We start from the raw sequence: 144,179 nt of genomic DNA, 5'->3' as shown, positions 1-144,179 counted from the left end.
CTGCTTGAAGGGCACCAGTGGCATATGGGCAGGAACTGAAATGCCTGGCATCAGGGCATAAGCTGGGGGACAGCTTCTTCCCAGGTAGAACTACAGACAGTGGTCCTTGTACCTTTGCTAAGCCCTCCCCAACACAGAACCACAGAGCGGTGGCACCATATCTGAATCTCCATCAACCTGGCTCACATGGTAAGCCCTGTCCTGATGATTGCCTACGGGTCCACCCCATACAACTTACAGGCCTACCCAAGCAAACCTCACAAGCAACCCTCCCGCCCTGGTAGCAGTGATTTTCCACAAATAGTTACAGATGAAGTTAGAGCACTACCCGATACCTTCACACTCTATAGAGGGAGGTGATTGCTGGCCAGGGGTCACAGGCAGTCCTACCTAGACTGGGCAAGTCTCTCCCATTGAGCTGCTGAGAGCAATCAAAACTCATCTACAAGAGGAAGACTCATCTTCAGCCCACATGGAGGGAGCACCTCGAGACACAGTTTGAGAGATAGGGGAGGCTGTGCCACAGGACCATACAGGACACTTACTATATTAGGCCAGGCTACCAAGACACAGAGTCAAAGCAGCTCTACCTAATACATAGAAACAAACACAGGGAGGCTGACAAAATGAGCAGACAAAGAAATATGGCCCAAATGAAAGAACAGAACACACAAAAAAGAACTAAACAAAATGGAAATAAACAATCTAGCAGATGCAGGGTTCAAAACACTGGTTATAAGGATGCTCAAGGAAATCAGTGGGTACTTCAACAGCATAAAAAAGACTCAGGCAGAAACTGAAATAAAGAACAATTTACAGGGAATCAACAGAAGAGTGTATGAGGCCAAGAATCAAATCAAAGATTTGGAACATAAGAAAGAAAGAGACATCCAATGAGTACAGAAAGAAGAAAAAAGAATCCAAAAAAATCAAGGATAGTGTAAGTAGCCTCTAGGACAACTTCAAATTTTCCAACATTTGCATCATAGGGGTGCCAGAAGGAGAAGAAAAAGAGCAAGAAATGGAAACTTATTTGAAAAAATAATAAAATAAAACTTCTCTAATTTGGTGAAGGAAATAGACAGGCACATCCTGGAAGCACAGAGAGTCCCAAACAAGGGACATATAGAGGACCACAGAAGATGTAAAAGAGGACCAAGACACATCATAATTAAAATGCCAAAGGCTAAAGATAAAGAAATAATCTAAAAGGATCAAGAAAAAAACAGATAATTACCTACAAAGGAGTTCTCATAAGACTGTCAGCTGATTTCTCAAAAGAAACTTTGCAGGCTAGAAGGGATTGGCAAGAAGTATTCAAAATGATGAAAATCAAGAACCCACAACCTAGATTATTCTATACAGCAAAGCTATCATTTAGAATCAAACAGCAGATAAAGTGTTCCCCAGACAGGGTAAAGCTAAAGGAGTTTATCATCATCACATCATTATTATATAAAATGTTAAAGGGTCTTATTTAAGAAAAAAAAGACCAGAACTGTAAATATTAGCCCTGGCTGATGTGGCTCAGTGGTGTAAGTGCAGGCCTGTGAATCAAAGGGTCACTGGTTCAATTCCCAGTCTAGGGCGCATGCCTGGGTTGCAGGCCAGGTACCCAGTAGGGGGAGCATGAGAGGCAACCACACACTAATGTTTCTCTCCACCTCTTCCTTCCTACCTCCCTCTCTCTAAAATAAATAAATAAAATCTTTTAAAAAACCCTGTGAATATTAAAATGGCAATAAATATATAATTATCAACAATTGAATCTAAAAAAGAAACTAAGCAAACAACCAGAACAGAAACAGAATCATAGATATGGAGATCATTGGAATGGTAGCCAGTGGGGAGGGGAGCATGGGGTATAGGTGAAAAAAGTGATAAGTTCAAGAAGTACAAATTGGTAGTTAAAGAATAGAAAGGGGAATGTTAAGAGCAAGTATGGGAAATAGAGTTGCTAAAGAACTTATACACATGAACAAAGGAGGGGAGATTGACAGAGGGAGTGGGGGGTTCTGGGTGGAGGGGGGACAAATGGGGAAAATTGGGACAACTGTCAATAAAATAACTACTTTTTTTAAAAAAAGGTTCTGTTCAGTTTCAGGAATACAATACCTTCTTTTATTTTTCTGAGGACACTACCCTTGTGTCCTTGGGGTGAGGGGGGAACATTGACCCTTCAGAATATTAGTTTTTCTCAAATGATTGACCATTCTTACCTGTGAGCTCATTGCCGCAGCTGGAATCTCCTGGTAGTTTGTCTGGGAATGCTTTCTCTGCTTCCTGGCATTCTCAGGTGGGAGTGGTGGACCTACCTACTGTCAGGTTGGGTGTGTCAGTAGTTAGTCATCTGGGAAAAGGGATTTCCCATTAGTTCTGGATGCTTCCCAAACTCACATTCATTGCTCTGGCCTGTAGGCAGACATCTCTACTTGACACGGAGGGGTAGGTGCTTGTTCAATCTGACGTCCATAAGCAGTCACCTACAGGTTTGCCTCCAGGCTCCCCTCTTGTTCCTTGTAACTGCCACCTCCAAGTTTGGGATTGAAGGCTTGGAACATTCCAGAATGATTTCTTCTTTCTACAACAGCCTTTTAATTTTTGAAAAACATCTTCCTCTACTCTCCCAATCCTGCCTGCCTTCTCTTATTTAGGAATTTTTTCTTATTTTTGATCCAGCAAAAATATCTCATTTTGGCTTCCAGGCATATTGTGGTTTTATGATGTTAAACATGTGATCTTTTTCTGTCATTTTTAGGCATCTGTGCTCAGCTAACCATCTTAATTCAATCTCCTGTCTCTTCCAATTCTTAATGTTTTAATTTTATAAGTACAAGAGGAAAAGTAAACAGAAAACACACAGGCATACAAAAAGAACTCACTCAAGATTGTTTTCTGCCTGGCTCTCTTTCTTTCAAACTTGGGCCTGGCTTAATGGCTCCCACAAGTAAGATGGTGAGAAGAAGGGTCATCTGACCATCAATGGGTGGTGACCAGAGATATTCACAATTGCGTCCCTGGAGTGAGTTTCAACAAGCACGCCACTTGGCCACTCAAAGAGGTCCAGAAATTTGCCATGAAAGAGATGGGAGCTCCAGATGTACATTTTGACACCAGGCTCAACAGAGCCAAAGGAACAGGAATGCCCCATATTGTTATCAGGTGTGGTTGTCCAGAAACCATAAAGAGGATGACAATTCAAAAAACATGTGCCACCTATGTACCTGAGTCCACTTTTAAAAATCTATAAGCAGCCCTGGCTGGTGTAGCTCAGTGGATTGAGTGTGGGCTGTGAACCAAAGGGTCGCTGGTTTGATTCCCAGTCAGGGCACATGCCTGGGTTGCGGGCCAGGTCCCCAGTGGGGGCCACATGCGAGGCAACCACACATTGATGTTTCTTTCCCTCTCTCCTTCCCTCCCCCTCTCTCTAAAAATAAATAAAATATTGTAAAAAAATAAAAAAAAATCTATAAGCAATTAATGTCAGTCAGAACTAACAGCTGATTGTCGAATAAAGTTATAAAACTGCCAAAAATTGTGTTTTTCCTCACAATAAATGAATAAACAAAATTGAAAAATGGAAACAGACTTATAGATGCAGAGAGTGAACTGGTGGCTGTTAGGAGAGTGAGGTCAGAGGACTGGGTGAAAGAGGCAAAGGAATTAAGAAGTACAAAGTGGTTGTTACAGAATGGTAATGGGGATGTAAAGTACATCATAGGGGATGTGGTCAATAATATTGTAATAGTGTATATGGTGCCAGATGGGTACTGGAAATAATGTGGGGAACCCTTTGTAAAGTATATAATTGTTTAACTACCATGCTACACCTATACAAAATAATACTGAAAGTAAATTGTAATTGAAAAAATAAACATCTATAAAACAAGAAAAAAGTTGTGGTTTTCCTAATTATTACAATACTAGCACAGAGATGAAATCTAAGATCATTCAAAATAATATCAATCACCATAATACCAAACACTGCAAACATTTTGGAAATACATGAAATTTATGTGAAATACACATGTGCATATACATATATAACTGACTACAAATAATATGCATATATTCACATATAAAATATGCTACTTTTACATACATATATTACTAAATAGAATGAAAGTAAACTCTTCAAATTACCTTAACTATTTCTTGAATTCCCCTATAAAGTGCTCTGTGATTATTTCAGTAATTAAGCTAAGTACAAACTGCTGGTTGCCTTTCTTTGAGCTCTTTGGTTTTTCTCATTTTTATGCATTTTGTCTTATAAATGTTACACTTTACTGGCTCACCCCAAGAGACTTATTTCTCTTTCCAGCATTGTTTTCTTCCCCATGTACAGCAGTCCCTGCAGGCTTAGTGAACATGAACATGGCCTCTGCCATCTGACATGCTGGGAATGGCATGTGTCCTCTGCCTTTTAAGGTCAGTTCATCTTTGTTTTTATTAAAGTAATTCATGAGCATAGTTTTAGAAACCTAATAGTAATTCACATTCTTCTTTATTTATATCATAACTTCTTAGTAAACCAACATTTAGAACTTACATTATTATGATTATGTAATTTTTTTTGGCTGAGCTACATAAAATAGCATGATTATATTCTCTCTCCTATTCAGTTTTTAAAAATATTTCTAGACTTATTGACTTTAAAATTTTCTCTTAACTTATACAATCATCAATTCTGAATATTCCAATAGCTCTGTAATATGCCTCACAATTCCATTTTCCATCCAATCAGGTAGATTTGATTTTTTTCCCCCAAGAGACCTGTTGCCTGGAGCCTTCTCTCCTCATGTTCCAACCAAGGCCTCCTGTACAGACATCATTCTGTGCTGAATCTTCTGGTCCTTATAATTTCTGTTGCTTGGTTTTCTTCCTTATTTTTCTAAAAACACCATTCAGCATTTTTTTGATAAAAAACACATGAACAGCAATGAGTCAAAAAGATCATACTCATGATCAATTGGGAATAGATTCAACACAACTCCTATCAAGATTCCAATGATGTATTTCACAGAAGTAGAACAAACATTACAAAATTTTCTGTGGAACCACAGAAGGCCCCACATAGCAATAGAAATCCTGAGAAAGAAGAACAAAGTTGGAGGAATCACACTATCTGATATCAAACTATACGATAAGGCCATAGTAATCAAAACAGCATGGTACTGGTATAAAAATAGACACATATGACAATGGAACAGAATAGAGACGCAGAAATAACCCCACATTAATATTTGACAGAGAAAGCAAGCACACACAATGAATGGGCTAGGTAGTTTATTCAATAAATGGTGTTAGGAAAACTGGGCAGATACATGCATAAAAATGAAACTAGACAACCTTCTTACACCACACACAAAAAGAAATTCACTACAGATTAAAGACTTAAATTTTAGACATCGAACCACAAACACTGTAGGAGAAAACATAGGCAGGAAAATCTTGGACATAACTCAGCAATATTTTATTGGATATATCTCCCCAGGCAAGGGAAACAAAGCAAAAAATAAACAAATATGATAACAGCAAACTAAAAAGTTTTTACACAGCAAAGGAAAACATCAAAAGAATAAAATAAAAGCAACCCACAGAATGGGAGAACATACTCGCCAATATATGTGATAGGGGGTTAATATCCAAAATTTATGAAGAACTTACAAAATTCAATACACACACACACACACAAACAATTAAAATATGGGCAAAGGACCTGAATAGACACTTCTCCAAAGAGGACATGCAGATGGCTAATAGTCACGAGAAGATGCTCAATGTCACTAGTCATCAGAGAAATGCAAATTAAAACCACAATGAGATATCACCTCACACCTGTCAGAATGGCTATCGTCAACAAATCAATAGACAAGTACTGGTGAGGATGTGGAGAAAGGGGAATCTTTTTGCCCTGTTGGTGGGAATGAAGACTGGTGCAGCCACTGTGAAAAGCAGTATGAAGATACCTCAAAAAATTTAAAAAGGATCTACCTTTTGCCCTAGCAATCCCACTCCTGGGAATATATTCAGAGGAAATTCAAACACTAATTCAAAAGAACACAAACACCCCTACATTCACTGCAGCATTATTTATACTCATCAAGGTATGGAAGCAGTCCAAGTGTCCATCAGTAGATGAGTGAACAAAACAACTATGGGACATTTATACAATGGAGCACTACTCAGCAACAGTATGGATAGACCTGAAGAACACTGTGCTAAGTGAAATAAACCAATCAGAGAAAGGCAAATACCATATGATTTCATTCATATGTGGAATCTAATGAGAAAACTGAACTAAGAAGCAAAATAGAGACAGATTCATAGGTAGCAGGATGACAGCTATTGGGAATGGAGGTTAGGGGGTAGAGGAACCAAGCAAAAAAGGAAAACAAAGTCATGGACCTGGACAACAGTGTGGTGATTACGGGGACAGGGAGGAGGTATAAGAGGACTAAATGGTAATGAAAATAATACAATAAAATTAATTTTATAAAAGGAAAAAGGAGTACACAAAAGATAAAACACTTTAGGATTTACACTTTCATATATCTAACAAGAAATTTTTTATTGGGGGACCCCCCAAAATTATCTTCTAGAGCATGGGCCTCTTGTAGTATAGTCTTCCCTCTGCTGGGTCAGTGTTCTGGGAACCCATCTGTATCAGTGTACCACCTGGTATTGTTTTTTTTTTTTGAAACTAAAATTCCTTTATTGTAATGTCTGCATCTTTATTTTATTTTATTTTTTTATTATTTTTAAATTTTATTTAATTATTTTTCAAGTCCAGTTTTCTGTCTATTACTCCCATCCCATCCCACCCCACCCCCGTGCTCCCCCCTCCCTCCCATTCCCACCCTCCTTAGTTGTTGTCCATGTATCCTTTATATTTGTTCCTCTAAATCCCTCTCCTATTTCCCCTGAAATTCTCTCCCCTCTCCCCTCTGGTCACTGTCCCCCTGTTCTCTATTTCAGTGTCTTTGGTTATATTTTGCTTGCTTGTTTGTTTTGTTGTTTAGCTTCCTGTTAAAGGTAAGATCATATGGTATTTCCAAAACCAGATGAAGACACAACAAAGAAAGAAAACTTCAGGCCAATATCGCTGATGAACATAGACACTAAAATTCTCAACAAAATATTGGCAAATCGCATCCAACAATACATCAAAAGGATCATACACCACGACCAAGTGGGATTCATCCCAGGGATGCAAGGATGATTCAATATCCACAAATCAGTAAATGTAATACATCACATAAACAAAAGCAAAGACAAAAACCACATGATCATATCAATAGATGCGGAAAAAGCTTTTGATAAGGTACAACACCCATTTATGATAAAGGCACTCAGCAAAGTGGGAATAGAGGGAGCATTTCTCAATATAATAAAGGCCAGATATGAAAGACCTACAAGCCAACATCATACTCAATGGGCAAAAACTAAAATCTTTTCCACTAAGATCAGGAACAAGACAAGGTTGTCCACTTATACCACTTCTATTTAATATAGTATTGGGAGTTTTAGCCTCAGCAATCAGGCAAGAAAAGGAAATAAAAGGCATTCAAATCAGAAAGGAGGAAACAAAACTGTCATTGTTTGCAGATGACATGTTAGTGTACATGGAAAATCCTATAGCCTCTACCAAAAAACTGCTTGAACTAATAAACGAATTTGGCAAAACAGTGAGTTACAAAGTCAATATCCAGAAATCAAAAGCATTTTTGTATACTAACAATGAATCAGCAGAAGCAGAAATCAAGAAAAAAATCTCATTCGATATACCACCTGGCATTGTTGTGAGAGGCTGCATTTGGCTTTGGTGAATTTCTTTTTTAAATGATGGGTGATTTACAAGCGCACTTACTGACACCACACTGAATGTTCAGCAATTTTTGACTAAAAACAGCATGACCTCTGTGCCCCATCCTTCCTATTCCTCCCATCTCACCAGACTTTCTTTTGTTTCCCCAGTGAAAATAGTCCTCAAAGGGAACAATTTTGCTGATGTGGAAGAGTTGAAACAAACAAATAATGGCAGAAGCACTAAATGGCATCAAAGTTGACAAGTTCAAAAACTGTTTTGGGCAGTGGAAAAAACGTCTTGATAGTTGTACTGCATCAAATGGAAAGTACTTTGAAGGTGACTAAAGTTCAAACCTGTAAGGACAAATGCTCAATTTTTTATAAATAAATTTTGTTTTTTGAGTCTCCCCTTGTATTTATACTTGGTTAATATTTTGGCTGGATAGAAAACTCTGTGTCAGAAAATAATTCCTCAGATTTTTGAAGGCAGTGATCCATTGATTTATAACTTCTATTATTGTTATGAGAAGTTCAATGCCGTTTTGATCCCTGATACTTCTTAAGTGAATTATTTTTTATACTTTTCCTCTGAAAATTTTTAGGATCTCCTTCATATTTTTGATGTCCCCATGATATTTATGGTTTGGGAACTTTGTGGTAGGTGTCCAACATGTACTTTTTATTCTGGAGACTCAGATTGAAAATAATTTGTTTCCTCTGTTTGTGTGTTTGTAGGGAGGAAGCCAGTTTGCTTGGCTGTACAAGGAAAATAAAAGAAATTGCACCGTGCATGCAGTCCTTCATCCACAATTTTAGTTTCATGCCTCACACAACCTTCCATATTTCTTGCTGATTCAAAACTCACCCGCCTCTCTTTGTTGTCTCCCTTGGGGGCATTTAAATGGCTGGGTACTCCATTCTGCATATTGTCTCATCTATTCATTTCTTTTTAAATCTAAAGAGATGTTAACATATCATTCATTCGGTCTTTTGGACTTTTTATTTTTTTAAATTCCCGACATTTTATCACATTTATTATGCTTGTGTTAAACCCACAATATTTAATCAAAAGTCTAAAGAGCTTTTAGAGTAAGCTTTTGAAGCCAGAAATGCTGTTGTTTGGTTTCGAAGGAGTTACTGGGGAAATATTTCAGGACAGGACAGAGAATAGAAACATAATGTTTCTCTTTTCTTTAGTAAACTTAACTCCTTGCCTCCTGCAAGCAAATGATGTAGGTGATACCAATTAACTCTAGCCTTTTCCTCTTGCCTCAAGTCTTATCTGTTGCTGACTTTACCAATCCTTCTTTGGTTGCTAACAGCAAGAAGGTTCTATTATTTTACATCACTGGGCTGGCCAATAGGCTAGGAGTCACTGTGAGTGCTAATTTGCAAATCAGACCTAAATACAGAGATTGTGAAGAGGAGTTAATCCTAGGGACCAGCTGTTACTTACTTCATTTTAAGGATACCTGACTCTGAATTTGATTTTTAAAATAACTTCAGCAAAGGCAAGAAAAAAATTAACATGCTGACACTGTGATACCACCATAGCTGTTATATTTCTGATGATGCATTTGATTTTTTCCTATATTGGACGTCTTTCTAATTCAGAGTACTATATCTTTCCTAGAGTTTCTAAGAATACAGGCTATAGCCCAATTGCCTAGGTTTGAATACTGGCTCAATCACTTATTAACCTTGTGACTTTGGGGAAAACACTTAATCTCTCATGCTGCAGTTCCTCATCTGTGAATTGGGCATACAATGGTAACTAGCTCATAGGGTAATTGTGAGACTAAAATTAACATAATATCTCATACATTTTAAATATAAGGGTTTGCTATGGTTATTGTTGTTATTTCAAATGACAGTATGCTGGGATTGCTAATGTAGTTTTAAAGAAAATCATTAGAGCCCTGGCCAGGTGGCTCAGTTGGTTGGAGCATCTTCCTGTACACCAAAAGGCTGCAGGTTCAATCCCTCCCAGTCAGGGTGCACACCTAGGTTGTGGCTTCGATCCCCAGTCAGAGCAAGTATGGGAGGCAACCAATGGATATTTCTCTCTCACATCAATGTTTCTCTCTCTCCACCCACCCTTTCTCTCTCTTTTAAATCAATAGGCATATCCTCAAGTGAGGATTTAAATTTTTTAAAAAGAAAATCTCATTAAGCATTAAGGGAAACACAAAACCCAATGATCTGGACTCATAGCTAGTGATCAAATACAAGATGTACAGCTAATTCCTTAGCAACCAGGTTTCAAACGATGTACGAGAGACTCCTTTCTGAAGACCCACTGTGTTCCTTTTTTATAACACTGGTTGTCAATGTTTCCAAGGCAAAAGTTCAAGTTTGCCTAATAAAGCAACTATTCCACATGTGAATAGAATGGGTCAAGGGAACTCCTTATGTGCCCACGTGATATCCCTAGATTTCCTTTTCCCTTCTTTTCAGGAAATTCCCTTTCTTATCTGATTCTTTTTCTATAAATGGACACAGTATGCTTGGAAGACCATGACTAACTATGGATTCGGATGTGAAGCTTTTGTGAAAGGTGAGGTACTTTGTTCTGGCTTATCTGTAGCCTTGAGCCCTTGCCTGATGTTGAGGGAAAGTGAAAGACTGGCAGGGAGAGGGTGCTGCACACAGGAGCCAATGGTCAGCACATGTGAAAAGACCTAAAGATGCCCTAACCTTGAATTCTCTCCCTGAGGAGAATTGTGTGGTGCTAAAAAGAGCCCAGGATCCAGAGTCTGCCAGATCCAAATTCTACTCCTAACTCCCAATTCAACTTCTCAAAGCTTTATGACCTTTGGTTTTCTCATTGGTAAGATGAATATTTTTCAATGCTGATACTAGGAATGAATCATATATGTCCCAGACACCAAGCTGTGTGCTCTTCCCACACTGAACATGGTGAACCAAGTTGGAGACTGCTTCCTGGGGATACGTCGGTTCCTTATACCATTAAATATATGTCTCAGCCTCCTTCCATATTTTAGTCAGAAACCATTTGTAAACCTATTTTGTCACAGAGAAGCATGATAGTATGATTAATAAAAGACTTTTAAGAATAAAAACAAGTAACATTAGCATAGAATTGTGTGGAGAAGTAGAATGGGTTTAATTCAAGAAGAAAAATAAAAGATATCATTTCTAAATATTAAATAAATTTTTCATGTAAATTTTTATTTATATATATTAAAGGGGAGAGAGAGAAACATTGATTTGTTGTTTCACTTATTTATGCATTCATTGGTTTCTTCTTGTATGTGCCCTGACTGGAGATTGAACCCGCGAGGCATGTTAGGACAACGCTCTAACCAACTGAACTACCCAGCCAGGGCTCATATATTTTTTAAGTAGATGAAAATGAGTGTCAAACTGTCCAAATTCTTAGGTTCCATTAGATATATTTTAAAGTAATGTGTACTTTTCGTTTAGTATATTAACATTTACAATCTGCTAAAAATTATGTCCTTGGCAACTATTTAAACATATTGAAAAAAATTTAAGTATATTTTATTGATTATGCTATTACAGTTGTCCCCTTTTCTCCCCTTTATTCCCCTCTGCCTTGCACCCGCCCTCCCATTAGCATCCCCCTTCCTTAGTTCATGTTCATGAGTCATACATATAAGTTATTTTGATTCTCCATTTCCTATACTATTCTTAACGCCCCCCCCCCCGGTCTATTTTCTACCTACCATGTATGCTTCTTACTCCCTGTACCTTTTCCCCCATTCTTCTCCCTTTACCTCCCCACTGATAACCCTCCATGTGATCTCCATTTCTGTGATCCTGTTTCTGTTCTTGTTGTTTGCTTAGATTTTTTTCTAGGTTCGGTTGTTGACAGCTATGAGTTTGTTTGTTATTTTACTGTTCATATTTTTTATCATCTTCTTTTTCTTAGAGAAGTCCCTTTAACATTTCATATAATAAGAGCTTGGTGATGATGCCCTCCATTAACTTGATCTTCTCTGGGAAGCACTTTATCTGCCCTTCCATTCTAGATGATAGCTTTGCTGGTTAGGGCAATCTTGGATGTAGGTCCTTGCCTTTCATGACTTGGAATACTTCTTTCCAGCCCCTTCTTGGCTGCAAGTTTTCTTTTGAGAAATCAGCTGCTAGTCTTATGGGAACTACTTTGTAGATAACTGTCTCCTTTTCTCTTGCTGCTTTCAAGATTCTCTCCTTATCTTTCATCTTGGGTGATGTCATTATGATGTGCCTTGGTGTGTGCTTCCTTGGGTTCAACTTGTTTGGGGCTCTCTGTGCTTCCTGGACTTCCTGAAAGTCTATTTGCTTTGCCAGATTGAAGAAGTCCTTCTTCATTATTTTTTCAAATAAGTTTCTAGTTACTTGCTCTTCCTCTTCTCCTTCTGGTACCCCTGTGATTCAGATGTTGGTATTTATAAATTGTCCTGGAGGTTCCTAAGCCTTTCCTCATTTTTTGGAATTCTCGTTTCTTCATTCTGTTCTGGTTGACTGTTTATTTCTTCCTTCTCCAAACCATTGATTTGATTCCTGGTTTCCTTCCCTTTACTGTTGGTTCCCTGTATATTTTTCTTTATTTCACTTTGCATAGCCTTCACTTTTCCCTCTATTTTGCAATCATACTCAGCCATTTCTGTGAGCATCCTGAACACCAGTGTTTTGAACTCTGCATCTGATAAGTTGGCTATCTCTTCATTGTTTAGTTCTATTTTTGGAGCTTTGATCTGTTGCTTTATTTGGGCCATATATCTTTGTCTTGGCACACCTGTTACATTGTAAGGGGCAGGGCCTTAGGTATTAGCTAGGGCTGGGCAACCCACATCACTGCATTGTGTTACTGTGTGTGGAGGGAGGGTCAGAGAGGGAACAATGCTGCTTGCTTGGCTCTCAGCTTCCTTTCAGCCACTTCCCCTGCTAACCACTAGCAAATTGAGCCCTTCTGGTGCTTATTTCTGGGTGAGTGGTCTTGTGTACATTCTAGGACCCTGTGGGTCTCTCCAACAAACTCTCCTGTGAGGCTGGAAGTTTCTTTCACCACTTCAACCCCCATAGGTTTTTTCAGTCTGAAGTTTTGAGGCTTTAGTTTCCTGCACTGGAATCCTGGGTTGTGCAGTCTGTCTCTAGCCCCAGTTGTCCCTCCCTGTTTATCCACATGCAAATGTTGGTCCACCTGGTCTACCAGCTTCAGTCTCACCCACCCAGTTCTCCAGGCACTGCCTTGTTGCACATCCCCTTTACCTGGGCTGCCTATCTCTGCCCATCTCTGCCCCTCTTACCAGTCTGAATGAATGTTTCTTCTTTAACTCCTTGGTTGTTGGATTTTCATATAGTTTGATTTTCTGGCAGTTCTGTTTTTTTTTTTAACTCTGTTGTCCTTCTTTTGGTTGTGTGAGGAGGCAAAGTTTCAGAAAGTTTTTGATGTCTTTAAAACAGATGAGAAAGTGCATAGCTTTTCAAAATTCTTTTTTGGGGGGCTGGGAGACGGTGAGCAAAAATATTTGAGGAATTTCAATTTAAAGTGTTTTAAAAATATATTCTGAACAATGGATTTCTATGTATTTTATTTCATAGATTTTTTTCATTCAAATGTTTTATGTTTGTTTAAATTTACTTTTTCATTGTAAACCCTGAAGAACAATAATTATATTAGACAGGTACATTGATTTGGCTCATCCCCTATCCTTGCTCAACTTACTGCCATCTAGACACTTGCTCAAAGCAAATATACCTCATATTACTATGATCACTAGATGAAGGAATACTCCCTGTAGGAAATGACATTAACATGTTTATTTTAAAGTCTAATATGTTCCCATTCTTTGCTGTCCTCTTCAACTTTTTAATAAACTATCAAACAAAGAAAGAGAAAGAAAGAAAGGAAGGAAGAAGAGAGGAAGGGAGAAATGAAGGAAGGAAAGAAAGTAGGAAGGAAGAAGGAGGCAAAACTGGAGATTACTTGGCAATGAGGATGAGTGGGAAAGGAATATAATTAGTGAGTAATCCTCAGTCTTCTTTGTGAGTTTATTTCTATGGCCATCCCAAGCCTCAAATATCAGCGGGGAGGAATGAGTTGATAATAAATCAGTATCTTCATTATGAAGAGAATCCTTTCCTGATCAGAAAAAAAAAACCAGTTGCCTCGGGAAAAACTGTTTTATGGGAATGAGCTTCCCATGAACATCTTTATGCACTTTTCTGTTGGCTACAAGAGAGACCGCATTCAGTGGCTGGAAGTGAAGAGAAACTTTTGCCAGCTGCATTTGTTGTGGGCAGAGGGACAAGGATTTCTTTCAGCAGAGGAATTGCAGAGAATATTGCGGTCCCTGGGATCAGTGGTCAATTAAAGCAATCAGGTATTTAATAAGAGGCATGTCTACTATGAGCACAAAAATAAAAACAGAGGTTAATGATCAGAGCAAGTTATAAACCAGTTTCTAAGTCTCTAAGGCTGTCAGTCAAGAAGATTTTTAAAAGGCTCAGTTTTTTGTGCTGGAATGAAGACAGGCAGTGACATTCTGATAGTTTCTCCCGGTCTGCAGTTTGAATGTCTCTGGGGATGTCATCACATTCTCAGGTAAATTCTGCATGGTTTACACAGCATCAGTCACTGAGATTGTTTAAGCATAAGCTGTCGTGGCAATTTTTCTGAAGTTTAGGTCAGGTAACTTCAGCAAAAAAAAAGTTATACTTCTCAATAGTTCCAAGTCAAAGGATGGTAGAAAAATGAAACAGTTCAGAGAGTAATAGTTAAATATTTTTAAAAACTTGAAACATTCAGGATCCAGTTCAATTTATAGGTGAAAAATAAAAACTAAGACAACTTCATTAGAATCCAATATCCACAAATTTACTGAAATGTAATTTCACTAAAAACTATAATTCATGCCCTGGCTACTATAGCTCAGTGGATTGAGTGCAGGCTTGCAAACCAAAGGGTCATGGTTCAATTTCCAGTCAGGGCACATGCCTGGGTTGTGGGCCAGGTCCCCATTAGTGGGGCACAAGAGGCAACCACACATTGATGTTTCATTCACTCTCTTTCTTCGTCCCTCCCCCTCTCTCTAAAAAAAAAACACAAAAAACTATAGTTCAGTAATTTCTCTCTACAAGCACCCTCTTTTTTTAAAAAGAAAGTCAAAAAAAGTCTTTTTTTAAAAAAGAAAGTCAAATCAAGACTGTTTTACTGCATAAGTCTAGTTTCAATAAATTTAGCCTGATTATTTTCATAAACACAACAAGAATACTAATTGATTATGCAGGCTCTTTTAAATTCATTTTGCTGCAATTTCATAGGAAAGCTTCAGATTTAACTTTAATTAGCCTCTAAGGCTAAGAAGTCAAACCACATAATTGCCACAAGACTTTGCAATACCTATAGATTTCGGTGGATTCCTTAGGTTCTTGAAGCATCTCTGAATGTGTTGAGGTTCTTTTGCCATCTTCCAGGGAAGAAACCTCCATTTCTTACCTGGAAATACATGTAATCCAGGTACCAGGCTGTTTTTACAAAGGGATTTGATCAGCCTCCAAAGTCAGTCTTAATTCTTTAAAGTTTTCTGGTGACACCCAGAGTTTGTGCATGTCTTTCAAACATGACATTCCAGTCGAAGTCTTGTCAATAAAACCAATTACCAATTGAGTCCTGTTGTTAAAAGAACAGGTTGTTATTTAATTTATGCAAACAGACATATTTCCATGAAAGGAATACTCATTAAGAGTTTTCAAATTGTGAAGGGATCAAGTAAGGAGAAAGATATGTATCATCACTGCTTACAAAGGTATAATTGCCAAATTGCTCTAAGAACAACATGTTTTCTTATATTTGGGGAAAAAACACAATTGGAAGGATCAGCAATATTTCAAAGAAGAAGTCATAAAATTATAATCATCCTCAGTTCACTCAGTCCTATATAATCAATTCTTGTTTATCCTGATCATTTGTCAGCATTTTATGAATCCAGTTATTCCTTACAATTCTATAAATCTTCATCCATTTTAAAGATATAATCTTAAAATTTATTTTCAGAAACCTGTGTTTTAGAATAAGTTAATCCTCTCCATGTTTCTTTATAAAGATAAATATTTACAAAAGCATCGGAGTAAAACAGTGACTTTCAATGGCAAAATTTAACATGACACATGGTTACACATCTGATTATAATTCAAATAAATACATTAGCTTTTCTGTAACAGTATATTAAGATAACAATTAGAACTACAAATGAAAATATATCAAAACTTTGTAGATTAGGAATTTTTTAAAAAGATTTTATTTATTTATCTTTAGAGAGGAAGGGAAGGAGAGGAGGAGAGAAATATCAATGTATGATTGCCTCTTGTGTGTCCCCTGCTGGGACCTGGCCTGCAACCCAGGCATGTGCCCTGACTGGGAATCGAACTGCGATCGTGTGGTTCACAGGCCTGTACTCAGTCCACTGAGCTACACCAGCCAGGGTGATTTGGAGATTTTTATATAATCTCTAGAACATTCATTTTAGTAATAACATTATTAATTATTTGACAAATCTCCCTGTATAATTTTAGCATATCAAATTGGCTTAATTTATTAAAAAATTTTTAATAAAGAGAGAACAAATCTTTGACATATTCCAGGGGCCCACTGGAATAACCCAAAGCCATTTTCAGGTTAAGAAAACGTCTCCTACATTTTGAATCCTGGGATTTTTGCCAAACATACTTCACCAAAAGGATCATATATCATTATGAAACAATATTCAATTATCTATTTCCCCAAAGTGACAATAAAAGGTATCAAATATAAGTACATGTGAGCAAAACTTTAATTCTTAGGATTGAGAAAATTGTTTGTTTTCTTAAGTAACAAACCAGCCGATTGAGACGGCACAAAAAACGTAATAGAACATAAAAACTTTGTTTTCTATGTAAAACATTTTTTAATAATACCTGGAGCAGAATAATAATACAAAAAAGACACTTTGGGATCTTGACTGAAAAAGAACCAAATTCTGATTCTGTATTAGCTTACTTTTGATATTTATATTTACTTACTCAATTATATTTATTCCAACCTTATTCAAATATCAAATTTTCTCTCAATCTTTCTTTCAAAAACCCTTCACAACTTTCCACTGCCCTTTTACTTTGCCTCTTCCAAACTTCCTATTCAGGAATAACCAATGTTAGTAAAAACTATTCTTTCAATTTTTTAAAAGTGTACCTTATACCTTCTAATACCCAAAACATACTTTTTGTCCATCTTAATAAGAATTCTAAACTCTTAGAAATTTTAATTTCTAGTAACAACTAAAATGTAAATAGTCAGCATTCTTCAAATTTGCAAATTTACAAATACCTGCCATAATCTTTAGAATCATCAGCTCTTTCATTGGCAAATCTATTCACAACTTATTAAGACACATATATGTTTAAGAAAGTGCAATCCATCTTCATTATGAGGTTCAAATTTAACTTCTAGTTTCTCTGTGATAACAGACCCAAAATAAGAAAACTTAGAATAACCCAACAACTAATGTTTCAGTATAGAATGTTATTTTGAGATATCTAGATGCTCAATAATTTTTATCATTTAACTTAGTAAAGCTGTAAAATTTCAGGTTACCAAAAGAATTTGGTAAATTATATTTAAGCACATATATCATATAACATAATTATTACTGAAAAGTTTAATTGAAAACCTTTTATTTTAGTTTTGTTTATTTATTAATTCTTAACAATTCTATGCAATTTCAAATTATTATCCAATCTATTTTCTTCACAGATTTTGTAACAGAGATAACATAAACTTATTTTTGTAAACAAAAATATAACATAGTTGATATTAGTAAGTCTTAAAAAAACATGTCTATTTAATGAAATCAAACCTAAACTAGCTTTAATACCAAATATTTTCCCAGATCATATGATCTTAAAAAGCATTTGTGTTAGTTTCTATTTCCTAATTTATATGAATAGTTAATTTTAAGCCAATTAAATAGTATAAACTAGTAATATCATCAGGACAGAAAACATCATACTATGCATATATAAACATAGACAAACAGATATTGCAAACAGATAAAAATAAACAGAATTACTAGTAATTGTAGAGTAGTTGCAAAAGTTTTTTTATTTGTTCTTGACAACTTTTCCAAAATTACTATTGCACTTTAAAAAATAAACTTCCAATTTTGTCAAATTTCTTATCAGTCATTAAATCCTTTAACGCTTGTTCAAATATACCAATTCTTATAAACTTATATCTCTATAAATGTAATTTTTTTCACTTTGTTGGGAAATCTCTAACTTTCTTTTCTGCCTTTTTCCCCTTAAATTTCTTGTTAATTAACTCAACTAGTGCCTGAAACCCCCAAAATTAAATAGCAAATTAAAAAATTTTAAGACATGTTATATTTTGTTGTATTTGTTATTTTCATTGTCTTCTGAAGTGCTGGGCAGTTGTATTTTCAATGTCTTAATTTGTTACAATATCTGCAAATATCTGAAGGTAAATAGGAAAGGGTTTAAGTAGACTTTGATTTTTGTTCTAATTTCTGTCCTTCCTTCCATCTTAATGGAAGGACAGAAATTCCAGCCTTAACTAGCCATTAACTAACCATTAAGGGTGTCTTACTGGCTAGTTATTATATCAATGTGAGAGCCCTCTGAAAGTTTTTAATTTAAATTTTTTTCAATTGAAAACATCCACCATTCACTCAGAGACGATAGGATTTTAACAGCAGTCCAAATCAATAAGCATTTTATGTACTAACTAGGGAAGCAAAATGCTTTCATAAAGAGCATAAAGCGAAAAGATACATCCCTCACAGTCTATTCCCAGAAAGAAAGATGTTTAAGAAAGATGGGGAGCCCTGTGTCTCAACAGCTGTTCCTAAACACAGGGAATCGTGTGCTTTCCCCTCTCTGAACGGAATAGGGTGTAAGATCCCCTAAACTTGGATCCACAGACCATCAGGCTGCCCAGCAGATGTATATGCATCATCCAGGAGGCAGAGAGGGCAGCTCTGGAAGGAATGGGATCCATACAAGGTACTCACACTAAGTTTTTACCAGAAGTGCATTTGCCCAAGAAACAACATTCGTAAATATTTTCTCTTGCCAACTTAAATTTAGAAGAGAGAAAAGAACTCACCATTTCCAAATTCCACCAAACCCTGCAGACAAATAGTCAGAGATGCTGACAGGGTCAAATGCTTACTGCCTCTACCAGATGTGGGCAGATGTCCATGATCTCTCAACTGCAGCAGTCCAAGAAGTTAGCCATGTTTCAGCCAGTGAATTCTGTCAAGGCTCATTACACGGTTGGAGGTAAAAACATATTAATACATTTTCCTCTATGTTCTAAGTTCTTTTGGCTGGGCTACTCATCAAATTAACCAAAACAGATGAACAGAAGTTTTAATATATTCATATTGGGAATTCACATAAGCATGAAAATTCCAAAGACAGCGAGGTAACATTGGGTGTATAAGACATTTTGGGCTATCATCAATCAAGCAACAAACAAGTGCTGGTGAGGATGTGGAGAAAAGGGAACCCTTGTGCACTGTTGGGGAGAATGCTGACTGGTACAGCCACTGTGGAAAGCAGTATGGTGTTTCCTCAACGAATAAAAAATGCAACTGCCTTATGACTCAGTGATTCTGTTGCTGGAGGAAATAGGATTCTTCCACATTATTGCAGGAAATGCCTTTCAAGGACATACAGATAGGAAGATTTGAGGTGTTGTGGTAAGATTTATTGTGCAAAAACAAAGGACTGCCTTCAGTGCACCATGCCCAACGTCTCATCCATTATCAGGTGGCTCAGCTCTGTATTGCTGCGGAAGAAGTACCGCCTTTGGGGCTGCAGGCCCACACTTGTCCCCACCAGGCCAGGACCCAGAGCACTGCGCCATACCTGCTGCTTCTGAGGCTCCAGTAGTCCAGCTTAGTCTCTGTTCTTGTCCAGCCCACGGCCAGCACTGTGCCTTGGTCGGCCTGGATGCTGTATAGAGAGGAAGCATGCATGGGTACTGTTAAGACAGGCCTTTGTTAAGCTTTGATTATATTTCCATGGGCTAGGGAGAGAGCAGGCTTTCTTTCAAACTATCCAATTTCCTTCCTAGATCTTCCTGGGGCCTTCCCTTAACCAGTCCTTTTCCTGGATCTTCTGGGGTTTCATGCCTTTATCCTATCTGAGCCTTTTTCCCAGGCTAGACTCCTCCCCTTTATGGTCACCATTTTGGCTCCTACTGTACGTTCTCATAGTTTTGCCTGCTCATCTGGCTTCTATTATGCGTGCCTCAGCAGAGGAACTTCCCCCTTGTTGTTTATCCATCTTCTCAGTAACCTGGGTGAAAGGACTGGTGGTTCCCTAAGGTGATTGGAAAGCCAGTCCTTTCTCCTTACTTGGAGGGATGGTGGGGCGTGAATCCCTTTGATGGGGCAATGTGGCTATTCCCTGCAGTACCTGGGAGGCTGTTATTTCCTAGTTAATCAGGCTTAGTGTCTGATGTCATTTGCTCTCTTTCTTTGTAATAACTAACTACCTACTGTAACAAGTCCACTTCTGGGAATATATCTGAAGAAATATGAAACACTAATTTGAAAAGAATACATGCACCTACATGTTCATTGTAGTGTTATTTACAATAGCCAAGGTTTGAAAGTAGTACAAGTGCCCATCAGTAGATGAGTGGATAAAAAAGCTGTGGTACATTTACACAATGGGATACTATTTAGTCGTTACATATATTTTTTAAAAAGAGAAATTTTTACCTCTTGTAACAACATGGATGGACCTGGAGAATATTATGCTAAGTGAAATAAACCAGTCAAACAAAGAAAAATATCATATGATTTCACTTATATGTATAATTTAATGAACAAAATAAACTGACAGACAAAACAGAAACAGATTCATAGATACAGAAAACAGACTGACAGCTGTTAGAGTGGAGGGGATTTGGGGGTTGGGAGAAAAAGGCGAAGGGATGAAGCAAAGGGGAAAAAAACCCATAGACACAGACAACGGTGTGGTGATTAGCAGAGGGGGAGAGGGATTGAGACAGCAGAAGAGGATAAAGGAGGGGTAAGTGGCGATGGAAGGAGGCTCTGGGTGGTGAATACACAAAACAGCATACAGATGATGTATTATGGAGTCATACACGTGAAACCAATATAACTTTATTGACCAATGTCATCCAGATAAATTCTATAAAAATTAAAAAATAAAAATAAAAAATTAAGTAAAACTACAAAAAAAAGAAAGATGCAGAACAGTATGTTTTTATTAATGTTGTATATAACACATTTGAAAAATTCAAAAGAAACTGGTAATAGTGGTTGTCTTCTGAAAGAAAACTGGACCAAAAAAAAGACATTTCGGACAAAGAAGAAAGAAGCGGAGGGTGGTATATTCAATTTCAGAAAGGCGATTTACAGCTAGTTGAGGAAGAGAAGAATGTACACCCTAGGCAAATCCATGCTAGGTGGCTCAGACATGGTACAACACAGGAGGCATCTAGGTAAAAGTTCTGCCTGAAGCCCTCTTATTTACCATACCCTGAAGCAACCGCTCTCTGCCTGAATCTCCTGGGCAGGCAAGAGGGGAGGGTCAAAATTGCTTTCTGAGTCTTGTTTCTTAATAAGCAGCTTTAAATCAATATCCCCCACAGCAGCTTCAGGTGGCAAAACTTTGGTTCCCTTCAAGCTTTTCACAGCAAAACTGCTGCACAGAAGCTAAGCATAAGCCCCAGAAGGCTCCAGACTCGTTTTAAAAAGTCAGGAGCAAGTTAAATTTGTTTCCTCTTATCCTGGTAATAAACACCAGTCATATTTAACAGTGAAAATGGGGTTTAGCCAGCAAGAAATTCAACTTACATCCAGGTATTTGTATTTATATGTCATGTTCTAAATGACATCTACTTCAAAATTTATTGACTAAGGTTTGTTAGATATTTATCCTGGTAACTTCATACAGTTTTATATTTCTATATAAATACATATCCATACACACGTACATTTTATGGGAAATATTTAACCTATAGCAGCTCCTTGTGATGAATGTTCTGTCCAGTAGTCCTAGGAAAACCCCAGATGGCTGGTTCACTTTATACATCCAAGCCTTCAAACACCATCGTTCATCATCCAAAACTGTAGGCACTGTGCCTAAGAAGAAATCATCACTTTCTAGGGTTGCCCTTGCCAACCCAAGCCTCAAGGTGAGGACAAAAGGCTGTCACTTCTAAACACTCAGAGGTAGTTGGTGAAAGTTCTGACACCTGAAATAAATGTCCATCTCTGAATCCACTCCCTTGGTCTTCCTTGATACTCATTTCTAGCCCGGAAGCCAATATTTCTCGTCCTTATTATTTAACTATGTGTCCTGTGGTAGGTGGGCTAGAGGAGACCTGAGAGAATCACACGGTTTCATGGAGTCACATCGCAAGTTAGTCTATCAGAGAGTTAAATGGCCATGGTGGGCACCCCCGAACGTTATTGACAGTGGGGACACAGAGCTTTGCAGTTGTCAGACTCTGTTGCCTTAGGGAAAAGCCATCTCCTGCAAGGGGCTTCACTGTTTCCTACTCTGAGTGAGGGAGTTGTGAATGGAGGTTCCATGTGGAGATTGGAAATCACTACCCCACATGCCCAGGGGTACACACAGAAAAGTGGGTCTCTATTCACTTGTTTTTCTTGGCCAAGTGGGAGGAAGAATGTTGGAGAGTCCAGGACATTTCCGTAGAAAAGTAGGGCCCTGACTTGGTATGTTGCTCACGATCCCTTTCTGAGGGAAGCCCCTGCAGATGAACTGGCTTGGGCACCAGTGTTCACAGCTGCATGAAGGATGTTGGAGGGACATAATGGCTGCTGTGTGTGCTGGAGTACAAACAGTCCCACACTGCTTGGGCCTGAGAAACAATGGGGTGACAAACAGCTTCAGTACAATGCATTCATTTCCTGTAATAACAGTGGGCTAAACACGGCCCAGGAGGCAGGTTCCACCTGACCAAGAGACACGCCAGTCATGCCGTCATTTTAGAGGCCTGCTTTTTGTTTAGAATAAAAGACACACATAAAAAGAAGAGAGATGGCAAGTGTTTGGTTTTTTTTTCCTTCCCTTACAGAGCAAGATATAATTAAGACTATTCTTTTGTTATGCCTGGATAAAATAGTGTGGTAAAAATACTAGAGAGGTGTTAGAAGCTATTTCAATTTTAAGTCTTTCTGACATTAAATGCTCATGATTCACTATCACTGCTAAAAATACTACCATGTGGCACCCTGGGCTTCTCTGCTTCCTGGCAAGACAGCTGCCTCTAACGGGACCTCACCTCTCTGCCGTGTCTGAGCTTCCATCCTCATGTAGGAAGAAGCCCTTTTGGGAGTTGGTTTAATATAGCGCCATGATGGTAATGATAGGGATAATGATAATGACAAGAGCTAACATCTACTGACCACTTACTATGCAACAGGCCCAGTCCTAATTGCTTGAACCCTCATGAGAATGTTGTAAAGTGGGTACCATTATTAGTCTCATTTTACAGATGAGGAAGCTGAGGCAGAGTTTAAGCAACTTACTCAAGCTCATGAAATGCTCAGGGCTTCCCATGAACCCACTTTGCTGGGTGGCATTCTACCTGTGCAGGTAACTGCCTCAACCCCCTATCAGTGATGAAATGGCATCACTAGATCTTGCACGAGAGAAGCATATTTTGAATACACATGGAGAGGGGGCTCCCGAGATGGTGAGTGTTTTGAGGAGACACAAAAGAGAAACAGGAAAAAAGCTCATGTTGGTTTTTGTAGGGGATCCAGCATTCTCTTGTGTGAGCCTGAGAAGAGAAAGTATTTGGAACTGCAACCCCAACAAGACAGCTTACTTCCACGGTTCACAGTTAACTGGACACCAAGAAATTCTCCGTGAATCTTCTCAGAAAACCAGGCCCTGCCCACAGAGTGTTCCTGATTGTTCAGGTTGCAGGGAATATCACCAAGACAGAAATATATACATATATACAGAGAGAACTTTAGAACTAAAAGAGACTTTATTTATTTATTTGTTTATTTATTTAGTTTGTTTAGAGCCTCACCTGAAGACACAGTTAATGATTTTAGAGAGAGGGGAAGGGCAGGAACAAGGGAAAGAGAAACATTGATGTGAGAAACATCAGTTGGTTGCCTGTTGCACATGACCTGACTGAGGTCTGAACTTGCAACCCAGGCATGTGCCCTGACCAAGAATCAAACCTGTGACCTTTAGGTCTATGGGATGATGCTCCAACCAACTGATGAGCCACACCTGTCACAGTTGAAAGAGACTTTAGAGATCATTCAGCCACTTCTTTATTTTATTATTCAGAGGCTGAGTGTCAGGGAGGTGTAGTGTCTCAGCTAATAGCACTCAGGCTTGAGACAGAGTCAAGAGGAAAACTGAGGTCTCATCTCTCTGCCTGTATAAAAGAACACACTCAGTTAAAATGATTTCTTAAGAATTTAATTGAGACTTCCACCAAGATGGAGGCATAGGTGGAAACACTGTGCCTTCTCCCACAACCAAGTTTGAATAAAACAAAGGTTTAGTAAATAAAAACACAGCCAAAGAACAGAAAACTGAACTATATGGAAGTCTGACAACAATGAACCATTCAGCCGGGACTGGTAAGAGGGGCGGAGCCAGTAGCAGAGCAGGGTCAGGCAGGAAGGATCCCGCGACCCAGGCGACCCAGGGAGCGCAGGCAGCGGGGTAGCAGTGTGGACCCAGTGAGGGTGCCGGGCAGGCTGAGCGCGGTCACACATTCGCACGAGGATAAACCAGCAGAGATGTGAGCAGTGACACGGACCCCCGCAGGCCCTAGTAAGTGAACCCAGTGAGGGTGCATGGCAGGCTGATGGAGGTTGCACTTTTGAGGTCACACTTTTGCGCCAGACTGGGCGGCCCCGGCAGCGGGAGGAGGCAGATTTCCTTTGACCCTGCCCCCACATACAACCTCACAACCCAGCGACTGAGTTGCCCCACCCTGGCGAACTCCTAGGGCTCTGCTCCTCATACATAGCAGGCACAAATAGTCCAAAATATGGCTCAAGAAGAACTCAAAGTCCCAGAGCCCATAACTCTAAGTGACCGAGAAATAGCGAAACTCTCAGATGCACAGTTCAAAACACTGGTCATCAGGATGCTCACAGAACTGGTTGATTATAGTCACAAATTAGAGGAACACATGAAGGCTAACCTAATTGAAATGAAGGGAAATGCACAGGAAACCAATAGTGATGGAAAGGAAACTGGGACTCAAAGCAATTGAATGGACCAGAAGGAAGAACGAAACATACAACCAGAAAAGAATGAAGAAATGAGAATTCAAAAAAATGAGGAGAGGCTTGGGAACCTCCAGGACATCTTTAAATGTTCCAACATCCGAATTATAGGGGTACCAGAAGGGGGAAAGAAACAGCCACGAGTGGAAAATGTATTTGAACAAATAATAAAGGAGAACTTCCCCAGTCTGGCAAAGGAAATAGACTTCCAGGAAATCCAGGAAGCTCACAGAGTCCCAAAGAAGTTGGACCCAAGAAGGAACACCAAGGCACATCATTATTACATTAGCGAAGATTAAAATGAAGGAGAGAATCCTAGAAGCAGCAAGGGATAAGGGGACAGTCACCTACAAAGGAGTTTCCATCAGACTGTCAGCGGATTTCTCAAAAGAGACCTTACAGGGAAGAAGGGGCTGGAAGGAAGTATTCCAAGTCATGAAATCCAAAGACCTACATCCAAGACTGCTCTATCCAGCAAAGCTTTCATTTAGAATGGAAGGGCAGATAAAATGCTTCTCAGATAAGATCAAGTTCAAGGAGTTCATCATTACCAAGCCTTTATTATATGAAATGTTAAAGGGACTTATATAAGAAAAAGAAGATGAAAAATATGAACAGTGAAAGGATAGCAAACTCACAGTTATTAACAACCACACCTAAAACAAAAGCAAACCAAGAGGACAGCTAGATCAGGAGCAGAACCATAGAAATGAAGAACACATGGAGGGTTAGCAACAGGGGAGTGGGAGGAGGAGAAGCGGGGAGAAGGTACAGAAAATAGCATAGACAGTAGGTAGAAAATAGATAGGGGGGAGGGCAAGAATAATAGGGGAAATATAGAATCTAAAGAACTTGAGACACATGGTCATAAACTAAAGGGGGGAATGGTGGGGGAGGGGGTGTGCAGAGTGGAGGGGAATGAAGGGGGAAATAGAACAACAACTGTAATGGTATAATCAATAAAATATATTAAAAATGTTAAAAAAGAACTTAACTGAAAACTGAAAGCGGTACTGATGAATGTCTTGGCAGGGATGTGACCAGAAAGAAATAGAAGAGATGATTCCTCCCCTCTCAGGGCTTACAGTTTCCCTGGGGATACACAGGATTACATAAATTCAAGCTCCAATGGACTAACATGGCCACTTAACTCCTGGGTCCAGCACACATAGAAGAACAGAGAGACATGACCAAGGGCTAATCAGGGTAGGGTGGGGGTAATCCGAAAGGCTTTCTGAAAGTATGCCCTGTTCTACACTGATGTAGATGAGAGGCATGTGAATGGGTAGATTGAAAGTCAAATGCATTTTGTGGAAATACATTCCACTTGTGCTAACGGACAGAGGGGCAATGAGTGAGAGTCGTGAACATGGTCAGAAAACCGGCAAGTCTGACTGGTCAGGACGGTATGTATCAACGAGTAATGAGAAATGATGTCATGGAGAGAAACCAACCTTGAAAACATTCCTGTCATATCTTGAGGCAGCTGGCTGTCTGACATTTGAGAATCTGAAGAATCTGCCCTGATTTGATAGCTAAGGAACAAAACCAGTTGCAGGCAAAACAATGAGATTGCCGGCATTGTTTCCCAGCACACACTAACAACAATACAGTGATCATAATGCTGTCACCAAGCTACATAAAAATCAGTCAAGGTTGGTGATGGGCTTCTTACCACGTTCCTTGCTGGGCTCCGCGGGTACTGTGAGCAAGACAGACTCAGAGCATGTATTTTAGAGTGGTGTTCTGTCTTGACAGTTCCAGGAGAAAAATCAGCACTCTGTGTGCCATTCAAATGTAAGGAGGCCTAGAAATTCTCAGAAGCAGTAAATAATCAATATGTTTTATAGATGTTTCAACCAGTGAAGGAAGCCATTGGGGACCTGCTGCCCTGTCACCGACGTTCAAGAGAAACAGGCCTCCATGTGTTATTCTTTGTGCTCGGCTGGGACTCAGGCAGCCTTCTCATGCCTGACCCCACTTCTAGGTGGGCTCACCCTGCAGAGATGCAAGGTCATTTTTTGGTTATGAGACTGTTTTTATTATGGACATTCCTGGCTACCACTTTGTAAGACCACGTCAGGGGCAGACTTCAGCTGGGCCTCGCCGGGAGAAGTCAGGCCAAGTGCTCCTGAGCCGAGGGAGGAACCCCTGGGAGGAAAGCCTTGGTTAACCTTCCTCATCTGCCTTCTCCTTTGGATCAGTCAGAGACCAGGCATTTCCCTCAAGCGGTAACCTAGAACTAACAGGAAGGAGCAAGGTAGCTGGCAGGTAGGGGTGGTGTGTGTGTGTGTGGGGGGGGAGAGGTTGGACAAGAACAGGGTTTGGATTTTAATAAGGAAAACGTCTTTATTGAAGGACTAGACTCCCTCTTGTTGAGAGGGTGCTGGTGATGGGGAAAGGGGGTGAATCTAGATTACAATAGGCCAGACTAGCACATCATTTTATTTTGAATAAACCAGCTCAATTAAAAAATATTTCTTAGGTACTTAGCATGAGTTTGAATCTATAAGTCTGGAGCACCTTATTGTTTTTCTTCTGCAAAACTGCATTTCTTACCATCATCAGATACTTGAAGTGTAGAAACTGATACGTTTAGAAATTGGTATGTGCATTTATTGAGTCTTTTTATTCCTTATTGTCTTTCTTTACTTTTTCTTTAACCTTGTTTTTTCCTGTGGAAAGCCAAGAAGCTTAGGTCAAAGGGCCAGCTCTGTGGTCTGCCGTGTGTCCACCAGCAAGGACACATGGAGGGAGTAGCCAGGATGCGGTGAGAGTGAGGGTGTTGAGGCAGTGGAGCCACTGAGCCTCCTTCCTCCTTCTTCCTCAGTCCCCACAAGGGTTTGCAGAGTCACAGTTTGGAGGTTATATGTGAATCTGGGTATTCCCAGTTCTGAAAACCAAAGCTTTCTAGAACCTGCATGGAGAACTCTTGGTCCTAAAGGGATTATGGCAAGAGTGGAGGGAGACGGGGGAAAGGTACTTTATCAGAATAATGGCTTCTCTTCCAAAGGAAGAAAGCAGTGTCAGGGTAGTTCAACTAGTCCCAGTTTAAAAGGAGCTGAAGACAGCAAGGAGGACTTGGCCCATCCACCTGGGATATCCTGCCCTCAAATCTCTATAACAAGAACTGGTCAACTGAGTATCAGGCTAGGAGGGATCTAGTTACTACATGACATGTTGTTTCCTGGAAAGATTTTGGCCTAGAATCGGAAGGCTCAGGACAAGTGGGAGCTGTGTGCAGTGGGAGTCAGAGCTGGTCAGTGGATGATGAAGCAGTTTGGGGCCTACCGTTTATCAGCTGTCTGGCTTTGGTAAATAATTCAACTCTTCTGAGCCTCAGTTTACTCACCTACATAAAGGGGGAAATGCAGAGCAGGCTCTGGAGGTAGATCAATTTAAATTTTTATCACTTTCTAGCAGTTTGACCCTGAGAAATTACTTTCAACCTTCCTAAGGCTGTTTCTTCTTATGTAAAATGGGGAAGAATAGTTATTATCTACAACAAAGAATTTAAGTACTAAATATGATAGCACAAGTTAAGTGTTTGAGACAGTATCTAGCACATGGTGTTCAATAAATATTAGCAATGTATATAGTAGTATGGGTGGGAGGATTAGAGAAATGCATGCAAAGTACCTAACACCCTTTCTGACACATAATGGGCACTTAATAAATATTAGATACCATGCCATTTTGAGCAACTAATAAATAAATATTTGTTGAACAAATACCCAAAGGAAAAATGTGTCTTTTCATCTTTGACTCCCTGGCACTTAGCATTGGTATACAGTGTCTGGCACAAATAACACCGCTTTTTTATTATAAACTCTTTTATTACAAAATCATAGGAATGTAATTCTGTAACATAGCAATATCACACTCAAGCACACCATATGATATTTTAGGTGAAATGTTCAGTTTAAAAGTATAAATTACTATACCCATATTATTAGCCTGCCAACCACACTCCAGCAGGCCTTACTTCTGCTGGACCCTGTAGAGTAAGTGTATTAGTTTCATATGTTTGCTACAACAAATTACCACTGATTCAGTGACTTACAACAGCACAAATTTTTTACATTACAGTTCTGGAACCAGAAGTCCAAAACAGCTTTTGCTAGGCTAAAATCAAGCTGCATTCCTTTTAGTGGAGAATTCCTTCTAGTGGAGAATCCACTTCCTTGCCTTTTCCAGGTCCGAGGCCTCCTGCATTTTCCAGGTGGCTCCCTCTTTTCCATCTTCAGAGCAAGCAGTGGGGCACCTTCAAGTTTCTCACACCCTGATCCCCTACTTCTGCCTTTGTATCTCCTTCTCTCAGCCAGACTCCCTGCTTTTCCCAAATAAGGACCTTCATGATTACATTGAGCCTACCTGGACAATCCAGGATAATCTCCCCGCCTCAAAGCCTTAATGTAATCACAGCTGCAATGTCCCTTGTACCACATGGGGCACGGACATCTCTGGGAGACCAGTGATCTGTTGACCACAGTAGGAATGCATGAACAGCATGTTGTCTGCACGACAGCATTTACTTCCAGAGCCTCTGCTCACCGTGTGACCTTGCCCGATCTGTCTCATATTGAACAATTACGCTCCGGACCTTCTGTAAATTCCAGGATGTTTGTTATTTCCAAATGCTAACAGCTCTGTGGCCTTGCCGCAGAGAGGAGGGCAGCTCCTGCTTGAGGTAGGCGTCTCAGCCACCTCTTTCTCCCAAATGATTATAGCTTCTTGATGTTTACTATTGTCAATAGATTTACCTCTTCTTTATTAACTAATAGTAATCATAGCTATTCTATGATAGGACTGATTGTCTGTCCTGGCCTTCTGCGTGAGCAATGGAAGGCCTAGAGAGGACCCACTGGGGCCCCGAATTATAGCTCAATGTTGTGCATGTCAGAACTTCTTGTGTTCAGAGTTTTGGCCTCAGTATTCACTGCTTCACCTCTGACTGGAAGAGTGGAACCTGTTAAGTCTTAATTGTTGAAGCTATGGCTTCGAATCATGCTGAGATCAAAATTCTCTTTGTTCCCCTCACTGTTGGCACACTTCCTTGAAGGCTGCTGTCAAGAGAGCATTCACAAACTCATGGCCCTAAACTAGCGGAGACCCGGCCCCTCTCTGGTGGTTTCTTCCCAGTGTGGAAACAATTTGCCAAGTCATTTCAGCTTTCTGATTAAAAACTGGAACTTCTTGTAAAAATTTTAACTATAGTCAGTTTAAAGATAGTTGTCAAAATAATTTGTACTCTAAAAGAAAACAAGCCATTTGTTCAAGTTAGAACAGCACCACAATTATTTTAAACATAATTTTGACTAGTATAATTTCAACAGCTAAGATTTTTGGACCCTTGTAACAAAATTAAGGTTCAGGCAAACATTACTTGGCCATAGAAATATTTACTAATTATTTTAAGTGTGCCATAGACGTAAGGATTGAGATGGAGCTGAAGGGAATGTTCGGAATTGAAGAAAATGTCAGCACTAAGTATTTGTATATAACCATGTATTTGTATATTATATATAACTGTGTTGATTAATACCAAGTGCTAAGAATTTTACATATATTATCTCATTTAATCAGCACAACAATACTAGGGGGGTAAATATTTTATGTATTTAACTGAGAAGTTAAGCTGCTTGTGCATGGTTCACAGTTAGTAAGTAGGAAATATGGACTCATACATGGGCTTGGATATCTCCAAAGCCTGTGCTTTTAATTCTTATTCTAGTGTTTTACTCAGAGTTAGTTCAGCTCCCTCATTTTAAGTGTGAGTTCCAGAGAGGTTAAATAATGTGTCACTAACATAGTAAAAGGTGATTAAAACTATAGAGTAATTTGTAGTAAATCTGTTACCATTATATGAAGGAAACTTCTTTCGCTATTAGCTTTTAGACGTTAGGAAGCAAACTCACACTCTAAGGAAGGTCTGGGTTGCTGGGGCTGGGAAGAAAATGCCTTGATTTGAGTGAGATATGCTGGAATGAGGTAGATGGGAGATTTTTCTGGAGCTGAAAGGATGACCTGCCCCTATTAGTCACAACCGTCAGGCATAGCATTGAGCAGCTGTGGACTGTGGAGTCAGGGCACAAAGCCGGGAGCAGGCTGGGAATACTAAGAGGCCAAGGGACCTGTCCTGTGGGGTGATCTCAGGTCTAGGAGGAAGGTGAGCAGATAGAGTCTCTGCAGGCCAAGGCCAGGTGGCCAGAAAACAGCTGATCAGTCAGAAGCAGCCTCAGCCCCCAAGGCACCAGCACCCAGCAGGACCAGTCTGGAGGTTGTCTGCACTTTGCTCCTGTCTGGGGGCCTGCACATGCCTGCCTGGGGGGAGAGCTGGGTCATAGGTGTCAGTGCTCAAGGCCAGGCTAGACTTCTGTGAGCAAGCTTGGACTAGCCCCTCCAAATGTACTGTAGGAAGTATCACACTTGAAAGATAGCTGGTTTCTTTATTCCCAGTGACTCAAGAATCTATGCAATTAGAAAAAAATTATTTATCTATTTATAGAGTAAGGGGAAGAGAGAGAACAAAAGGGAGAAAAACATTGAGTGAAAGAGAAACATTGATCGGTTGCCTCTCATACATGCCCCAACCGGGGACCCAGCCTGCAACCAGGCATGTACCCTGACTGGGAATCAAACCAGCAACCTTTCGCTTTGCAGAATGATACCCAAACAATTGAGCCACACTAGTCAGGGCGAGTATGTGTAATTTTTAAAAACATGTCTCATTATATATCTAGCATTGAGTTGGTGGTCAAGATCATTGTTTGGTTTAAGTATAGAAAGTCATTCTCAAGGTAGTCTCTTAATTAATAAAGGGCCAATATCTAAGATATTAAAGGGTTATATTAAATAGACATGTATTGCTAAGGGACAGTGCCTAGTTTATACTAAATAATAAATATTTGTTACATGAATCAGTGAAACTGCATACTATTGGGCACTCTACTGGAAGGCCTACTCAAATACCCCCAAATTAGGAACTAATCCATCGGTAAAATACTCAGTATATTTGGAAAGTGGAGAAACCATCGCCCTTCCTGCATAAATAAAATTTAGACTTATGAAAGACCCTGGCTGAGGGCAGCAAGAGGAGGGAGCTAGAAACACTCTGATGAAGGTCACTTTCAGCCTTCCTGCCTCTTAGCTGCTTACAGACTGCAGCGCAGGAACAAATATATTCAGCTGCCTAACGTCTGTGTGTACCAGCAGTAGGTTAGGAAGTGGATTAAATGTCAGATTATTACATGTTGCACGTGGGAGTATCTGAAATTGAGATTTTACTCATTTTTGACTCTTCCTTAAACACCCACGCAACACAAACGGCTCACAGTGCACTGGCTGGGCACGAGAGAAATGCGGAGCAGCTGGGAGCATCCTGGAAGATGCTCTGGTGTCTGTCTGTACCACGTACCATTATTCCCTTCTTTCCAAGTCCCTTTCTCTTTATCTAAAAACTAATCACGCATCCCATTTCATGAGAATTTAGATTTCTCTAGGTGAGTGAGGGTGGGGGCTAATGGCAAGTCTCCAAACCTTTTAAAGAAACACAGTGCGGAATTCCTTCTAAATTTCAATTCTAAAAATCCTTCTGCCTGAAATCTGAGCACTTCTAAAACCCAATCGGGTTTTGACAGGAAAAATTAGGTAACAACTTTGAAGCATGTAAAGAAGAAAGAGAGACTTCTGTTATTTTTAAGGCACTTGGAGACAGAGGAAGATTTTTTTACTCTCTCCCCACGATGGGAAATTTTAAAGTAAATCAACTTAATCAACTTTTCTAATAAAAAATCTTTCTGAGGAAATCATAACAACTTTTTAATTTGTTGATAATTGTGATAAAAACACATAACATAAATTTCCATCTTAACAATTTTTACGTGTACAGTTCAGTGACGTTAAGTACCTCAAGCACAACATCCATATGCAGAAGCCGTTTCATGTGGCAAAACAGAAACTCTGTGCCCATTAAACAATCTCCCTCACCCCTCTTCCAGCTCCAGACAACCACCACTGCACTTTCTGATTCTATGATTTTGCTACTCTAGGTACCTGATATAAATGGAATCACACAACACTTGCCTTTTCGTGACTGGTCTGTTCCCCTGAGCTCAATGTTCTCAAGACTGATCTGTGTTGTAGCATATGACAGAATTTCCTTCCTTTTTAAGGCTGACTAACATTACCTCATTGTATGTAATAACATGTTTTGCTTACCTATCATTCATCGGTGGGCAATTTGGTTGCTTCCACCTCTTCGCTATCATGGATAGTGCTGCAAGGAAACAGCAATTTCTTAACCTGAGGTAGGTACTATGTTGCCCAGAGAAGGATGAGTGGGTTTAAGGACTCAGTGAGGGTGGAAATGAGGCAGTGTAGCTACCGGTGAGTTTTTGAAACATCACTAACATTCGAAACTATGCCAAGACCTAAAACTACTTTGCTGTATCTCAAAGTTTCTCTTCAAAATAAAAATTTTAAACCAAGTTTTTGTTCTTGGGCTCAAGGACCATACTTATTCTTTAGTGAAATATTCAGAAATAAAAATTGAAAGAGAAAGTACAACTATTATTTTTATTAAAACCCTGCAAACCACCAAATGTTCAAGTGAACCACCCATTTATTTGGAAGTTAGAATAGTTTCATGCAAAGAAAAGTATTAAATAGCCTTTTTTGAATAGTATCTTCTCTATAATCAATATTAATCTATATTGGATGTCAACATATTTTTTCTAAAAGTCATTTGATACTCTTAAGTATCTGGAGTCAATTATTATCTTGTTGTCTGCCCAGTTTGATCACAGTGCATTTTTAAACTCCCAAAGTACTTTTTTTTCCTCAGCAGAATGCAAATGCAAACAGATGGAGGGTAAATAACTGGAGCTAATGTTGTGCTTTTTTCTGCTTGAGGAAACAATAGTAGAAAAATTTCAAAGAATCTTATTTAAGTGAATGTAATTCCTGTTGGGGAGAACAAGACTATTTCCCCCATTCTCATTTCCAAGATTAAAAAAAAAAGTCCAGACTAAAGCAGAAATATTAAAAAACCCAGGGACATATTTCAAGAACCTTCAGTAGTGTGACTATCATGAATAGTTGATCTTTGTCTGAAGGACTGTGAGTCAGAAAGGATGTGAAAAACATCTGGGTAGGAAGAAATAGTATCTAGAGATACATTTTGCAACATCTGATCCTTATCTTCGTGTTAATCCTTGTGAAAGAGACTAAAAAGATTTCATAATAAAAATTCCCGAAGAGAAATGCGACTCTGCGTGTGAATTGTACACGACCGATATTTTTGCTGTCTTGTAATTAATTCACAATTATCCCTACTTTTCCCTTTTCAAGGTTGGACCCACTCAGAAGATATTAATAAAAGAGATTTAGAAACCAATCATTATAAAGTTTATTATGTGAGATTAGACCAAATTTCAGCACGTGACTGATGGTAACTACACTTATTTAGGAAAAAAATTAAGATGTCTGTGTGGGACTACATGAAGGGAACAACTAAGGGAAAAATGGAAGTCTGCCAACTGCAGAAACATGTTGTCCAGAAAAATCACTGACTGTAAAGAACATCCTCCCTCCTTGTATAAGCTACCAGATGTTGTTGAACTGAATTTAAAATAGGGGAAAAAAAGCTGATGAGTCATAGGGTGCAACCACAATTAAGCAAAGTTAAGCAGCTCTCTTAATTAAACGACGTTGTGGTGTGTGTAATAAACAGTGTTAAAAATGAGAAAATGTAGATTCCTTACTGAATGGAAACTTAAAGATATGTATTTAAAATACTATTTAAGTCATAATGGTGTTGAAAATGATGCCATTTGAATGGTACTGAAGCGAGATGCCATTTAAGTGAACAGGGATTAAATACACAGTGTGTGAGCATAAAACTGCATTAGAGAAAACGGTATGGAGGTTCCTAAAATAAAATGAAAATAGGACTGCCATATGACCCAGCAATTTCACTTCTGGGTATTTAAAGAAAATGAAGACACTAATTCAAAAAGGTATCTGCCCCCCTGTGTTCATTGCCACATTATTTACAAAAGCCAAGAGATGAAAACAACCTAAGTGGCCATTGATGGATGAGTGGATAACAAAACAATGTGGTAGATATATACAATGGAATATTACTCAGCCATAAACAGAGTAAAACCTTATCATTTGTGACAAGAGAGTATTATGCTAAGTGAAATAAGTCAGACAGAGAAAGGTGAATGCTGTATGATTTCATTTACATGTGGAGTTTAAAAAATAGAACGAGTGAACACACAAAACAAAATAAAACTGATTCAGAGAACATATTTGTTGTTGCCTGAGGTAAGCAAGGTTCAGGGGGATGAAATGGGTAAAGCAGGTCCAGAGGTACAAACTGCCAGTCATAAGATGAACGTGTCCTGGGGATGTGATGTGCAGCATGGTGACTATAGATAGCAATACTGCATTGCATATTTGAAAGCTGCTAAAGAGAGTAAATCTTGCAAGTTCTCATTGCAAGAAAAAGTAAATTTGTAACTTTGTATAGTGACAGATGGTAACTATATCAATTGAGATCTATATAAATGTTTAATTATTATATGGTTCACCTGTAACTAGTAAATGCTGTATGTCAACCATACCTAAAAAGCCCCCCAAACACCCTACATTTGGGCCAATCAATTTAAACATATCTTGGGAGACATTTGGCTTTTGATAATTCTCAAGATTGTTTATCAAGTGTATAGTGACATAGATAAATTCATCAGCATGTATATTTTAAACATGAGAAATGTCTTTTACTGGATCATTTAGGAGATCTTAATAGCTTGAGATGGTTGAAAGGACTTTGAGAGGTTTGGACCATCACTTCTATGACCATCCATCCACTTCCCTCTATACCCCCAAAGCACATTTTGGAGAAATCTTTCCATCTCATGTCAAAGTTTAGTATTATAGTAGTGCCAGATAAGACCGAGAATTGAGAAAATGTCCTCTGTATATCAAAACAATTCCAGTGCCACGTTAGGCCATCCCTTCTCTTTCACTCCAGTGCAGATTGGGAACCCTTGGACTTGATTTCCCAGAGTGGGGACCCAGCCCTTCGCCTCCTACACATAGGAGTTAAGCCCGACAGCTGGACCCTCTACCTTAGCACTAGATTTCTGAGTTCCTTATTCTGTCTTTAGACACCTAATGTCACTATCTTCTTCGCAATTTTCTGCTCTCTCCTTATCCTCTACATTGCTTTTTAAAGCTTGCCATTCCCAGAACTAGTGCTGGTTCTCTAGAAAGAGTATCGGTTCCTAGGTCAACGGGACAAAACAGTTTTGTTAGCCCCATGTTACGCGATTAACAAATACTGTACGTGTATTTTATCAAATGCCTATTATGTGCCATTGCGCAAGCACTGGTGACAAAGATGAAATGACACATTTCCTGCTGTCTTTCATGCAGTTGTCTCCAGAGCTGGATGTTCGTATCTCAGGATGGAGACACATGACTCACGAGGCGGACAAAAAGTATTACAACTTCCACTAATGGTTCGTAAGTCTAAAAATAAGAAACTAAGTCTTACTAGCATTTAACATATGGATGGCCATGGGAGCCCTCGCTTAGCCCACACGTTGGATGTCACGTGTCAGGTAGAGTATTTAAAAGAGCCAGAGCCTCTAATGTTGAAGGGTCGACAATACAATGCACATGTTACATATAATATGTTTTAGATTAGATTATGTTTTAGATTATGTTATGGATTTGGGATAGTATTACCCAGTTACCTAATTGTATTTTCTTTAACAGCTTTATTGAGATATAATTGATAGGCGATAAACTGCTTATATTTTAAGTATGTAATTTGATGAGTTTTAGTTTATGGCTGTGTCTGTGAAACCATCACCCAAATCGAGATAATTCAACACTAATAAAAATTCCTCCTGCCCCTTTCTGGCCCTCGCCTCCCACACCTTCCTCTTTTGTTCTCCCAGCCCCGCCCCCGAGTAACTGCTGATCTACATTCTGTCACTATACACCGCTGTTTACAGTTCCGAGAGTGTTATATAACTAGAATCACACAGTATGTTCCCTTTTTATCTGTTTTTTAAAAATTCAGCATAATTATTTTATTACCTATGGTTTTAACATGTATCAGTAATTTATTTTTTCATTGCTAACAGTATTCTATTAAATGGATATACCACAGTTTCTTATCTGGTCACCTATGGATGGACATCTGTAATGTTTCCAGTTTTGGCTCTTACCAGTAAAGTTGTTAGGAATATCCTGTGCCTCCCCTTTTCTCAAATACGTACTTTTTTATGTCCATGATAGGTCTCTTTTGAATACAACTCTAAGCATTTGTGCCGTCACTCAGTAGCTATGAAGTGTAAGTCATTTTCTCAGGCTGTTGATGAATATTCACCTGGCAGAACGGAAAGCCTTGGTAAAATAAAGGTAAGACAATATTACATCAGTGTCTTTTTCCAGTCAACCAACTCTGTCACTCAACATTAGATTAGATAAATCAGAATGAGCAGCTCTCATTGTAAAGCCCTATTGGTTGGTATTCAGTAATTTCTTGTTTTAAAAATGTTTATTAATTGGTTTGATTATTGCTTTTAAGATTATATATATATATATAACAAAAATCCAGATTATATGTATATATATATATATACATATATATATATACACATATATATATATATGTATATATATAACTGAACTAGGTTCAGTTCACCTATTTGTATTTATTATGTTTTAAGGTGCTTTCACCCTGGTTGAATTTCTTGACAAAATTATTATGCAATTTCTTCTAATAAAAATAGAAGTACTTTCAAAATTTCCTTATGAAGTGACATTTATGGAACACTTGGCAAGCAAAAACTAACTACATTTTTTATGTTTCACACTTAACCATCTTAATAAAAATAAAGTGTGCAAACACGTATTTCTATCTTTATAATCAAGATGTGTTATTATCTGGTGTTCTTCTGTATATTGTCTCACATTTTTCCTTGTGGCTAGGTAGTATTTGCAGTTTTTAAGGAGCTGTGTCAGCAGGCATGTTTTCAATGATGCATTGTGACCGCTGAATAATCAACTTTTTCACCAATCTGATTAGTAGAAAAATATGCAGGGAATGCACCTTTTCTGTGGCAGATTTCATCTTCAGTTTTCTGAAGATGGCCACAGCAGTGTGTATCTCGTTCCACCCGATCTCCTTATGGGGTGATGCTGCTGTTCTCCTGCTGAGTGGTGATCCCTCCCCTTGAACTCAGACAAACCTTTGTAACTGCCTTGACTAACAAAGTGGTGGGCGTGAGCCTGGCATATAACAGGCAATATGTCAACCTGCTTCTCTGTCTCTGCCTCTCTCTGCACTTGCTTTTGGAACCCAGCCACCATGTCGTGAGGAAGCCCAAACAAGGAGAGAACACACATGAAAATCCCAACTGACAGCCTCATCTTAGATTCCAGCTAACAGCTCATATCAACCACTAGACAACCATCTGCCTCCAGAGCAGATCCCTGCAGGACTTTCTGTGATCATGGAAATTTCATGCTTGTGCCGTCTAATGTGATAACTCACCACACATGAGTCTGAGGGAGTAAATTTCAAATTTTATTGAACTTTAGATAATTTAAATGTAAGAACTACATCTGGCTAATGGCTGTCACATTGGATAGTTTAGCTTCCCAGCCTTTGAGTCTTCCAGCTGAAGCAACAGCACGGAGCAGAAACAGACCATTCCCACTGTGCCCTCCCTGTATTCCCAGCTCTTGTAAACCAGGAGAGATAATAAATAAATACGATTGGTTTAGGTCACTCAGTTTTTAGGGTTAGCGTGACACAGCAATCCATAACAAATACACACTTTCTATAGTTTTTCCCATGCTTGTTTTAATGTTCTCTACAGCAAATAAAAATGCACAGATCTCTTCCATCTCTTAGAAGCCCTCTGGCAATGGTTATGTGTCTCTTCTTTTTACAGCCAGTTTTCAAACGAGTTGTCTACACTTACCATCTTTGCTCACAACTTCTTCATTAGTCAACACCCACTAGGCTCTGGAAACAAATGAGGTCACAGTGACATTAGTTCAAGCTTGTTTCTCCCACTTGGAAAATGCAGGACTTCAGTACCCCACCCTGCATTTATGCTCTTCCCTACTTACTTCTGAGCAAACCCCACTTTGGCACAAAAAATCATCCTCCTTCCGGTTGACAAATTACAAAACACAAAAACCAACCAAACAAACAAAATAAAACATCTCTTTTTCGAGTGGATTAGACAAAGATACCCCTTTTAGAAAAAGTCACTTTTTCTGGAGAGCTGATACAGTCCTCAGGCAGGGTTCATGGCTTCACAAGTAGAGCACGGGGAGGGTGTCAGCACCTTGGTGCTTCCCTGAGTCGGGTGTCCTTGTGCAGGATCAGCAGCACAGGCAGTACAACCATACACAGTAGCTGTGCTTCTGGGATGCTCAGAGACTTCTCACTAAGTCCATTAACTTTCCTCTCACAGGTGGTTCTAGTCTCCTTGTGGATGCCTCTGGCCCATGAAATCTTTGGAGGGTGGTATCTTGTGAAATATCCTGGATGTTGATACACTTTCCAGCCCAGAGTGCCCCCCAAACTGCAAAATCCTAGGGATCCTGGAGTGGAGCTGTTTTCTCATTGCTTCCTGCATCAGAGCTGTGCCATGATCTTCAATGGAACATGGAGAATGACCTCTCGGCCACACCGTGTGGCACAGGGGCTACCATGAAAACAGCTGTTCAGGTGGCATCCTTGTCTACTTCTTTTCATAGGGTTCAGCAGCAATAAGAGGATCGGGGTCAGGAAACAGTGCCTCCCCCTCCATGCACACCCTCTTTCCTTCCTGCACAACTCCTAGCATGAATGTGCAAACTTCCCTCTCACTGTCCCTTTTCCCTTCCTGAAATCAGCCTGCCTCCAGCCCTCAAACATCATCTGGGGAATCCCGAAGTAACTTTAGCAAAATAAGTAAAACCCCCAAATGCTATTTTTGTTCAAATTTACAAGACGTGTGGGTGGAGAATGTGCTTTAGGGCTTCAGTATCCTAGAACATACTGCCTCTATTACAAAAGTGAGGAAATATTTGCATGACACCCGTTCTCCAGAGGTGGGATAGGTTACCTTCTCTCTCTCTCGTGCTCTGAAGGGCTGTTTTCAGTCTCAGAAGGCCTGATACATGGCAAACATGCTATACCTGAAGACATCCAAAAGTTACACAGGTTACATCAGGATTTGACTACAGTAGACCCTTGAATATTGCCGGAGATAGGAGCAGCAACCGCCTTACAGTTGAAAATCCATGCATAACTTTTGACTCCCCTAAAACTTAACTATTAATAGCTTACTGTTGACCAAAAGCTTTAGTGATAACATAAGCAGCTGATGAACACATATTTTGTGTGTTATACAGTGAGGTCTGACCAAAAGGTATCCAGCCATGTATTATGAAAAACAGAGACAATTATTGAAGAAATACAAGATATAAGGAATATTGTACACAGGACAATGATGCCTCAGTCCCATTCAAAGTAGGCGCCTTGGGACCTCACAGTTCTCCCGTTACCATCAGCAGCCCCAGTGTATTATCCTGAATCTTATCAGACAGCCTGAAATCTCTTCCCTTTCAAAGATGATTTGAGTTTTGGTAAAAGCCAGAAGTTACAGGGTGCCACATCTGGGCTGTAGAAGGGCTGAATCACCTGAGTGATTTGATGCTTCACCAAAGAACTCTGCATAGAACGTGATGCATGAGTGGGTGCGTTGTTGTGATGAAGCTGCCAATCAATCACCAGTTGCCTATAGCTACATCCTTTTGAATCATCTGAGTAGTTTCCATGGAAGATTGTTCAAGTTTAATGCAAAATTGGTTGCAGATTTGTTGCTCTACTCACTCAGTCATTTTGAGTACAATAGCCACATAGTACATAAGCTCACTCAAGGGCATCTACCGCCCCTACTAACTAGTATAGTGAAGTCATCATTGTTCAGGCATGTGCATTCCAGTCCACTCTCCTTGGCTGTCAGGTTACAGTGATGTCATGCAAACTGTTCTAGTTGCATTAACAATGGTTGGAGTTTTTCTGGACAGACCTCTTATTTACTGTATTCTTATAATAAAGTAAGCTAGAGAAAATGTTATTAAGAAAAGCATAAGGTCCATCTGAGAATTTTTTCAAATTGTCACAAATCTCCAGAAAAGTTTTCCAATATACTTATTAAAAAATCTTTAGATGAGTGGACCTGAGCAGTTCTAACCTTATTGTTCAAGAGTCAACTGTATTTGCAGTTCACATTGGGGATAGCTACATGGTACAATATGTGATACAGTCCTGTCCAGAAAGGTCCAATTCACAATGAGGGACTTTGACGTGTTTGGAAGATTCATTCCAAAGTAGTACTGATTTTGTTGTGGTATGACTCTAGTAAAAGTATTATGAATTCTCATAACTAAATCCAAATTTTTCCAGTAAAACATACCACACAATCTTTTCCCCCCTACTTATCAGTTTTGGGACACAAACTTAATGAATTCAGGGGTTATTAATTAGGTAATGAGCTTTTATATTTTGGGTGTAGGTTGAATAAACTCAGTGGTATTAAATAGATTAAATTTTGCAAGAGAAAAGGAAATGCTCCTTTTCCTAAGATAATATTCTTGGGTATCACCTTCAAAATATCATCTGATAGAAAAGTATTGCAAGAATCTAAATTTCTTGTTTATTTAATGATTTTTTCTTTTTCAGCATCAATTAGTGCAAGTCCTCAAAATCTTGTATAGTTTTCTTTTTTAATTGAATAAATATAAAGCCCTCAAAAATGATACTGATGGTTACCAAAATTCAAAAATTTAAAGAAAATATTCAATAAATCATACTTTATGGGTAATTTTAAATTTAAAATTAAATGTGTCTGGATTATTTTAGGATATAAATGTGGCATATAAAATTATTATTATGTTTGGAGCATTAATTTTTATAGATCAAGAAATAGGCCAGTTAGAATTATCAGTTCATAATTTTGATCCTGGTTGTTCTATGCAACAAAGCTAGAAGGAATTCCTGTTGCTGGTTTCCCCCTGAGGATATCTGGGTGTGGTTTATTTTCTTCTCTGGCTGGAACAAAAATATGCAGGAAAATCTTCTTCGAGGACTAAAATTCCTTGTTCTCACAAACAAACTTAAGGAGGAGAAAAAAGCAGCAGATCAAGGCTAGCTTAACCATTTGCTTATACTGGTGCATATATTGGATTTTTTCCAGGTTGACAAAAATAAAGCCATGGGGAAGATATATGCAGTAGTATATTTAAGCTACCAGCTCACACACACTTTAATGGCTGAAAGTATATAAAAATATGAAGGCGGAAGAAAAACAGTAAGCAGTTATGAAACATAACATGGTTTCTTAGTCTTTATTAGTTTAAAGGAAGTTAGAACCTGATAATAATATGCCACATACAGTTCAGAACAAAACAAAGGCTGCTGAGTTATTTATTTTCCATTTGCTCCTTTTAGGAAGTGAGAAAAATAGCTCTATTGGCACTCAAGTTTATTTTCAATTAAAATCCCCATTAATTATAAAACATCTCATAAAACAGGGAAAAAGGAAAGAATATTAATCAGAAAAAACTTTCTTGAGTATGCTTTTTTTTTTCCATAGTGCCTTGGACTGTGTGATCAGTCTTATAAGGCCACTCAAAATAATAATTCAACTTTTGTGTTCCTGTTTAGGATAACACATAATAATGGTTTTCCTTCGGTGCAAATAAGAGGATAAATTTATTTGTACTTAGTTTTCAGCATGGAAAACACTTGCCCCTCCCCCAAATCCTGCCATTTGCTCACGTCCCACATGAGTAAAAGGATGCCACTTAGAAACAAGGGCTTTGCTGCCATTGTATTTTTCTTAATTAACATTCAGAGTATTAAGCACAGTTGAGTACATCCAAGCATCCATGACATACCGTTATCACATACCGGAAGCTCCAATCAAGAGCATTAAGCAAGGCCTCTTTCATAACATCATTAAAATTCATTGTATGCTGTGGTTCAGAAAGGCTTTGTCAAAGCAGATAATAATGGCCTGTCAGAAAAGTGCAAACAAAAATTTATATTAAATTGTCCTTTCTCTCCTTTTTCAGCACGGAAATTCAGTTGCATTTCCAGTGGGTGGGATCAGAGCTTAACTTAAACGTCTCCAGTTTCTTAAGACTGCAAAATAGTACTTGAGTATATTTAAAAAAATAAACAGTTCAGCGAGGAGTATTTGAGTAGCCAGGTGGGGGTAAAGTCTTTGAGCACAACGACTGTGTCAAAACAAAAGGTGTTGCAGGAGCGCACAGGGAGATAGAGCTCCTGAGTCACCGGTGGAATGTTTGATTTGGAACCAGTCAGATAAAAACATTGTTTCCCTTTTCTTAAGCACTTTTGATATCCTTTATGTTATAATCCCAGAAAAGAAAACTCTCTCACTAAAACATTTTTTTCTTTTCTGCTGAGTGAAAACACCTGGGGAGACAGACTGTATGTGGTGGCTTCCCGAATGTAGTTCTAAGTTTGATGTTATCTGAAGATTCAAGGATGAGAATTGACTTCTTTACACTCGATACTTCTCTTTGCCTTTCTCATTGATCACGCATATATGCTGAAACAATAAAGAATTTAATAATGCATCCATTTCTTAACAAAATATGAGGTGCAGAAAATGGTATGCAATAATAACAGACTATCACCTTGTAATTCATTACTGTTGCTTTAAATATATGTGTGTATTTACATGTGTATATGTGTGTGTGTGTGTGGAAAATCTAAAGATACCCGCTCAAATTCTTGATAAAAATTTCTTCATTGTTTCAGTTTTGAGCCTTTTTCTGAATTTTGCTCCCTAGGTCTGTAAGAACCAGAAATTCCGAGGGAACGGTATGCTTAGCTGTGACAGAGATCGAAGTCTACCAGTAAAATTACAATCGCTAGGATGAATGGAGAAATAGCCATAATAAAAATAATATTGACTCTTATTTGACCCTATTTGGGTATCAAAAATGTGTCATGTATATTTTGATTGTAAGCAACAGAAACGGAGTCAGGCTAGCACAGCAAAACAGGGGATTTGTTGGTGAAATACTGGGGTAGGTCACAGAAGCAAAGACAGGGCTGAGCAATGAAGGAGCTGGAAGGCAGAAACAGGGGTAGCCCCAGACCTCAGCCCATCGCTTACCCCTTGGTCTCTGTAATTTTGGTTTAAGTTTCTAACTTTTAGGAGAGAGAAACAAATTGGTCCATTTTGGACAAGATGTCTACTTCTAGATCGTTCAGGAATGGACAGGGTCACACAGCTGGGGGGTCCACATGTATATATGTTGGTTAGCACATCATGCTGACATGCCAAGGTTGTGGGTTTGATCTGTGGTCTGGGCACATGCAAGAAGCAAGCAGTGAATGCATAAATAAGTGGAACGACAAATCGATGTCTCTCTCTCCTCCCCACCCCAAACTGGGAAGGGCTATGAGCCAGCTGTGTGTCACTCTAACTGAACTTGCTGGATTTCAAGCACTGACACAAAACTGTTTGTAAACACTGACTGTTACTGTGGGTGGGTGAAGACAGTCAATGGCTTGGATAAACTCAATATCAATCATTCTGTTTTTATCTTTCTTATTTCTTTAGTACAAAATAGAGATAACCAAAAAGAAAAAACAAAAAAGTACAAAAAATAAATAAATTAGAGATAATCATAATTGCTTCTATCACACTAATTCTTAACTTGCAGGGTAGTGGAGGGGTGAATTGAGTTTACATATACAAAGTACCCAGAATATTCCTGACATAGAAGCTACTCAATAAGTGGTAGCCATCATTACTCCTAGTTCAATAGTTTGTTAAATGATGGGTCTGTCAAGTTCTTGTGAATGGGGTGGAGGTAGGGAGTTACATGCAAGACTTACATTGAGATCTCTGAAGTATTCATTGTAATCTAAGGCATAACCCACCACAAATAAATTTGGAATCTCAAATCCAGCATCTGAGCAAAGAGAATGAGAAAAAAAGAAATAAAATTTAGATAATATAAGTATAAAGCCACCATATGTTCTTGGTGACACTTCAATGTTAACAACTTTTCATTTAGGCAGAAGCAATGAGAAAAGTGATGAGCAATGCATAGGATGAACCCAGCGGGAACCTGGACCGGAGTGAGTACTCAGGGGGACAAGGCAAACAGCATACAATGAAGAAGGACTAGCCCTGGCTGGTGTAGCTCAGTGGATTGAGCGCAAGCGGTTCGAATCCCAGTCAGAGCACATGCCCGGGTTGCAGGCCAGTTCCCAGCGGGGGACACATGAGAGGCATCTGTACATTGATATTTTTCTCCCTCTCTCCTTCCCTTTCCCTCTAAAGGTAAATAAATAAAATCTCAAAAAAAAGGACTATACTCCTGGTATCCTGAGCTGAGAAAGGGCACAGGCAGCCCAGTGGAGAGTTAGAAGTATGCCTGAGTTAGTCATGTACCCCTGTTGTTCCAAAGGTAGAATGACAAAGGAAACACAAAATGCTGCCTTCCTTCTAACAGCACAAAGTGCAGTTCACACAGAAGGTACGATGATACTGCACTACACGCATAGGTGTGCAGGCTGTTGCAACTGAGAGGGTATCTTCTCACTGTATTTAGTGTCCTTGACGGGATAAAGGGCTTGGAAACAAACTTGGAAGGCAATACGAAAGGAAATGGAGTGGTTGAGCTTGAGGAAGAGAATGTGTGGTGTACACAGTGCAGGTGACAGTAATTAGCTATTTACCTCTCTGAAGGAGAGAAGGAGAAGAAATGGATTTAAATGCAGTAGAAGGTACTTCAGTTAATAAAAAGAAAAAAATATGGACAGGAAGATGATTTTTATTGAAAACAATCCTTAAGACAAAGACCAGAGCTCTCCTTTTTGAAGGTCTTGAAATAGAATAAATGTATTTATGGTAGAATAATTTTTCAAACTCCTTTCAGTTATTTGGAATCTATGTTTGTTTACCACAGTACTACAGATGAAGATGTACTTGCTTACTCTTATGAAATGGTACTTCAGTGCAGCCAGTGGAGAGTTACAGTGGCACAGCCCAGAGAAAGTTACCTCCACATTACTGCCCACCACCACTCTGATCCCTGTGACCAAAGATGCTTTCACAGGCAGAAACCAACTGGTTCATGCTCACTGGACATGCTAGCAGGGAGAAGCTTATTTTCTGGGGGACGGCATCATGTGTCAGTGTTAGGAAGCCCACTTGATTCTCCAAACTGTAGGTTCTTGAAAAAAAAAATAATCAGAGGAGAAGAAAAGATGTCATTGAGCATAGAGGAAAGAGTCAATTAGGAGAAAGGAACAAAAAGTACAAAGCCTAAGAAATCTCTGAAGAAAGAAGAAACAGAGATTCTGAGCTAAGTAAAAGAATACCAGTAGACCCCAAGAAACCCTGGTTGTAACAATAAGAATGACTTCAGAGTGAGCTACGCAAATCCTAGAATAGGTGTGGCAACTCAGACCTGGAGGAGAGGGCTGGGAGAGCCAAACCTGCAGAGCTGTCTCAGCCCCACAGGAGGACTTGGAGGAGAAGGACAGGAACCAGAGTGACCTATCTCCAGCTGATAAATGGGTGCAATTCCCACTCTTCTGTTTGCAATCGCAGATGTGCAAGCATAAGAGCAGTGACTGAAACCAGACTGCCTGGTTCAATACTGACTCAAAACCTAAAGCTATATGACCCTGGCAAGCTATCTAACTTGGTTATGTTCAAGTTCCTTGTCTGCAAACTGGGCATGACAACAGCACCTACTTTAAATAGGTGTAGCACCTATTTTAAATAAGAGCTACATCTCTGTGTAGCTCTTAGAACAGTGTTGGGGCACATCATAACCTCTTACTATTATTTACGGTTATTTGCTGTCATTACTTTATTAATGTTGTTGGTATAAGTGACACAAGAAAATTTTAATTAACTGGATGTCTGAAGTGAATGTCTTTGAGTTTCAGTTAAAACCTTTTCTATACAGTGTCTTACATTATTTCCTTAGATTTCTGTTTACTAATCTTGTCTAACTTTAACTACATCCAGATTATATTTTCCGAGCCAGTAACTGGATAAAAACACACTATTGTGTCTATCTGCCCCAAACTGACATTGTCTAGATTTAATACATCCTGCATAGGAATGAAACTTGTTCTGTAGAAGCGAGTCACTGGCTAAACATCACTGGCACATTACCCTTCCATAGAGCATGTTTTTCTTGCTATAATGTTTGTTCAGCTTGCTAATCAGAACTGCAGCCAAATTATCTGAGAAGCTTTAGAGCAAATGTAAGTTATAAAAATCAAGCAGAACTCTGCCTATGTAAGTGAAAAAAAAATCACCTCCAGTGTTAGAATAATAAATAATCAAGTTGCTAGTTCATCCTTCTGCCCTAGATGAGAAGTCTTCCAGAACACATGCCTGAAGGCAAGTGTAAAGATAGTATCTATAGATATTTGCTCTGCTAATCCCGTTATTGTTTTGTTTCTGTGAAGTTATATTTTATTTTTATATGTTTAATTGAATTATAGTTGACATACAATATTATATTAGTTTCAGGCATACAACACAGTGGTTTGATGTTTTCATACACTACTAAATGAATAAAATAAGTCTAGTTACTATCTGTCATTATACAAAGTTATTACAATATTGACTATCTTTGCTATGCTGTGCATTTAATTCTTTGTGTTATTGAACTTTTGTTTAGAGGTGGTGGGGGGATTTCCCCTTCTGTGTGCTAAATCTCAGGCTCACTGAAGGTCAGCATTGTTCATTGTTTGGTGACAGTTCCTGGATATGGTACAAGAATACCTCTAAACCTTTGTAACTACCTCTCCGCGTGTGATTGCTGGGGACAGTGGTGAAGGCAGGGATCCCTGCGTTGGAGTCAGTCTAGAGTGGTCAAGTCTCCCTCCACCACCTGAAACCTAGTATTTGAGTTCGTTGGAGTTAAGGTACTATGGAAAACCTACAGATCAAACTATTCATGCACACGACTGAGTGCCTGTGAAAGATGCAAATTGGAAAAGTTAAGCCCCTCTTGTAAAGAGTTCTAGCTTCACTAGCAAGGCTGAGGAGACCAGGGGGAAGTCATGGGTCTATCAAACCTATTCAGCTTCCACTTCACACAGAATGTCATTGAATAGGAATTTCTTAAACACAAACCACCACCACCAATCAACCCCTTAACAAACAAAAACCAAAAACACTTACAGTCAGGTCTAAAGCCATCACTTCTAGGTGTTCTCTTTACCAGCAAACTACCATAAAAAAAGAGTTTTAGTGATCCAAATAAAATCTCTGAGTTGCAAAATTGAATTAAACATCATTAAAATATATATTTAAAATGTGTATTTTTCTTCTTGGGCATATGGGGTATCATCAGAGGCCCCCTACCTCATGCTTCTGCTACTGCATACACCTCAGTGATTTTGCACAAAAGCAAGGAAGGGGGCACTGGTACCAAGTCCCAGCCAGCTGCTCCGGGAAACAGCTAGAAGCACACATAGAGGAGCTCAGCCATAGCAAAGCACATCCACTTCCCTTTCCTCTTTCAGACCAGCAGTCAAATGGGCTATGTGTATAGTGTGGCCAAACCATAACACCCCAGAGCAAAAGGTCACTGGTGGAACAGACTGTACTCTCTGAAAACAGCATCCTGTGTTAGCATCCCTCTTGGACTGGTTTGGAAAGACAGAAACAATGATGATGTGTATCCTACTTACCTGGCCACCTTAACCATGTTGGGTTTGTATTTCTCTATGCTGCTGAGTAGCGCTTTCATGGTCCTCCCCGTTCCAACAACATCCTTTGCAAAGAGAACAGACAAATTCAACCAAATACATTTGGGCGGCATAATAGATTTTTCATTCAGACAGATAATTATATTCCTTATTAATAATGCATCATGATTAGAATTGCAATCAACTTGGAGTCAAAGTAGGAGACAGAATTAGTTCTATTTTTTAGACAGGTGCTTCCTTCTGGAAGCTGGGTTTAGGAAAATATATTGGTGAGTATTTCCTCGAGTCCTTGAGCTGGGTTGAAGGGCTAAATTCAGCCTTTGGAGAGCATGTGGGGCTCCTTATTGAGTACATTTGGACTCGCTCACACGCCTTCAAGGACTACATTTGGCCCTGAGGTTATGTAACAATACAGGACGCATAAATTTTCATGGACATGGGATGTACATCTGAATACACTGAATGGATAAACACCTCCCCCTTGCCCTCCCCACTCAATTGGGGATTCTATGGCTGGGAAGTGAGATGTGTCTGGACAGCAGCTGGTGACAGCCCTTGAATTCTGAGGGTGCGAGCCTGCAGTGAGCTGAGGCTCATCTCTGCTGATGAGCTGCTACACAATTAGAGTAGAATGGGCAGCAGAAATTTATTGTCCTCAGGACAGAAATCAGCTGTCAGGAGTTGATTATCAAAACAAGAGGTCTGAATTTAGCCAGAGTTGGGCAATTCATTTGGTTAGAGGGTCTACTTCATGGATTATGTCTGAGCCAGAACTGCAGATACATATGGCACACAGGCAATTGTGTAACAAAGGCGTGAAAACAGCTCCCCTGAATTTGTGCCAGCTGATAAGGCAGGTGTGCTCTGGAAGGAAACATAGACATTTGCTGTGTGAGTCCACTGATGCCACCGGGCCTGTTTTTTCTTTCTCTTTCTCTCTCCCTCCCTCCATCCCTTCCTTTCTTCTCACTTTCTCTCCCCTTCCTTCCCTTCTCCCTCTCTTCTTTCCTTTTAAAATAGAACCAATTAAGTCAATTCATAGCTTTCCTTTGGACTGCTATTTTTAAATTTATTATGATTTGGATGCTGAAGAATTGCTTAAAGTCGTTAGGAAGAACATTGAGTTAAGGGTGAAGTGAGTTCTAACCTTGGCTTAACTATTAAATAAATTTGGTTTGGTGAGTTAGTTTTCTCTTCTATAAAAATGTCTGATTCACAAATAACCAATAATAACCAACTTGGACATGTGTGAAATTAAATATTAAAAAGCTTTTTTGTTAAGTTATTTCAAGTCAGTGATTCTAGCTGGCTCCCGATCAATAAATTTGAAGAGCCATGTGCACAGAAAAAATTCAGTAAATCCTTGGCCTATTAGATAAAAAGTTCTTTATTTTAAGTCACTGTTCATCCTCTTGACTTCCACATATGGATTTAAAAAGTTTACCTCAATAATGGCTTACCTCAACAATGAGGACATTCTGAAAAACAAAACAAAACAAAAAACACCAGTTATTTAGAATCAAATGCAAATCTGGCTCACAAGTTAAACATACATTTTGCTTACAATTGGAATTTTGCAGTTTGCTTATTTGGTCCCCCCGCCATCCATCTAACACAAATAAATACTTAGCAGTAATCTATGTGTTCCAGATCCATTTTAACAGACTCTGAAATTACTTGGTGCTTCAATATTTATTAATATCTATATTCAGGTTAAGAGCAGGCTTATCTTTGACCCGTTTGCCTGTCTGAAGAGCTATCCATACTCATTCCACCTTCATAATTCTGGCAAGTGTTCCACCCAGCATTCTCTGGAGTACAAAGCTTACTTTGCATTTTCCAGGAAAACAAAGCCAACGTGAACTGCATTGCTAATGGAGAGAGTGTTCGGTAGAGGTGTTATGTATTCAGATGGGACAGCCCTATTCCTGCAGGGCCACCAACATCAGTGGGGATTCTGTGCTTTCAAATTCTCAACACTGAAGAAGGGGGTCGGGATACATAGGTGCTTAGTTTATATTTTCAGAGACATAGTTAGATTCCTTACTCTGTGCTCTTAAGATATTCATTGCCTTCTCTCCTAAGAACACTGGTTATGCTTCATTTAAATTTCTTGTTTGATACCTGTCTTCCTCACTAGAGTACAAAGTCCACAAGGGTGGGAGTCATGTTTGTCTTGCTTATTACTGTATTCTCGGTCTTGGGTATAAATATTTGTATATAGGTACTAAGTAATTATTTGTTGAATTAAGGAATAATAACTAATTACACTTATTAATGAGTTAAAATCAACCAAATAAATGGATTAGTAGTTACATGTCAATACTGTCTCACCAAATTAAAATATGACTGTGTCAATATGCCATTCCAATTAACTTAATGGTGTGGATATTCCCTCAATGTAATAGTTTCTTTCTCTAGATGATTTTTCATTTACCCCATTGATTCATAAAATAGTTTAAAAAATGGGATCAAACCTTACACCTTAAGAATCTTACTTATAGCTAATGCAAAAGAGATTTAAGTGAGTAAAATGTTAATCAACCAATAAAAACTGTTAAATTTGTACCATATTACTTTATGTGTCGAAAGCATTTTGAGGTGAAATTCTTTCTGGAAATGTTTTTCTCCGAGGTATATGGTATTGTGTTCATTAAATCTGTTTTTAAAACTCTTAATTTTATCATTAAAGTGTAAGATAATTTTGTCAATGTTTAAAGCAGGACATGTTCTGAGCACGCTCTCTGCCCTGAAAATCACACTGACATAGGAGTCCCCTTGGCATTCTAAGCACATTGTCTTTGTCTTAACCACCAACCCATAACAGTTAGTTAAGATACACAGTTTTAGTTTAATCTAGACTTACCAACTGTGTCTATTAAGCAACCAGAATACTTGAAGAATACTTGGCTAATTTAATTTCCTAGACCACACTCTCTTTTTGTTTTAATTTGATAATGAATAACCTTTCTAAACTCTGTTACTCTGCATTCTTGCCTAATTAAGTAAAGTGGACTGAATGTGATTAAATCTGTGTTTTGGAAGTTCAGAACATTGCAAAACAAAAGTCATCTTTGAAAAGATTAGCTTCAACCGTAAGATATAGTGGTGCCTGGAAAGGGAGCTTGGAAGTGTCCTAATCCAGAGATATATTGTCAAAATAACTTAAATACATTTTAAAATCCAGGTAATATATGTGCATGCTCAAAACCAAATAGGAAAGTCTGTTTTCTAACCGCTGATGGGTCCCTGTTTAAAATATTTTAAAATGCTTATGTACTTAGAATACATTGCTTATGTACTTTAAAATACACTAAAGTTATCATGATAGCCTTTATTATGCACAGCTAAATATTATCATACTTAACAAAAATGGCAATTTCTTAATATCATGTAAACCTTAGTACATATTTAAATTTCCCAGTTGTCACTAAAATAGACTTTGTTGCTTGTTTGTCAATCTAAGACCATGCATTGGATTTTTAATTCTCTTTTAATTTAGAATACTCTATTTTTCTGTACTTCTATTTCTCACTTTAATAATTTTAGACGTTACCTATTTACTATATTATACAGTAGATGAGAGTTTAGTTCTTTCACACTTACTCACTTTCTTTCCCCAGTCCCTCAATGCAGTTACCTTGTTATGACTATCTTTTTTAAAAAAGTTTTTTAAATACCTCCCTGAAGACATATCTTCATTGCTTTTTATTTTTAATTCTGTAAAGAATTTTATTTATTTATTTTTAGAGAGAGGGGCAGGGAGGGAGAAAGAAAGGGAGAGAAACATTGATGTATCAGCAGTTGCCTTTCACAAGCTCCCGACTGGGGACCCGACCTGCAACCAAGGCCTATGCCCTGACAGAATGAAACTGATGACCTTTGCCTTTGCAGGCTGGCACTCAACCCACTGAGCCACACCAGTCAGGGCTTTCGTTGCTTTTTAGAGAGAGAGGAAGGGAGAGAGAGAAGATGGGCTGGGGATCATGCAAACCTAAACTGGGGACCTGCAACTTAGGTATGTGCCCTGACTGGGAATCAAACTCTCAACCCTTCGGTTATGGGATGACACTCCAGCCAACTAACTGAGCCACACCAGCCAGGTTGTGACTCTTTTTGTGCTGCTAACATTTTTTCCCAATAAAGAGTCAATTATAGTGTACTATAATTATATCTCCTTTTAGACCTTGTTTATACTTTTCTTGGAATTCTTAATTGGTTTTTCTATCATTTCCAGTGTTTTACGCTGAAACAATCCTCTATTATTTTTTTTAAGCAAGCTTTTCTTTCTTGGAAGGATTATTATGAGGAAACATTGGTTAGTTATGGTTTAACTATATTTCTCGGAGGATTTTGGAGGATTAAGGAATGGGTTGATATCTGTAACAATACAAAGCCCTCTCTGTTATGTACCATACTGTACAGTATTAAAAAGTAAAATTATTCGGTGGGTTCATACATGAAGGGCAGGCAATGCTGATTTAGACAAACTGCTTTTGAAAAGGAACTATGGAAATATCTAGAGTTATTTAGTGAGATATAGAGCAGTCATTACATACATATTTATTTTTCTTTATAGATCATTATACTATGTTTTCAAATTCTCTTACTAGCAATATATGCCCCTATCCGAATTTTTCAGGGGCCCACATGTTATGTGAAAGCTCACCTCTAACCAAAAAAATGTGTTTCGCCCCTTTGGAAGCTTGACTCCGTCATTTGAAACAAGAAGTAGCCCCAGAGGAAAGGGAAAGCAGCTACTCCAAATTGGAAGCATTTTCACAAGTGTCTAAAAAGAACTAATTTCTTCACATTGTCATGCACCAAGATTAACACCATGAGACAAGGAACAAAGACTAACTCATCTTTAAACGATTGATATGTAATATGGGGACAGGTATAAAGTAGTTGCTCAAGAAATGCCTGTGGAACAAATCAACAATTTTGAGCCAATTTTTCACTTTCTCTAGTTCATTATATTTCTTATACATTTTTTTTCTTAATGATGTATAACCCCTCCTTAATTGAGCTATACTTAATATCTACTGCTTTTAATTTGGTTCTCAGAAATCTCCTAAAATTCTCTCTCTCTTTTTTTTTTTTTTTTGAGTGGGCAGCCTTGGACATTTCTTCAGAACACATTGTGCCTCTTGAACACTTGCAATCTGATAACTCTGATCACTGAATCTGAGATGTTCGCCAGCTTCTGTCTTAGTCATCTCACTACACCTAGCTCATTTCCTCCCAGAAAGCCGGTAGAATCTGCAGCCTGGGGGCCACTGGCAAAATTCTATGGGGAGTCTCTGAAGTGTGTTCTTTCTGTGCACACCCTAATTGAATCTTATCACATCGAGCTTACTAAAGGAAAAGAAAGAGAAGGAAAGAATTATACAAATCTAAACGGTTTTCTTAAGTAGGTTATTCCTACTCTCACTCTTTCAAACTGCAAAATGATTAGTGTATCACAGTCTAATCCTTGGCAGCGCAATTTTTTGGCTCTGGTCAAACCAAGCAGAGGGATGGCAGTAGGGTGAAGAGCTGATTGTGGATGTGTAGCATGAGGAGGAGTGCGAATATAAACCCCACGGAGAAAGGAATGTAGTTTAGCATTTCATTTTATGTAATAATTCACAAAATTGCCAGAATCATCACTTGGTGGGCATTTCCATTATTTTTCGCAGCCTAGTCAGATGCAATAAAAAGGAATGATTTCTAGAGTAAAGGCAGCCAAGTAGGAAATTTTGGCAAGTTCCAATGCTTCATTCTGGCATTTGATTAGAAACTTATTTGGGGGCAGGGGGGCATGTCTCCCGAATCTTGCACTTAACCTGCACATCTGTGTTTTCTTGTTGCCAGGTCTGAGCTTGTTTCTATGCATTTGGTTTTATTCCATCCTTTTCGAGATTTCACTTGAACATGAATAAAATCTTCTTGCTTTACACAAATTTTATGAAGTGCCAGGATTAAATCAACTCTGAAAAAAAAAAAACCAGCCAGAGAGCATGGTGCAGAGACAGTTTAAACTCACTGAGTAAAAGGCTTTTAACATTGTGAGCAAAGAGGCCATTTAACTTCATCATTGAGGGCTCCCTTTATTCAACAGCCATGACCTATTTAGAACCATGACTCAGCCAGCCTCCCTTGTGAGCTTCTCTCTCTTTGCTTCCAAAAAAAAAGGGAAAAAGCAAGCAAGCAAGCAAGCAAGAAAGAGAAAAAAGGAAAGAAAGAAAAGAAAGAAAGGATGGAAGAAAGAAAGGTGCATGCATGGGGGCTGTTTAGGGTGCCCCTCTTCTAAATCTTCTAACTGACGTGTCTTTAGAGGGTTTAAGAGTTACATAGGAAAGTCTGGGGCTTGCACCACTTCTAGCCCATAGCATGGGAAATTACTCAGGTACACTATTTTCCCATGTTTCTAAAAGTTCTTTCATAAACAAATTTGAAAACCTCCTGCCTTCACTTAATCATTTAACTCTGTCTCTGCTCCAGGGAAGACACTACTCCTTTGCTCATGTGGGTCAATTATACACCAGGGTTTGCTCCACACACACTGCCTCCTGGCTGGCCTCTCTACTTTTAGTTTCCCTCCCTTCCTTCGATCAGTTCTACCCTCCTGGCAGGTTCATTTCCCCAAAACACAGCTTCCTGATATCACCTCTGCTCAACAACTTTTGTGTCTCCTCTTTGGTTTTCTGAGCAAGTCAAATGAATTTCTCTTTGTTGAGAAATTCAATATATTTTACAGACCAAATGCAATTCACACATTCAGCATTTGAAATTGTTATTTCTCTGTTTCTGACTAATGTCCTTCAGTCACATGGTCCACACTTGTCCTCTGGCTCTGCTCTCTCTCCCCTCATTCCATGCTGTTCTTCCTCCCTCTTCCGCATTATTCCCAGAACTTCTGGCCCCAAGGGAAACCTCTTCCTCTTCTCACTAAGGCAATGACAGCCCCAAGGAATCATTCCATCTTTGGATTTCTTGAAGGTCAAGAAAAGAGTATTGTGTAGAGAGTATGTGCTCATTTTAGACAGAGTCAGAGAAGGTGGTCCTTTAGGCTGAGACCTGAAGGCTAGGAGGAGAATAGGTTCCAGGGGGAGGCCACAGCTTGTCCAAGGTCTTGGCAGAAAGGTGCTTAGCCAGTGTGGTTATAGCACTATGAGGAGGTTAGGATGGCATTTGGGTGGTGTTTGATGATGCTGGAAAGGAGATGAGGCCAGATCACTCAGGTTTTGCAACCTGCCGTAAGGAGTTTGGATTATAATGTCGAGCACTGGGTGTGGGGCTGACAGGTAAAATGCAGAATGCCCAGTTGCATTTGAATTTCAAATGAATTACAACGAACTTTTTATTTTAAGTATGTTCCAAATATTGCATGGGACATACTTATACTAAAAATGTTTTCACAGTTTATTTGAAAATCAAATTTAACTTGGTATTCTGTTTTTTCATTGTTTTTGCCAAGTCTGATAACCCTAATTGAGAGGCTGCTGAAAGGTTTTTGGTAGTCAAGTGATGTGATCCAATACATATTTTAAGAAGATGCCCCTGACTGCCTTGTGGAAAGTGGTTTGAAGGGTGGTAGGGTTAAACAGAGGCTGGAGTTCAGGGAGACGAGTCAGTCTATTGCAGCAACCCAGAGGAGGGATGGTGGTAGCCTTGCCCTAGAACCAGTGCTTCTAAAATCCTCAATTCCATAAGAATCCCCTAAGAATCTTGCTTAAATGACTTTAATTCAGAAGATCTGGGGAGGGATCTGAGACACTACCTTTCTACTAAGCTTCTAGATGGTATTGGCCTTGCTTGTTCCTAGATCAAAGGTTGGCAAACTGTGGCCCACTGCCCAAATCTGGCTTGCTGTAAATAAAATTTTATTGAAAAATGGTCACTTGTTTCCATGTTATTTATGGCTGCTTTCATGCTACGAGGGCAGAGTCAAGCAGTTGTAACAGACACTATATGCCCCACAAAACCTAAAAGACTTATTATCTGGTCCTTACCTGAAAAGTTTGCTGATTCCTTTGAGTCCCAAAAGTCTAGACTTGGGAGATTACCAAGGAGATAAAGAGAAGTAGGCAGATTCAAGATATGGCACTCTGAAGGCACAGAGTGTGGTCTACACTGGCATACTCAGCATTCCCCTCTGATGTGAGCCTAGGCACCGTGAACTGCAGGATCTTTAACCTTAAGCTGTTGTGACAGTGGATTCATCTTGGAAATATCAACCCAGTGTGTTCTAAGCCGAAGGAGTCTTACTTGGCATATGTTGAAACACATATAGAAAGGCCTCTCTGTACACATGGAGAGAGTAAAGATATCATGGAACAGTACCTGGTAACCTGACAGAAACATGCGTCATGCTAACAAAGCTTAGAGCCAACTCCTGTCATTCTCACTGCTGGCTGGTTTCCATCTCTCCCATCTGAACTTCCATGATCTCGACTTTCATATGGTGGTGGCGGAGGATCTTTGTAGTAGTTATAGAAGGGGATACTGAAGCACAGGGCTGTCAGCCCTTGTGCTCACTCTGCTCCCAGTAAGAAAGTACCCGTTCCTTGACCTCCTTTCTATGTCTTAGAGGAAGGGACTCTCCACTGCTCACCTAAGAGGGAAATCACTCTAAGAGGAAACAGATGATTTTAGAAGGAAGGACAAAAGGACCACCATTTTTTGTGCAATATTTTTCACAGAGGCATTCATTTGAGATTCTTAGAGTTGCCATTTTGACAGACCCCATGGTAAAGGCACAAGGTATATTTCTCTTGTGTAATAAATCTGTAAAAGGCTTTACGTCACACAACAAAATACTAAAATGTCTTATCATGTTAACTAGTTGTCAAATAGACTTATTGTGGTGATCATACTATATACAAATATTGAATCATTATGTTGTACATCTGCATCTAATATAATGGTATATGTCGATTGTATCTCAATTAAAAAATGTGCATTAACTTAGAATACAGTTGCTATTCATAAACCTAATAACCTGAGCTTTGACTTCAGATCTCAGGAGAAAAAAGTACAGTCATAATATAGCTTGGTGTAATGACTTGAGTTATGTTTGCCTCATCTTTTCCTAAATAAAGTCAGTACTTTTTATTCAACTAACATTTGCATACAAAACATAAAATAGATGTAGTTTAATATTGAGCTGTGCTTAGTATCACTTGCCAACTTCTGACCTCCAGGAATACTGATGATATATTTCTACAGTGTTACAGGTTGCAATCTAGCTTTATTTTTGATTTTTAGTTCTCCATTTGACAAAAACATAATGTTGAAGTTGGATAATCTGATATCACACATGTCAATTAAACATATTGCTACAGACATACATTGATACATTATAGAGATTCTGAACTATGTGCAGATTTTTGAATATTGATAAAATGATACATTTCATAAAGATAAAGGTAAGTTAAAACATAAAAAAATAAAATGACATCATTTAAAGATCACTTCAAGGGTGTTAAAAATTATGACTTTATGGAAATTGCTTGGAGCATTTTAGCTTTCTAGGATGTTATTTTATGCACTGAAGTAGTAACACCAAATGGTGGCTTAGTAATATATCAACAAGGTAATTTCAATTTCTATGGAAAAGAATTTACCACTAGATAGTAATTTAGCGCTTGGATGCCACTATGCGTGCGGCCTGCAGAGTTGGGGGAAGTAGCTGTTTTGTAGAGAGAGTCCTTGTGGCATTGGAGTGTCCCTTGTGTTATTATTCATCTTTTCATTAAATGTGAATGGTGCTCCTGTTCACCATCCAGGTGTTGCACAATAGTAACAACCACAAATATGAGAGATTAAGCTGTGTAACAGACTGAGCCATTTTATTTAGAAAGCTGAAGCTGTTCAGAGACAATGAATACAAGATACGTCAGTAGAGCTGAACAAAAACAAATTCTGCATTGCTTTCATTTACAGCAAAACTTTAGTTTCAGTTCACATTGCCACAAAGAGTGTCTGCTTTATGACACAAATCCTCCTTCTGATGTATGCATTTATGTCAGAATTCAAATAATTTTTCACTTGATTACTAGGCATTGGTGAGTTTTGGAATTCCATATTAAAACTGAAGGTATTTCCCCTATAATCTAATGGGTTAGGTCATTTTAATAGGGGGAAAAAGGCAAACAGCTGAAAAACAGGTTGTCACAAAAATCTTTTTTATTCTCTGCCCAAATTTTATACATTTCAACAAACCTGTTTATTAAACGTCTTGCTGAAGTGTCTCGGTTCTTAGGCATGGATGAGAGACATAAAGCAGACAAGGAAAAGAAAAGTTTCCTTTTCAGGAGGTACCTAAAATGGTGAGTAGAAAACAAAGAGCAAGGAGACTCAAGGGGGTGCATAATTCGAGGTTGTCTGAAATGAGATTGGAAGGAAGCTCGTAGATGAAAGATACGGTCTGCATCATGTTCTGGAAGCATTATAAAAGGAGTGTTTTATAAAGGAGAAATCATTAAAAAAGTTCACACACCCATTTGCATGAATTAGCAAACCCTGGAGAGTGTCTGAAATGTATTGCAAGTGCTGACCTGACATGAAGGTCACTGATCTCCCCACAACATCAGTCATCAGTGTGAACTGAACAGTTACATTTACAAACCTTCCCAGCCAGCGTTGAAAGGTCATAGCCTCCAATGAGCTGCATCTGGCCCATGGACTGGTCATTCTAAAAAGAGAAGCCGATATTTTACTGTACAAGAAAACCTGTAGAGCACATTTTTCCGTCTACCCAACTAGTGGCTAGATGGCGCCTTACAAACAGTGGTATAGCACAAATAGTTAGTGCAGGTTCGTGGTTGCCTATGGTTACCAATAGCCACTTGCTGCTCCTGTGCTTGAGATAAATCGTTCTGATGGCTGAGGGAGAGACCATGGAGAGAGGGGATGGAAGGAGTGGAGAGAGAACAAACCTAATTTTGGAACACAAATCTGGAAAGTGCCACAAACTCTCCTGAGGCAGAAGGAATTGGAGATGACAGTCATAATCCCAGAATTCCCTGGGGTGGGGTGGGGCCACGGGAGCCCCAGGAGTGGGCCAAGCATTTGCCAACTGTGCCAACGTGTCATGGTCATAGCTCTGCTGCGGAGAACAAGTAGACTGGTTCCCAAAGCAATTAGAGGCCTCCTCTACTCCCTACTAGTGCGGGCCCTTTCCCTCAGCTGATGTCGAGGGCAATTCTAACAGGCCACGGATCATGAACTACCACACTGAGAGTTTCAGACACGGATGGCAAAGCCTCAGGAACCTATTACAGTCCCAGGAAAATGAGACCCAGAGCCCTCTGTAGATGACTTTTCACTCAAATCCCGTAAGAGATTATGAACATTTGCTTTCACAATGTTTATGCATGGTACGTCATCCCGTCCTCATTAAACTCACGCGTGCACAATAACCAAATATGGATTGTTACTTAATGAATATCACAATAGAATAACATGGGACAAAACAGGAAACAGAAAACAAGTTGTTTTCTAGCCTCATTATGGAGACACATTCAAGGAACTGTAGCAGATATCCTACAGACAATTGGCTCCATGACCAAGAAAGACTGCTGTAGTGTTGCAACCTCCTGATGCAAACGATAACCTAAGGGAGCAGATGACGATGTAGGCACCAAGTGTACAAAGTGTGGAACAAAGGTCCCGCCTCTTTCTGGGGGGAGTTCATTCCATACGGATCAGGTGAGGCTAGGCCTTAACCATGCAAACCAGTATGACTGAAGAAAATATCCAACCCTGAACTTTCCACTTACAGAAGCCAATTTATTTCCTTAGGAATGTTCTTGGGTTGGTTTGAATTGGATTCCGTCCCTTGAAAGTGAGTGTCGATCTAGACATGGACTTACTTTGTCATAGAATTAGTCATCTGGGAAGGGAAAAAACAGCCAAACAACCAATATAACAGTGTTACCAATGAAACTGATTTTTGTCTTTTTACCTCTTTGCTCAGGAGAAAAAATAAATGACCTTAAAATGTTTTCATTTCTGCTTGGTGAAACATTCACTCCTTACTGCAAAGAAGTGGAGAGAGTGCTTGAAAGTGGCCCACTAAATTGGATAAAACCAATAATTTTCATCTTATGAGAACAGATCACAAAAGAAAACCAGAGAATATTTAGAATTCTCAGATCTTTTCTGTTTTTGTACAGGCATATATAAGCATATATCCACAAACAATCATGTCAATAGGTCAAGAATCTGTCAAAAATTTCAAAGGAGAAAATTTTCTAGAGGTGTGCTGAAATATAGGAGTTGATATAGGAGTTATCATAGTAGTTAACATAAGGAGAATTTTTGTATATTAGGTTCAAATATGTTCTTAATAGCAAGAGGAAAAATAAGATTTCAGTACCCCCAGAGGAATGAGTTATGCAGAACTGGATATAACTATCAAACTAGCAGGTTTAATGTAACAAATTAGATTTATACTTTGCCAGATCATAGTATATTTCACAATACTTCCATTATCATCTCCATTCTATTGATTGAAAACAAAAAAACACCCACTACATCGGAAAACTAAATAATGTGCTCTAAGTCACACAGTAGTGTATTGCCAAGCAAGTCCTATTTCAGAAGGTTTTACTTAGTCCAAGTTTATAACATGTTCTTAATATTAGATTTGTCCTTAATTCTTCTGGGCCTTATATATTTCAAGTATGTATATAGTCAGTTGTCCTCATATTTATTGAATTGTTTACTTTTCCCCTGCTGGTTTATAATGTTATTAGTTCTGATTTGATAATATTTTATTTGGGATTGTTCATCTTATTTTCATAAGATTGAAAACTATACTTGAACAAGAATTAAATAAAAAAATAAATAAAAGAAATAAACTTCGCATTTAGACTCACAAAAAAAAAAGATTGGCCTATAGTTTTAAAGCAAAGTGGATTTGGCCTCATATAATAGGTAGAGTGGTTCTTTATATATTTTTCTGTAAATATTTTAAATTTTATTTTTTAATTACAGTCAACATTCAGTATTATTCTATATTAATTTACAAAGTGACCCCCCTGATTCAGGTACCTACCTGGCCCCACACACAGTCATAACAGTATTATTGACCACATTCTCTTTGCTGAGTCTTACATCCCCACGATTACTTTGTAACTGCCAATCTGTACTTCTTCATCCCTTCTGTTTTTCCACCCCATGCGCCAACTCCCTTCCACTCTGGTAACTATCAGCCTGTCCTTCGAATCTATGAGTATGTTTCTATTTTGTATGTTTGTTTTGTTCTTTAGATTTCACATATAAGTGAAATCATATGGTATTTGTCTTTCTCTATCTGACTTATTCACTTAGCATAATACCCTCTGGGTCCATCCATTGTGTCACAAATGATAAGATTTCATTATTTTTGTGGCTAAGTTACATTCCATTGTATATGTGTACCACTACTTTTTTATCTATGTGTCAAATGGGCCTTGGGTTGCTTCTGTATCACAGCTATTGCAAATAATGCTGCAATAAACATAGGAGTGCATATTTCTTTTTGAATTAGTGTTTTAGGTTTTTTGGGTATATACCTAGAAGTGGAACTGATGGGTCACAAGGCGGTTCCATTTTTAATTTTTTGAGGACCCTCCATACTGTTTTCCACACTGGCTGCACCAATCTGCATTCACCCCAACAGTGCACGAGGGTTCCCCTTTCTCCACATCCTTGCCAGCACTTGCTGTTTATCGATTTATTGATGATAGCCATTCTGACAGGTGTGAGGTGATATCTCATTGTGGTCTTAATTTGCATTTCTCTGATGATTAGTGATACTGAACATCTTTTCATATGTCTACTGGCCATCTTTACGTCCTCTATGGAGGCGAGTATTTAGGTCCTCTCTCTGTTTTTATTTGGATTGTTTGGGGATTTTATTCTGGTGTTAAGTTGTATGAGTTTTTTATAAATTTTGGATATTAACCCCTTATCAGATGTATTATTGGCATATATTTTCTTTCATTCAGTAGGTTGTCTTTTCATTTTGTTGATGGTTTTCTTTGCTGTACAAAACTTTTGTTTGATGTGGTCATATTTATTAATTTTTCTTTTGTTTTCCTTGCCTGACATATACCAGAAAAAATATTGCTGAGAAGTGTAAGAGAGTTTGCTGCCTATGTTTTCTTCTAAAACTTTTATGATTTCAAGTCTTATATTTAAGTCTTTAATTCACTTTGAGTTTATTCTTGTACACAGTATAAGAAAGTAGTTTCAATTTTTTCATATATCTGTCTAATTTTGCCAACACCACTTACTGAATAAACTTTCTTTACCCCATTGTATGTCCTTGCCTCCTCTGTCACATGTCAGTTGACCATATAGACATGGGTTTATTTCTGGGCTCCCTATTCTTACCTGAATAGACATCTTCTGAATAGATAGGAATACTGTGGCTAGAACTTCCAGTACTACGTTGAATAAGAGTCATGAAAGTGGACGTCCTAGTCTTGTTTCTGATCCTTTTTTAAATATAGTTAATTGATTATGCTATTACAGTTGTACCATTTCCCCCCTTCACTCCCCTCCACCCTGCACACCCTCTCCCACCCACATTTCTCCCCTTCAGTTCATGCCCATGTGTCACACAAGTTCTTTAGCTTCTACATTTCCCATACTATTCTTACCCTCCCCATCTATTTTCTACCTACCATCTATCTACTTATTCTCTGTACCTTTCCCCCTCTCTCACCATTCCCACTCCCTTGTTGATAACCCTCCATGTGATCTCCATTTCTGTGGTTCTGTTCCTGTTCTAGTTGTTTGCTCAGTTTGTTTTTGTTTTTGTTTCAGGTGTGGTTGTTAATAATTGTGAGTTTGCTGTCATTTTACTGTACATGTTTTTTATCTTCTTTTTCTTAGATAAGTCCCTCTAACATTTTATATAATAAGGGCTTGGTGATAATGAACTTCTTGAACTTGACCTTACCTGAGAAGCACTTTATATGTCCTTCCATTCTAAATGAAAGCTTTGCTGGATAGAACAATCTTGGATGTAGGTCCTTGCCTTTCATTACTTGGAATACTTCTTTCCAGACCCTTCTTGCCTATAAGGTCTCTTTTGAGAAATTAGCTGACAGTCTTATGGGAACTCTTTTGTAGGTAACTATCTCCTTATCCCTTGTTGCTTCCAAGATTCTCTCCTTATGTTTAATCTTGGCTAATGTAATTATGATGTGCCTTGGTGTGTGCCTCCTTGGGTCCAACTTCTTTGGGGCTCTGTGAGCTTCCTGGACTTCCTGGAAGTCTATTTCCTTTGCCAGATTGGGGAAGTTCTCCTTTATTATTTGTTCAAATAATTTTTCCACTTGTTGCTCTTCCTTTTCTCCTCCTGGTACCCCTATAATTCAGATGTTGGAATGTTTAAAGATGTCCAGAGGTTCCTAAGCCTCTTCTCATTTTTTTGAATTCTTGTTTTTTCATTCTTTTATGTTTGGTTGTCTCTTTCTTCCTTCTGGTCCACTCCATTGATTTGAGTGCCAGTTTCCTTTCTATCACTATTGGTTTCCTGTACATTTTCCTTTATTTTACTTAGCATAGCCTTCATTTGTTCATCCAGTTTGTGACCAAATTAAACCAATTCTGTGAGCATCCTGATCACCAGTGCTTTGAACTGTGCATCTGATAGCTTGGGTATCTCTTTGTCACTTAGTTGTTTTTATTCTGGAGCTTTGATCTGTTCTTTTTGGGGGGCCATTTTTTTGTCTTGATGCACCTATTATGTCATGAGGGGCAGAGCCTTAAGTGTTCACCTGGGTGGGACAACCCAGTCTCTGGGTTGGGAGACAGTATGTGGGGGAAGGGGTCTGGGAGGGAACAATGGCGCTTTCTCCACTCTCTGCTGGATTTCAGTCCCTTCCACCACTGCTCCCAAGTAAACTGGGCCCTTCTGTGCTGATTCCTGTGTTGGTGGGCTTGTGTACATTCTAGGGCCCTGTGGGTGTTTCTAACGAACTCTCCTGTGAGGCTGGGAGTTTCTCCTGGCATCTCAACCCCCACAGGTGTTTTTAATTGGTGTTTTGAGACTTTATTTCCTGGTATTGGGACCCTGGGTTGAATAGTCTGTCTCACTCCCATTTCCCCTGGTTTATCCGCACACGAATGTGGGCCCTCCCATCCCACCAGCCACCTTGTGTCCCACATCCATCCACAATGTGCCACCTTTCTGGGTCTGCCCCTTGCCACCAGTGTACCTGGGGTCTGCCAGCCTCCATTTAACCACAAGTCCTCTCCATCCGGCTGCCTGACTCCACCCCTCCTACTGGTCTGGATGAATGTTTCTTCTTTAACTCCTTGGTTGTCAGACTTCCATATAGTTCAATTTTCTGTCAGTACTGGTTGTTTTTTTGTTTCTAAATTGTTGTTGTCCTTCTTTTGGTTGTGTGAGGAAGCACAGTATGTCTACCTATGCCTCCATCTTGGCCAGAAGTCTTGTTTCTGATCTTAAGGAACCACTGAAAGCTTTTCCCTATTGAGTATGATGTTACCTGCAGGTTTGCTATATATGGCCTTTATTATGTTCAGGTATGTTCTCTCTATTCCCATATTGCTGAGAGTTTTTTTTTTTAAATCATGAATGAGGGCTGAATTTTGTTAAATGCTTTTTCTACATCTATAGAAATGATCATATGATTTTTATCCTTCATTTTGTTTATGTGGTATACCATGTTAATTGAATGCAGATATTGAATCAAACTTGCATCCCAGGAATAAATCCCAGTTGATCATGGTATATGATCTTACTGATGTATTGCTGTATTCAGTTTGCTGATATTTTGTTGAGAATTTTTGCATCTATATTCATAAGGAATATTGGCCTATAATTTTCTTTTTGTATAATGTCTTTGTCAGATTTTGGAATCATGATAATGTTGGACTTGTAAATGAATCTGGGAGACTTCCTTCCTCTTGAATTTTTTTGGAATAGTTTGAGAATAGGTGTTAATTCTTCTCTGAATGTTTTGGAAAATTCACCTGTGAAGCCATGCATTCCAGAACTTTTTTTGTTGGGAGTTTTTTTTTTTCTTTTGAAGATTTTATTTTTAGAGAGAGGGGAAGGAAGAGAGAATGAGAGGGAGAGAAATATCAATGTGTGGTTGCCTCTCACATGGCACCCACTAGAGACCTGGCCTGCAACCCAGGCATGTGCCCTGACTGGGAATCCAACCGGTGACACTTTGGTTCCCAGACCACACTCAATCCACTGAGCTACACCAGCCAGGGCTTTTTTTGTTGGGAGTTTTTTGATTACTGAATTAATTTTGATGGCTGTGACTGGTCTGTTCACATTTTCTTTCTTCTTTATTTTATCTGGGAAGGTTGTATGTTTCTAGGAATTTATGTGGTTGGCATATAATTGTTCATAGTATTTCTTATAATTCTTTGTATTTCTTTGGTGTCAGTCATTGCTTCTCTTTTATTTCTGATTATATTTATTTGGGTCCTCTCTCTTTTTTTCTAGATGAGTCTGATTAAGGGTTTGTATGTCTTGTGTATCTTTTTAAAGTACTAGCTCTTGGTTTCATTGATCTCTTGTATTTATTTCTAGTATGATTTAGACTCTTCATTTATTTCTAGTATTTCATTATTATTTTCTTTCTTCTACTCACTTTGGGCTTTATTTGCTGTTCTTTTTCTAGTTCCTTTACATGTAAGGTTAGATTGTTTATTTGACATTTTTTCTCTTCTTGAGGCAGGCCTGTATTGCTATAAATTTCCCTTTTAGGATCGCTTTTGTTGTGTCTCATACATTTTGGGTTGTTCTGTTTTCATTTTCACTTGTGTCAAGGTATCTTTTGATTTCTTCCTTAATCTCATTGTTAACCCACTCATTGTTTTGTAAGATGTTATTTAGCTTCCATATGTTTCTGTGTTTTCTTTTTTTTCTTATAACTAATTTCCAGTGTTATACCATTGTGGTCAGAGATATGATTTCAATATCCTTAAATTTGTTGAGACTTGTTTTTTGGCTTAATATGTGATCTATCATGGAAAATGTTCCATGTGAACTAGAAAAGAATGTATATTCTGCTACTTTGAAGTGAAATGCTAAAAAAATTAATTAAATCCATCTAGTGCAATGTGTCATTTAAGGCTGCTACTTCTTTGTTGATTTTCCATCTGGAAAATCTATATAGTGACATCAATGTGAGCGTTAAACCCCCTACTATGACTGTATTATTGTCAACCTCTTCCTTTATGTCCATCAATATTTCCTTTCTATATTTAGGTTCACCTATATTGGATACATAAATGTCTACAAAGGTTATATTCTCATCTTGGATTAACCTCTTTATCATTCTGTAATGTCCTTCGTTGTCTCTTTTTACAACTTTGTTTTAGTCTATAGTCCATCAATATTTCCTTTCTATATTTAGGTTCACCTATATTGGATACATAAATGTCTACAAAGGTTATATTCTCATCTTGGATTAACCTCTTTATCATTCTGTAATGTCCTTCGTTGTCTCTTTTTACAACTTTGTTTTAGTCTATTTTGCCTGACATAAACATTGCTACCCCAGCTTTCTCTCTCTCTTTTTGGTTTCAATTTGCATGAAATATCATTTTCTATCCCTTTAGGTCTGTGTATGTCTTTCAATATGAGGTGGGTCTCTTGTAGACAGCATATATATGGGTTTTGTTTTCTTCTCCATTTAGCTATCCTATGTCTTTTGATTATAGCATTTACATTTAAAGTGATAATTGATAGGTATGTCTTTATTGCCATGTTATTATTCATATGTACTCATATATTCCATTTCTTCTTCTTAAAACATCCCTGTATTATTCCTTATAATACTGCTTTAGTGATGATAAACTCCTTTAGCTTTTCCTTGTCTGGGAAGCCCTGTATGTCTCCTTCAATTTTAAATGATAGATTTACTGAGTGGAACAGCTTTGGTTGTAGGCCCTTACTTTTCATCATTTTGAGTATTTCATGCCACTCCCTTCTGGCCTGAAGAGATGTGTTGAGAAAGCAGCTGATAGTCTTATGAGAGCTCCCTGTGGGAAACCAACTGCCTTTCTCTTGCTTCTTTTAGAATTCTCTTTTTAAACCTTTACCATTTTAATTATGATGTGTCTGGGTATAGGACTCTTCAGGTTCATCGTTTGGGATTCTCTGTGCTTCCTGGACTTGTGTGTCTTTTTCCTTCACCAAGTTAGAAAAGTTTTCTGTCATTATGTCTTCAAATAGGTTCTGAATCCCTTGGTCTCTTTCTTTTCCTTCTGGTACTCTTATGAATGTTGTTATATTTGATGCTGTCCTAGAGTTTCCTTAAACTATCCTCATCTCATTTTTTAAAATTCTTCTTTCTTTTTGCTCTTCCAATTGGGTATTTTCTGCTCACAAATTGTTGATTTGAGCCTCTATTTTATCTGATCTGCTGTTCATTTCTTCTAGTGTATTCCTCATTGCAGTTATTGTGTTCTTCATTTCTGACTAGTTCTTTTTTATGGTTTCTATGTCTTTTGTTCTGCTTTTGAAGTTCTCACTAAGTTTCTTGAGCATCCTTATAATCATTGTTTTGAACTCTGTATTAGATAGATCATGTGCCTCCATTTTATTTAGTTCTTTTTCTGGAGATTTCTCCTGTTCTTTCACTGGAGGCATGTTTCTTTGTCTCCTCAATTTTAGCTGCCTCTCTGTGTTTTTTTTTCTATGTATTAAGTAGATCTGTTGTGTCTCTCAGTCTGGGTAGGGTGGCCTTATGCAGTATGTGTCCTGTGGGGCACAGTCATGCAGTTTCCCTGATCATGTTGGTTGAGTGCTCCAGAAGTGTCCCTTGTGTGGTTTATGTGGTCCCTCCTATTGTAGTTGACTTCTGTTGGCACATCTTTGAGTGGGGCTGACCCTCAGGATGGCTGGTTGTGAGGATTGGCCACAACAGTATCTGAGCTACTGTGCAGGAGCTGACCCCATGAAATGGAATTTTCCCCAGTAGGATCTGGTGCCTACTGAGACCTCTCTTTCAGTGTGCTGCTTGTGGAGCTAATCGGGTGGTACTCTGTTGTAGTCTCAAGCAATCCTCTGGTTGTGTTTGTTCTGGGGTCTCTTGGGAGTCTCCCATGTAGGTCAATGTCAGACTCTGCCAGTTATCAGCTCTAGGCTACCTGTTATGGACTACAAAGTGATCCATGGTTTATAGTTGCCTCTGCTAGACCTGGGTGCATGTGGGAGGGGTCAAGCTGTGAGTTGAGGCCATTGGCCACCTCTACTGCTCCTAAGGCAGGTGAGCAAAAGGCTCAAGGCACCCGATACCTGCTGCCGCCTACTGGTTAGGCTCAACCACTGTAGGAGCCTTGGGCTATATATGAGTTGCATGTGGCTGCTTCTCAAAGAGTCACCAGATAGGTGCAAGTGGTATTTACCAGTTTAATGCTGTTTCAAAGTCAGCACCTGAGCTGGGTTTGAGATCATTCAGCAAAAGTCTTAGGGTATTCTAACGCCAGCCACCACCCACCTGGACCACTGTGGTACAGGCAGTGACAGGGAGTCATCAGGGTAGAGCTGGTAGAGTTCACCAGGCTAAAGCAGATTAAGATTTGGCTGTATGGACTGAAGGCTTAACACAAGAAAGGTGACCTGCGGGAAGATGGCCCTTGCCCTGTGGGAAGCCAGACAACTCAGTTTCTTCCTGTAGCTCTGGCACTCCAGAGCTTGATCAGAATTCCTGGAAACTTTTTAAGGAGGAATGCAGCATGGGTAGTAGCCACCACTGACAGAGCTTCTGGCAGTGTGTGAGCAGGTTAGGGCAGAACCTCAGGGAGTCATCAGGAAGGAGCTAGTGTAGTTCACCAGGCTAGTGCCATGTGTGGAAAGGACTCCACACAAAAATGGGTGACACCTGGAGACAGTAAGAGAAGATGGCCCCCATCTTCAGCCATGTTCAAGCTGGTTAGTGTGGGGCCTTAGGGTGGAGCCAGTGTCAGGCAACTGCCTGTTGGGAGAGTGCTTATCCCAGGAAAGATGGTGCCCATGTGCCGTGTAGTAGGAGGAACCCATACAGGGACATTGGAAGGCTGTCCTTTTAGCCCTTGCCCTGAAGCCACACAACCCAGTCTCTCATTGCGTGACTCTGGCACCCCCCTGAACTTGCTGTCCCTCTGCTGGAGCCCAGGGTGAGTGTCTATGAGTGAGTAGTGTGTTGGCCATTGAAGAGGACACACGGGTTTCTAGCAGCCTTCTATCTTCTGAGGCAAGCAATATCCCTACTAATTTCCACAGTCTGATGTTATGTGGGTTCCTTTTGTCACCGGTGCTCTGGGCTGGGAAGCCAGCGTGGGGCTGAAAACCCTCATTCCTCCAGGCGAAACTTTGTAGCTGAGATGTCCCTCCAGATTCTCAACCACTGCATGTGTGTGCATGGTCTGTCCATTCTCATCTCCACCCCTCCCACAAATCTCAGTGTGACTTCTTTACAACCTTAGTTATAGGACTTCTGTTCAGCTAGTATTCAGATGGTTCTTTAGGTTGATTTTTCTGTAATTTAGATGTAATTTTGATGTGGTCATGGGAGGAGGTGAGTACAGCTTCTACCTACTCCACAACCTTGGGTTTTCCTCTTCATTTTTTCTCCTATGCTCTAAAACAGTTTGCATATGACTGGATTTATCTGTTGGGCTAAGTAAGGTTCAGTAGAGCTCAGAATAAATATTATTTAATCTCCAATTAACAGATGAGGAATTTGCCAATTAACAGAAGGCAATGAGAGTTTAAGTTACTTGCCCAAAGAGATGTAGCTAGTCAGTGAAAAAATCCAGTTCAATCCTAGAATTGCCTGCCTCCACATTATTTTGGTGAAACCCTGCACCCCCAATATTCCTAGAAGAAATAGGCACATTGTACATCTTTGAGAGTAACACAGAGAAAAAGTGGGTCCTGGTTGTATTAATGAAGTAACTACATGAGTTGAAATGAGTAGAGAAACCAACATTTTGGTAGAAGTATTGATAGAAAAGGTGTGGATTTATTTAAGTAGTAAAGGAAACCTCTGTCATTGAGTCTAGGCATCCTTGCAAGAAATATTTTGAAACTATATGAGCTTAGGTGACCTGATTTCCAGGTACAAAGGAAAAAAAAGAAGCACATCAAATAGCCCAGCAGATGTGGTGATGCCTCATGCAGGGAATTTGGACTGTGTAGACAATGGTTAGAGAGAACATAAAGGGGGAAGAATAAATATCCTGGATTCCTGTCCTTTTGAGGAACTGGAAGGGGAAAAGTCAAGAAAAGAAACAAAAGTATCACTCTCTCAGGTACTCATTTCCAGAGTCAGAGCTTACTTGCTTTAAGATCTATACATACCAAAGCTTTCTCAATATTCTCATACTCCACAGATGCCTTAGTTTTGTTTCCTGCTCCCACCTTTTTAGCCTAATCCTTCCTCTCAGCTATTTTCCTGTGCCTAATAAGGTCATGTAGATTATATAAAATGGATAGGAATGCAAAACAATACCAAACCAGTTCATTCTAAGAAGTTTTAATGATCAAACTAATTAAAATGTTGCAAACTGCTAAAAAAATTCTTTTACTCTAATACTTGATATCGAGTCAAAAAGGACAGGTGAATTGATTCCAGTATCCCAGGTTTTCAACCAGTGGTTGATGTAGGATATGACTGTTAACTGAGCCCCTTAGTTCTTTAAGCTGCTGAGGCCAGAGTGGAGAGCACAGCACACCAGAGTTGGTGTGGCTTTTGTGCTTCAACCAGACCAGCTTTAATGTTTCTGTTATATTGATTGGATTGAAAGGAAGATGGTATGGGCAAAACAAGTTTGAAAACTATCGTGTTTTCTTTCTTTGAAATTGACTAACTTTCTTTTGGGTTTCTTATTCATTTAATTATCCATTTGCTTCTGAGATGGTTTATGTTTACAAACTCATTCTAACACCCTGTATAGGGTGAGTTATGAGAAAGGATACTATTGATATGAAGTGCAGAGGCAGCTGGTGTCCCCTGTACTCTGGTTTCCAGTCACAGCCCCACCTTCTAATAGTTGTAGGACACTGAGAAAGTCACTTCACTGATCAGTGCTTGAGTTTCCTTATCTATAAAGACAGCATATTAATAGTTCCAATTCGTAGGATTATTGGAATGACTAAAATAATATGCACTATGCACTTAGAAAAGTGCCCGACACACAATAATAAACAGAACGTAAAGTAGGCCCTGTGTTCTTACCACCTCCCTCTAGTCTTGAAAAGCTTGCACATCTACCTCAGTTTTATAACATCAGCTTGTGATATACCCTTTGCTCAGCTCACTCAGTACATCACTAAGATGTGCATGCCATGTACTCTGCGCTTGGGTTTCCTGAGGCTGACCACATCGCATGAAGCATGTGGTTAAGGAGGACACATGTAATGCCATTGCCACTCTGTATTCTGGTGAGAGGCTTGGTTAAAAACAACCCTGTCTGTGTGTTTTGGGGGGATTCTTCAGTTCCCATGCTGTGATATTTAAAGCTTTAATGTGGACCATTTGGTGGGTATACTTTGTACCATTCCACTTTGCTGTTTCTATCCTTTTCCTCAATAGACAGAAGCCACCTGAAGATCATGCTCTGACCTACTTTTGAACCTATTATCTCTTATCAGATCACGTTTGTTATTCCACGGGGCCGTTTATAGTCAGTTAAGCAAGGAGTTAACCTTGAAGCCGCTCTACGAGATGGCAGCATGTGACCAGTGGTAGAACGTGAGAATTAATGGCTGGAATGCTGCTATTCTTCCACGTCTGGCTGCATATTTACTTTGCGGATCATGAGATACCCCAATTCCTTTCTATAAATCCACCATTTTAGCTTATGCTCATTTAAAATAGGTTTATACTACCTATAAACCAAATAACCTTGACTACAATATCATGCTAATTTCCAGGAAAAGTCAATATGTGAGAATTTTGGTAAATATTATTAACGAAAAATTAATCATGTCACATTGCACCAGTGCCTGTTCTGGCACACAACACACTGCTGTATCCTCTATGTCTTAGCTCACGGTACTTCCGGCCACACCTCTCCATCTTTCTTCACAAGAGTAATTCTTACTCTTTCTTCAAGACTCAGTTCAGGCATCATCAAGCTTTTCGGGAGTCCCCAGGACTTCATCTGCATATCATTAAACACTCTATGCATATCTGCATGTTAACAATGTCCAAATGGAATGTTCTGTGTATGCAGCAATTGCCAATGGAATAAAAAGCCCTTCAGCATAGCAGCCTTGTTTTGATCCTAACTGTAGACCCAGGGGCTGGCACAGTGTGGCATCCAATGTTCGCTGAGATGTTAGATGTTAAGCATCTGAGTACATGTGATAGCTATATTTCTAATACTCAGAACTTAGTTTTTCTTTTTTTTTTTAAATATAATTTTTATTTAATTCTTGTTCATGTACAGGTTTCTGTCTTATATTCCCAACCCTGCCCACCCGCCACCCCATGCTCCCCGCCTCCCTCCCCTTTCCACCCCCCACCCCTAGTTATTGTCCATGTGTCCTTTATACTTAGAACTTAGTTTTTCTTGCTTTAAGTTCTTTCTCCAGCTGTCCTGAAGCCTGAAGGAGCTTCATGCCCAGTGGTAGACAAAGAACAAATAAAAATTATAAACACCTATGAAAAATATCTATGAAACTCAAGTGAGAGGGACATAAATGAAGCTGACTTGAGTAACATGAAGCTGACTTTAAAAAAAACAAAACTGACCTTCCTCTGTTATGTCTGAGTGATTTCCACCCAGACTACACTTTTTTTCCTCATGATTTTTATTTTATTATCTCAGTTCCTAAATAGCCTCCTCTACATTTTAAAACACTTGGATGCAAGAATACACAAGAATTCTAAACACTAAAAATATAAAATTTTGCTCTAAGATATTTTAATACCAAGAATTCATTTCATGATTAGTAAAGGATGCATTTTAAATTCAAACTAGCATTTTTTAACCAGAAAAAAAATATATGTTAGCATATACAGTTTACCCCATTTGAAAGTACATGTACATTTTGCATTTCCCCAATGGGCTGTGTCTAATTTTGCAAACATGATGTGACTTTATTCAAAGACAACATGGCTTTCCATTTATTGGCAGTGATTTATTATTCTGTTGTGATTGGTATTCTGCTCTACCCAGTCTCCAAAAGCAGCACAGGTTAGCTAAGAGTAATCCCCACCCAACGGAGAAAGGTGCTTTTCTTAAGAAAAATGAAGTGCTGTGGGTCAGAATAAGGGACCATAATCATATGAAGAAGCTACAGGCTAGTAGGAATAATGCAGGGTCATCAAAGAAAGGGGGGCATGAAGGAGGGAGAATAAAATAGTCCTTTGCTTCAACTAGACCCCAGTAAAGAGGAAGCTCAGTTTAGAAACAGATTCGGTGACTTTGCTTTACATGAACTCTGTTTGCAATCTCAGAGCAAGATATTCTTCTGTTTTGAACAGACAAGTCCATTGGTATGGACTTGTTTTGGTATTAAATTATGTTTTAAAATTATGGATGAGAAGGATAAACAAGTTGAGCCTCTGAACACATCTCAATGGCCCCACAAGACTTCAGTACAATTTTTGTTTTAAAATATGTACCAACACCACCATAAATCAGGGGTGACTTTTTCTTGAAAGATCATTTTTTCCCCACACATTTTCCCCCTAAAAAACCTGGGAAAGATTTATAACTCTCATGGCCACTGGAGGGGCCCACCGTGGGGAAAACTCACATACTGCTTTTTGGCACTAGACTGCATCTATCTGCATCCCCAACCAATGGTGCTCTGGGTCTAAAAAGTTCTGTTATCTCGTGTCACTTCTCAACTCAAAATATTTTGGGAGATGGCCATGCTCTCAAAATAAAGTCCGATTTTGTCATCACAGTGGGCAGGACCACCCTGACAGCCAGGCCCAAGTGGCCCTGAACATCACAGATACTGAAACACAAAGACATTTGCTATTTTCTTTTTGGTCTTATAAGGAGGTTTTCTGGAAGTTTCTGTAAGAGTTTGAGTTCATGGGAATTCTACAACAAGCACATGTATGATGAACTGGGCCTTATTTTCCGCCCCCACCCCTCTTTCGTGGCTAAGTTTTTGGTGGGGAGGAGGTGGTGGAGAAAAGTACAGAGTTACCTTAGGATACCAAAGAGTGGCTGATATTTTTCAAGTTGGCCACCCTAAATTGGCCAAGCAGGTGAGTAAGAGACCAGACTCCCCAGATAACTCCTGTGTTCCCTCCTGTCTCTCAATTCAGAAGGTAGAGTTTGAGTTAGGAGGCACCTGACTTGGAAAGCTGTGCCCAGAGAAGATCTTAGCTGCCCCAGACCCCTGAAAAGCTTAACCAGGTCAGTCCTGTGCCTGGTTCAGGCAGGCTCAGTTACCCTCAGGAGCTGGTTCTGGGCCCAACATAGGCCCTGCCCTGCCCATCAGACAGGTGGCTCTACTCAGGCAATCTGGGTAGAAATATGAGCTGGCCATGGACAAAGCTATAGTTTTCAAGTTAAATATTTAAAGTATAAAGTTAACTATTCAGTCATATGGTTGTAGATCTGCATTTGTACTCTTGCCCTGAGTCCCTTAAACATCAGGGGCAAGCCTGCCTTTGAAAAACATTTATTGAGAACTTACTAAGTGCCAAGTATGATGCTAAATAGGCATATAACTGACAGGAATCCTAACAAGATTCTATGAGGTATGATCAAGCAGTCATGCTCTTTCACACTTCCCCAAGGAACTGAAACCTTATCTCCATAAAAATCTTATCCATGGCTATTTATAGCAGTTTCATTCATAATTGCCAAAGCTTGGAAGAAATTAAAATGGCTTAGTAGGCGAATGGATAAATAAACTGTGATACATCCAAACAATGGAATATTACTCTGTTAAAAAGAAATGAGCTATCAGGCCATGACAGGACTTGGAGGAACCTTAAATGCATACTACTAAGTAAAAGAAGTCAAGCTGAAAAGGCTGCATACTATATGATCCCAAGTACATGACATTCTGAAAAAGGCAAACTATGGAGACAGTAAAAAGATCAGTGGTTGCCCAGGGCTGGAGGAGGAAAGGACGAATAAGTGGGGCACAGATGATTTTTAGGGCAGTGAAAGTACTCCATGAGACCATGGTGATGGATACATGTCACTATACATTTGTCCAAACTCATGGAATGTATACCAAGAGTGAACCTTAATATAAACTTTGGACTTTGGGTGGTCATGAGATGTCAAGTTCATCAGTTGTAATTCATACCACTCTGGGGCAGGATTTGATAGTGGGAGAGGCGGTGGGTATGTGGGGACAATTTTGCTGTGAACCTGAAACTTCTCTAAAAAATAAAGCCCATTAAAAAAATCCTATAAGGTAACAGGTACTGTTATCACTTCAATTTAAGTACCTTTCTTAAGTAACTTCGCTTAAGGCCCCACATAGTAGGAAAGTGATGGAGCTGAAGGTTGAGCAGAGATTAACCCTGTGTCTTGCCCCCAAGCCTCCACCTACCCATACATTCCACAGCTTCTCTCTTGAGTCTGATCAGAATCTAGCTTTCTGTGTGACTTGCTGCTATATTTTTCTCTTCCCGAGTGCTTCATAATGTTCACTTGAATCACCTCTGCAGACTGTGGTCCTGTGGGGGGTGTAGCCTGAGTACTTGCATTTCTAACAAGCTCCCAGGCAATGGTGATGGAGCAGATCCCATAAACCACACTCAGAGTCACCAGGGTCTGGTGACCAGGGTCTAAGTTCCACCCAAAGGGTGACCAGGGTCTAAGTTCCACCCAAGCCAACAAGTTGGCTGGGTCCAGGGTATATCCTGCTTTTTTATCACCTTTGTGTGTTACAATGCTTCTTCCACCCAGAATGTTTTTCTGCTAAATCTCTGCCTCTCAGAATCATAATCTTCTTGACACATACAAATGAAGGTCGACTTTCATGATAAATTGCCACCTGATGCTCACCCCCTCCACCACTGTGAGCAGGAACTGATTTCTTCTGCCTGTGCGCTTCCTTTGCACGTAGCACCAGCTCACGCAGCTCCCGTTTCCTCCTTGTTACGCTGGCTATTCCTCACTCATTCCCTCTGAATCTTCTGTAATTTTGAAACCCACTTGTGGATCGGGACTTTGTCATGCATTTTATAGGACCCCCATCACTGAGCTGGGCCTTCCATGCAGAAAGGAGCATGGTATATGAAGGGAAGGGGCTGCTTTGCCCCTTCTTTAAGCTCCCTGATAATTGTCCTGTTTCTGTAAAATGGGGACAATAACTACCTGTTAGAATTGTTGTGAGGTTTAAATTAAATGTCATTTATGAAATATTTCCCCCCACAGTAGACCCCTGATAAATATTTGCTGAATTCAATTTTCCTCTTTTATTATTCATATAAGGGAAAGGGGAGGACATGCCAGAAAATTACCGACAGAGCCGGCATAGCACCAGGTGTCTTAACTTTTACGCAAATGATTTTCCCACTCTATCCACGCTTGGTTATGTAACTCCTAGTCATTAACGTAACTAAAATGGATCAGGATTTACAGAAGAAACCTAGAATACTATTTCCTGGTTCACATTTTATATGCAAATCACTGACTAAAATTCAAATAAGGCTTAGACATAATAGGCATTGAAGTAGCTTTACATCTTGGCAAACCAAAGTTTCAACATAATATATTTATTACACACCTATAATGGTATGCCTATGCAACTCAAAACAACCACATTTAAAAATAGGCAATAGTTTTCAGATTAAACGTGATCATACAAGAAAAAAAGAAATGATTATGATCAGCCATTATAATTGCCTTAACCGTTTACTCACTGAGACACCTTGGCAGACTGGCCTGATTTGTCATTCATTGACTTCCTTTGGAAAATGGAGCTAGGACTGACGGCCTTACTTGCTTTTCAGAGTTCATGTGAAGAGAAAACATATTGCTAGCATTGGCAAATACTGTGAAAAATAAAGCACACTTTTTATGTACAAAAACTATTAGCAATATCTTTAGCAATATTATTATTAGCAATAATACAGAGCTATGAGCAAAGGCAAGTTATGTGAAATAAAACTGAAAGTAGAAGGCTTGAGGAGGGCCAAAGGTCAAATGTTTCACTTACTATTATTATTTTTTAGATTTAGTCTTTGCTTAACCTTCTCCAGATATCTAATGAGACACGGGTAATATGTAAGGGGATCACAGAGTAGAAAGCTTCTAGAGCCACCTTATATATTTTAGAATAAGAAAAGATGGTTTATTTGATGTAGGCATGTTGATTGGCAGTGCAGGCTTGCAGATTCCTTCAGTATTAAGTCACGTCTTCAAAACTGGGTGGGGCTCTGAGTTATTAAATTTTCCCTTTTCCTCTGGAGGCCAGGGCTTGGAAGTAGCTGACGGCTACATGTGAACGGAGTTGGGTGGTCTTGGAAAAATTCTGTGTAAACAGCATTGCTCATCTAAAAGTAACACAAAATACTGCACATCTGTCTGTTCGCATTATACAAACAGAATCTGGACTCCATTAATGTGCCTGAGGAATAAATTATTCCCCAGTAAATGTTTTTATAATCACAGTGAAAGGAAGGTCCAGGACACTGAAGGAAATGAGACTCTGCTGTACCAATGTGTTGGTGGAAGCCTGGAGGTGGAATGGGAGATGGAAGTTGTCCACAGCTTTGTCTGACTTAGAGTGGTTGTACCTTCTTAAATACGGGAGATGTAGGGGTCTATGCAAAAGGCTACTGTAGTGTCCCTTATTCTGGATCGCCAACGAGGAATGAAAACCCACCATGGAGGGTGGCTTTCACTCTCGGTTCTTGCTGAATGATCGAAGAAAAACCCCTCAATCATTCAACTGAGGCTCCAGATCTGACGATCTCTGTGCTCAGAATGTCAGAATGCCCACACAATGTGGCCTAAAGGGGCCAGCAGCTATGGAACATGGCATGGGGGCTGTCTGGTTCTTGCATCTAGATACTGCTAATACACAAAATACCTAATCTTCCTTCTCTTTGCCTCTGTCAAATACTTGTTGTCATACTTGTCCTTATACTTGATGAGCATAAGGACCTTTGTTTTCTAAGGGGTTGGGGGTGGGCAGAAGAATAAGTTTGAGTCAGAGGTGGCAGGAAAGAGAGAAGATAGAGGGTCATATGAACACTGTTCCTTGTCTGATTCACTTGACTACAATGAGCCCTAATATTAGAAGATTGAACTCCTTTCATTAGAGCCTGGAAGATTCTGGGAGGTGTGAAAGGTCTAAAGCAAAAATTGGCCAAAGACTTAAATAGACATCTCTCTAAAAAAGACATATGAATAGTGACCAATCATACTAATCACTAGGGAAATATGAATTAACACCACAACGAGACACCTCTGCTTCTTTGAATAGCTAAATTGAATAATTATACTGAGTGTCGGCAAGGAGGTAGAGAACAGGGAACTCACACAAGGCTGGTGGGGATAGAAAAAGAACAATCACTTTAGGGAACCGTTAGTTTCCTAGAAAGTTAAATATGCATCTACTGTAAAGTCTGGCTATTCATGCCTAGCTTTTATCTAAGATAAAAGAAAGCATATGCTCTTATAGAGAACTGTTATGATTATTCATAGAAGCTTTATTTATAATAGCCCCTGAACTGGAAACTACCCACAGGTCCATCATAGATGCCAAGCAGGTGGGCTCAGCGGGGTGCTGACAATGGAAAATGAAAAGGCCTCACGCTCCTGCTGATTGGCCATGTTCAAAGAGTAGTTCACACCAGATTTCAGTATTTGTAAGTTTTTTTCAAAAAGGTCAGTTTTTTAAAAATTAATAAACATATTTGATTATGTCCAATAATTTACACTTTACTGTAGCCAAAAGTTCTCAGAAGTTGCTCCAAATCCTCAAGTCCATTTCCACCATAGACACCAACAAGTCAAACCTCTTTCAGGTGGCCCTTTTAAATTCATTAAAGTCACCCAAGTTCTAATTGTCACTTCTTGCGTAAACCTTCTAGCCTGCTTCTCTTTACTCATCACGATCTGTTTCTTCTGCACGTTCACCCCTGGTTCTCATGTGCTCAGATTGGCTATACACTATTATTTTCCTCCCATAGTCAATATAAATTTACTTCTCCCATTTAACTTATAATAAATGCCACTGGGACCAACCAGGTGATGTGGCCATGATTCTGTGCTCGCGTGCCTTTCCAGCACAACTAACTCCACAACTGAAATTCAGCAACAAATCTCAGGTACTATAAACACACTGGTTCACAAGTGTGAAGAGATAGAGGTATCTCAGGAGGCAAGTGGTGATGAAGGCAATATCCTTCATTAGAAAACTGACATTTCAGATTCTGTTAAAGCATTAGTTATCGCTGGAGCAGTAAAAACCTAAAAGCGCATTTTGTGACCACTGGCAGACATGGCTACGTATTCAGGATACAGTAATGATTCTCAAACCTGCCAAACAGAATATTTGATTTTTAGAACTCTGGTTTTTATTTGGTTGAGAGGGTTGAGAAGGAGTTTCCAAATTCTCTTAAAACCCCTGGATAATAGATAATAACATCCACCCAAACCCTGATCATCTACCATTTGTCTTTGTCATGCACATCTGATGAACAGGAAAAAGAAGCACTTTCTATTCCATATAATGTTAATATTTGATAAAGTAACTCACTTAAAATTCAAATGCAACTTTCAAATATGTGATACAGCATTGTTATTAACAACAGTCACCATGCTGTACATTACATCATTCTAAGAGAGTAGATCCCAAAAGTTCTCATAATAAGAACAAAAACAATTGTAACTATGTGAGGTGATGGATGTTAACTAGACATACTGTGGTGATAATAAAAAAAATTCAAATGACATTTAGAAAGAAACTAAGGGGAAATAGTTTCATGGGTCCATCTATTAATAATTAGGTAACCATACATACTAAGAAGGTTTTTGAAAACAAACAAGCAAGCAAAATATAACCAAAGACACTGAAATAGAGAACAGGCTGACAGTGACCAGAGGGGAGAGGGGAAGGAATTTCAGGGGAAATAAGGGAGGGATTTAGAGGAACCTATATAAAGGATACATGGACAACAACTGAGAAGGGTGGAAATGGGAGGGAGGGGGGAGGATGGGGGGTGGGATGGGATGGGAGTAATAGACAGAAAACTGTACTTAAAAAATAATTAAATAAAAAAATTGGGAAAAAAAAAGAAGGTTTTTGAAAACACTGGTTCTTCTCATTTTCTTATAACTAAAAGAATATGTTTTGTTAACTTAAAATATCAATATTAATAGCCAACCTTTGTTTTGATAGATATTGTGTTGGCTTTTACATACTTATTTTTTAGATGAAAAAAAAATGGAATCAATTAAATAGGTGGCCCAAGCTCACTCAGAAATTGGCAGGGCCAGAATGGGAAGCCAGGCTTGCTCACAGCAAACTTCTCTCTCAACCATTATGTTGAACTTCACAAAAATGATATAAATGAATAGTAATCAATTTTATAATGGTAGTGGAAGTGGTGCTGAAAAATGAAAGCCTGTAGGCTCCTGCATTATCATGTCTGTTGGAAACATGATGGGGTCAAGACAAAGGAAGTGCAGAAACTGCCTGTCTCCTGATAATGTTACTGTGGCCCTGAAGCGAAGCGTTAAAATAAGGCAGCTCTGCTGGTTGGTGGAACTGCTGCTGCTTAAGCTGTGAATCATGCTCTTGGGCCTCTGGCTCTGTGGGCAGTGATCAGCTGATCTTCACCCAGAGACTCTGGAGAGACGGCAAAGGGGGCTTTGCTTTGTCATGGTCATGTCTAATCATGGGAGTGTAGTGGTTTCTTTTTCAACTTCACGTAGCTTGGGGTTCTGTGAAAGCACCATGATCCAACCTATCCTTGTAGATAAGGCAAAGTGGTGGACACCCAGGTTCCCACTCTGCAGTACCCAGAGGAGTTCTGCTTTTGAGGTTTTATGGAAATTATCACTTAACATATTTGAAAACCACAAGCCTACTGGGAGATAGCATAGCGCAGTGGTTAAGATCATAGCTTTGGAGCTTGACAAAATGGGTTCAAATCTAGGCTCAACCATCCCTGAACTATGTGCTTCACAGCAAATTAGTCCATCCTTTTGAACCTCACATATATTTTCTGGCTCAGAATTGGCACCAGGAAATGTCAGTTATTAACACTGCTGCCTGGTCCTATCAGTGGGTGAGGAACTAGAGGGGAATCAGGTTAAAATCCAGAAAAAGAAGGGAAATACCTACTGGTTTATGAAAGAAAGAGCTGGGAGCCTGGCTCCACAGACAGATCTGAAGTAAAGAGAAGGGTTTACCTGTATTTCGCCTTCTGATATGAAACTGGATGCCACCACAGAGAAAATTCAGTCCCTCTCCTGGTACAGATGTGAAAACTGAGGTCTAGGGAAGTTGGGACTTGTACCAAGGTTAAATGAAACCATTTTATTTCTATATCCTTGTAAGTTTTTGCTTCCTTTTGGAAATTTCTAAGCTTCTTTATTCAAATAATTAGTCATTTTTTATATACATGGTGTATGGGGGGAGGAGGGTGGGAATGAGGTTGATGTAAGCTTAGGGAAAAGATACAGTAATGGAATGCAAGTGAAAAAAAACTTTAAAATCTAAGAGAGTTGGAGTTGAGGCTGGCAAAAAATGTATATGATTAAAAATGAAAATCAATATGCCTTAATACAACCTTTTAAGCTTATTATATCAACAATAATGATATATTAATATTACTCTATTAAAAATTTACACATCATAATTTCCAGACCACTGAAAACTAGGTCAACACATACTCAATCTAAAAGTAAAAGGAAAATAGCACCTCCCCCTTCTTTCTCCTACTGCACTGACCCAGTGAAAAATTTGAAGCATCAGTGAACTCTGTGGGCACATCACACTCACACCACATGTGCACAGAGGGCTTTGGTCCTAGATGACAGAAGTCAGTAGTATGTGCTCTAAAGGTTGCTTCTTCAAGCCTTTAATTATGGGACGTGGCCTGTTTTCACTTGGAGCCTCTTGAAGAGAACCCCAGAGTTCACTAAATTCAAAATCTGACAATGTAATGCTAGTTTTAGTCTGTGCTAATGGAAGGGGAGAAAAAGATGAGAACAAATGTACCCTATTTGGAACCACTACAGAGGAAAGACAGAAAGTGTGTCATTCAGGCTGTTGTGAGGAGCACTGGGCGGTCAAGCATTGCAAATGCTTTGCAAAAAGATGACGTGGAAGAGTCCTGAAAAGCGCCTCTGAAGTTCAAGGTCATTCCGACTCCATACTAAAAGACAAATGACTGTGAGTGCATTAAAAAAAATCAACAGCAATCTCAGTCAAAAGAAAGTCTCCCTAGAGCTTGTTTCCAGGCCAGTTAAAGGCTTTTTCCCATCCCCTTGGTCACTAAGTCTAAACAAGACCAAACAAAATAAAGTGAAAATACTCCTTCTGCCTCATATCATCTCTTAGGATGTTTACTTGGTGACTTATCATCCCCTCCTCCCAGAATAAAGAAGGTTGTTGTTGGTATTTGGGATCAAAATGAGGCAACATGATGTTCTGACAAAATGCTCTGAAGGCAGGAAACTGTGAGCTCTTTGATAGAGTTGAGTGAGTCAGCCATCGAGGATGGTGCGGTGATGAAGAGGACCGTGAGCATGACATTGTAAATCGTGATGGCTGTCCAGCCTTCTTCATAACAATGACCTATTTTTTCCAAGATGTGCAAACTAAAAAAAAAAAAAAACCAATGAGGTAGCACTTTTGCCTGTAAAATTGAGAAGCATGTGGAAGAAACTGAATGACCATCCCCTGAGGGGGTGACAATGAGAAAAAAAACGGACCTTTTGTGAGCTGCAGTTGGACACACACACTAAATACAACTGTGACCTGGAAATCTGGCGATAACGCATCGAAGGCTTTCAAAGTACCTGAAGTTTTAGGAGCAAATGTAATGAAATAATCAGAGACATGACCATCATTTGATGAATAAGGATGTTTGTCATGACATTGCTTATGATGCAGGAAGACTTTAAACAATTTAACTGTCTGGGGTCCAGAGGGTAGAGGGGAGAGAAGCACAGAGTAAAAGGGGATGGACTCACATGAATAAGTATGAAAGACACATGGACAATAACTAAGACGGGGGGCGGAGATGGGAGGGGGGTGGGGAGCACTGGGGGGTGCAGGGCTGGGAATACAAGAAAGAAAACTGTACTTGAACAAAAGTTAAATAAAAAAAATCTTCAATAGCAAAAAAACAAACAAACAAACAAACCCCCCCCAAAAAACAATTTAACTGTCTGATAATAGGGGATTATTTAACCTGTAAATATATGCACATAACAGGATGCTTACCAACCACTTAAAATGATATTATACTCTTTTTTTCATTTTTAATTGTACTTTTTTGGATTGTTTTTGTATTTTTTTCCCATAACCATTTAGTCCCCTTAGACCTTCCTTCCTCCTGCAATCGCTACACAGTCGTCCTTTTGATGTGTTCAACTCAGTACTTTCTCAAGGGCAAGTGATAGGAATCCCATTTGAGTGAATCTAAACAGAAAGGTGATTGAGGTAAAGGAAGAGTGGAACAACCAAGCTTAGGCAGGTAGGACACAGGGCAGTTTGAGGGCCAGTGAGATAGAGGGACCCAGATAGCCTCAAGACTCTCTATCTTTTGTCTCTGCTTCCACTTCAGCTGTAAGCTCACATTCTAATGATCTCATCACCCAAGAGGAAGGGAATTTTCCCTGAAAACTCCAGTGTGAAAACCTCCAAGGAAGATTGGCTTGGTCTGGTTTGGACCACATGTGTACCTTTTGGACCAATGACTGCAGCCAGGTATACTTGAAGTCTAAGGTTAGTTTGCCTTGTAGCAGATACATACGCTGAGATCAACTACTGTGACTGGAGGGACAGTGTGGACCCCCTGTGAGAGGAGTGGAGTGGATGGCGGAGGGGAGGGGACAGACTGGCACAGTTGGGGCTTCTGGGGCCGGCACCGGGGGAGCCACTTTGGTTTGTCTCCAGTTTCAGTTTGTAATGTTATTCATCAGTGCTTTCTTTTCATAAAAGTTGGACTGAGTAGTCTTCTTGTGAGGTTAAAGAGTAGCTTTGTCTTACTTTATTTCAAGAAAAGGGACCCTTTGTGACTCTGCAGTTGAGAAGTCCTCTGGAGTAAAGGGCACACCGGGCAGGGGTCATACTGTAGGAACTGCGCATGACTGTCCCAGCCACACGGTGTGAGTGGGACCAGGCACGTGAGCTGCCACCACTAACAGGAGACTTTGTAGTCTCCATGAAACTTAGTGGGTAAAAACAGGTTATACGAAACAATTTTAATTTATCCATTGTGTAGAAATCCAGCAGAGCATTCCTAAAACATACTGGTTTCTAGCTAAGCAAAAAGGGAACTCTATGATGCTATCATCAGAGATGCCATATTTGAACCATATATTTTGCATAGAAAGAGAGAGAACTACAACATGAGTCTTAAAAAACCCCAGACTTCAAGATAATAGAGATAGATGACTATGGCAAATGATAGTCATTTAAAATATGTTACCACAACAATGAAATGCTGTAATTTCATCAGACAATAGTCAGCAATGTTGCAGGAAGCATTTTGAATTAAACAATAATGTTGCCTTCATGGATTCTCTTGATTACATAGACCTGGAGAATGTGGATTCCCATCTACTACAGATTCTTATTGCCCACTGACAGGCAAAATGCCACAGTTTACCTGATGCAACCTAATCGCCCCTTTGAAAACCATAGCATTTATTTTACATCATTTTTCATGTTACTGAGTTGAGAGAATTTAAATATTTGCCTCTTCAGAGTCTCGTTCCAATATAAATTCTTGTGACAGCCGAAACCAGTACTGAGGAGATGTAAGAAACAGAATGTAGTGTGGTGACCCAGACCCCCCTCAAGATCTGGGTGTGTGGTTCACACGCTATTTCATGCCTGGGTTCAAAAAGGAGTGGAAAGCCCAAAGCCAGCAACTCTGAATCACGGCGTTGTGACTGACTTTTTACATAACCTTAATAGCTTGGTATTTTTGCAAGTGAATTTTCCCCATCACCTTCTGCAGCTCCAGAGAAGTTGCTCTCTTACTCTGGTCAATTAACAGAGAGCCAACACTTCAGACCCTTCTAGAATCTCGAAAGGAGACAGAGAGTGAAGAATGTGCTAACCAATGGTAATAGAGTAACCTGGTGAAGAAAAATACGCTCTTTGGGATATATATCTCTTCATTCTTTTAAATATTCTCATCAAATTCATTCATTGGACTAAAAAAATCAATTGTTTCTCCTACAAATCAAATCAGCAAATCTATGTAACATTGTTTGCAAGCCCAGTGAGTTTGGATTTTAGTTGCTAGATTTTGTACATGTTTATCTTCAGCATTAAAGAACCAATAACTAGCATGAGTGCCTTTTATAATGACTTGGGATAAACATTTTTATATAAATAAAACTTATGCATAAAGACCATTTAAAAAAAGGAAGAACCTTGCTTCTTGTGCATGTCCCTAAAAAAGGAATTATTTCATGGCCACCTGTCACTAGTAACTATTGGCTATTTCTAGTCTCAAGGTTGACCTCCAGTTATCAAAGCACAAAGAAGTTATAACCTGGAAATCACATTTTAGCATTGGAAAGGTGTCTAGTCTTCTAAAATGTGTCAGAATCTTATGCCTCAGACATCATCACACAATTTAACAGAAAATTCTATATTGGTTCCTTTATGGATGTGTAATTGACCATAATGTCACAGTTAAAATCCCTCCATTTGTCACCCCAATAAATTTAATTTAATAAAAAAATAAAATAAAATCTCTCCATTGTCAGGCTCTTCTTTCTTGAATGGCCAAGCAGTCTCTAACATAAAGACTGTTAGAAAAAAGGAAACTGTAACCGTGTGGGGAAAAAACTAAGTGGGTATTTCTTTTTTTGGCATAATGTCAGTGATTAGAAGAGTAAGGGAAGCCGGGTAAGACCATGTCCATGTTGTAACTGTGAGATAAAAACAGAAGTTATAGATGGAAAGTTGCTTTTTAAGAGAAATGAGTGCCATGCCTAGCTTCACTAATATACACTAAAATATGTTGTTTAAAAGCTAAAACAGAACATTTCTAATCTTTCCCATATTTTTGCTCTAGTCACACCTATAATGTCTTATGGCTGTATTGAAACACTTTGCATTTGTAGCAAACTTCTCTTCCTGAACATCTATAAACCTCTCACTCCCCCAGTGGAGATGGTCTAGAGGTGTGGTGTCTGTTCACAAGGGCCAAATCCTGGGCTTCCTCTCGGGAATATCAATGCAATTTCGGTATCCTTTACCCATGGAGTGGGTGGCGGTTGGTAGGCTGGTGGTCTCCTGAGTAGGAGTTGCTTTCGGCAGTGAAAAAACTGCTGCAGCAAAGGATGGTGAAAAAAGAAAGTGATGGCTGAGAGTAATAGAGGGATTACTCATGGCAGCTGCCCATTTTGCTGGATGGTAGAGCAATATGATTGCCCTGGATCTGTTTTTCTTAAGGTTTAAATTGCTGTTTTACAAAGCAACAGTCCACATTTCTACTTAGGCGTTAATCTATGCCTAGTTCATTTGATCAGCCAAGTGATAAAGCTGTGGACCCAGGCCAAAGGGCTCACCTTTGCAAGGCCCCAGTTTATTTTTATCTGCTCTGTGGCCACAGACTGCACCCTTAGCTACAGCCAGTCACTGTGAAAAGTGTTGGTTGTTGGGATCTTGGAATTGGAGTGAATTCTAGCAGTTGTCCAGTTCTGTCCTTTCACAGATGACAGATGCAGTCAACTTGTGTCCAAGACCTTGTAATTCAAGCTCAGTCACATTAGAACCAGACTAGAATCTAGAACTCATAAATCTAATCCTGTACAAACTGCCTCTCTTAGGAAAGGAGACTTGTCCTAGAAGTCTCAGGGGAACTTGACTTTCACATTTTTCTTCACACTTTGGACCAGAGAGAGTGACACTGGAACTTAGACAGCTTTCTCCCGTCACCACAGTGACACCAGCAGGTTATCCTACAATTAAATTCAACTGACACTACCTTTCTGGAGACAGCATCAGATTCCACAGGTTAAGGGTTCAGTTTCACAAGGCTGTTTTTTACATCAGATGCCAATAGAAAGTCTAGGTTTTGCTTCTGCTAAAAATCAGAGGTTCCCACGATTCTCTCTATGGATTTGCTTAATTTGCCAGAGCAGCACACAGAACTCAGGAAACCAGCTTCCTCACTAGATTGCTGGTTTACCATGAAGGATACTGAAGGAGATGAATCAATAGCCAGACAAAGTGTCACACAGTGCAAGGTTCTGAACACAGGAATATGGAGTTTTGGGTGAAGTGGGGGGGCACATGGATGCACTTGGGTTCACCGACCTGGAAGCTCTAAAACCTGTTCTTTGGGTGTTTATGGAAAGCTCACAGGTGGTGATCATTATCTCATGGGATTTTGATGATAATTCTTCAAAGTAAGAGTTATTACATCCACTTTACAAGACATTTCCACAAAAACTCAAGCTAAGCCTGTTGTATCTGAGACTTCCCCTCCAACTTCACCTTAGTTCAAGGCCCTCATCATGTCCTGCCTGGATTATTACAATAGACTCCGAATTGGAGTCTATCCTAGGGGTGGAGCCTCCCCATCCCTAGTCTCTTCCGCCTATAATGGTCTACCACCCTCAGTATGACTTTCTATGCTGCAGCTGACTGTATCAACTCCCTGCTTACAATCCTTCCATAGTTTCTCATCCTCCAGACCCAGAGTGTCAGGGCAAATCCCTCAGAGGAAGACTGGGCTCATCTCTGCAGATCTGCTTCCTACCACATTCCATGTATGTGGTCATCCATCCATCCCAAATCAGGTTTCCTCCTGTTCCTTACAGTTGTAAATGCTGTTTTCTCAGGCCCAAGATCTCCATCGTCTCTTGTGTCTATGGAGAGCCTTACTGCATGTTCATGACTCAGCTGAGGAAGTCTCCCCAAACCCTTTTCTGTTCCCACACTTTGTATATATGTCTCATTATAGTGCTGATTGTATTCTGACTGACCGGTCCTCTTGGACATCAAGAGAGGCCTGGGTCGCCCATTTATGAGGATCCTGATAAATATGAATATAAGAATCTTGAAATGTGTTATAATTTAAATGCTTACCTAACACACACACACACACACACTCCTAGACGAAAACAACTTATATAAATGAACATGTCTTGCCACGTAGAACAAAGAAAATCATATCTCCCTTGGTAAGTGGACAGATTATAGACCACACAGAGGGAACACTCAAAGTTGTTTTTTCTTGTTTGATATCCTTGGCATTTCTACTAGCAAAGCGATGAATTGGAACAATTTTATTTGTCAAGGAAATAAAAGTGAAATTGCTACAAGATCTCATTTCATGGGAGCAAGAGTGGCTACAAAGTTCACAGGTAAGAAATTTTCCTTAGCCATCCTGAGAGCTATCAGCTGCTTGCTTCCACTTGAGTGTTGCAGGCTCTTGTTCTGAAAGGCATGGGGTCAAAGGAGAGGACACACAGACAAGATGTCAGGAGATGTTGGCTCTCTTCCTGGCTTTACTGCTCATTTGTCTTTCCTTAAATGAATTTCTTTGGAATTTAAGCATATAGTTATGTTATAGTTATATCCATTTAGAATATAAAGCAGCTGATGTCTTACTTTCCTGAACAGAAATGTCACATGAGCACATTGCAGAAAATAGGGTAGTATACATAAGTATAAAAATGGAAAGTTACCCAGGAAATGGAGACCGAGGGAGAGAAAGTTGTATGAGTTAAAATTTCCACAGGATAAAAGCATTTGACTTGAACCCTTTCAGGGCAAATTCTTCAAAGAATTATTTCTATAAATACAGTAACATGGTTATTTTTGGAGTTATTACATCATTTCATTTGAGTTCTGAAAATCCTGGGCAGTTTCCCCAACACCACGGCAGAAGTTAAATTCTTTCAAATATAATATCTAACAATTAAAAAAATCTTTGGTGTGATTGTGTTCTTTCTGTCATCTTTTCATTCAAACTACAACCAAATGTATTTCAAAGTGAAGTATTCTAACCCAGAATAAATAGAGGGCACAGAACAAAAGGTTATTTCATTTTGGAACCAGGCAATAAAATGTCATAACCTTTGCCCTAAGAGTTTGATTTTCAGTAAAATTTCTTTATAGAGTTTTCTAGCAACCAAGTGTTTTGAACACTAAATGTGGGAAAATTTTACTTGAGGGCAACACTGCTTTCTAGGATTTGATCCAAGACATTGAAAGTGAATGATGAATAGGGCCTTTTAGAATGAAGTCTCACTGAGTTGCAATCAGATCTTCTGAGGCCCAGGGCTTCGTGGAGGGTTGTGTCCCCACCATTGTGGTGCAGAACATCCTCAGTACATTTTTATCCAATTGCATTTAATCGAACGTGCCTTCTGCTATGTATTGAATAGAGTTGGAAGACCACCACAGTGTGTTTCAAGGCAATCTATTTAATTTTTAAAAAAATATTTCTTTACATATTTTGATGTTTTTCACAATCTCAGGCAGGAAGAAATATGCTATCAAGTAAAAAGTGTCTGGTTTTTCCCCTCAGGACTGCTGGTGGAGCCAGGGCTTGAAGTGGCGGGGAAGGGGTTGAGTGCTGGAACACTCCCTGTGCTGCTGTGCACCTCAGTGGATCTGTGTCCACTCTGGCCCTGGTAACCAATGTGGAGTGTGGATGTGGGATGTGCACTCGCAGAGAATCTCTCTTCCTAATAGCCCCTTACATTCCAGCTACTTTGAGAAAAATAGATCTCTGGGTGGGGTGAGTTTGTAGGTCAGAGGACCCCTGCTTTAAACATAAACTCCCATCTGGGGTGATCAACTTTACATGGGCCCTCTAACCTTCCTGAACCTCGGTCATCTCATATTGTAAGTGGAGATACGACTATATACCTCAGAGATTAGAATGCGGTGTTGTGGGGCCTTTATTAAGTAGCTAGGATGCAAGCTGTCTTTTTATTATAAAAAATATCCATTACCTACTATCTCAATATTTCACATTCCCACCAGCAGTGTATAAGGGTTCGAATTTCTCAACATGCTCTCCAACACTTGTCACTATCTGACTTTTTGTTTATGGGCATTCTAATGGTGTAAAAAGGCATCTCATTACGGCTTTGATTTGCATTTTCCTGCTGACTAATGATTCTGAGAGTCTTCCTATGTTCTCATTTGCCATATATAGGAATATTATATATATATTATATATATTCATATATGTATATATTGAAATGCCTATTCAAATATTTTGCCTTAAAATGGTTTATTTGTCTTCTTATTAATGGGTTGTAGGAATTACTTACGTGTGAATATAAGATCTTTAGCAGATACATTTTACAAAGATTTTCTTTTAATTGGTGCCTGAGTCCCAAATCTTAAGAGTCCTCCTTGAAAACTCTTATTCTGTTTCCATTTACATTCATTATCCCTGATTCTACCTTAAAATGTACCCAGAACCTGTCACTTCTCACCACCTACACAGCTGCCATCCAGCTGCGTTGCCTCTCACGTGGATTACTCAGTAACCTCTAACCTAGTCTCCTTGATTCTGCCTATCCCCTTCATTCTGTTCTGAACATGGATTCCTGAGTGATCCTTTTAAACTATAAATAAGATATGTCACTTTGCTACATGCAATTCTTGAAAGGCTTCCTTTTACTAAATCAAAAACTGCAGTCATAATAAAAAACAGAGAAAATGCCATTTACATTTTTTGAACCCAGATATGAGTTCAAAATATTCAGTACAATGAAATATTTTCACTAAATCAAATATAAAGCATTTCAATATGGCATCCAGCAGTTCTAATGCCATTTCCTATTGAGATTTCAGACACTTTATGGAGAAAGTACTAACTTTTCTAGTGCTGCACAGCTTCCAAGGCAGAGTCACTAGTACAGTCTGAGCTGAAGAAGGTTAACACTGTAATTGGCATCGTTTTACTGCGTTCAAAGGTAGTCTAGTAAAGAGATGGGAGTATAATGCTGTCAGGAAATAATGTCAAGCAAACTTATTGCTCCTTTTAGCTTGACTCTTTAAGTAACTTCATGTGTACTTGTTAGGTTTATGAGATGATTCATCCATTACACAGTTTTAGTTGTAATCAAGTTCTCTGTTGGGTGGTATCACTGACATGCTTCTTCCTGTATCTCCAATTACTTAAATATATTTCAGGCCCAAACCGACAATTCTTCATGCTCAGAGAATTTGTTAAGTCAAGTTCTGGTACAATCTTCACAATAAAGAGAGGTTATAATTAAGAATGGCTAATGCATCCAATCTAAGTGTTTAGGACCTGACATTTCTGGCTGAAATGACCTTAAGTGATTTTCAATGCCCCCATTAGGATGTATTTTCATTCAGATTATAGTTAGATGCTAATAAGGGGAAGACTACTAGGGCAATGATTTTAAAGCAATTTTACCACCTATTTACCTCCAATATAACAACTAGAAGTGAAGGTCAGGAAACACACAACCACTGGACATCCAAGATGTACAAACCAATCTTTCCTTGAGTCAAATGTGAAGAAAAAGTGTTTCCATGGTTATTTTTAAATAGAATCAGGAGATTTTTTAAAATTTGGGGACTAAAAAAATTTCTTTCCCTTTGGGGAAATTACTTGACTTCTGGGAATACCCATTTTGTTGAATTATTTTTTTTATGTTGATAAATCAAATGACCATGGACTATAATACAAAACTAATACTGCCCTGTGAATCTCTTGGCTGAAGTTCTTCATGCCTTAAAGTTTCACAGTCAGGTCTGCTAGAAAAAATAAATCACAGACCCAGGACTCAAATTCATACATTTAAGAAAATGAAGTTAATAATAGCTACAAGTAAACATTGTTTTAGGACAGAGAACTCTTTGCTCAATTTCCAAATATTTTATTCAAGTGTGAAGAATGTGAGTATTTCCACTAGAAATATTCCAATTTGGTCTGAGTTACTGTGAAAATAAAAAGAAAGTCATGATGTGTTTTCACAAAATTATGTCTTATGCATTTGCTGTCTGCTTTCTAGTTTGTGAACCAGTGAGAACAAACCAGCACCCTTGTGCACGTCATGTTCTAAAGTAAGAATACATAAGGTTTAGATTGAAACATAGGATGAAGGTGAGCTTAGGGCCATTAGTGCCTCACACAGATGTATTTCTTGGCAGGCAACATTCTTAGGCAGCAAGGTGTTCTCTTCTCTGCCCTCAGCATCCCAGGGGTGTGGTATTATCTTAACCTTACACATGCCAGGATCTGGTTTACACAGCAGAGTTTAAGAGAAGTCAGTAAAATTTGTTTTGGAATATATCAAGAAAATATGGCCTTGAGCCCTGCTCTGCTTCTTACAAGGTCTAGGTCATAATAAATGCCTTTCAAAGAATTTCGTTAAAACTGCAAGCACAGCCAGCCCCTTCTCCAACGAGGTTCATGTCAACAAATACTTCATCTTTTCCACATCACAGGGAGTGGCCTTTACCTCAGGCCTAATATGGATCTAATAATATTGATAATAGCAATAGTCAAATTTATTGACCATCTGTTTGCATGATTCTGTACTACTGGCCTTCCATATGCCAATTTATTCCTCATCATATCTCATGAGATAAGCATGATTAATTGGCCTTATCTTACAGAGGAGAATATTAAGATCCAAAATGGTTCATTAACTTGGTATCAAAATTAGAATATAAGCACTGGCTGGTGTAGCTCAGTGGATTGAGCACAGGCCTGTGAAGTAAAGGATCGCGGGTTTGGTTCCCAGTCAGGGCACATGCCTGGGTTGCAGGCCAGGTCCCCAGTGGGGGACACATGAGAGGCGACCACACATTGACGTTTCTCTCCCACTCTTTCTCCTTCCCTTCCCCTCTCTCTAAAAATAAATAAACAAAATATTTTAAAAAATTAGAATATAATATTGGAATTTGTAAATGATGCATGTGAATTTGAAAGTTTGTGCTTATGGCTTCATATTCTTTTTCTTTCTTTTTAATGCTTGCCTTTTCAAAGACTTCTGAGAGTTGGACAGGGAAATGGGTCATAGAGCTTCCTTTACCATGCTTCCAAATGAATATGAGCTGCAAAGAGCATACCTATTCAACTTAAATGGTAAAACCAGAGCTTCTCATTTTCCTCTGAATGATACTTTCCCACATTTGGCTTCCACACATCCATAGGCAATGTTAGAATTGCACACACCTCCCGGGCAAGGAGTCATTTTCAACATTGCATTCTACTTCCTGTGACTGGTCGCCTAGATTAGCTGCTTTTGCTGACAGATCATCATTTGCTGACACTGTCCTTCCCTCTTTGATCCTAAAGACACCTGGGCCCTTGTCTAGGTCACTATCAAATTGGACCTTGCTCAATCTGGTGGTCAGTTTTTCAGTATTCCTGTTTGATCTATCAGCTGCTTCCCTAAGCTGCTCCTTTTGAGGGTCCTTTGCTAGTTTCTTCTTGTCCTCCTACTTTTTAATTATTGGGATGCCCCAGGGCTCAGTCCTTAGATCACTTCTTTTATTCTCACTCCCCAGGTGACCAGATCCTGTATCATGGCTTTTAAGTCCTTACTATATGTTGACCATTTTCAACTAATAGCAAGTCCTCACTCAACAATCTTGATAAGTTCTTGGAAACTTCAACTTTAAGCAGAAGTATGCATGCCAGTTTTACCACAATCTAATTGCTATAAACAAGAGTTAAGTTCCCATGGCATAGTTTTTTGGTCACAAAAATATTACCAAATGTCTAAATAAAGACCCCAAATACTTCCAATATTCAACACTGAAATCAATGTGAGTGCTGCATACATTTAAGAACGATTAATAAAAACAAGTAAGCTAATTATTGTCCAATCCTGTTATTCCAGTTCAAGTCATGGGTGGCTTGAGTCTATCCCAGCAGCTAAGGGCTCAGGGTGGGACCCTCAATCCTGGACAGGCCACCCTTTCATCACAGAACCACACATGTACACCCATGCTCACTTAACCTAGGAAAACTGAGACATGATGGTTCACCTAACTGCACATCTTTGGGATGTAGGAGGAAACCAAGAACCCACAGAAAACCCATGCAGACATGGGGAGAACCTGGAAACTCCACACAGTGGCCTGAGAAACAGATTATTTTTCTCTTATTAACATCATAATAAAATGATATCTTTCAAGGACCTGCTGTAATACCTTCACCTGCAACATATTCCCTGAACTCCAGGTTGCTATATGCAACTGACTGCTTATCTTGGATGTTCAAGAGGAAACAGTGCAAAAACAAACATAAATGGGTTTTTTAGTATGCATTATTGATTATTACATTTGTCCCACTTTTTCCTCTTTTGCTCCCCTCCGCCAGGTACCATCGTTCCTTCCAGCAAAACCCTCACTTTGTTCATGTCCGTGGGTCACACACATAAGTTTTTCGGCTTCTCCATTCCCTATACTATTTGTAACCTCCTTCTGCCTATTTTGTACCTACCATTTACACTTCCTATTCCCTGTACTTTTCCCTCATTCTTCCCCTTCCCCTTCCCAGCTGATAACCCTCCAAATGATCTCCATGCCCATGATTCTGTTCCTGTTCTGGTTGTTTGCTTAGTTTGTTTTTATTTTGCTTTGTTTTAGATTCAGTTGTTGGTTGATAGCTGTGAATTTGTTACCTTTTTAATGTTCATAGCTTTGATCTTCTTTTTCTTCACTAAGTCCCTTACAGGGGTGTCCAACCTTTTGGCATCTCTGTACCACATTGGAAGAAGAAGAATTGTCTTGGACCATGCATTAAATACATTATGACATGTAATCACACACACACACACACACACACAATCTTGGACCACGCATTGAATACATTATGACATGTAATCACACACAAAAAATCTCAGTATTTTAAGTAAATTTATGATTTTGTGTTGGGCCACAATCATAGCCATCCTGGGCTGCATGTAGCCTATGGGCCACAGGTTGGAAACCCCTGCTAATAATTCATGTACTAATGGCTTGGTGATGATGAACTCCTTTAGCTTTACCTTGTCTGGGAAGCCCTTTATCTGCCCTTCTATTCTAAATCACAGTTTTGCTGGATAGAGTAACCTAGGTTGTAGGTCCTTGCTTTTCATCACTTTGGATATTTCTTGCCAGTCCTTTCTTGTCTGCAAAGTTTCTTTTGAGAAATGGACTGACAGTCTTATAGGAACTCCTTTGTAGGTAACTATTTGCTTTTCTCTTGCTCCTTTTAGGTTCTCTCTTTATCTTTAACCTTTGGCATTTTAATTATGATGTATGTTGATGTGGTGCTCTTTGGGTCCAACTTGTTTGGGACTCTCTGTGCTTCCTGGACTTCTGTGTCTGTGTCCTTTGCCAAATTAGGGAAATTTTCTCTCATTATTTTTCCAAATAAGTTTTCAATTACTTGCTCTTCCTCTTCTCCTTCTGGCATCCCTATGATTCAGATGTTGGCACATTTGGAGATGTCTGAGAGTCTTTTTATACCATTCTTTTTTTAAAAAATTTTTGTTTCTTCTTCCTGTTCTGGTTGAAATATTTCTCTCTTCCTAATGTTCCAACTCATTGATTTGAATCCCAGCTTCCTTTCCCTTATAATTGATTCCATGTAGATTTTTCTTTATTTCACTTAGTGTAACCTTCATTTCTTCCTTTATGTTGTTGCCATACTCAATGAGTTGTCTGAGCATCCTGATCACCAATGTTTTGAACTCTGCATCTGTTAGGTTGGCTATCTCCATTTCATTTAGTTCTTTTTCTGACATTTCATTTTGTTGTTTCATTTGTCTCCTCAATTTGGCAGCCTTGCTGTGTTTGTTTCTGTGTATCAAGTAGAGCTGCTTTGACTCCCTGTAAAAGGCACCTGTTAATTATGTGGGGCAGAGCCTTAGGTAATCACCAGGGTTGGGGCAACCCACATCACCAATTTGTGGATCTGTGTCAGGGGGGCTTGGAGAGGGAACTGTGCCACTGTCTGGTTTCTGGAGGTTTACCCTGCACTCACCCCATTTCCAGGCACTTTACCCACTTCCCATATGCAACTGGTGTCCTTCCAGCTGTTTCCCTGTTGTTGAGTCCCAGAGTGGGTGGGTTTACATATATTTTAAGACTGTGCTGGCCCTTTAAGTGAAGTTTTCTGAAAATCCAGAGGTTTCTTCTGCTGCCCCAACCCCCCACTGGTTTTTACAGCCAGAAGTTATGGGGATTTAGCTTCCCAGCACTGGAACCATGGGCTCCGAGGTCTGACCTGGGGCTGGAATTGTTTGATCCCAAGGTATCCCTCCTGATCTTTATCCATCACACATCAATGTGGGACCACCCATGCCGGTTCTGCCACTGTCACTGCTGCCTCTCCTCACCACACAGCTTCTCCTCTCCTCTCCACCATTCATCTGCATCTCTGTGGCTCCTCTTCATCTAGATGAATGTGGCTTCTTTAAATCCTTGGTTGTCAGATTTCCATACAGTTCAATTTTCTGATACTTCTGGGTGTTACTTGTTTTGAGATTTAGTTGTAATTCCTTTTTGTGGGTGCACAAGGAGGAAAAGCATGTCTACTTACACCTCCATCTTGACCAGAAGTCCAAAGTTTCTTATAAAGTTAAATATCCACATTTGTTTCCCCTTCCAAGCCTCCTTTTTTACACTCTCTTGTATTTTAGTAAATGGCACCTCAGTTCTTACTTTTCCTCAGGCCCAAAGCCTTGGAGTCATTCTTGACAAGCAACAGCAAATCCACCAGCTAAACTGGCTAATGGTTCTGGTGTTGCTGTAACGTATATACAGAATACAAATACTTCTTCTCACCTGTTCAGTAACCTCCCTGGTTCAAGCTGTTATACCATGATCATGGCAATGACCCTCCAAATGTCCCTCCTTCAACCTTTAGTCCATTCATTCCATTCTCAACACAACAGACTTGTTCTTTAAAACACTCATAAGACTATGTCACCTCTTCGGAGCAAAAAGCAAAGTCCACACGTTGCCTGCCAGATTTAACATGGTTCTATCCTTCATTACTTCTTTGACATCATCTGCTGTTAATCTCTCCTCACTACTCTTTTCTGGCTTTTCTTCAGATAAATCAAGCACATTCTCACCTGATGGCTACTGCAGTTGCTATTTCTTCTGACCAGCACTCGCTTCCCTTATCTACATGGTTTCCTCTCCTGTTAATTTCAAGTCTCTGCTTTAAATGACTCCCAGTCAGAGACTATGTTTCCTGACCACTGCACCCACAACACCCTTTAACCCATCTTATCTCTCTGATCCAACTTTATTATTCTCTACAATATTTTTCACTATTTGATACATTTCATAGTTCTTGTTTTTGTTTTATTTTTAATTTACTGTCTGTTTTACCTAGAATGTGAGCTCCAGAATGGGAAGAAATTTATTTTGTTTACTCTTGTTTCACTAGCACCTACATCAGGACCTGACCCATAGTAAAATTCTTTGTTCAATGATTGAAGTATGGCTATATTGTGCTCATAGAACCTCCGATATCATTATCTCCTATGTTCTGACAAGGCTTTGTGTCTCCTTAACCTAAACTTTGGATCTTATGTTCCTCTTCCCATTACCCTATCCTATCAAGGTCAAAGTAAGTTCCTGAGCTCAGTGGTGCCCTGGAGGACCAGTGTGTATTCCCTATCCTCTCCGCCATCCTCAGTAATTAGCTAAGCCATGTACTTGTTTTAGTGAGGTCCCAGGATTGCCACAGTTCCAGGGGTCACTTTATGACAAAACAACATCTTGATACAACAAAGGAGATTTCCTCACAGTATTTGTTTGTTTTTCATTAGGGAAACAAACCATTCCCTCTGGGAAGACAGTGCAGTAGGCTTCCCTTTATTGTGTTGAATGCCCAGTTCTTACGTGCAAAGGAGGCTGGAAAAGCAAGTTGTTGGCATCAGTAATCTCAGTCCTGGGAGACAGAGAAATTGTGGTCAGGCACAGAGATGACTGTTAAAGGGGCAAGCAAGAGCATCTGATGCAGTGCACATATTTTTGACTTCCAAGAAATGTTATTCTCCTCTTACTCATCTGTTTCTATTACAGAGTCTGGCTGTGGCTTTAGAGATACAATATCTTATTTTGTCTCTTATGTTTAATATTGTTAAACAAAATATTTTGAAGTTTTCATCTTCTCCCTACTTTATCTCTTTTTCCTTAGAGTTCCCTTTATGTGTTTTTTGTTCTGTTTTGTGTGGTCTTTCTCATCTATGTTAGAGACTGTTTTTCTTATTTTTTTTCCTATTTAAAAGATACCAGAAAAGCTGATTGGAAAGAGTTATGTATCCATTAAGGTCAGAGAATGATAACAGATGCATTTACTTGAGGGTTCCCTGAGGAGTCATGTCCTTTTCAGTGGGCAACTCCAAAAGGCAATAAATAACATGTGGAGGTCTTTTCTTCAGGACCATCCAGTTTCTTCAAAGAAGAATATTCACTCTCAAACCTCATAGGTAGGAGTGGCAGGGGTCATAGGCCTGGGCTGCTAAGGTAGGGGATGACGTTCCCAAGATCTTATATAGAAAGTTGAATTCAATTCTCCCAGGCCTCTGCTTTACTTGGTGTCCACATTTTTGGACCTTTTTGGTTAAATTTTCCTGAAAAATAAATCTTCAATTTCCTGCAATAATAGATGGGGGAGGAGGGCAGTGAGGGATAGTTGGGAGGGGAGGATAGCAGTTACCTAACTTCAAACAATGGAGGTGAGGTAAGGTGACCAGAAGTCCAAATAGTCTGTATAGGCATCAGCCCACTATCTGCTGCACCTGACTTTTCCAGAGCAATGAATCTCTCAAGAACATGCTTAACTTGCTGTTTGGTGTCTCTGTGATGCAGGCACTTGGATCCTGCTCACCTCTATGCCATTAGGTCCATTATCTTGGAAACTTTTATATCTTTCTCTCTCTCTCTCTCTCCCTATACGTGTGTGTGTGTGTGTGTGTGTGCATGTGTATGTAATTTAAATGTCATTTTAGTGGAGAATGAAAATCAAATATGTGTCATCAATCTGCCATTTTTACAGATATTCCATAATTTTAAAGGTGATATAAATTCAAAACTCTCAGAGATCCTACTGATCTTGAAAGCTGACTTCATCATTTTATAAAAGAAAGAAAAGGACAGAAAACTGAGTGCCTGTCCAAGTGAACTGTAGTCACAGGGTCCTTCTTCTGGGAGGCATTGTGGAGACATTGTCAGGCCTTCATGCTGTTGAGTCAGGCTGCCTAGTTTTGCATCTTAGCTTTAGCCTCAACCTGTTCTGTGATCTTGGAACAGTTTTTAAAGCTCTCTGTGGCTTACTTTTCTCATAGGTAAAATGGGGATAATAATAGTTACATAACTCATCAGGTTGTGGTTGGCATTAATATTTGCAAAGCACTTAAAGCACTTTACACAGTAGTCGGTGAATGGATATTATTATATTAATCAATCAATCCCATATTATATGAATAGATATAACTTAGGTTTAAAAAAACCCATGCATGATTCTATTATAGTAGAAAGATCCTTGTTTTTCCTTCACCATTTCCATTCTTTCCAAGTTTTATTCCCCCCAAAAGGGGGAGGGGAATTAAAAGGTCCATTAAGAGCAATCACCATTCAAATTGACAGAAAGATCAAGGGCCTAATCAGATGATACCATCCTACTTTTCCACCGTTCAGGTTTTAAGAAAACTAACGCTTTCTCAGTGTGGAAGAGGACAGCTTTCACATTGACGTGATGCCCAAACAAGTTATAAAGTCCTCAATTTAGTCTTCTATTTATTTTTTTCTTTTGGTTCTCTTTCTTTCTTCTCATGCTCAGCCTTAGCTTCTTCTTCCTCGTGTTCTTTGACCAACTGTTCCTCTTCCTTCTGTTTGAGTACTCTGATGACTAATGACCATCTTTCCATTCTCTTTCATTAGTGTGGCAACTTTCACTTTTTCAGCAGAGAGTTTGCCCACATCCATGGTCTTACTGAGGACTCTGATAGCTAAGCAAGTGCTGACTTCAGGGTCACTTCTCCTTTATAGTTTTGTTTGGACATTGACACGACTGTTGCATCATTATTTCCAATGCATGTGGCTTTCCATCCCGCATAATTTTGGCTAGGGTCACTTTGACAGAGCTGAAAGCCATAATGCTAATTCCAGCCAATGGAGAGCAGTGAGACACCACAGGGACATTTTCCTTCAAACCGTGTATAAGTTCATTTGATATCACACAGTGCTGTAACCAACTGGTCACAAGGAATTGGCTCCTGATACTGTAATAAATACCTTTGAGCAATGAGCTTCTCAGTTCATCAGTCAGAACATTAGCATCAGAAGTTATGCTGGCCACACTGCAAGCCATGTCCTCAGTGAGTTCATAAATTTTTTTCGGAAAAAAAGACTTCATCAAGAAGCTTGTGGATATTGTGTCACTCTGCTGCAAGCAAAACACCATCATTTGCTAAATTTCTAAACAGGTGCCTGCATGTCCAATTGCCTCCATTGCATATTCAGTCTGATACAAGCAAACTCCTGGAGAAAATATAATGGTCCTTGAGTCATATCTCTGAGATGTGTTTTCTGAACTTTATAGCTCCAGAGAAAAGAGCCGGGAATTGAGGTCTACACAGAGGGCTTCACTCAGCAGGAGGAAACCACCCTGTATGAAGAGATCTGAATTTAAGAATTTGTACAAGTAATTTAGAAATATTTATTCTAGTATATGTATTTTGTATGTAGGTAAGAGCTTAATGATGCTGACAGAAAAATCATTATCTTTGGAAAAAGCCTACATTAATCCATTTAAAATGTGTTTAAGTTTATCCAATAAAAGAAACAAACTGAATTTACATAATGGTTTTCCAATGAAAATATACTCATTCATCTTCTAAAATTACTAACAATTCTAATCCTTACAAGAACACAATCTAAAAACATCTCAGGCTTTATCCCTGTTTGCTGGTCCAAATTGATCTGCATTAAAAGTGAGTGGATTTTGCTTTATATAAAGATAGAAAGCTAGGATGTGTTTCCTTCATAATTCAGTATTTTCCTTTCCATAATTCAACAACAGTTAAAAGTAATTTAAGGAATTAAACAACAGAGGCATAACTAGTATCTTCCTGGGTGACTTGGGCTCAGAAAGCAGTAAAATAAAAGAAAAAACCTAGTTACATGTTAAGAAATTATCTTAATAGGAGGAGGAGAGGTAACAGAATATGTTTGCACTTCTTAGATCTCTTGAACACTGGCCATGGTGAACTTCAGAGTGCTCCCATACCAGAATTCTAGTTGGAGTAGCTTTGAGTGTCCCCTCCAGTTAGTGCCTTTCCTAATCTGAAGAGGGTCTTCAACAAAAACAACATGCAGAGGTCAGGAGGACACTGAAGTCCATGTCAGTACTTTCAGCAGAAGCTTAGGAGAGAGCAGAAAGTTATTTGGGGCTTCTGCATCTCACATCCCTATGAGCGCTTCCCACTACTGTATTAGACTGACATTTTAAGCAAAGGCATTGCTGACTCATCAGATTCCAGGTCTACCTTTACTGGCCAGCCCTTCCCTGAGGCATTTCTTCCCAGTCATTTCTCTGGTGGCATGAGCTACAGGGCCCTTGATGTATCATTGTGCCCTTTTTCTCACCAAGAGTCATCCTGTTTTCATGGTATTATTATCTAATTTTTCAGTGTCTGTTTGGATTCCATTTCTGTTGCTGAAGATAATAGAAATATTATCTATTTATAATAGATAAATAAAAAAAGAAAGATTTTCAAAACTTCTTCTAACTGAATGCCAAATTATAAAAAAAATTTAAATAATTTTTGTCCTTGAAAGCTATGAGTCTCAAACATTTTAATATAAATTGATATTACCTAAATTGCTAATAATATTATATTTAATAATGAAAATGCATGCCATAAAATAACTCATTATATAATCTAAAGTGAGAATAAAAACATTAACTTCAAACTGTATTATAGCACAATGACCATCAGGAAAGATTTTTAAAGTGATTTATTTCCCATAAGTACTTTGCCTGAGTCATTTTATTATATCCAACTATTTTTTCCCCTCTAAATCCAAATGATTTCCTGGTAACTCTCTTAGCATAAAAAGCCCATGTGTTTCATAAAATACATATGGAATATGTAATTTTATAGACTTTTATGGCCTTGATGCTAGGTTTTATAGTCTATGTTGGTTACAAAATGTTGGTTAAAAATAGCCTAAGATAAAATAGGCAAGGATTTTTGCTGTTTACAATTAGTTTTATGCCAAAAATTATAAATGATATAATTAATCTATAACTATATTAATTATGTATTATAATATACTAATATATTATATTAATATATAACTACTATATAATCAATGTACTATAATATAGTAATATATAATTAATATATAAACATAATTTAAAAATACCACAGTGTATCCTTCTTGGGAAAGGACTGGTACAAATAAATGAAAATGATCAACAGCATTCTTACTATATAGATGCAGCATGCTTAAGTTCCGGGGATCCAGAGCAGGCATAAGAAAGCTAAGTGGGGCAATACAGGGACGTGAGCTATAATTGGAACCCTGATGCATTTGATGGGATCAGCACTCCTCTGCGCACACTGTCTGGTGGGCCAGGTCCTGCCTAGTTCCCAGGTTCTGCAGCCTCCTCTCCTAACAGCAAAGTCACTTGACCCTGGCCCCCACCTCATCTACTCACTCAGCCTCAGCAAATCTCTAGAAACAAACCCCAAATTAGGTGGGATTGGAACTCTGGAACTGTTGGCAGGCAACAGAACCTAATGCCCCATGACTCAGTATTTGCCTCTCCTGTTGGCTTTGGCACTCTGCCTTGTTCTCAACAGCCAGAGGCCTTCATGTGTGCTGTCTTTAAGGCCCAAGCCCCTTCCTGGAAATTCACTCAGCACTTCTAGAAAATTGGGAAGCTCCCTTCCCCTGCTTGTCCACCTCCTAGGCATTGAGGCCCTTTTCCTCACCCATAGCTTCAACAGGCAGCCAAGGTGTTGGGAGTAAAGGCCCTAGTTTGGGAGCCTGACCAACTTCCACCTTCTAGTCATGTGTTCTAGGGGCTCCAACTACCCTCTCTGGCCTCTATGTTCTCACCTGTAAACAGGAGTACTAGTAACACCAATTTCATAGGGGTCTGTGAGGGTACAATGAGTTAATACTTACAACACACTTAGAACAACAGCTGGCCATAATATAAAAGTACTCAGTGAATATTAGGTTTTATTAATAGTCAAACCAATAGTAAAACACAAGCTTGCTGATACTACCAGCCCAGTTTTTGTAGCTCTTAAGGGTGTCATCTTTCATCCCATCTCTTAACCGCCTGTTATACTTGCTGCACTGGACTTCAACTTGCACTGGCAGCAGTGTGTTCCCAACACACCCCACTCCAGCCCGGGTCATGTTCCTTAGCCCGGATTCAACCCCAGACTGTGGCAGTCACTGAGTTAAGCACAGCTCTGTCTCCAGAGTGATCTCTGAATATTTGGCTGCCTCAATAATTTAATAATTACTTCTGCATTATTCTCTTACTTGCCCTCCCAGTGTTTGCTTTTCATAAGGAAAGATAAATTCTTTAATAAGTATCTTTATAGACAACTGCATTTGAGTACAAAGAATGTACATTAAGCCCTGGCCAGTGTGGCTCAGTTGGTTAGGTTATTCTCCGGTAATTGAAATATTACAGGTTTGACCTAGTCATGTACCTAAGTTCTGGTTTCTGATCTCTGGTCCAGGCACATATGGGAGGCAACCAATAGATATTTGTCTGTCACACAAACATTTCTTTCTCACTCTCTTTCCTCTTTCCTCTCTCCCTTGAAAGTAATGAAAAAATGTTCTTGGAGGAGGATTAAAATGAAGAATGTGTAATAATAAAACACACAGATTTTTACAAAATAAAACTTGTAAAGAATGATAACTAAAAATGTTGCTACAAACCCTACCATTCACCTTATTATAAAAATAGGCTTTGTACATGATTGTCTAACTGCAATTCTGTACACCTGAAACTAATACAAAATCATACTAAATGTAAACTGCAATTAAAAAATAAAATTGAAAAAATAAATTAAAATAGGCTATGGTTTTACTTTTCAAAAATCTTTTATTCACTTCCGCCAAGATGGAGGCATAGGTGGAAACACTGTGCCTTCTCCCACAACCAAGTTTGAATACAACAAAGGTTTGGAGAATTAGGACACACCCAAAGACCAGAACACTGAATTATACGGAAGTCCGACAACTACGAACCGTTTAACGGGGACGGTAAGAGAGGAGGAGCCAGCAGTGGAGCTGGGTCGGGCAGGACAGATCCCCCGACCTAGGCACGCAGGCAGCCCAGAACCAGTCGGGGTGTGGGGCAGACTGACCGCAGTCGCACATTCGCACACAGTGAGACGGACCACGCAGGCCCCAGGGGGCGAACCCAGTGGTGGAGGGCTGACGGCGGTGGCACACTCGCGTGCAGTGGGACGAAACACGTGGGCCTGGTGACGGTGGTGGCTTCGGTGCCTGTGGGGGTCCAGGCCCCAGGCGGCAGACGGGAAGCCATTGTCCCTCTTTGACCCCGCCCCCACCTACAACGTCACAACCCAGCGACTTAGTTGCCCTGCTCTAGTGAACACTTTAGGGCTCCGATCCTGCTACTTAACAGGCACGAACAGCCCAAAAGATGGTGCAAAAAGAACTCAAAAGTCCCAGAGCCAATAACTCTAAGCGACCAAAAAATTGCCAGCCTCTCAGAAGCACAATTCAAGACACTATTTATCAGGATGCTCACAGAACTGGTAGATTATAGTCACAGATTAGAGGAACATATGAAGGCTAAACTAATTGAAATGAAGGGAGATGTCCAGGAAACCAATAGCGATGGAAAGAAAACCGGGACTCAAATCAATGGAATGGACCAGAAGGAAGAACAAAACATCCCACCAGAAAGGAATGAAGAAATGAGAATTCAACAAAATGAGGAGAGGCTTAGGAACCTCCAGGACATCTTTAAACGTTCCAACATCCGAATTATAGGGGTACCACAAGGGGGAAAGAAACAGCCACGAGTAGAAAACATATTTGAACAAATAATAAAGGAGAACTTCCCCAGTCTGGCAAAGGAAATAGACTGCCAGGAAATCCAGGAAGCTCAGAGAGTCCCAAAGAAGTTGGACTCAAGAAGGAACACACCAAGGCACATCATAATTACATTAGCCAAGATTAAAATGAAGGAGAGAATCCTAGAAGCAGCAAGGGATAAGGGGACAGTCACCTACAAAGGAGTACCCATCAGACTGTCAGCGGATTTCTCAAAAGAGACCTTACAGGCAAGAAGGGGCTGGAAAGAAGTATTCCAAGTCATGAAATCCAAAGACCTACAGCCAAGATTGCTTTATCCAGCAAAGCTTTCATTTAGAATGGAAGGACAGATAAAGTGCTTCTCAGATAAGGTCAAGTTCAAGGAGTTCATCATCACCAAGCCCTTATTATATGAAATGCTAAAGGGACTTATATAAGAAAAAGAAGATGAAAAATATGAACAGTGAAAGGACAGCAAACTCAGTTATTAACAACCACACCTAAAACAAAAGCAAACCAAGAGGACAGCTAGATCAGGAGTGGAACCATAGAAATGAAGAACACATGGAGGGTTAGAAACGGGGGGTGGGAGGAGGAGAAGGGGGGAGAAGGCACAGAAAATAGCATAGATGGTAGGTAGAAAATAGATAGGGGGGATGGCGAGAATAGTGGGGGAAATATAGAATCTAAAGAACTTGAGACACGTGGTTATAAACTAAGGGGGGGAGAAGGGTGGGGGAGGGAGTGTGCAGGTGGAGGGGAATGAAGGGGGGGGAATAGATAGAACAACTGTAATGATATAACCAATAAAATATAAAAAAAAATAAAAATCTTTTATTCAATTGAATTAAAAATCTCAAAGTAAAATAACTTTCCTAGAGCTATCTAAGAAAAGCTAAATGATTTCTTTAAATCTGAAATAGAGATTTGCCTCATGCCAATTATTTTTCACCCATTCATGCTGCAAGCTAGTAGTTAATATATCTTAAGGACTAAAGGACAAAGACAAAACAGGTAATGTCAACACTCTACTTTAGGACACATATGACCATGACAGATGGTTCAGCATCTCTTTCCAGAGGTTGCATAGAAATTATGTTCTAGTTTTCATAAATGCTCTTGATTAATTTTAAGAATTTATATGGATTGATTCAGACCACCCAGGCCTCTCTCTGATTTATTCTTTAGTATCTATCTTTCTCTTTGAAATTTGAAAAAGTAGTATGAGAAAGTTAAAATTTTTTTAGATACTAAGTGGAAAAAATCTCCAGCCTCAAAGGAATACCCTCCCCCATTTGCAAAAGAGCACTGGAATAATATTATAGGACCCAAGATTTAAGAATAACCGAAGTTCAAAGACAATCTTTTCTGTTATACTTCAGCTATTTGAACACCCGCAAATGATGTTGCAAAAAAAGGGGGAGCTACCAGTTCATTAGTTTCAAGTGGTATATTTTTTTCACATTTTAACATACCCCAAAGCAGGATGCATCTTATAATCCATATCAGGTCATGGTTTAATTTATAGCAGTTTTTCTTTTTTTAGTGGTATGTAAATAATGGTGTACTTTAAAATCTATTATGTCTTAAATTTAATGAAATGTGGAAAGTTTTATAATTTCTTTTGTCTCTCATCTTCTCTTTCCAATTCCTTTAGTTTTCCTTTCTACTTAAAAATATATATACACACACAGCTGGGATTATACCCTAAGAATCCTGAAAACCCAATTCAAAAGAACCTGTGTACCCCAATGTTCAGAGAAGCATTATTTACAATAGCCAAGTGCTAGAAACAGCCTAAGGGCCCATCAGTAAATCAGTGGATCAAAAAACTATGGTACATTTAACACTATGGAATACTACACGGCAGAAAGAAAGAAGGAACTCCTACCCTTCAGGACAGCATGGATGGAACTGAAGAGCATGATGCTAAGTAAAATAAGCCAGGCAGTGAAAGACAAATACCATATGATCTCACCTATAAGTGGACCTTAATCAACAAAACAAACAATTGAGCAAAAGATAACCAGAGACATGGAAATAAAGAACAAACTGACAGTGACCAGAGAGGAGGGGGAAAGAGGATAACGGGAAAAAGAATGGAAAGGGTCATCAAGGAACACATATAGAGGACCCATGGACAAAGGCAATGACAGAGGGGAGGATTGAATATGGGAAGTGGGTAGGGCAGGAGAGAGTAATGGGGACAGCTGTAATTGAGCAACAATAAAAAAATTAAAAAACAAAAATAAATAAATGTTTTTAGTTATTAAAAAGAAGATATATATACACATACACATAAATTACATATAGAGAAGGACATATATAAATTATAAATAAACACACACAAATATATAACTGTCTTGGACCCGTTCAGCACCCCCAAAGAATAGGGGACCTCTCATTTCCACCTATCTCCAAAGATGAGGAGTCCTTCTCCTCATCCTATGTCCAAGATTGGACTCTGAAAAAGGTGGACTTCCCGTCTCTAGAAGAAAAGGGGTCATTCATCTCAAGGTCCCCTATTGCATGAAAGAAGTTCAGCAAGAGGCCTCTAGTAGAGCAATGTGAAAACTACTCACTGAAACAAAGGATGCTCGGTCTAGCTTATCTGTCCTCATTAGCACAGATCATCAAGCACTGGCGTAGACCCTTTGTTCTGAACTATGGGAATGTGAGAGAAAAAACACATATTTTAGCTTTTCCCTCAAGGGATTGGGTTTGTGGCCAACCCCTAGCTCTCCTGAGCTTCTTTAATGGAGATGCCAGCTTCCCTAGGGGCCCGCATCCCTGGTGTGGCAAATCTCAGTCTCACTGCAGCCACATTTTGGATTGTATTTTATCTCCAGAAAGCGTTCTCTTGGTGCTGCCAACACACAGGAAGTATCAATTAAGACAAAGCAGTGCATGTTCCAACAGCATAGGGGAGGGATCTAGGGCAACTGCAGCTGCTTAAAATAAAACTTCTCTTCAGTTTTTAAAGCCTCAAAGTTTCATGAAGATTTTATTTTGCTCAGAGCAAAATTGGTGGAAAGCAAAGAAATGTAAGTACTGCATCCAGACTTGTAATTTATCCTCACACTGGATTGTATATAATAAACCTTTAATTGAGGGTGACGTTTAAGAGGGAATAAGGGGGGAAAGTTGGCATCCCCCTACAAAACTTTGTCACCAGGACGGCTGAGAAGTCATGTGCTGACACCCACTCCCTGGCCAACTCCTGAAATCCTTGTAGTTCTCTATTCCCAAGCCCCTTAGCATAGATATTCCAAAAGGCCTCCCATCCCTTCCCCAAAAGAGCTTTCTCAAAACACACCAAATTGGGTAGCCAAGGGGCTGCTGAATTACACCTGTTTCTCTTTGATTCAACTTTCTGGGCCCTTGGGAGTTGGTAGGGAGCTTGTCTCTCAAGGGTTTCTGTGAGCTTCGGCTGGGTTTGGTTTCCCAAGAGCAAGAGCAGCAGCTTGAAGTGAACCCAGAGAGGCAGCAAGTGTCACCAAGGTTCATATCTTTGGAAAACTTCCATGGTGTAGGGGGAAAGATGAAAAGAAAGTTCTTGTCTCCCATAACTTACAGGAAAACCAAGTGTCAATATTATTTATTTTCTTGGAAGGTAATTCTCCATAGTCTACTAATGTAACATAAAATATCTCAGAAAAACGAGAGATATTGCCATTCTTCAAGGAATTATGGGAGCTGGCTTATCCAGGTTCAGTAAGTATCAAAATTAAGTTCAGAGAAAAATAATCCTAATTCATTTGGTGAAAATTTCCTCCTTCAGCCTAATACATCCCAACACATCAACACATCTCTACAGAGACAGCATATTTTAACGGTCTCAGTCTTGGGCTCTGGAGTTGAACTTAGATTTGAATATTAGATCCTGCATTTACAAGCCTTTTGACTTTGGACATGTTACTTAACATTTCAGGTTTCAGTTTCTTGATCTGTAGAATGGGTATAATAAGGCTACTTAGTTGTTTCTCATTTTCTGTATGCTATGGAAAAATCAATCAAGTTTTAAGTTTTCCTTATCAATTTTCATCCTCCTTAAACATAACATACACAATATTTCTATTCTTTCATTGGTTACCCTTAAACGTTTAAAGGTATACCTAAGTTAAAGTTCCCAAGTCATCAACATCTCTCTGCTTCCCATAAAGAGTAAAAGGACAGTAGAATGTTTTTACTGTGATCATTTACAACTGAATGGAACTAGCATTTTAATCCTGTCTTCTTTGTTTTACCACCGAAATGCATCCTAATCAGTATTATTGTTTCATCAATTATTATTTTAAATAATCAAAACTTTTTTGATTTACCTACATGCTTGTTAACTTCTTTGCATCACATTTATTCTTTTGTGTTCAATTTTATCCTCAGAAGGTGCTTTTAGCCAGCATCTGCTACCAGGAAACTTTCAGAATGAGACTACAGATGTTGTTCGCTGGCACTCACGCTTAAGTTAACAGTTACTTTTTCTCAGTATGTTGGCAGTGCTACACCCTGCCTTCTGATTTCCATTATTGCCTTTGATAAGACTGCTGATTGGATAGTGGTAGCACCTACAGAGGCAATTTTTCTTTTCTCCTCGTTTGCCTTTACAATCTATTATTTGACTTTTTTTTTCAGTTTGACTGTCGTGTCTAGGTGTACTCTCACTATATTCCCTGAATCTGAATATTCATCAACTCTAGAATATGATTAGGCCTTAACTTATAAAAAATTACTCAATTCTCTATAGTCTTTCCTTATTAGAATTCCCATTGACATATTTTGGGTCTTTTTATTCAATCTTTCATATCTCCTATCTTTCTCTTATATCCATGCTGCTTTCTGAATAATTTTTCTCAGATTTATCTTCTAGTTCAAAATTCACATCCATAATAATATTCAATCTTCTGCATATCCTATTGTTTGAGTTGTTGTGTATCTGATCCATTAAGTTATTACCTTTTTCATTGCTAGACATTCATTACTTCTAAAAATTCTTTTTTAAAGATTTTATTTACTATATTTTGCTATGTATAATGCACACCCATGTTTTAGTACTAATTTCCATATATAATACATGTCCTTATTTTTCCCTCAAAAACTTGGGCAAAAAAGTGTGCATTATACACAGCAAAATATGATATTTGTTTTAGAGTAAGGGGAAGGGACAGAGAGAAACATCGATGTGAGAGAGAAACACAGATTGGTTGCCTATCATACACGCCCTTATCAGGGGCCAAACCCTCCACCCAAGTAGGTGTGTGCCCTGACTGGGAATCAAATCAGCAACCTTTTGCCTTGCAGGTAAACACCCAACCAACTGAGCCATACTGGTCAGGGCTCTAAAAGTCCTTTTATCTTTTCTTCTCACGTCATCTTACTTTTTCTTTAAATACTGATATTTATATCTTTAGCTATATTAAATAGAATCATTTTATATTTTAAGACAGTTTGCTTATCTATTTCTGCTATTTATTTTAGGTAGCCGATCTTGCCCAAGTGGATTGCTTTCACTCATGCTTTTTGCTTTGGGTTTGTGAGTTCACGTTAAGTGAAGCTTATCTGTAGGAACCCTGCCTAGGTTGTGGTGCTCCTTCTAGACAGGTTCGCAACTTGCTTCTACTGGGCACCCGGGTGGGGGTTATTTCAGTCTGCAATCAATTTTAATAGTAAATACTCTGGTGGGGGTTTCCCAAGCCGTGCAAGTAAAGTAAATTAAAAATCTCAAATTTGCATGTGGTACAGATTTATGTTTAAAAATTCCCAAGGGGTATAGTTTACTTTTCCACTACAGCTCAGGTGAAGAAGGACAAGCCAGTTTCTTCACATCTCTCATTACTAATGGGTGAATTTTTTCACCAAGGGCATAGTCTTTGAAGGCACAGGCTTTACATAAGGGTCTCACTGAACTTCCCATTTCATGTGGGTCCAAGGCTCTATCATCTGTCTCCTCTGCATGGGTGCGGGAACCAGATTACTGAGGCCAACACTCCTTCCCAACCTTATTCCTGGGAGGCAACAGTGCACACTTAACCTTTGATTCTCAGATACTTCATTTCTGCCTCTAAGGTACCTTTTACCTTGTTGTGAACTCCAGCAAGCATTGAAAAGACCTTTGAATTACATTTCACATAGCATTTTTGTAGCAAGAGGTTTTCAAGTTGTCTATTCCATAAAATTGCCACAATCAAATTCTCTCTTTTTGATCTGTTAATCCACCTGAATATACTACTATAGGAAAAAAATTGTTTTCAAATGTGTAATATAGTGCTAACACAAATAGGCGTTCATGAGATGTAATGCATCCTTGGATTAGAGCAGCTGAAAAACTAGGCCCCATAGCTAAATACATCCTGATGAGAAAAAAAATGGCATTTGATTATTTTTTTAAACAAACACTGAATACTTTCACAAATTTGTTGATCTTACAAGACAAGTTACAAACTGTAGCCACTATGTGCCTATGAGATGTCATACATGTAATTAGTTCTCTCTCACATGCAACTCGCAGATTTTCTCAATGAAGGTCATCATTTTATAAAGACAAATTCTTACACAATGAGCATAATAATTGTATGCAGGTACTTAGTATTTCTCTGACATGTATTTTAGGGGAAAATGTAACCAACTCCTTTATCAATGTTAACAAACATATTGACATGAAAACTTTGCTGGAAATGTTGACGTGCTGTAAAGGGCACAGGCTTGAGAGGCTGATGAGTCTGGGCTCTGACGCCATTTCTCCCGTTTATTGCTGCGTCACACTAGGCAAGCCAGTTACCTTCTCTGAGCCTCCTTTTCTTCATCAATAAAAGAAGAGATGAGAGATACGTTGGCAGGATTTGTAGTCAAGATTAAATGAGATAATAAATTCATCTAGCAAGTGCTGAATAAACATTAGTGGAAAGACAGAAGGAAACAGAAAAAGAGGAAGAAGGGAAAAAAACTTGAAATATTAAGAAATTTAGGTTGCCAGTGCCTCTCATTTTCGTTAAAGAATAGGAAAAAGTTGGCTCCGCTCTGCAATGAATTAGCCCAATGCTAATTTCTAAATAATCTTTGTTTAGATTGCTATCATTTATGTAAATTTATTTCCTGCCTTATGGGAAGTTAACAAAAGGAAAAGTCACATTGCCTAAGGCCCTGCGATGTTTGCAGCCATCCATGCCCCAGGAAGGTCCCTTAGTAAACAGTGAAGGGCATGGAACAATGAGACCCTCCTGGGGGAAGAGCTCCTGATGTGACGGCTGCGACGAGAGAAACTGTGCCTCTAAGTTAACTGAACTTTATCTTTTTCCCCCATCAAAAAAGAAATTTAGAAAGAACCACAGAGCAGAAGGGTAGGAGAGAGTAAAACTACCCATTGCTTTTTACCAGAATCCATAACAGTACACAGAGTTCTGATCTCCCTCCAGAAGTTTCTAAAGGAGGAAAAAGAAAACTTTAGTGGCCATTGTTCCTGAAGAGATGTTTTGGAGATGTCTGCTCCCTATGCATAGGTTTGAAGGTATGCAGGAGCACCAAGCAGCCTCAGAGGAACATGACCTAGTCCTGCTCCCCTTATTTGGTGATGTTTATTAGTCTGGTTTTTATAATAGGTCTCTGCCCTCAGGAATGTTGAAATTGCTCAAGTTTGTTCAAGGAGGTCCTCTCAAGCCTAACCAGACACAGCAATTAATTCATCTCTGGAAGAGGACAGTTCACGTGCTATGAGAAAAAAAACTGTTCCCTTTGTATCCTAAACTATGATTATGATTTTTCCATCATTTCTATGGATATTTAATTAGCAGAAAATCTTTCTCTGAGTAAGCAGGTAGGCTTTTGTGTCAGGTAATCTCTTAAGAGATGGTCTGTGTCACTCTGGTGATAGACATTTGGTTAGAAGGGAAGAGGAAGACGCCACATCATTCCTGCGTCCTACAAGATGCAAGTGTGGGGACGAAAGCTAAAATACAGTTTGTAGAATGGATGAGGCTGGGGAAAATTGTAAGTCTAGCATTGTTTTCCTCCATCGGAATCCTGGGTGAGGGTCCCCACATCCATATTCCCAGGAAAAATATGTTGATTTGAAAATATCAGTCTAGATGCAGCAATAATGATCACAATGTTATTGGAGTTTTAGAAATGCAAATGTTTGTTCTGAACTAGTATCACATAAATGAGTAAACAGTATTAAGTGTTAATAAGTGTTAATGACTATTGATAAATGTTAGAATGTGTGCCTCTAAGTTAAAACTTTGACAAAATAGATAGAATTTTTAAAGAAATGGTGAGGGATTATAGCAATATTGTTTATTCTGACATGGATTACAATGCTGTTAGTTTCAGCAGCACTGATTGTATTGTATAGGAAATACTAGCCAGTACAATAAAGCAATAAAAAGAAATTAAAACTATATAAATTAGAAAGGAAGAAGTAAAACCATCTCTATTCACAGAAATTATTTTTTTTATAAAAAATCCAAAGGAATCTACAAAAACACTATTGTCACTAATAAGAATTTTGAAAAGTCAGTTTTTGATATACAAAATCAACAGTATTTCTACAATATATATTAGCAATAAACAATTGGAAATTAAAATTCAAAGAAAAACTTACCTAATATAATAGGACCAAAAATTAAACATTTAGGTATAAGCCTAAGAGGTATGTCTAAGATCTGCCTCTTGAAAACTAGAAAACAACTGATATTAAATAAGACCTAAATAAGTTGGAAAGTATACCTTGTCCATCGATCGGAAGACTAAATAGTGTTAAGATTTTAATTCTCCCTAAATTGATCTGCAGAGTCAAAGCAACAAAAATTCTAACAGGTTATTTTGTAGAAATCAACATTTTAAATGTACATGGAAAGGCAAACAAGTAGAGTAACTAATAGTTATAAAAAAGAATGAAGTTGGGAGAACACACACTACCTGGTTCTCAGATTCATTGTACAGCTACAGTAACCTACACAGCGGGACACCGACAAAAGCACAAGCACAGACCTGAACAGGAGTGGAGAGAACGTTCCGAAATAGACCCTCACACACAGCCAGTTGATAGTCAAATGATCCTGGGATAACTGGACACTCACTTGAAAAATAAAAGAGAACCTTGACCTTTACCATATGAACTAACACAATATGAACCACAGACCTAGTCTTAAATCTAAGATCATGAAACTTCTCAAAGAAAACAGAGAACATCTTTGTGGCCTTGAATTAGGCACAGGTTACATAGATACATTGAAAAAAAAGCATGATCCACAAAAGAAAAATTGATAATTGGAGTTTATAAAAATTTTTAAAGCATGCTCTTTGAATAAAAAGCACTGTTATAAAACTGAAAAAACAACCCACCAGCTGGGAAATGTATTCAAAATACATTCAAATATATATATTCCTTTATCTAATAAAGTATTTGTGGCCAAAAATATATAAAGAACTTTCAAAACTCAACAATAAGAAAATAAACCACCCAGTTTTAAAAAGGAGTAAGGTATTTGAATAAACACTTCATCAAAGGTGCATGATGAAAAGCAAATAGGCAAATAAAATTATCCTCAATATTATCATTCAATGGGGAAAAGCAAATTAAAACCAAAATGAGATACCATTGCCTACTGGAATAAGATAAAGAAAATAAACAAAAAATAAAGAAAAATTGGCAATACTAAGTACTTCTGAAAATGTGGAAGAGTTGGAAATTTTATATACTGCAGGTGGGAATGGAAAATTATTCAACCTCGCAAAAAGAGTTTGGCAATTTTTATACACTCATCATATGACCAGCAATCTCAAGAGAATCTAAGACGTAAGTACACACAAAAACCTGTGTGTGAATATTTATAGCAGATTTGTTCATACTGACCTTGACAAGGAAATAAACTAAATATCTTTTAGCTGATACTGTGGTATATCTATATAATGAAATCCTACTTGACAAAAGAAGAAATGAACTGCTGGTACATGTAATGACATGAAGGAATCTCAAATGAATTATGCTAAGATTTAGATTTACTAAGACTACATGGCATATGATTACATTATATGATATGCTGGAAAGAGCAAAACTCTAAGTACAGAAAATATATCAGTGGTTGACAGGGCCTGGGAGTTAGGGGAGGGGTTGACTTCAAAGAACACAAGGGTATTTTTCTTGTGGTAAGAAACTGTTTTATATCTTGATTGTGGTGAGTTACACAACCACATGCTATTGTCAAACCTCAGAACTATAAACTAAAAGAGATGAATTCTCTTGCATGTAAATGATACTTCAATAAAGATGACTTTATTTTTTAAAAAGATTTAAAAAGATTTTTTAGTGATCTGTTTGCTTGGAAAAATATATTGAGGATAAGAGCCAAGTAAATGAGTTTTAAAAAAAAAGCTTATAAGAAGGAAGCACAGCTACTTAATCCAGGATGAAAAGAACCTAAAGAGAGAAAAGGTTTTCAAAGAGACAATGGCAACAGTAAATTATGGTTAAGGTGTCTGCAAAAGACAGCTGTATCCTGGCCTGAGAAATTAGAAATAATTTGCCAGCTGCTTTATAGCTGAGAAAACTGAGTCACAGAGAAGGGTGGGCAAAATTCTGAAATGTCCCCACCTCGTTCCTCTCCCCTGGTATACACACCCTTTATGATCTCCTCCACTTGAGTGTGGATGAGACTTGTAAATACCAAGGGAATTCACTACCATGGTCAAGACACTACTGAACTGACTCTGAGTTCCTCAGAAGGGAGCTTATGCTGGCTAAGCCGCCCCTAACCAGGTTGGCCTTTGAAAGAGGGTCTCCCGCCATGCTGTGGACTGCCAGGGGGAGTCTCTAGGTAAAGACCCAGGGCAGCCTCTGGGAGCTGAGAGGTCTCCAGCCTAAAGGCTGCAGGGAAACAGAAACTGAATTCTGCCAACAACCAGTGATCTTGGAAAAGGACTCCAAACCTCAGATGAGACCAAAGTCCCAGCTAACACTTTGACTTCAGCCTTGGGAAGACTTTGAACAGAGAACCAATGCCCAGGCTTCTGAACTAGAGGAACTATAAGATCAGTGAGTGCTGGTTTAAGCCTTTATGTTCATGGTCATCTTGTCATGGAGCAGTAGAAAGCCAATTCGAAGAGGAAATTAAAGTGTGCAAGGCAGTTTAATCAATGTGAATACTTTCATTGTTTTGACTCCAACAGCTCCTCACCTGTTTGCGAGCCAGTGTTAATAATTTACATACCTTGAATCAGAAAGCACCACAAAAGGTAACATCATAGAGAGAAGAGGGAAAGGCTAAGGGGATGTTGTCTTTGGAGAATAATCTCCTTCAATTCAGTTCAGTGGTGGCCAAGAGAGCTGGGCACAGACTGATGGAAGGGCCTTCCGCTGCAGGTTCCCTGGGCTTGTCTATCCCACCTGCCGACTCACTGTCCCTGTGGGCTTCCTTCCCTTCTCTACCTCAAGGCCATGACTGCAGCACTCTCCTCTCCCAGCTGGACATCCTCACACAGGTCTCCAGGGCCAACAGTAACAACCAGGGCAGAGACACCCTGGTGTTCATCAGACTTTCTTAACACTCATTCCTAACACACTCACTTGTGAAGCTGGGCACCAGGAAATAACCAGTCCACTTTACCACCACAAAAGAAAGCACAAATCATTCCTGAAGCATCTTTCCATATAGGTGAAAATAGATGGCAGGACCCCCACCCCCTCACCTCACAAAATACTACTTGAATGACAGGTTGCAGTATCTTGCAAATTTTAAAAAACCTACAATTGTAATTTTCATTGTATTATTAACTTTATTCCATAAAGTTGTTCATTCTCAAGGTCTTATAATGAAAATAGAACAAATAACTTACCTTGTAACTTTTTAGTCTGATGAAATCAACCTTCATAGAGATGAATCTATCTGAATTTCGACTGATGTTCTTCAGGTGTTCTACAAGGTCAGCACAGAACTTGTAACCTCNAGATGGCAGGACCCCCACCCCCTCACCTCACAGAATACTACTTGAATGACAGGTTGCAGTATCTTGCAAATTTAAAAAAAAACTACAATTGTAATTTTCATTGTATTATTAACTTTATTCCATAAAGTTGTTCATTCTCAAGGTCTTATAATGAAAATAGAGCAAATAACTTACCTTGTAACTTTTTAGTCTGATGAAATCAACCTTCATAGAGATGAATCTATCTGAATTTCGACTGATGTTCTTCAGGTGTTCTACAAGGTCAGCACAGAACTTGTAACCTCCTTTAAGCACACACAGGACCATGATGTCACAGTAGCCAATGTCTTTTATAATATCCTTAGCCAGGCGTTCAGTTCTGAAAGAGGAATGAAAAAGATGTATTAAAGCATAACTACTGGTAAGTATTTTTATTCCTTTTAGCAAAACACATGATGTACCATGCATATTAGATTACACAGGAGAATGTGGAGAAGAGCTTGGGAGACAGACACCTACAGATAAAGAAGCTTTGTTAATGTTGGACAAAGAGTGTTCAAAACATACTTTTGATCGTCACATCATCAATAGCACAGCATTGTTCCTGTGTGTCGCAAAAATGATTAAGGTGTAATATATAAAGTCAAAGATCATGGTGCTGTTATTTTATCACCACCACCAAGCCTGCGTGTTCATCTTAATGCTGCGATGCTATATGCTGATAGTATGCTTGTTTTATAGCAGAGAAAGAGGAAATGGAGGGTGACTCACCCACCTTACAATGTTAGAGGAGACTGGAGGAAAAGTCCAGTCCTCAGTAACTATCAAGAGAATAACATCTGCCTTATATTTCACAAAGGTAGCACCTTATGTATGTGAAAGGTGCCCCAGAATATGATCTCATCAGGCACTGTTTCCATGGGATGCAAAGTGAATGATGCCTCCTGGAGTTTCGCAGTGATGAAACCTTGGGTTGGCACCCAGTACCCAATCTGGAACTGCCATTGTGTTTTGTGTTATTGTTTCATGTCTAGAAATCCATTGCCCAGGTACCTGTTCAATAGTTAAACCTTGAACAGGGGCAGGATCTAAGGTACATATTTAAAAAAAGTATCCTACTGGCACCTTAAATAGAAATAGATTTAAAGTAAATGAAGTGAATGATCTAAACATATATATATATATGAAACTTTATATTACATATTCTTTACATATATAGTTACATAATACATTTTTATATTATATATATTAGATTCCTCTCGTTTTCTTTTATTTTTGAAAAAAATTTAAGTCAATTAAAATATTTTTCAGTTACAGTTGACACACAATATTACATCAGTTTCAGGTATACAGCATAGTGATTACACATTTATGTAATTTACAAGGCGACCATTAGTCTAGTAATTTACAAGGTTACCCCATTAGTCTAGTACCCATCTGACACTATATATTGTAATACATAATTATGTCAATATTATTGACTACACTCCCAATGCTGTACTTTACATTCCTGCGACTGTTTTAATAAGTGGCATCCCTTAATCATTTAACCCTATTATAAATGCTTCACATAAGTGTGTGTATACACAGAGTTTCAGGTTCATAATATGATCATCAAAAAATGTACATCATCATGTCAGATATTCTGTATAAAGGGACATTTGTTTCCGGCATGATGGAGTGAGAAGGTCAACATATCTTCTCCACCAACAGCAACTATAAAGCTGGCCAAAATTGTCAAAAAAAAAAAAAACCCAACAAACATTTCAGGACTCTGGAAATCAACCAAAGGCATACAACAACATGAGAACCATTTATTCGTGAAAACATTGAACACTGGGTAGAAACAGAGCAAGTCTATGGATTCTTGCCCAAGAAAGCCCCCATTGTGCCCCTTAGCCTCCCCGCCAACTCTGTTGTTCACCCAGGTAGTGCAGCCAGGGCGGGGCACTGCCAGAGAGAGTTCACCTGACTGGGAGCATTGTCAGCTGGAATGGCTATCTTGGCAGCATGTGAACAGGGAGGGCCAGTAGCTCCGTTTTCCAGCATTTGTAGTCCTGTTTGAGCAACTAACTGGTTAGACCAGTCTGGGATTTGATAGGTAATTCCAGGAGGTTAGAGTCATAGGACAGGGCTACACAATAAACTCTTTGCATATTCCAAACTGACCAGGGCTATGTATACAACAGAGTCTACAATAGACCCTATTGTATATACAATAGACCCTAGCAGAGTCTACAATGGGCCTAAGCTACCCACACATCCCTGGATGATGGAGCCTGTAAGCGTGTGCAGAGGAGACACAGAAAGCCCAGTGGAATGCAAAAGCCAAGGAAGACTTGAAGAAGATTAGAAATTTGAATGTTTGCCAACCCCCACACACATTCATCAGCAGAGAGCCTTACTGGCTCAAGGTGTTTAAGAACAATATCTAAGCAATCTAAGGCTGAAGACTGAGCTATTCAGTCACCGGGGTGAACCCACGTAAGTGAGTCTTAAAATAAAAATAAGGCCCTGGCTGGTGTGGCTCACTTGGTTGGAGTGTTGTCCCGTAAACTGAAGTGTTACAGGCTTGATTCCCAGTCAGGGTGCAGGCCTAGGTTGTGGGTTCAGTTCCTCTTTGGGGTGTGTGCAAGAAATCAACGTTTCTCTCTCACACCAATGTTTCTCTCCCGCTCTCTTTCCCTCCCTTCTCCTCTCTGTAAAATCAACAAGCATGTCCTCAGGTCAAGATAAAAAGGGGAAAAAAAAGAAAAGAAAATGAGAAATAAATTGTACATCATCAAAGGCCACACATTATTGGGGAGATATATTTCACAGAGTAGAAGACAAAAAAAAGCAAGTACAAGGGCAATGAACAGGAAATAGTTACATATATGTAGATATTAAACCAAATACAACAATAATCATTTTAAATGTGAATGGTCTAAATACAGCAATTAAAAGGCAGAGACCGCCAGAGTAGACAATAAAACAAACGCTAATATATGTCGTCTACAAGAAACACACGTTAAATATAAAGACACAGATAGACTTAATGTAAAAAGATACAGAAAGATATACCACACTAACATTAACCAAAAGGAAGCTAGAATTGCTATATTAATTTTAGATAAAGCAATCTTCAGAGCAAGGAAATTAACAGGAATAAAGAGAAACATTACATAATAATGAGGTCAGTTCTCCAAGAAGACATAACAATCCTAATAACAGAGTGTCAAAACACTCACAGAATTTCAAGAAGTAGATGAATCTACTGTTGCATTTGGAGACTTTAAAATACCACTCTCAGTAACTAACTGAAAAATACCACACTAACTGAATCTAATTGACATTGATAGAATACCCCATCTAACGTTCTTCTCAAACGATGTCAATAAGGAAATAGACAGGCCACAAAAGGAGATAAAGGATTTACATCCAGAAAACATAAAGAATTCCTACAACTAACTCAATAAGATGACAAACCACCCAACTTAAAAATGGGCAAAAGACTTAAATAGACATCTCTCCAAAGAAGACATATAATAAGTAACATGCACACTAACCATTTGTAATGTGCAAATTAAAAGCATGAGATGCTCTTGCATATCCATTTGAGTATCTATAATCAGAAGGACCGACGATGCTAAATGTTGGCAACTGTGTGGAGAAACTGGCAACCTCATCCATGGCTGGTACAACGTAACACGGTAGAGCCACTCTGGGAAACAACTGGCAGTTTCTCACACTTTCCACAAAACTCAAAATTCCACTCCAAGGAATACATCCAACAGAAATGAAAAGACATATCTATACAAATAATGTTCATAGAAGCATGATTCATAATAGCTAAAAACTAGAAATCCAAATGCCTATCAACTGGTACATCAATAATCAAATATTCTATAACTTCATTTATAAGAAATGTCCCAGAAAAGATAAGTTTATAGAGAAATAAATCAGAGTAGTGATTGTCTAATGTGAGGGTAGGAGCAAAGAGCAATCAAATTTTCTGAAATGATAGAAATATTGTAAAATGATGGTAGTAATGCCTGCCCAACTGCAAAATTTTACTGAAAGAAATCATTACATCTTTTGCCTACAGTGGATAAATTCTGTTGTATGTAAATTGTATCATGATTAATTCATTTTCAAGGTGGGGATGGACAATCCCGGGCCCCACCCCAGACCTCTGAATCAGAGTTGCTGGACATAAAGCTTAAGAATATTCATTTGAACAAGTTTACTGAGTGATTCTCCTGTCCAGGAATCTGGCTTCAAATAACCTTACCAAGCATAATTATGTAGTAAATCAAGATGCAATGCATTTAAATCATAAAATTCAGGTGAGAAAAGTAGGAATTTGTTTAAACAAGGGGATTTCAAAACTGATGGTGAGGGAAAACTCTTCTGAGAGGCATTAAGTGGTGAAGCAAGTAAGTATAAAGATGCCCAGAGCACATCAAAAATTGGTTTAATTGTTAAAGTCAACCAGGTTTCTTTCTCTTTTTTCCTAATTTCCATGTATTTAAATATAAATTGTCAATAGAAAGATTTAGCAATTTGGGAGATGCAAAGTTTTCAAGTTTATTTGATCATGAAACATTTTTTGCCCTTTGATGATCAGAACTTGTATTCCATAGGAAGCCATCTTAGACCACGAGAGACACCAAACCAGACTTTATTTTAATAACACACTATAGCTTGAGAAAAAACACACAATATTCAAGTCCTATCCAGTGCAAAATTTTAGAATTTGAGTGGAAGAATGCCATTTCCTTTTGTTTACAGATAGAAATTGATAGAAAGATAGTATCTTGGGAATGGTAATCACCTAGTCTATTTCAACCTTTCTTCTGGCTGAGGACCTATTTCATAAAGTTAAATTTTAACTCAGAAGAACATAACAGATTTTAAAAAGTCGGGGGAAGACAGTTAAGTTTAAGGAAAAGGTAGGGTGGGAACCCAAAGCCCCTATTTGCTCCTACTCCCTAGGGACTCCCTCACCCCAATTTTGGGGTCTCTGAAGAATCTCTATGATTCCTGGGAGTGCACTGTGAAATTCATGAAGCTTGCTTTCCATATAAATGTGAAGGCTTAAGTATTTGACCTTTGTACAGAAATTAGAGGTTCGTGGAAATGTAATTGTCTGGCCATTAAGACTATTTTCTGAAAGGGACATGGCCTATAAATCCTGGCACTTGTGGTGGCTGAACTGTAGGGGGCTCTCTGAAAACCAATGGCCAAGCAAAGATGACCTAGGGGCTTAGAACATTTCCCTTAGGGAGAAAAAATGTTGGCTTTAGGAAAACCAATCAGTTAGGAAGGAGCCAGAGGATATCTATGTAGACAGATCAGAAAGAACTAGAAATAGTATTCCAGAAAGAGTTCTATGCAGATCTTTTTAGGCTGCCAATATATCTATTCCTGAAACTTTACCCCCGGCTAGAAAATAAAATTGAGCACAGACTGGTCGACCTATGATAACTTACTTGCTCGAAAATAAATGCAAGTTGCAGGAAAAGCTTTGGGGGTGTGTCCTATGAAGGCAAAGGTCATCTCTTAACTCTCCCTGATTAACTCAAGAGTTTAAAAAATGTGAGACAAAGGTCCTCATATGGGAAGCATTTTTATCACTTTGTCCAGCACATTTGTTGTCTTGAGGCTTTTATAGTGTTAATACTTTATGTGTATATATATCGTTTTTACTGTCTCCCCTGAACCAATGCCCACGTAAACAGTTCAGTTAGAGCACAGATTCTTTTTCTTTCAAGTTCTCCGTCCTACAAAGTGCTGTCCACCACTGCATGAAAGAGATCCAGGAATAGAGCCCTAAGGTATATCGCATGACTCATGCAAGACACAGCTAGCCCAAGGCAGGACAAAGCCGGATACAGGAAGTAACACTCACCTGTCCACAATGATGCCATGAGGTATGAGGACATAATCCAAATCTCCATAATAGTGCTGTGGGTATGTGAATAAATTCAAGTCATACCCTGGCCAGTCATCCATTATCTGCAAATCAAATTATTTTGGTTATGATATTTTTCACTGGCAATTTATTTTTAAAACATAAATTTTAAAAAAGTGTCACTTGAGAAACAATAACACTGAAAAGAGAGTGGATTCTGTGATCAATATGGCACTAAATTATATTCTGCCAACCTATGAAAAGCTCAGTAGAACAACCTATGAACAGCTCAGCGGGACTAAGTCCTTTATCAGGCTGTTTCATCCAGCCTGATAAATGACCTAGTACTGGAGGTGAACAGAGTACATACTCCATTCTGAAGTCTTGGTATCAGACAGTAAAAATATATACTCAATGTCTTATAACTAACCTGATAGTATTGTTTGAAAAAAATATATATATGCATATATATATACACACACACATATATATAATCTATACTTAAATTATAAATGTTATGATGACTATGAGTTTATCTAACATTTTATTTGTAATTATATCACTGTATATACTATATCATATGTTACTATATTATCTATACTATTACATTTCTAAGCATTGTATATGCCTCATGTGCCTGGGAAAGATTACCTATCGAAATTACATGTTTCCAGGGATTAGTGTGGACCCACACTTCTGTGTCGTCTAGTCCTTCTACTAAAGACTTCTGCAGGATGTACTAGGGTGGACACTGAAGTCAGTCTGCTTGGGAAACTATTGCGCAAAAAAACTGGCCTATTCAGGCACTGGGAAGACTGCTAGCAAGTCTTCCTCTTGTTTAGGATGGGATGTACAAGTTTTATGGTTAAAATGGTAAAGAGCCGAGAGAGAAAATGAAGGTGAAGGTGTTACTCTTACATCTGGTTCTTCAGGAAAGGATGCAACATGAAAGTTTTAATGCACCATACCATGACTGCACTGCCAATTCCGGCTCTTTACTGACTCCTGCACTCCCACCAGACTCCTCTGTCTCTGTCCCCTTTCAGATTTCCAGCACTTTCATAATGTACACCTACCCTAATTTTTCAGCCTAATTCCCTAAACTACATCCTTTCTGTCCTCAGGTTAATCTTCAGTCANTTCAGGAAAGGATGCAACATGAAAGTTTTAATGCACTCAAACCATACCATGACTGCACTGCCAATTCCGGCTCTTTACTGACTCCTGCACTCCCACCAGACTCCTCTGTCTCTGTCCCCTTTCAGATTTCCAGCACTTTCATAATGTACACCTACCCTAATTTTTCAGCCTAATTCCCTAAACTACATCCTTTCTGTCCTCAGGTTAGTCTTCAGTCATTTTCCTTGCCAGCTCTGAGTCCTGTTCATCTGTCTGTCTTCAATCTACATTCTCTCTCTCTCTTCCTCCTCTTTGTGTCCCAAGCTCGGCTCCCTCTGGTGAAGCTCAGGTCAGGCCTCACCTCTTTCTGAAGGCTTTGATGACTGCTCTTGTCCTCTGATCTTCTTTCTTGGACTCCTGGTGCCCCTCATGGCTATCTATTTTCCTAGAGGCTCCCCTTCAGCCTCCTTGAGAAGATGCCTGCGCCTTCCAGTCTCTGACCCACCCGGTTTCATTTGGTTTTTGTTGTTTTAGGACCCACTTGAACTTCATTTAATGCTGGGACATTCTCCTGCTTTCCCTTTTCCTCCTCACTCAAGACTCGAAACTAGTTCTCATTTGCTCAAGTTTTGGAAAGGCAACTTACAGTCCAGTCCCCACCTGCTCCCATCCCAGTGCTGGGCTCTGAAATGCCAGTCAAATCAAACTTGTAATGAGTCGCCCAAAACGTATCCTTTTCTCTCTCGGGAAAGGACAACTCATTTTTCCAGTTGCTCAGATCAAATCTCGAGTTTCTGTTGACTCCATTCTTTCATCCCCTTTGTGCAAACCATCAGCAAATCCTATTGTCAGTTCCTTAAAAACGTAATCACGACCACCCCTCAGCATCTCCATTGCTTCCCCCCGTCTGTGCCAACCTTATGTCTCCTGGAACTATTGCCAGAGCTGCAAACTCATCTCCCTGCCTCCACCTTGATATGCATATCCCTGACCACATGGCAGCTGGAATGCTCCTTCAAAAACGCAAGTCAGACCCTGGCTGGCTGGCTCCACTGGTTGAAAGGTCATCCCATACACCAAAAAGTTGTGGGTTCAATCCCCAGTCAGGGTGTGTATGGCAGGCAACCAACTGATGTTTCCCTCTCACGTCAATGTCTTTTTCTTTCTCTCTCTCCCATCCTCCCTCCTTCTCCTACTCTCTCCCTAGAAGCAATGAGGATTAAAACAAACAAAAGTGTATTCATATTGTAGCAGTCTTCTACTCAGATTTTTTCAAGGGCTTCACATTTCACTGAGTACAATCCAGAGTTCTCACCATGCTTCCCTCCCTGATTCACCCCCAAGCTCATTCTTCATCCCTCACTCTGCTTCAGCCACTGTCCTCCTTGCTGATCCTTGAATGTGCCAAACATGCTTCTGCTTCAAGAGTGTTGTACTTGCCTTTGTTCCCTACTATATACTTCCCCCAGATAGCCATATGGCTTACCTTTTGCTTCCATCAAGTCTCTAGGCAGATGTTCCCTACACAAGAGTTCGGTCCTGACCACCTGTATAAAATGGCACCCACCTCCTCCCCACTTATCCTTATCTGTCTCTTGTCCAGTCTTGCTTTCCTTCATAGCATGTATTCCCACTGGATGTGACGTGTGTGTGTGTATGTGTTTTGTCTTATCTCCTCCCACTGGAATATTAGCTCCTTCTGGCAAAGACTTTATCTTATTCATGGTTGAATTTCCAGTACCCAGAACACTGACCTGGAATATAATAGGTATTCAAAAATGTTAAATGAGTGTATGAATGACACAGTCTCCGCCATGCATTACCCAATACTTATCTGACCTCCAACCTCAATGCTTGCTTGTTTGCTTGTGATAAAGAGCACCACTGTTCGAGGATCTGAAAGTTCATACCTATGAGGGGCAGACTCATACCAAAAGGTGCACGTCATCTGCATATTTGAAGAGAGCATCACACTTGCTGTGCCTCCACCAGCAAACTGGCTGGGTGTAACTGTTTGCTGGTGGAGGCACTGGCTTCCACTCCTGAGAACCCCTTGGACTTGCTGTAACCATCAATAGTACAGTGCTGTTCAGAGCCTGAACCACCAGCTGTTCATGAACAACTTCCAGAAGATCCACTGGCAGGCCAAGGTAAAGGCCAGACAGGGATTGTGACCAGCACCAGGGAGATCATCCAAGTGCACAACACTTTCTGGTTCCTCTTCCAGACCACACACTAATCACTCTACTTCTGGGAGCCCTCCCATGTGGCACCATCATTAACTAATGGTCACCTGAACCCATTTATCCCACCAGGCAAATCCTGTAGTGCCCTATGTTCTGGCTAAATGTCAGCAATGAGACACCAGTCCATGTTCTAGAGCTCACCTCTGACACTCACATGCTGTCATGGTAGGGAAAAAGCTCACCCTTTCTGAGATTCAGTTTCCCCTCTTTAAATAAGACATACTCTCATATAAAGCCTACAGACAGGGTAGTTGTGAGGATTAAAGCTTAGGACAGATAATGTACATAGAGTTCTTAGTACTTCCTGATGTATGTGCTTACTAAATGATGCCCCCAAAAACCAATGATAAGAAAATTACAAATTAAACCAACCTATAGATAAAAAACTATCATGGTAATCCATAGCTCAGAGGCAGATGGCGTAATGGTCAAGAGCATAGACTTACAGGTCCAACACACCTGGAGGTGAGTTTGCTAATTATGAGACCTTGGGCACTTTAATTTCTCTGAGTCCCAAAGTACTGATCTATAAAGTGGCATCTATGCCTGCCTCATACAGTTACTGTGAGGAGTAAATGAGATAGATAGTGGTACAAAGCTCTTATATCCATATATAGTGGATAGTACTTATGCAATGAATATTAATCATGTAGGCATACTGTAACATCGATCATTTATTTACAAATGATATGTTTTAACAAATTTAAAGAAGTGCCTCAAATCTACTTGCTGAAGTCTCATTACTCTGGTTAAAGCTGTAAAAGTAAAAGCAGAAGAAATGTATTTCTTTAAAGCTATTCTATAATCAAAACTGGCCTACTTTCCAATGAGTCTGGAATAGTGAGTTTTCCTCACTGAGATAAGAGACAACTAGAGAAAAAGGGACAACTGGTTTACCCTTTGTTATCCTTAATGTTGCATGCAAATTGCATTGTAAATTAGTCCTAAACCTGAGGGAATGGAAACCACTGTGAACTGTAGATAATTATGTTATTAATCTGCTTTAAAAAAATCAAAATGAGAAGTCTTTAAATAGTTTCAGTATCACAGATAACATGCTCTAATTTTATTCAGAACAATGTTTTCTCTGTTCAAAAATGAAAAACATGGCCAAGCTCGAGAAGTGACAAACACATTAACTGAGCCATTTTATACGACATCAACTTCCAGAACTCATTCCAATCCTTTTTCTCATTTGAAGATATATTGAAAACCTTCTTTCTAAGTCATTAAGAAGTACATATATATATATCATATATATAATTTTTATTAGAGTATTTCTTGCATTATTTTTCAAGTGGTTTCCACCAGGAGGAAAATAGTTTGGAAACATGTAATATATGAATTTCTGCTCTTCTCTGCCACTATGACCCTCACTTTGGATCCCACCCTGTCCTTCAGGCAGTGACCGTGGCTGCTGCCGATTTCAGGCTCAGGGCTACCTCTCCACCATCAAAGAGGAAGGGAGTCTAGGCCTCAGTTTTGTTTCCAAGAATCCCACACCTGAACTGAGTTCGCCTTGTCTGACTACATCCAACGAGGTTAATCTAATTATCCTGAAATCTATGGGAGAAAATGGTGTAAATGCTGGAAATATTTCTATTATACATTGATTATTTCCAACCAAGGTGGGCCCTCTCACTGCCTCCCTTCATCTTCACAAAATGACCTTGCTTTTGTGACGTCTTCTTTTGACACAAATAGATTGGGTTATTTACACAGTTCCATCATTTGCTTTCTAGATGTTAACAATCTACCTCATTCCTTTTTAAGAGTATCTATTATTAAATAGTAGTGCTATTATTTTCACCATTCTACTGATGGAATGGATGACTTTAAAAAAACTAATTGCTTAGTAAATGTTCAATGCAATGGCCACTTTCCATCTTGCTCCTACTAGCCTTTCATAGTACCTGACACTCTCAATGACCTCTTTGCCTCTCACCCTCCAGGCACCTACCAGCCTTCCTGCTCTTTCCTACTTTGCTCACTGTTCTTGGTCTCTTAATCTGTCTCCTCCTCTTACATTTGGGGCTTTCCAGGTTTCTTCCCATAATGGCAGTTTTTAATTTTTTTCATTTTCATTGGGCATCCCTACCCACTCCCAAGCATCAGATATTTTTCTACTTGCTGATGATTTCCAAATATACTCAGTCACTCTCCTAAATTCCGAATATGAACTTCAAATTGCCCACAATGCATCCTGCCCTACAGGCCCTATGGTCACTACAGACTTCATCTGTCCAGAACTGAACTTATTTTTCCTTTTACATTTTCATCCCCCTCACCCCAACCCCAACCCCAGGCCTGACCATTCATTCTCTCCATGGCAACTGGAGTGACTTTTGAAAAAAATTATTTATTCTTTAATTGAATTTATTGGGGTGATATTGGTTAATGAAATTATATAGGTTTCAGGTGTACCTTTTTATAATACACCATCTGCATATTGTATAGTGTGTTCATCACCCCAAGTCAAGTCTGCTTCCATGGAGTAACATTTTAAAAGCATAAATTTGGTACAATAATTTCTTCTCAGGATGTAATGATTTCTTAGCACTTGGCATCTACTGTCTTGAGTACTCTGCTTCAGAGTCTTCCCATGGCCATGTCCTGCGTACTCCTCAGAAGGTGGCTCAAATGTCACGGAAAATAGACCGTCCTGACCACCTGAGCCAAAGCAGTGCTCCCCAGCCCTCCTTCCATCACTATCTCTTTGTTCTCCTCTTCCCTTCTTATTGCACATATCCCTATCTGAAATTATCCTCTTCATTTATTTGCTTTCATGCTGCCTGCCTATGTCCTTTGGGCTTTGGCTTGTTCCCTGCTGTATCCCTAGCGCCTAGAATACTGCCTGGAACCCCGCAGAACAGTCAATGTGTGTGGAAAGAATAAATAAACGAACTTCAACTCCTTTAAGAACAAAGTCCCTGCTGTTATATTAAAAACTGAGCAAGACATTTTAACCTGAAGAGTTCTGTTTTAGCGTGAGGGGTTTCCTTCCCCAACCCACTCACTCATGCAGTATACTCATAACCAGAGTATCTGGGTGATCTCGGAAAAAAAGAATATTAATGTAGAAAATTGCCCCTCCACCCTCACCACTGTTTTACGTTAAACCCGACACAGTAACAACCACCACCTTCTACAGAAATCATTCTCCATGGGAGCCGCCAGTGGACGCCTGTGGCCACAGAACAAGACTTGATTTGATTCCAGGATGTTGAAAGAGGGGTGCCCTCTGGTCGACTCCTGGAAAGATTATCAGGGATACTGACGCTCTGGTCTGAGAACTCATCTTCCCACACCCTCCCCTCGGGTCACACTACTACTACATAGTCCACGTATATCTTCTCCATACCTCTGGTGCTGTGTCCTTTTTGCAGAAGAGGAAACTGACACTCCAGAGGCACTAGCTTGTCTGGAGCTTGGGCGGAGGCCCCATAGACAGGGTCCCAGCACATGTTTCAAAGCTCAAACACCATTTGCTTGAGCTACTTTATTTCCTAACTGTCCTCGAGAATCCTCAGTATTTTTTTGGAAAACAAAACGAGAGGCCCATACTGGAGAGCTCGGTAGGAAGCACAAAGGGAAGGAAAGGCCCCCAAAGGTCGCCAGTTGAGGTCTTCACAGACCCAACCCTTTCCTACGGGTGACTTGGAGGCTGGCAGGAGTGGGGACCACCAGCATGACACAGGCTTAACGCTGGAGGAGTGGATTCCGGGGCAGGGATGGGGCGACAGAGGGAGGACACTGAGAACACCTGGTGAAGGGATATCATGTCTTTGGTCAAACTGAGCTCGGGGAGTGGGAAGCGGGGAGGGGAGGTCGGGGCTTGAGGATGGAAGCGATCCCCGCCTTCAGGGAAGTACAAAGCGATGGCCCGCCCTCACCCGAATGCACTTCTAAGCACTGAATCTAAGAGGAAGGTGCCAAGAAGGGAGGGGAGGGGAGGGCGCGGAGAGCGTACGACCCAGCCCCGAAATCAATGGGGAGTTTGCATTTACCACTACGCCTCGCCCGTGGTCTGGCGCCTCCTCACTGCTCCCGGCCATGCTTCTCCCAGGGTAAGCGGGAAGGATCTTGAAGCGGGGCAGGGTGGGGTGGGGTGGGGTGGGGTGGGGGCTGAGGCTGGGGCCGCGGCCGAGGCCGCGCCGCCCCGCCCCGCCCCGCCCCGCCCCGCCCCTGGCTGCAGGCGGAAAGGGGCGCGCGCGCGCCTGCGGCAGACCCGTTGCCTGGCCGGGCTCCAGCATCTCCGCCACAGTGCCCCCTCCCCAATCTCCTTCCCGGGAGGGTCGTCTGGGCTGGGCTGCTGGGTCCGGAACGCTAGGCTGGAGCGCGGGGAGCAGCCGCGGAGCAGCGCCCGCTCCACCTGATCGCAGGCCCGGGGCGCGTTCCTCGCCGGGAGAACTGGGCTGCCCACGGCTCGATTCCGACAGGAAGAGAAAGTGTTCCCTTGTCCCTGCCTCCCTGAACTGTCGTCCCCGCGTCAGGCTAACCGTGTCCTTGCTAATTTTTATGGACTCTTTATCTCAAGTAAATCCGGGAAGGAGCTTGCGGTCTAGAAAGTAGGGCTGCGCACAACGTGTTTTCAACGTCCTCGAACCGACAAGCACGGAGTTTGAGAAAGCCAGAAGGCTTTTCCTTGGACCGTTGAGAATTCGGACTTCGAAACAGCGCCTTTCCCTAACAACACTCAGCTGGGGGGCGGGGGGAGGGGGGCGGAAAGGGAGAGATTTCTACAGAGTATCTGTTTTACCACTTTTTGTAAGAATATATCGTTAGATTTTGATTCTCAGGTTGCAGTTTTACCAGCCACTCTCCTCAGATTAGAGATCCTTTTATGAATCTTGTTAATTCAACCCCAATCCCAGCCTTCCCCGAACCGAATTTCCCAGGTCTTTGTCCTCCTCAAGGGCCCTGCTTTGCTACATTACATATGCATTCATTCTCTGGTCTCTGTTATCCTGCCGCATCCTTGACTGCCCCGCTACGGGTCTAACTAAAGCCCTGAGCCGAACAGGGCCTCTGACTCAGCTGTCTCTAAAAGGCGATTTTGTTCATGTTTGGGTTCTGGCACAGGTCAGGGAAAGGAATGCTGATTTTGCCTGGTTTCAGCGCAAATTGTTATCCATCAGTTAATGTCGCTCACGGTTGGAAAAGTATTCTGTCCTTTCAGACTTGGTCCCTGGCAGTACTCAGCACCGTTCGGACTTAGTCCCTCCTAAACGCTAGGCAGTGGAAGGAGGCTGCTCGGTGGATCGCTCGGATTTGGCACCAGGCGGGCCCACCGGATCCCATTAAACTGGGTGATATTGCTTCCTAGCTCACTAGTAAACATTTTCTCTCAGAATTGTCAGAAATTCTTGTTTGGGATCATTTATGCAGTCTTAGTTCCAATTCTCTTCCCGAACGTCGAGGACCATCTTCTGTTTTCATTGACAAAGACCAAGCCCGGAATCCATTTTTACAACTGATGTCACTGAAACTTTCAGGAGTGAAAAGTGCTGTCACTGTGCTGATGATCAAATTTTAGGGTTCATTAGACTCTCTCAGGGAGCCAGTCACCACCTTACCAGGCACCTCCAGATTTTAGTGGAGAAGCTGCTAGGGGGGTTGAGGAATCTGCACCACTAAGACACTCAGTTGAGTGTGACTCAGGTATCACACTTTACCTTCTTACTCCCAGAAAATCAGACTCACCCATAAGAGGATGCTGTGGGTGATTGGTCCAGATTACTGGCATGGGGCTTCAAAATAATTTACAGATGTAGCTGCTATTTCAGGTCAAATAGCAGCAACTGTGCGCCCTGCCCAGGCACTGAGGAAGATATAAGGGAAATGGTAAATAAATCTTCAATCTTTAGAAAGACCATTAATTTCAATGTGAAACCCAATAGGTTCACAAGGAAAAATACGTAACTGCTTGGATGGCAATAGGAATCTTATGTATGATGAGCAAATCATCTTTTAAAATTGAATTAGTTTTATTACTATCTTTTTATATGTTGACATTTGTGATTTAATTACATTTCCATACTTTGGATAGCATTAATGTAATAAAATATAATAATGTCACAAATAATATATGCAAGGGCCAATATCGAAGAATAACAACTCATCTGCTTAGGCTTTATTCTTAATTTTTCATTATGAGGTCTTAGAGGCAAAATTCTTTCTAGATCTCAAATTTCTATTACGTGTCTAGTGAAATAGCTTTGGACTAGGATTCCATTTTTTTTTTCTGGTAACAATCCATATGACCTTAGCCAATGAGGCTAAGCCAATTGCATCAATATAATATAACTCAATTTTCTCATCTGTAAGAGGGGGCAGTACATTTCTGCTCTACTGCATGTGATGTTGAGATAACATGCAAGAGAATCCTTTCAAAATGCTATAAAACTATAAGCTGTTATTAATTTGAGATGCTGTGAAAATGTATGACCAAATGCTTGTAAAGTCATTTGGCATGAAAATGACAGGGTAATTGCCTTTTAAAGATGGGTGTAGGGTGACCAATCAGGGACAGTTATGATCTGGCTAGTATGAGAATGAATACAGTAAAATGAAAAAATACTGAAATAATAGAATTTTTAATAAAGATAGGTGTTTTAGCTCAGCAATTTTCTTATATTCCATTGAAGAAGGTATAAGAATAAAGTCATACATTTTTACAAAGTTAATAACCCGTGAACATACTCACATTTTTCTGTCATTCTCTTTATCCCCTTTTAGCTGTTCATTCCCAGCATTTTAAATTCTGAAATTATCTTGTGCCACTACCATGGTGAAAACACAAATATTTATATTTACACAAATTATCCACTAAGCTGAAGACTTTTGTCCTGGAAGTGTATACTAATCTTTGGATATAATTCGGATAATTCTTTGGCTTCAGCCAATATTGAAGGCACAGTTCAATTTATGCACTGAGTTGCTCAGAGCCAGTTGCCCAGACCCTAGACTCGAATAACAAAAGGGCATTTTATTCTTTGAGTCCTGAAACATGAAAATAAATTTTTTAAAAACCCTCAGCCTGAAAACTGTGTTGAAATACATAAACATATGAAACTTAGTGACTCAGATGGTTAGTCACAGAGTCACTGGTTGGGCTGGATGAAATCCACTGTGGACAAAGGCCAGCTGTAATGATGATGATATTTTGCTTCTCCTTAGTACCAAACAAAACCCTTTACAAATGTTACAAATACAAAAGAAAAAGTTGCAAGATACTTCCTTCCAAATGTTCAGGAAAAGTAAGAATCCTGCTACCTTTGAGGTATTTTTTTTTCCCTCTACATGGATACAGAAGAATTCTAATTGCAAATAACTGTTACACAAAGCAACTTAAGCAAAAGCCTCATTAGTATTCAATTAGCATAGTAAACTCTCTTTCAAGGCCTCTTGTGTGAAACAGATTTAATCCAATGTGTAGTTTTAGAGTTAAGAAAGTAATGGCTCCATAGTAGTTCTTACACATAAAGCCAGGAGATACATTCAGAATTAAATTTTGTATTATTACACTTTCATCAGTAATTAACCTTCCACTGCAGAGTAGATTTAATCCAAAAGATTGCAGTAATGTCGGGCATGAGTAATACCATCCACAGTTAAGTACTGGGCTGCCTCAGAAATATTCTCCCACAATCTCCCCTCATCTGACCGGAACAGGAATTGGGTAGCTTCAGAGCAAAAGAATAATGTGTCCATGTGTTCCTCCAGATCTCAGAGTCCTGGCAGCCAACCTCAACTCTCTTGGCCACCATAAAGCAGTCATTGAAAGGACACAGCTGCAGGAACTAGCCACTAAGCGCTAAATAAATCCACAGGGCTGGAGGCACAAGTCATGTACATGACCCTTACACAATACCTTGCGGTTATGAATGAACGGATTAGCATCTAATGGTGCTGTGGCAGCTTATGCAAAATTAATTGGTGCTTCATCCAGTGCTGAGTTTCTAATGGAAAGATGGCCACTTAAAAAAAAAAAAAACACGAGAAACAAAAAACAAAACCCAAGGGTCCTCCTTAGTCAACAAAGACCTTGCCTGGGTTGTGGGGGGAATAAGGACCAACTGGAATGGGAACTGAGCTGTTTGTTCTCACAACTGTACCTGCCGAGGTCTGGCCGCAGCTTATCTTAGGGTCCCTCAGGTGAGAGTAGGCAACGGCGCTGAGTAACAGGCAACTACACAGCTCAAAGGCAGGTGAAGCACTGTTCCGTTTATTGCAAGTACAAGCAGGTTTTTATATTTTCATTTCTGGTAGTGATTAACATTTACAGGTGCATAGCATGATCAGTTAAGCAGAAGAAATCAATGCAAAGGTAACCAGGAAAAGTACGAAAGTTCCCATAGTTTCAGTTATGTTAAACAAAAGTTATTTTGACCAGGAAAACCATTACTCAGACAATTTGAAATAGTTCTATGTATACAGTTTGAATGTCTTATTGTTTATTAAAGTTCTCAGAAATTGTCATGGGCAACAGGTATGCTTAGACCGAGCAGAGGTTAGGAAATTCATTATAAGCTTTTGTAATATTTAACTTAGCTATCTATCTTGCTGTCTAAAATGTTTTTTGTATACTGAGGACTCTAACTCCTTGATAGTTGTTTCTAAGTGCTTAGTTTGTAATAGCTAACCAGCTTCTTCTGTTTTTATGCCTGTCTAATTCTAATTGATATATATTCCTATTCAAGGTAAAGGAGGGGCTGTTACTCTAACAACTCTTTGACAATCAGGGGCTATTTTCTTAAAGGGGTTTTTGCTATTCTATGAGGCAGTTCTGTGGGAATACATATTTTTCACTGAACTGTTCTTTCTTGGGTGGCTTTCACAGGAACAAAAAAGTAAAGTACGATGCCTTAATTCAGCCAGGGTGATATTGCTTAGGACTTGAGCCAACTGTTGTTTTTTCTCTGAGAGTGGTCATTAATTCTAGGAGATTCCAAATTATCAGAAGTGCAAAGGTTAGAATACTAAGAAACAGTAAGAATAAAAGCAACACCATATATCCACTAATGCCACGTCCGTCCTGCTGGAAAACGCTTCTGTGAAGCCGTCATCTCCAAGTGGTGACTGTGTCAACCAACATGGTTAGAAAACGCTTCTGTGAAGCCTTTGTCCCCAAGCCATGACTGTGTCAGCCGACCTGGTTAGCACTGGACGTGGCATGTACCTAGCTATATTCTCTTCAGATCAAAGTTGATATACAACATTCACTGGCAATATCCCAGGAACTGATTGAGTTATTGCCAGGCCCTCAGTTGTATTTTAGGGTTGAGGTTAGGGGAGTTGGGAAAGAGGTTGGGGAAATGTGGCTTGAGGTCTTGAGCTTTCTCACATGGGGAAACAGACTGAGAAGGAAAAAAAAACTGAGCACTAATCTACCTGGAGCAACACTTCCCAAAGTGTGTTTTGATTTACTTTCTTTATATTTGAAAAGGATGATGCTATGATTCATTAAGTTTGAGAAACAATGAGATAAATGAAGTTAAACACACATCCGTGCTTGCAGGACTTCTGGAAGCCAATTCCATGCGCACTGCCAGTATTCAAGGAGACGATGCAGAGTGCAGTGTTTCCCAAACTTTTTCAATCATAGAAACCATTTTAGGAGGTGTTTATAAAGATTTTTAAACATTACATTATTATGAAATATTTAAATTTATGCCTTTAGTGTTATATTAAAATAGGAGATTTTAATGGTTTTAAAAATACACTTGAGAGGACTAAATATTTTAAATATAACATTATTTTCAAAGTATGCATTACTATTTTTTTCCTTCTCAAAAATATGCAGTAAGAATTTAATAGACATGGCTGAGGTCTTTTTCTACCTCTGAAAGGACCTGGCTTTGCAATTTGTGCCATTCTTCAAGTTGACAGGAAATTTAGAAGACGAGGAACTTACTCTCACCCACCTCCACTTGTACTTTCTCCTTTTCCTCCAGGTATGAACAAGATCAGCCTTCTGGGTAGCAAGAAAGAGGAAAGTCATCTCACTGTGTCTATATTCTATTTCGCCCCTACCAATGATAGTGTGGTGGCTTCCAAAGGTAATTGTTTTTAGACAATGCCAGCATATATTGAAGTAGAATATCCCCATGAACCAGGAAGCAAAGTTGGGGTATGGCAAGCCATGCAAGGACATGGGCGCACTGGGCTCCTGGTTGTTTTTAAGGAGCTCTCTGTCATGTCTAGGTCAGTGGTAATCTATGGTAGCACCCACATTAATAATCCTGTGATTTGTTCTTGAAGGAACTACATTCTTTGCGTTTTCCAACTAGGGATCTCTCAACTACGCTCCCGCAGCTGTACCTGAAGGATTCATGGCAAGTCAAGCCCAAATTATAGAGGAGCAAATTTTGTAAGTTTTAGCAATTCTGTTTATGCATTTTAATTTTGGGTTTGTTCCAGTTTTATTGAGGTATAATTGACATAAAGTTGTATATATTTAAAGTGTATAAAATGATAATATAGCTATACATTGTGAAATAATTACCATATCCACATAAATATCATATGGTTATCTTTGTGCGAGAGAACATTTGATATCTACTCTCTTAGCAAATTTTTATTAAATGTATTGGGGTCACATTGTCTAATAAATTATATAGATTTGAAGTGTACAATTCTATAATATATCATCTGTAGATTGTACTGTGTGTTCACCACCCAAAGTGAGGTCTCCGGTCACCACTGATGCCCCCTTTGCCCTATTCTACTTCTCCCCACCCCAGTTACCTCTGGTAATCACTATAGTGTTGACTGTGTCTATGAGGGGTTTTTCGCTTAACCCCTTCACCTTTTATACCCAAGCACCCAGCCCCACTTCCCTCTGACAGCTGTCAGTCTGTTCTCTGTATCTATGAGTCTATTTCTGTTTGGTTTGTTTGCTTATTTTGTTCATTAGATTCCACAAATAATTGGAATCATACGGTTTTTGTCCTTTTCTAACTGACTCATTTCATTTAGCATAATACTGTCAGGTTAACCCATGCTGTCATGAAGGGTAAGACTTCCTTCTTTTTTACAGTGGAGTAGTATTCCATTGTGTACATGTACCACATATTTTTATCTGCTCATCTACTGATGGTCACTTGGGCTGCTTCCAAATCTTGGCTATTGTTAGTAACGCTGGACAAACATAGGGGTGCATATATTCTTTCAAATTAGTGTGTCGGGTTTCTTTATTTTATTTTTTTAAAATATATTTTATTGATTATACCATTACAGTTATTCTATTCCCCCCCTTCAATCCCATCCACCCACACCCTCCCTCCCCCACCATTCTCCCCCCCTTAGTTTATAACCACGTGTCTCAAGTTCTTTGGATTCTATATTTCCCCCACTATTCTCGCCCTCCCCCCTATCTATTTTCTGCCTACCATCTATGCTATTTTCTGTGCCTTCTCCCCTCTTCTCCCCCTCCCACCCCCCTGTTTCTAACCCTCCATGTGTTCTTCATTTCTATGGTTCCACTCCTGATCTATCTGTCTTCTTGGTTTGCTTTTGTTTTAGGTGTGATTGTTAATAACTGTGTGTTTGCTGTCCTTTCACTGTTCATATTTTTCATCTTCTTTTTCTTATATAAGTCCCTTTAGCATTTCATATAATAAGGGCTTGGTGATGATGAACTCCTTGAACTTGACCTTATCTGAGAAGCACTTTATCTGTCCTTCCATTCTAAATGAAAGTTTTGCTGGATAAAGCAATCTTGGCTGTAGGTCTTTGGATTTCATGACTTGGAATACTTCTTTCCAGCCCCTTCTTGCCTGTAAGGTCTCTTTTGAGAAATCCGCTGACAGTCTGATGGGTACTCCTTTGTAGGTGACTGTCCCCTTATCCCTTGCTGCTTCTAGGATTCTCTCCTTCATTTTAGTCTTGGCTAATGTAATTATGATGTGCCTTGGTGTGTTCCTTCTTGGGTCCAACTTCTTTGGCACTCTCTGAGCTTCCTGGATTTCCTGGAAGTCTATTTCCTTTGCCAGACTGGGGAAGTTCTCCTTTATTATTTGTTCAAATATGTTTTCCACTCGTGGCTGTTTCTTTCCCCCTTCTGGTACCCCTATAATTCGGATGTTGGAACGTTTAAAGATGTCCTGGAGGTTCCTAAGCCTCTCCTCATTTTTTTGAATTCTCATTTCTTCATTCCTTTCTGGTGGGATGTTTTGTTCTTCCTTCTGGTCCATTCCATTGATTTGAGTCCCGGTTTCCTTTCCATCACTATTGGTTTCCTGTGCATCTCCCTTCATTTCAATCAGTCCAGCCCTCACACGTTCCTCTAATTTGTAACTTTGTTCCTCTAATTTGTGACTATAATCAACCAGTTCTGTGAGCATTCTGATAAATAGTGTCCTGAATTGTGCTTCTGAGAGGCTGGCAATTTCTTGGTCGCTTAGAGTTATTGGCTCTGGGACTTTGAGTTCTTCTTGTGCCATCTTTCGGGTTGTTCGTGCCTGTTCCATAGCAGGATCAGAGCCCTAAAGTGTTCACTAGAGCAGGGCAACTAAGTCGCTGGGTTGTGACGTTGTAGGTGGGGGCGGGGTCAAAGAGGGACAATGGCTCTCACTGGTCTTGCAGGGCAACTAAGTCGCGGGGTTGTGACGCTGTATGTGGGGGCGGGGTCAAAGAGGGACTATGGCGTCCTGTCCGCCGCCTGCTGCCACGGCCCTCACCGGTGCCACAGTTGCTGCCGTCACCGGGCCCACGCGTTTCGTCCCACTGCACGCGAGTGTGCCACCGCCGTCAGCCCTTGCCCCCTGGGGCCTGCGTGGTCTGTCTCACTGTGCGCGAATATGCGCCCGCGGTCTGCCCCGCAACCCCAACTGGTTCCCGTCTGCCTGCGCGCCTGGGTCGGGGGCCCTGTCCTGCCCGACCCTGCTCGCTGCTGGCTCCGCCCCTCTTACCGTCCCCGTTGAACGGTTAGATGTAGTCGGACTTCTGTATAATTCAATTTTCTGTCCTTTGGTTGTGTCTTTGTTTCTCCAAACCTTTGTTGTATTCAAACTTGGTTGTGGGAGAAGGCACAGTGTTTCCACCTATGCCTCCATCTTGGCGGAAGTCTCGGGTTTCTTTAGATATATCCTCCCAAGTGGAATCACAGAATCATATGGCAGTTCCATTTTTAATTTTTTGAGGATTCTACAGCAGGTACACTAAACTGCATTTCCGCCAACAGCTCTTGAAAAGGATGTATATTCTGTTGCTTTGGGTTGAAATGCTCCAAAGATATCAATTATGCCTGATCTGGTGAGTCATTTAGGCCCAGTATTTCCTTGTTGATTTTCTGTCCAGAATATCTATCCATTGATGTCAAAATGGTATTAAAGTTCCCTTGACTGTATTACTGCTGATATCTCCCTTTGTTATCAAGTTTACTTTATATATTTAGGTGCTCCCATGTTGGTACATAAATGTTTACAAAGGTTCTATTCCCTTGTTGGATTGATCTCAATCATTATACAGTGTCCTTCTTTGTCTCTTATTATAGCTTTCACTTTAAAGTCTAATTCATATGGTATAAATATTGCTACCATAGATTTTTGGTATTTTCATTTGCATAAAATATCTTTTTCCGTCCCTTTGCTTCTAATCTATGTGTATCCTTCATCCTGAGGTGGGCCTCTTGTAGATAGCATATTTATGGGTCTCTTACTTTGTTATCCATTCAGCTATATTATGTGTTTTTATTGGAGCATTTAAGTCATTTATATTTAAAGTGATTATTGATAGGTACACATTGAATGCCGTTTTATTCTTTATGTTCCCTGTTTTTATTTCTTCTTCTTCTTAAAGAAGACACCTTTAACACTTCTCATAACACTGGTTTGTTGGCAATGAATTCCTTTAGCTTTTTCTTTTCTGGGAAGCTCTTTATTTCTCCTTCAAATTTAAATAATAGCCTTGCTGGGTAAAGTAGTGTTGGTTGTAGATCCTTGCTTACACACTCCTATTAACTATAGTTACCCTGGCATACGTAAGATCCCAGAACTTATTTATTTTATAATTGAAAGTTTGTATCTTTGGACCAACATATCTACATTTCCACTGCCCAGCCCCAAGCCCTTGGATGTCATTGTCTGTTTTCTGCTTTTGTGAGTTTGACTTTTTTTAGATTCTACAGGTAAGTGAGAACATACAGTATTTGTCTTTCTGTGTCTGTCTTATTTCACTTAGCGTACTATACTCCAGGTTCATCCATGCTGTATCAAATAGCAGGATTTCCCTTTTTATGGCTGAAATACACACACATATGTGTACATATCACATTTTTTATCCATTTATCTTTCAGTGAACACAGGTTGTTTCCATATCTCAGCTTTCTTTAAATGATGCTGGTATGAACACAGGATTGTAGATATCTTTTTGAGATACTGATTTTCTTTATTTTGGATTTATAGCAAGAAATGGGATGGCTGGATCATGTGATACTTCTATTTTTAATATTTTGAGGAACCTCCATATTGTTTTCTGTAATGTCTGTATCAATTTACATTCCCACCAATGGTGTACAAGGATTTGACTTTTTTCACATCCTTGACATTTATCTCTTTCTGTCTCTCTCTTTTTTTTGGATATCACTCATTCTAACATGTATGAGGTGGTATCTCATTGTGGTTTCAATTTGCATTCCCCTAATGATTTAGTAATGTTGAGAATCTTTTCATATGTCTATCGACCATTTGTATGCCTTTTTTGGACAAACATCTATTCAGGTCTTTTGCCCATTTTTTTAATCAAATTATTTGTGTTTTGGTATTGAGTTGTATGAGTTCCTTATATATTTCAGATATTAGACCCTTACCCAATAAATGGTCTGCAAATATCTCTCTTATTCTATAGGTCACTTTTTCATTTTGTTGATTGTTTCTTTTGCTGTGCAGAGCTCTTTAATTTTATGTAGTCTCACTTGTGTGTGTGTGTTTTTTTTTTAATTGGGAAATTTGGAAAAAGAGAAGTAAAATATAAAGGCATCTTAAACATGTTTTGGTCTTTTCCAATTTTGTGCTTCCCAAAAGTTTATCTTACATAGATATGACTAAATGCTCGTTCTATATTTCTATACCCTGCTTCTCTGCTTCATACTCTTAAGTATAGTAAGCTTATACCACAGGTGTTTTTCCAATGTATAATAAACTCTAAATAAATATCACCTGAAATGTAATGCCATTATTTATTTAATTAATCCCCAATGTATTTTATTATTTTCAAGTTTTAATTTTATAAATATGTACAAATAAATGTTTATAATAAAACACTTATATGCATTTTAACAATTTCTGGAGGACAAATTCTCCAGAAGTGAAATTTCTAAGAGGGTATAAATATTTTAATGCTCTTGATATATATGTATTGCTAAATTTAGCTTACAGTAAAATTTCTGTGCTCAGTGAAAAATTATAGTAAACCTTAAGAAATTTTTAATTGATCATGAATAAAATTTATTGTAAAACACCTTGAGGTTTGGGGGAGAAGAGTATTAGTTAGTATTTTAAAAGCTGAGTAATTAGAACCAATAAGGAAAGTCAGTTTGAATTTGTGATTAATTCTTAACTACAGACTACTTTAAACAGTGTGCTTTTATTATTGCAGTCCATAAAGTAATCCCCAGACTAATGAAAAGTTTATGGTGCTCTGTTTCAGGTTTTTGGTTCCAAGTCAGGCAGACTCAGCTTTAAATTCAGACTTTACCACCTACCGTGACTTTGGGCAACTCTCTTGCCTTCTTTGCTTTATTTTATGCATCTGTTTAGTGAAGATAATGTTAGTTCCTATTTCTTAGGGTTAATCTGAGACTTAAATAAAATCATGTGCTCAGAGTACTAAGTACCTAAGGAGTGCCCAGTACATTTTATCTGTTATTAAAATAGAATAATTTTAAATGGAATTTAGAATTTCTGAATTTATAATTCAGAATTCAGTTAGAATTTATGAAGTAATAAAGAGATCAGCTGAATAGTTTTGAATAAATAAACCTAAAATCTATACAAGTTTCTTACTGTAAATCAGCTAACATTTCCCATGAAATTATATTTGTGGTGCTATAAACCTGTTCTCTATATTGTGTGTTTGTGTATGTGTGTATATGTTAAACAAAAGTTACAAGAAAAGCCCCTCTTAGTATAAATAGTGCTGGATTCTGAATTAGTCAACTTTTTAATTTATTGTTTTATTAAAAAATTTTACACTAGAAAGAAAAATTAGCTTGACTTAATGATTTTAATGTTTAGAAAAGGAAGGACAACCATAAAAGTTTACTTCAAAATTAATGAATATGCTTCAAATAAGCTTACCTCAAGCATAAGTACATCAAAAATATCAATATTTACACTGTATACTTAGGAAACAAGTATAAATGGATCAAATTTTTTTTTAGAAAACACAACATTTTTTCTAAGTATTTCCCTAAGCAGCAATTGGGAAAAGCCTTATACTAAAAAGTTGTCCTGCTTTGCAGAAATGGCCATTGTATTGGGTATTTGGGTGAAGCAGTATTCTGTTTCCATAGGCCATTTAGGATGCTATTTGGTTACTGTGGTTAATGGATTTTATTTTTTTTTATGCTTTAGCACTCACTCTACCTCAAATTCTCCACTATTTCTTAGCTCAGCAAAACTATTATGATCTGTCTGGAATTTGAAGCTCAGGCCAATGTTGTCATTATGTAACTTTGCCCCTTGGCTCAAGAAATAACCTTCAGATTCTTACCAAACACAGAAACAGCAAACAACCCCAAAAGTCACAAAAGTGAGAAATTTTCAATAGATCTTTAAAGTAAGGCCATTCAAAGGAATAAGAGACCAGGGAAATCTAATTTGTATGGTAAGGCCAAATGCTAACCAAGAAATCATTTCCCTCTGACTTTAGGATTGGTCTCTTGGCCTTT

At 39.2% G+C, this 144,179-nt stretch overlaps 1 protein-coding gene, 1 long non-coding RNA gene and 1 pseudogene across 4 annotated transcripts; 1 reads left to right on the top strand and 2 right to left on the bottom strand.

Annotated features, from left to right (window-relative positions):
* The first annotated feature begins 29,734 nt into the window (after positions 1-29,734).
* On the top strand, positions 29,735-35,081 carry LOC118980577 (uncharacterized). Its single transcript, XR_005065141.1, has 3 exons — positions 29,735-29,799; positions 33,284-33,418; positions 34,461-35,081. It is a non-coding gene; the product is annotated as an uncharacterized LOC118980577 (long non-coding RNA).
* Positions 35,082-43,573: 8,492 nt separating this feature from the next.
* On the bottom strand, positions 43,574-131,396 carry PRTFDC1 (phosphoribosyl transferase domain containing 1). Of its 3 annotated transcripts, none has more exons than XM_037037106.1 (10): positions 131,293-131,396; positions 123,918-124,024; positions 118,327-118,403; positions 117,935-118,041; positions 59,546-59,611; positions 50,391-50,408; positions 48,913-48,995; positions 48,401-48,447; positions 45,066-45,155; positions 43,574-43,777 (listed from the first exon to the last, which is right to left on the bottom strand). In XM_037037106.1, the coding sequence occupies exons 1-10, from the start codon at positions 131,338-131,340 to the stop codon at positions 43,758-43,760; spliced, it is 663 nt and encodes a 220-aa protein (XP_036893001.1). In that variant the 5' UTR covers positions 131,341-131,396; the 3' UTR covers positions 43,574-43,757. The 3 variants fall into 3 exon arrangements, with proteins under 3 accessions (XP_036893001.1, XP_036893000.1, XP_036893002.1); XM_037037105.1 differs by having other exon boundaries at positions 45,079-45,155; XM_037037107.1 differs by lacking the exon at positions 117,935-118,041 and having other exon boundaries at positions 45,079-45,155; positions 118,220-118,403.
* LOC118980486 (proteasome subunit alpha type-4-like) lies at positions 100,180-101,702 on the bottom strand (annotated as a pseudogene).
* Positions 131,397-144,179: the final 12,783 nt, after the last annotated feature.

This window comes from Sturnira hondurensis, unplaced genomic scaffold, assembly GCF_014824575.4.
Source record: "Sturnira hondurensis isolate 20B ecotype Veracruz unplaced genomic scaffold, ASM1482457v3 Scaffold0022910, whole genome shotgun sequence".
NCBI classification, from domain to species: Eukaryota; Metazoa; Chordata; class Mammalia; order Chiroptera; family Phyllostomidae; genus Sturnira; species Sturnira hondurensis.
The sequence above is the reverse complement of the archived record's forward strand: the minus strand, read 5'-3'. Positions and strand labels throughout refer to the sequence as shown.

Bases quoted from the DNA above. Each gene is read 5' to 3' on its own strand.
- PRTFDC1 (XM_037037107.1), bottom strand. From the start codon at position 131,340: ATGGCCGGGAGCAGTGAGGAGGCGCCAGACCACGGGCGAGGCGTAGTG. The intron at 45,156-48,400 runs GTAAGTGTTTTT...CTCTTTGCTCAG, and splicing joins TGATGGCTTTAGACCTGACT to ATGCTGGATTTGAGATTCCA. The intron at 43,778-45,078 runs GTAAGTCTTGCA...TTATTGTTTCAG, and splicing joins AATACTTCAGAGATCTCAAT to CATATATGCGTGATCAATGA.